At 44.2% G+C, this 144,179-nt stretch overlaps 2 protein-coding genes across 5 annotated transcripts in view; one reads left to right on the top strand and one right to left on the bottom strand.

Moving 5' to 3' along the window:
• Positions 1-12,264, bottom strand: part of LSM7 (LSM7 homolog, U6 small nuclear RNA and mRNA degradation associated) — an 18,978-nt gene extending 6,714 nt beyond the window's left edge. Inside the window, exons 1-2 of the mRNA XM_073655183.1 lie at positions 12,174-12,264; positions 40-130 (exon numbers count right to left, since the gene is read on the bottom strand). Coding sequence (XP_073511284.1) covers positions 40-130; positions 12,174-12,179 — 97 coding nt within the window. The 5' untranslated portion in view covers positions 12,180-12,264. The remainder of the gene's footprint in view (positions 1-39; positions 131-12,173) is intronic.
• Positions 12,265-26,960: 14,696 nt separating this feature from the next.
• SPPL2B (signal peptide peptidase like 2B) lies at positions 26,961-92,783 on the top strand. 4 transcript variants are annotated; one of them, XM_073636900.1, is made up of 15 exons: positions 26,961-27,145; positions 39,695-39,814; positions 41,359-41,541; positions 56,247-56,336; positions 57,398-57,537; positions 58,943-59,088; positions 65,086-65,182; positions 70,222-70,338; positions 70,422-70,503; positions 76,794-76,868; positions 76,966-77,028; positions 77,399-77,498; positions 82,963-83,040; positions 86,027-86,187; positions 91,426-92,783. In XM_073636900.1, the coding sequence occupies exons 1-15, from the start codon at positions 27,098-27,100 to the stop codon at positions 91,738-91,740; spliced, it is 1,815 nt and encodes a 604-aa protein (XP_073493001.1). In that variant the 5' UTR covers positions 26,961-27,097; the 3' UTR covers positions 91,741-92,783. The 4 variants fall into 4 exon arrangements, with proteins under 4 accessions (XP_073493001.1, XP_073493003.1, XP_073493002.1 ...); XM_073636902.1 differs by having other exon boundaries at positions 86,027-86,255; positions 91,426-91,563; XM_073636901.1 differs by having other exon boundaries at positions 86,027-86,255; positions 91,423-91,561.
• Positions 92,784-144,179: the final 51,396 nt, after the last annotated feature.

The following is a 144,179-nucleotide window of genomic DNA, read 5'->3' as shown; positions in this document are numbered from 1 at the left end:
ATCTCTGTAAACTGTATTATTAAGATATGCAGATAATACCTTCTCTACCGCCCTGGAATTTCACTCGAATTGTCTTGTCAATGTACTTAGAGAGGTCAAGGATACTTTCCTTTTTCTTCTTTTCCTTATCCTTATAAAGAAACAAAAGAATATTAGAATATGAAAAGAAACATGAAAATTAATACAGACATTGTGGTGATAAAGAACTTCAAGTTATGTGACTTCATGAGGCTGGTCGGTTGGAAGATGCCTATCCAATTACATAATGTATATCAGCTATTAACCCTTTTCTGACACGACATACAGCGGGTGAAATACACTGCTCAAAAAAAATAAAGGAAACACTCAAATAACACATCCTAGATCTGAATGAATGAAATATTCTCATTGAATACTTTGTTCTGTACAGAGTTGAATGTGCTGACAACAGCTGTGTGGCCCTCCAAAGAAATGCCACCCCACACCATTACTGACCCACGGTCATGCTGAAGGATGTTGCAGGCAGCAGATCGCTCTCCACGGCGTCTCCAGACTATCACGTCTGTCACATGTGCTCAGTGTGAACCTGCTTTCATCTGTGAAGAGCACAGGGCGCCAGTGGCGACTTTGCCAATCCTGGTGTTCTGTGGCAAATGCCAAGCGTCCTGCACGGTGTTGGGCTGTGAGCACAACCCCCATCAGTGGACGTCGGGCCCTCATACCACCCTCATGGAGTTGGTTTCTAACCGTTTGTGCAGACACATGCACATTTGTGGCCTGCTGGAGGTCATTTTGCAGGGCTCAGGCAGTACTCCTCATGTTTCTCCTTGCACAAAGGCGGAGGTAGAGGTCCTGCTGCTGGGTTGTTGCCCTCCTACGGCCCCCTCCACGTCTCCTGGTGTACTGGCCTGTCTCTTGGTAGCGCCTCCAGCCTCTGGACACTACGCTGACAGACACAGCAAACCTTCTTGCCACAGCTCGCATTGATGTGCCATCCTGGATGAGCTGCACTACCTGAGCAACTTCTGTGGGTTGTAGAGTCCGTCTCATGCTACCACGAGTGTGAAAGCACAACCAACATTCAAAAGTGACCAAAACATCAGCCAGAAAGCATTGGTACGGAGATGTGGTCTGTGGTCCCCACCTGCAGAACCACTCCTTTATTGGGGGTGTCTTTATAATTGCCAATAATTTCCATCTATTGTCTATTCCATTTGCACAACAGCATGTGAAATTGATTGTCAATCAGTGTTGCTTCCTAAGTGGACAGTTTGATTTCACAGACGTTTGATTCACTTGGAGTTATATTCTGTTGTTTAAGTGTTCCCTTTATTTTTTTGAGGAGTGTAAGTATAGAACGTGTCAATTTTTTAAGTACCGGTAAATAGATTTCTAAAGACACTATTGGCGAACATGGGACAAAATTTCAAAAAACATCACAGAAAAAAGTTAAAGCCTTACCAACACCAGCTCAGATTATCAATGCACTAGCAGGATGCAGCAGACCCCCATGATAAAGGCGGGGGCAGCACATGCGCAAAATATTGATGCAAACAGCCAATCACTGACCTACCAATTCATGGAGGGCGTGGCTGTGTAGTATTAGTCTATGTGCCCACGATGCAGATTTTAAGCAGAAATTTCCTGAGCATTTTTTCCTCTCCCTGACAGAAAAAACGCATGTGGATTTTACATGTGTTTTTTCTGCCAGGGAGAAGCGTTTTTTCAGTGTTTTTACATGCGTTTATGCATGCGTTTTTTCAAGCACTTTTCCAAGCGATTTTGAGCATCACTTGGAAAAAGGCTTGTCAACTTGGTCACAAAATATAAATCCAAGCAACTGGCATGGATTTATATTGTGTGACCGAGATTTCTGCTTAAAATACTGCACCTATAGTAAAAGAAAAAAAAAAATTCATAGTCACCTCTCCGACGGCCCCCGGTCTGCTCCCGGCCGCGTCCTCTCTCCTCGGCGTCCTGGCAGGACCTGTGTTGACATCATTTAGTCAGCGGTCGCGTGACCATCAGTTGACTAAATGATGTCACTGCAGGTCCTGGCAGTACACCGCGAGACACCGAGGAGAGAGGACGCGGCCGGGAGGAGACCAGGGGCCGCTGGAGAGGTGAATACGAATATTTTTTTTTTTTACTTTATAATTCTTTTTTAACTTGCAGGTACCATGGTACCCGGGTTGGATGAGAGTCTCCTCTTCTCCAGACCCGGGTACCATCCGCGCATTGAACCGCATAACATCCGCATGTATACATGCGGATGTTATGCGGTTCAATGCAAGTCAATGGAAGCGATTTTGCAGCGAAATTGCACATTACATGGTTGTGCTGCGGATTTTTCCGCAATGATAATCCGCAGCGGAAAATTCCGCAGCATGTGCACAGCACATGCAGATTATCATTGGGAAGCATGGCAGACCTACTAACAAGCGTTTTTAATGCGCTTCCGCGGTGGAAACACCACCGCAGAGACGTATTAAATCCGCATCGTGGGCACACAGCTTTATACCTGCACACAGATGGGGCTTGCATAGGACGCCAGTCAAACAGATACGTGTGATGCACAGTGTCTGGCTTACAGCCCATTGCTGACGCCCACTTTATTAAATCAGGCAGGCTTGTCCAGCACTATATAAGTACACCCCACAAAGACAGACGCCCCAATCCACCCAGCCAACACTAAAGGGCCTGGCTGCATTGGTAATCTGACCTGGTGTTGGTAAGGCTTTATCTTTTTCTGTGATATAAAGACACTATTGACATAAAATTCTGACCAGATGTCATTAACAACCCATCCAATCCACACAGCCAAAGAAATCAAACCATATATGTCCATATGCTGTTTGTCAGCATACGGCACTGGCAAACTTCATATGATTGAAAGAAGAATGAATGGACAAAAGTACCGAGACATTCTTGATAAGTCTGCTGCCATCTACCAGGAAGAGGATGAAACAAGAGGAGGACATTTCAGCAAGACAATGATCCCAAACACACAGCCAAGGAAACTCTCAATTGGTTTCAGAGAAAGAAAATTAAGCTGCTAGAATGGCCCAGCCAATCACCTGACCTGAATCCAATAGGAAATTTATTGAAGGAAGGAACTAAAGCTCAGTTCATTGAAGGAGCCCAAGGAACCTTCAGGATTTGAAGAGTGTGTGGAAGAATGGGCCAAAATCACACCTGAGCAATGCATGCAACTAGTTTCTCCATACAGGAGGAGTCTTGAAGCTGTCATCACCAACAAAGGCTTTTGTACGAAGTATTGTATAAATTTCAGCACGCACGTTCAATACTTTTTCCCTGTGTCATTTCTCATTATTCCACAACTTCATTTATGGACATCTATGATTTGATTTATTTGCCTGTGTGGATTGGATGGGTTGCTACCAACATCTGGTGAGAATTTCATGTCAATAGCACCTTTAGAAATATATTTACTTAGAAAATTGATGATGTGTTCAATACTTATTTCACCCGCTGTAAACGGATGTCACATGTCGGATCAAGTCACGAGCAGCTGTTTTACACAACAGACCAAACAAAATTTGGAAGTCTTCAGTGGAAAATGGTACCATCATGTCGTATATTTGAATGCGACATGATGGCACCATTTGTGAATACATAACAGACACCCGCTTGTAACCTTCCTCTGGCAAACAGCTGTTGTGAACGTTGCAAGTGGGTGTCTACTGTATAACACAGTTGCTCCTGAGCCGACCCGACATGGGACACACGTATGTATGTCAGAAAGGGGTTAATAGTGGATATAGACTATGTAATGGATCTATATAAGCAAGTAAAATAAGAGGGTTAAATTACAGGAAACGTTACTGTTCTCCAAACACTGCCCAATGTCACTAGCATCAGGATTGCAGCTATTATCTCCAGAAATGTGGTCATAAAAAGGTGGCGAGTCAGAAGAAGCCCCCCACCTCCTCGCTCACAGTAAAATACAACAGGGCAGTTGTTATAGGGTTATTCCAGAAAAAAACAAGTTATCCATTGGGATTTTTGCTTCATTTATGGTTGACGGGACTGCCTATTATAATGCTCAGGTATATCTGGCAATGACATAGACAAAAGATGGTGCAGAAACTGAGCATGTGCACCTCCAGTCCATTCTAGACTGGGCTGAAGAGTCCTGATCTTGGGTATGGTGACAGTCCCTGCAACCCGTCCCACACCTATCGGCAAGTTATCCTCTATTTTATACATTGGAGATAGCCTAAAGGTTATTTTTAAAAAAATCAAGTTATGTTCACACGTTGCATTTTTGTTGCGTTTTTCTCTTTGCAGAAAAGAAGCTGCTTACAAAAAGCAGATCTTGTTGCATTTTTATTGTCTCTTTTGCGTTTAGTGTCGCCCCAAAAAACATGATGCAAGGTCCTTAAGTTTTTGCACCAAAATCTCGGCAAAACCTGATACCTGCATCTTTTGTACTTAGTGTTTTCTATGGGTGAAAAAATGCTGAAAGCGACGTTTGAAAAACTAAAAAGTTTTCCAAATTAGTCAGAAAAAAAACAATGTGGGTGCATGAGATTTCTGAAATCTCATAGCTTTTGCTGGTACTGTAAAACGCAGCTTAAAATTTGCATTTAAAAAAAAAACGCAGCAAAAACGCAACATGTGAACACAGTCTTAAGGCTACGTTCCCACGATCAGCATTTGATGTTGCAAATTTTCTGCACTTATTAGTAAAATAGGTTACTTGCATTTTTTTTTAAAATAAGCAATGTAAACTCACCAAAAACTCATCGTGGGAATGTACCCTTAGGCTGTGTGCCCACGATGCGTTTTTTAAGCGTCTAAGCAGAGGCAAAAACGCTGCAGAAACGCTTAAAAAAAGCTTGGTAGAAGGCCTGCCATGTTCCCCAATGATAATTCGCATGTGCTGTGCACATGCTGCGGAAATTTCCACTGCGGATTATCATTGCGGAAAAAGACGCAGCACTACCAATTATTTTGCAGAAGTGATGCGTTTTCGCCGTCATTGACTTGCATCGGAACGCATGGAATCCGCATCACTAGATAAGGACATGCGGAATGCACGCGTTCAATGTGCGGATGGTACCCAGGTCTAGAGGAGAGGAGACTCTCCTCCGGCCCCGGGTACCACAGAAACTGTGGAAAAAAGAATTAAATATAAAATAAACATTATATTTACCTTCTGACGGACCGAACTGCACTCGTCCTTTCATGCCGGCAGCTAGCGATGGACTGAAGGACCTGTGCTGACGTCATAGTCATGTGACGGGTCACGCGATGCTGACATCGGCAGGTCCTTCAGTGTACAGCTGCCGGCAGCCAGGACGGAGGGAATCAAGACTCCGGGGGCCATCAGAAGGTAAGTATAGATTTATTTTTTAACATTCTTTCGGTCACAGTATATAAATCCATGTCGGTTGCATGGATTTATATAGTGTGACCAAGTTGACAAGCACTTTCCAAGTGATGCTACAATCGCTTGACAACCCGCATGCGGAAATGCATGTGAAGAACGCTTCACATCCGCATGTCCCTGGCAGGAAAACGCATGTACAATCCGCGTGTACAATCTGCATGCGTTTTTTCTGCCAGGGAGATGCAGAAACGCTCAGGAAAAAATCTTGAGCATTTCTGCATCGTGAACACATAGCCTTAAAGGGGTTAAAAGTCTTCCTTAAAGCATCACACCAGAGTTTCTTTTTTACTTCAGCTCTGGAGTGGTGCCACTAATGTAAGATTAGTATGCCAGTTGTTATCTTCTGCTCGTCCCGGCACCACTCTGATTCCAATCCGCCATCTTGATACCACAACTTCTGACTGACCAAAGATAGACATAATGGTCACATGGTCTCAGTGTTAGTCTATGACAGCCTCGTTCTGGCTCTCATAGACTTACATTGAATTGTGATTTCCGGCTCACCCAGCAAAACACTGGAGTAGTGTTGAGCGAGTATGTTCTATTAACCCTTTCGCCGAGTATGCTCGGGCCGAGCTCCGAGCACACTCGGAACAGAACATACTCGCTCAACACTACACTGGAGCAATCCGACAGGTCACAAACAAAATGGCAGCTGGTGAGTATGAGACTCGGGGCAGGCAACTTATACTAATGGCACTCCAGTGGCAAAATAAAAAACAAACAAAAAAAACCACTGGAATGGGGCTTTAACCCCTTTAAAGCCCAAGACGTACTAATACATATCTGCGCCCTGGGCTTTAAGAGCCTGATACGTATTAGTACGTCTTTGCGATCGCGCCCGCACACAGGCTGTGCGGGCGCGATCACCGCCGGGTGTCAGCTGATTGTCACAGCTGACACCCGATGCTATGTGCTGGGAGCGGTCCCGCACCGCTCCCGGCACATTAATCCCCGCAATGCTGCGATCGAAGTCGATCGCAGCATTCCGGTGGCAAGAGGAGGTGATCGGGATACTCACCTCTCCTGCAGGCGTCCAACGCTGTCTGCCGCGGCTTCCAGGATGTCGTCATGACGACATCCGGGTCACCAGGAAGATATTTTGGTCATGCGCAGTGCATGACCAAAGTATCTTCTGCATCTGCAGCGCAGACAGCCCGTATAACACGGTGATGGTGCTCCATCCCTATGCTATACAGCCGATCAGAATAAAAAAAGTGAAAGTCCCATAGTGGGACAAAGAATAAAAGTTAAAAAAAAGTGTCAGAAAGTGAAAAAAAAATAAATTGTAAAAATATATAAAAAATAAAATAAAAAAGAATCCACCTAAAATAAAAATATAATGTACCCATCAATAAATATTATGAAAAAAAACCACAAAAAACAATAAAAGTACACATATTTGGTATCGCCGAGTCCGGAATGACCCGACCTATAAAACTGTCCCACTAGTTACCCCTTCAGTGAACACGGTAAAAAAAATAAATAAAAAATGAAGCAAAAAACAATGCTTTATCATCATACAGCCAAACAAAAAATGGAATAACACGCGATCAAAAAGACGAATATGAATAAAAAAATAAAGTTATAGCTCTCAGAATAAAGCGATGCAAAAAAATAATTTTTTCTACAGAATAGCTTTTATTGTATAAAAGCGCCAAAACATAGAAAAACTATATAAATGTGATACCATTGTAAACGTACTGACCCGAAGAATAAAGCTGCCTTATCAATTTTACCACACGCGGAACAGCATTAAAAAAAAAAAAAATTTCTGAATTGTTGGTTTTTGTTTATTCTGCCTCCCAAAAATCGGAATAGAAAGCGATCAAAAAATGTCACGTGCATGAAAATGGCACCAATAAAAACATCAACTCATCCCGCAAAAAACAAGCCGTCACATGACTCTGTCGGCCAAAATATGGAAAAATTATAGCTCTCAAAATATGGCGATGCAAAAACTAGATTTTACAAAAAAATGCGTCTTTTAGTGTGTGACAGCTGTCAATCATAAAAACCCGATATGAATCTGGTATCGCTGTAATTGCACCGACCCGAAGAATAACGTCATCTAATCACTTATACCGCACGAGGAAAAGTGTAAAAAATAAACTGGGGCTAGGGATTGGGCTAGGATTTTTTTCAAAAGTAAAAAAAAAAAAAAAAAAAAAAAAAAAAAGATGACGATATGGCGACCAGTGTTGAGCGTAAGTGCTCGCTACTTGAGTTTGCATCGGGTGGCTCGGGTATGCACTGAGTATCGCGGGTGCTCGAGTCTCCGCCCCATATGCTTTGCGGCCAAATAAACCTTGCGGGGGTTGCCTGCCATGCACGAGCGATCCTCGCATGTTTTTTTTGGGTGTCTAACAACCGTGAAACATGCGGGCGGGGACTTGAGCATGTCACTCGAGCACCCGTGATACATGGTGCATACCTGAGTACCCGATGCAAACTCAAGTAGCGAGCACTTGCGCTCAAGACTAATGACAACTTATTCAATATGATGACCTAATGTTATCAAATTCTGTGTCGTACCTCTGGGCTCAAAATGTTCACTATACCCCTTAATAAAATCCTTGAGGGCTGTAGTTTCCAAAATGGGGTCACTTGTGGGGGGGTTCCACTATTTAGGCACATCAGGGGCTCTCCAAACGCAACATGGCGTCCGCTCTCAATTCCAGACAATTTTGCGTTCAAAAAGTCACACAGTGCTCCTTCCCTTCTGAACTCTGCCGTGTGCCCAAACGCTGTATTTTCCCCACATATGGGGTATCTGCGTACTCAGGAGAAATTGCACAAAAGTTTTTGGGGTCCATTTTCTCCTCTTACCCTTGTGAAAATAAAAAAAATGGGGCTAAAACATCATTTTTGTGGAAAAAGTTAGATTTTTTTATTTTCCGGCTCCATGTTATAAACTTCTGTAAAGAACTTGGGGGTTCAGAGTGCTCACCACACATCTAGATGTGTGGTGAACACCTTGAACCCCCAGGTGCTTCACAGAAGTTTATAACATTGAGCCGTAAAAATAAAATTTTCACATTTTTCCCACAAAAATGTTTTTCAACCCCCAATTTTGCATTTTCATGAGGGTAACAGGAGAAATTGCACCATGCAGTTTGTTGTGCAATTTCTCCTGAGTAAACAGATACCCTATATGTGGGGAAAATACAGTGTTTGGGTGCACGGCAGGGTTCGGAAGGGAAGGAGCGCCATTTGACTTTTTGAATGTAAAATTTGCTTGAATAATTAGACGCCATGTTGCGTTTGGGGAGCCCCTGATGTGCCTAAACAGTGGAAACCCCGCACAAGTGATACCATTTTGGAAACTAGACCCCTCAGGGAACTTATCTACTGCATGGTGCAATTTCTCCTGTTACCCTCATGAAAATGCAAAATTGGGGGCTGAAAAACATTTTTGTGGGAAAAATGTGAAAATTTTATTTTTTCGGCTCAATGTTATAAACTTCTGTGAAGCACCTGGGGGTTCAAGGTGCTCACCACACATCTAGATACAGTCATATGAAAAAGTTTGGGCACCCCTATTAATCTTAAGCTTAATGTTTTATAAAAATTGGTGTTTTTGCAACAGCTATTTCAGTTTGATATATGTAATAACTGTTGGACACAGTAATGTTTATGCCTTGAAATGAGGTTTATTGTACTAACAGAAAATGTGCAATCTGCATTTAAACAAAATTTGACAGGTGCATAAGTATGGGCACCCTTATCATTTTCTTGTTTTAAATACTCCTTCCTACTTTTTACTGACTTACTAAAGCACTTTTTTTGGTTTTGTAACCTCATTGAGCTTTGAACTTCATAGCCAGGTGTATGCAATCATGAGAAAAGCTACTTAAAGTGGCCACTTGCAAGTTGTTCTCCTGTTTGAATCTCCTCTGAAGAGTGGCATCATGGGCTCCTCAAAACAACTGTCAAATGATCTGAAAACAAATATTATTCAACATAGTTGTTCAGGGGAAGGATACAAAAAGCTGTCTCAGAGATTTAACCTGTCAGTTTCCACTGTGAGGAACATAGTAAGGAAATGGAAGAACACAGGGACAGTTCTTGTTAAGGCCAGAAGTGGCAGGCCAAGAAAAACATCAGAAAGGCAGAGAAGAAAAATGGTGAGATCAGTCAAGGACAATCCTCAGACCACCTCCAGAGAGCTGTAGCATCAACTTGCTGCAGATGGTGTCACTGTGCATCGGTCAACTATACAACGCACTTTGCACAAGGAGAAGCTGTATGGGAGAGTGATGCGAAAGAAGCCGTTTCTGCAAGCACGCCACAAACCGAGTCGGCTGAGGTATGCAAAAGCACATTTGGAGAAGCCAATTTCTTTTTGGAAGAAGGTCCTGTGGACTGATGAAACTAAAAATTAAGTTGTTTGGTCATACAAAAAGGCGTTATGCATGGTGGCAAAAAAACACAGCATTCCAAGAAAAACACTTGCTACCCACAGTAAAATTTGGTGGAGGTTCCATCATGCTTTGGGGCTGTGTGGCCAATGCCGGCACCGGGAATCTTGTTAAAGTTGAGGGACGCATGGATTCCACTCAGTATCAGCAAATTCTTGACAATAGTGTGAAAGAATCAGTGACAAAGTTGAAGTTACGCAGGGGATGGATCTTTCAGCAAGACAATGATCCAAAACACCGCTCCAAATCTACTCAGGCATTCATGCAGAGGAACAATTACAATGTTATGGAATGGCCATCCCAGTCCCCAGACCTGAATATCATTGAACATCTGTGGGATCATTTGAAGAGGGCTGTCCATGCTCGGCGACCATCAAACTTAACTGAACTGGAATTGTTTTGTAAAGAGGAATGGTCAAAAATACCTTCATCCAGGATCCAGGAACTCATTAAAAGCTACAGGAAGCGACTAGAGGCAAAAGGAGGATCTACTAAATATTAATGTCACTTTTCTGGTGAGGGGCCCATACTTATGCACCTGTCAAATTTTGTTTGAATGCAGATTGCACATTTTCTGTTAGTACAATAAACCTCATTACAAGGCAGAAACATTACTGTGTCCAACAGTTATTACATATATCAAACTGAAATAGCTTTTGCAAAAACACCAATTTTTATAAAACATTAAGCTTAAGATTAATAGGGGTGCCCAAACTTTTTCATATGACTAAGTTCCCTGAGGGGTCTAGTTTCCAAGATGGTGTCAATTGTGGGGGGTTTCCACTGTTTAGGCACATCAGGGGCTCCCCAAACGCAACATGGCGTCCGCTAATTATTCAAGCAAATTTTACAATCAAAGTCAAATGGCGCTCCTTCTCTTCCGAGCCCTGCCGTGCGCCAAAACAGTGTTTTTTTCCCCACATATGGGGTATCTGCGTGCTCAGGGGAAATTGCACAACAAATTTTTGGGTCCATTTTTTTTCCTGTTACCCCTGCGAAAATAAAAAAAATTGGGTCTAAAGTAACATTTTTTGTGAAAAAAGTTAAATCTTAATTTTATTCTTCCACATTCCAAAAATTCCTGGAAGCACCTGAAGGGTTAATAAAGTTCTTGAATGTGGTTTTGAGCACCTTGAGGGGTGCAGTTTTTAGAATGGTGTCACTTTTGGGTATTTTCTGTCATAAAGACCCCTCAAAGTTTCTTCAAATGTGATGTGGTCCCTAAAAAATGGTTTTGTAAATTTTGTTGGAAAAATGAGAAATCGCTGGTCAACTTTTAACCCTTATAGCTCCCTAACAAAAAAAAATTGGGGTTCCAAAATTGTGCTGATGTAAAGTAGACATGTGGGAAATGTTATTTATTAACTCTTTTGTGTGACATATCTCTCTGATTTAAGGGCATGGAAATTCAAAGTTTGAAAATTGCTAAATTTTCAAAATGTTTGCCAAATTTCCATTTTTTCACAAATAAATGCAAGTGATATCGAAGAAATTTTACCACAATCATGAAGTACAATATGTCATGAAAAAACAGTCTCAGAATCAGGGGGATCCGTTGAAGCGTTCCAGAGTAATTACCTCATAAAGTGACAGTGGTCAGAATTGTAATAATTGGCCCGGTCATTAACGTGAAAACCACCTTGGGTTGAAAGGGGTTAACCTTAGTGGCCACGAATACAACTTAAAACTGACCTGAGATGTAAGTGAATAGCATCCCCTGACAAGTGAAAATGCAGCAGCTGTCAGCTGTACACTATAGCTGACACCCTGCTGCATCAGTCACCATCAGTGCTCGCACCGACCATGACCTTTTAACCCCTTAGATGCTGCTGTCAATAGTGACTACGGCATCTAGATGGTTAACAGAGTGTAGGGGCTTCATCTTTAACCCCATCGGCACCCTGACGTCATGATTGCGTGGTCCTGATGGTTGCCATGGAAATTCATGGCCAAATAACAGCCTTAGAGTCTGCCAGCTATAGTGGCCTGTACAGAAGTTAGAAACATTAGGTAATAAAAATACAATTTTTTCTTTCTGGTCATGCCACTTTGCATTAATTCATGTGCCACTAGCAGTGAGGGCTCATTAGACAGGCTGACTGCTGAGCTCCTAACACCCTCACCCCACCCTATCACGCAGTAGCTGGGCCACCCAACCTGGCACTATCTGTACCATAGCGCCTCCTCACTGACACCAAACCCAGCCGCCACGGCCGGGTATCAGAGCACTGCACCGCACATGGGCTCAGGACGAGCAGCGCCATGACAGCTATGAGCACTGACAGTAGAACCGCAGCGCCATACTAAATCAGCGCATTATTCCCCCTCAGACACTTTTCAAAACGTTTCCCACTCACCGCCATCTTTCCGCGCCTCTTTCCAGCCCGGCCCGGAAGCTTCCACTTTAACTGCTTCCCGGGGGGGTTCCCCTATCATTATCCCGATTCTAGTATCTCATTCCGTCCTCGTTTCTACGTCTCTAAACAAATATCTAATAAGACTTCGATTTAACATTGTGTTTAAATGTAGAATAAAGCAGCCATCATACTAACTATCCAAAACCTAACATTGCGTCAATCGAGCTCCCCCGTGTCTAGATTTTGGTACAGCCCGTTCATCGCCCGTATCAAACAGCAGAGGTAAAACTATGGCTTGACGGCCATTTTGGCGTAGCCTTTACCTCAGTACATATAGGTCTCCTTGTAAATGGCTGCACAGTTATTCTGAACTTGTGGGTGTGCGCATAGTCACCTAACTTCTTATGGAACTCACCTTAAAAAGTGCTAGAAAAATAAAAACTACCAAAAAGAATGACCATATGCATTCCTATGTAAAAACGACTGTCTGTGCATATGTTTGGTCTTTTTGAGCCTCCTTTAACCACTTCAGGTTTTTAAAGCTATGAAGTGGCAAAAATAAGTGACATTCTTCAAGCGACTTCCACTTGGACACCGTCACTATTATATATATAGAAAGTGGAAAAAATCCGCCAACAGCAAAGTCCCTGGCACTGCAAAAGACGTAAAGCAAAAACACTTCAGGGAAAACGTTGCTGGCGTCTCCTGAAGGGTCTTCTGCTCCAGAAACAATGCAGGTACACTGGCATCTAAACATTGTGTGCACATGCCCCTAACGGTGTGTACGCTGAATGGTCAGTTTCACCCTACAGATAGAGTCACACGACCAATGTCTCCACATACCAGGAAAAATAGACCGATTACATCCGAGCTTGACTAGAGTGCCATCAGTTTTTCTCATACATGGAGAGGGAAAAAAAAGAGTTTCTCCACCTTTTCTTGTACATCAGTACGTGAAAATCGGACCACACTCAGATGGTATCTGAATGCAGTCCGATTTATTTCACGGAGCCATTCCCCTGCATTGTCGATTTTGATCCAACTCCTTGGATCAAAATCGGACATGTTTCCGATTTTTTTCCGCGGACCACTTGGTCTGAGAAAAAAAATAAGACATATGGAGAGCCCCAATCATTATCATAGGTAGGAGTGCTATCCATGAAAACATGTAAACCGTTTGCATCAGCCCTGAGAGTGTGTTCACACTGACTTTTTTGAGGAGTTTTTGGAGCGGAAAGTCTCCAAAATCCTCCTCAAAAACTTAGGATTTCTGATCACACTGAGTCTTTCAGCAGTGTCCTTAGACGCACAGAGGGCAGAGATTTCATGGAATCACATCCACTTTGCTTTGATATTTAGACCGTGTTCACATGTAGCGTAAGTGCTGTGTTTTTTCTGCTCCATCTTTTGCATTGAAATTCTGCTGTGTTTAACTGTCCAAGCAAAGTGGATGTGATTTCATGAAAACTGCGCCCCCTGTGGTCTAAGACACAGCTGAACTGTGCGGTTTTGGTGCTTTTTTTTTTCTCTAGATGCTTCTATGTGGAGCCTAAAAAAAACACATGTAAAAAACTGCAGATACTTTTTGTAAGTGCAGAATCAAAACTTTTCTGTACTACTATAAAAAACACATTAAAAACGCGGCTTCACATCTGCATCAAAAACACATAAGGGGGAAAAGGCCTAAAAATGCAGCAAAAATGCAATAATCCGAGAAGATTGTTATTGTGCAGTTTGGTGCGGATCCTGCAGAAAACAAAAAACAGTGTTTTTGCAACGTGTGAACACGGCCTTACAGACACCAAATAGCCGGATGTCATATAGTGACGCTACATAAAGATGAGAATGTTTTGGCTACTACAACTCTGAGTGAAGGAACAAAACATAAATCCATACGTCCTAAATAGAGATGAGCAGGACGCAGAGATGATGTCACACAGGCCCTGACTAATCAAAAGCTGCACGGGGGAACGCTGAATGGTAAGAGATTCGTGGTCTTCTATCCAGCCGCCAGGTACCGCGGACCTGGACCAGAGACCCGGGAATCCATCTGCTCATCTCTAGTCCCAACTGTCCTGGATACAGAGGAAAGTCCTGGATTTAGGTCTCCTCCGTACAGTCTCAGGTGTCTTCTGAATTTACCTCACTACCAGCGCCCCTCTGACAACTTCTCCTGCAAGGGGAGAAAGAAATGGTTAAAGGGGCGTGATTTGGGATGTGGACAAGGGCATGGCTAGGGACGCATAATTTGTCTCTCTTTATGTTCTTGGGAGTTATGCCTATTTAGTGTAAGCAATTGTGCTGCGGGAACCTGCTCCCTTTAAGTCAATATGAAAACAGTAGAGAAGTAGAAAATTTAGACCTTACTACAGACAACAAGTTCCAGTCGACTATTTGTCAAATGAGGCCCTCACCGTGCCATAAAGTTACTATATAATGCACCATGCTCCCTCTGAGAATCACTGAACTGGAGACATAGGCCCGAGTCATCATTTGTGATTTACTGAAGTCTTTCTTCTTTTTTTCATCTTGTGGTATTTGCTGACTTTTTTTTTTCCTCCAAAGTCTTCTCAACGGTGTACTTTGTTAATGAATTTATTGCTAAATTAAAAGTGCACTTTATTTTTGTCTTTAACAATTTTTTTGCCTCTTTTTAGTGCCAAAAGTCGCAAATCCTTTAAAAAGTTGCACGTCTGTATGGAAGGTGGCAAACAGAAAATTTTGCCAGAAAACTTATTCCAGGAAGGGACTGGAGTGAGTTGCGCCTCAAAAATGTGACATTCGCATTATGTGAATCTGTCTAAAATATCTGGATACGCAAAGTTGTCAAAGAAAATTTCATAAAAGACTTAAAAAGGTTGTCCACTACTCGGACAACCCTTTCTGAATTCCTATGTTTCCCCTCAGTAAAATAACAATACCTACACTCACTTCCGGTGCCATTCCAGGTGAGTCGGCCTTGGCTGTCCCGGGGCTCATGTGAGATTCTTATGTTACATGATCACTGTGGCCAATCAGCGCTGTCTTCACTCTGCTCTCCTACAAAGATAATTGACATCCGGTGGAAGTGAGAGGGCAGTAGAAGCTCTTACTTCCTCCACATGTCTTGATTTTTCCGAAAGTGGGGAGAGTGAAGCCAGTGCTGACTGGCCTCAGTGATCGCGTAATATAACAATGTCACGTGAGCCCCGGGAGGGCCAGGGCCGACACTGCTGGAAGAGGGTAGTATAGGTGTTATTATTTTACTGGGGAAACATATGCAGACGGGGTTGTCCGAGTAGTGAACATCACCTTTAAAGAGGTTGTTCAGGTTTGAGACCAAAAAAATCTGCAGTCACATTATGCAACTGCAGACTTCTAAATCCTGATCCTGTGTGGTGCTCAGCGTTCTCTGCACTTTTGGTGTCAGAAAGAAACAGCACAACAGCCGCAAAACAACTTGACGGCAAGACACGAACTTAAGAACTGTTGCCATTGCTGCAAAGGAACACAGCAAAGAGGCCATGAAGAGAGGTGCAGGGGTAAAGGTGTCATTACAGACAGGACTGGTCAGCTCCCAGAGGTATTAATGAAGGGGGTGAGAGATACACATGAGGAGGCATAAGGGGGACTCAGACGCAACTGTTTTTTGGTAGGGAAAGTTGTATAATAGCAGCAAATTAGTTTTAAGATGTCGCTGGAGTAGGGGACTCATGGTAGAGGGTGCTATTCAGTATAGATGGGCGAGCAGGTAAGGTTTTGTCTCACCTGAGGGAATGCGGTAGGTTGGCAGTCCTGTTGCAAATAGTGTAGCCATGTGAGGCCGCATTGTGGAATTACACTCCCAATAAGGATAGTTTTGATATTTACCCTTACGGCAGTGGTGGACTAGCACGTGGGGGGACCTAACTTACGACAAGTCTCTAGGACGTATTGGGCCTCTGCAGACATGGTCAGACCGGGGGACCAGTGGTTGCTTGGTGGGTGGAGTGGGGGGGTCATCTGTGGTTGGTGGTATGACAGACCAAAAGCTAATGGATAGGAGTTAGGGGTAGGTGAGCCCCAGCTTAGGGAGTGTTGTGCGTCCGGCTCCCCTTATAATGTATGATGTTGTTTAAAGAGGTTGTCCACTACTTGACAACTACTTCCAAAATTCAAATGTGGCCTCAATAAAATAAAAAATACACATACTGAACTCCTAGACAGGTACCGTTCCAGTGATGTGTCTACCAGTGTTCACGTGACATTATGTTACATGAGTGCTGCAGTCAATCAGGGGCCACTAATGGGCTGCAGCCTTCAAATATCCGTCAAATGGAACTGTGAAGGTTGTACCCAATTAGCTGCCGCGCTCACGTGACGTAACAATAACACATGACTGTCAGAAGGTACTTGCTTTTTTTTTTTAGGAAAGTTCTACAATCTGATGACAAATTAAACAAACTTAAAAGTCCTTTAAAATGGACCGACCAGTGGCACTAAAAGACCGACAATCAGTAAATAGTTGCCCCTTTAGTGGCTTTTCTACACTGGCCGGCAGCGCTTAATGATGTGAACTGAACGATTGCTCAGTGCACAAAGGCTGCAGTAGATCTCAGGCAGGGCTGTTTACACAGGCATGGCTGGTTTAGACAAAGTGGGGCCCTGGGCAAAGGTTTAAAGTGGGGCCACAAATGCTAACATACTGCACCATCACACAGAAACATTTTGGTTGTATTTACATGCAGTTTTCACCGGGCAATGTGCTGCTGAGAACAATGATTTTTGTTCCGGCATAAACAATCCAATCACTTGATGAAAAGGCAGCATTTTGCTTGTTTAGTATAATGCACACCCCTTAGTCCTCCATATACTATAATGTGCCCCATACGCCTCAATATAGAATAATGTGTAGCGTCGGCGTCCCTGCCTCCTGCTAGGCAGGGACGCCGTTCCCCTCACCTCTCCGCTCCGTGCCCGGCGTCTTCCTCCCGCTCTACTGGCAGCGCGCGCTGCTTCCCGGCCTCTGTGCTTAGGACACGCGCGCGCTCCCCCTCTCTTAAAGGGGCCGAGCGCGCCATCCTAAGGAGCCAATGGCCGGAGGACCTAACCATATATAAGGCACCTCCTCCAAAATGGAGGTGCCCGAGCAATGTTGTTGCAAAGCCTTTCAACTCTGCTTCAGCCCTCAGGTCCGTTACCAGTTACCTGCCAGTCACCTGCCAGATTCCTGCTTGATACCTGCCTGATATCTGCTTACCTGCTTGCTATCCTGTGGTCCGACAGTCTGCCTACCAGCACCTGCCAGTCTGTCTATGGATCAGTCCGCCTGCGGACCAGGAAGTACCTGCCAGATACCTGCCTGCCTGTTCAGAGACTCTTACTCGCTCACCTGGGAGCGCTCACCTGCTACCTGCCTTCTAGCCTACCTGGAGGCTTAGCCGTCACTTGCTGTGACCACCTGCCTGTCCAGAGACTCTTACTTGCTCACCTGGGAGCGCTCACCTGCTACCTACCTGCTAGCCTACCTGGAGGCTTAGCCGTCACTTGCTGTGACCACCTGCCTGTCCAGAGACTCTTGCCCGCTCACCTGGGAGCGCTCACCTGCTACCTGCCTGCTAGAGTACCTGGAGGCTCTGCCGTCACTTGCCGTGACCACCTGCCTGTCCAGAGACTCTTGCCCGCTCACCTGGGAGCGCTCACCTGCTACCTGCCTGCTAGCCTACCTGGAGGCTCTGTCGTCACTTGCCGTGACCACCTGCCTGTCCAGAGACTCTTGCCCGCTCACCTGGGAGCGCTCACCTGCTACCTGCCTGCTAGCCTATCTAGAGACTCTTTCCCTGCTGTCACTTGCCGTGACCACCTGCCCGTCTAGAGACTCTTTCCCAGCTGTCACTTGCCGTGACCACCTGCCCGTCTAGAGACTCTTACCCTGCTGTCACTTGCCGTGACCATCCGCCTGTCAAGAGACTGTCCCCGTCACTTGCTGTGACCTCCTGCCCTTCTACCCAGAGACTGTCCCTGTTACTTGCCGGGACTACCTGCCCGCCTTCCCTGGGAGCCACCCGCTTCCTTACAAGGACTGCCCCTTTGTATAGTTGCTCAGAGGTTCCACCTCCCAGACCCGTTACAGTTTGCTCAGGCCATGGAACCCGGTGGCACCCAAGCTCCCTCGCTCTCGGACCTATGCCATGATCTGTCCCGTCAGAGGTCCCAACAGGAGTCCATCCTGAGTCACCTGCGTAGTGTTAACTCCCGCCTGGACACACTGACTACATCTTCGGGACCGGCTTCCAGTCGCACAACTCCTACCCCGGCAGCGTCGCTGCCCATCAATTCAATGGCATCTCTTCCCGGTCCCCGCCTCACCGCCCCGCCTCGTTTTGACGGAGATCCCGGTCAGGCACGGGGCTTCATTAACCTGTGCACTCTGCACTTCGAACTGTTGGCACATCAGTTTTCCACCGACTGAGCCAAAGTAGCCTTCATCATGTCCCATCTCACGGGGGAGGCGCTGGCTTGGCTAAATCCTCTATGGGAGAGAGGAGACCCCCTGGTGTCCAATCTGCCAGCCTTTCTCTCGGCTTTCCGGAAGGTCTTCGACGAACCAGGACGGAGGACCTCATCCGCCTCATCTCTGCTACGCCTCCGCCAAGGAAGTCTCACCGTGGGCCAATATGCCATACGGTTCCGTACCCTTGCTTCGGAGCTTGCCTGGGATAACGACGCCCTGGTGTCCGTCTTCTGGGAGGGTCTGTCCGGCCGTATTAAAGATGAACTCGCCGGTCGGGACATTCCTACCACTCTCGACGACTTAATTACACTTGCCACCCGGATTGACATCCGGTTCCAGGAGCGCACCAAAGAGGTCACCCGTGAGAGGAGGTTTCCACGCCTTGCCCCTACCTTCCAGAGACCCGTCACTTCCTCCGTTACTCCTCCGGCGCACTCACCCGAGCCTATGCAGGTCGACCAGACCAAGATGGTCAAGACCCGTCAAGAATTACGCCGTGCAGAGGGGAGCTGCTTCTACTGTGGCAGTAAGGAGCACCGGATCCGTTCCTGCCCGGAGAGGTCGGGAAACGCCTGTGTCTAGGATCGCTCAGAGAGGTCACCCTAGACAGAAATAAACCCTCTCCATCTCTAATGCTGTCGGTCTCTATCATCTGCGGGGAGAACCGTTATTTTGAACTGGCTCAACTTGACTCTGGAGCTGCCGGAAATCTCATTTCTCAGTCCCTGGTAGAGAAATACTGCATTCCCACCAAACCTCTGGCTGTACCCTTATCTGTCGCCGCCGTGGATGGGGGCCTCTTACCACATCCCATCCAACTCATCACCGAATCCATAACTCTGCAGGTGGGAATGCTGCACTCTGAGAGCATCTTCTGCCATGTTCTGCCTGGACTCTCTCACGCCCTCTTGCTAGGCCTACCTTGGCTCCAGAGACACGCACCCGTGCTTTATTGGCAGACCGGAGAAGTTCTTCGCTGGGGACAGGACTGCCATAAGACTTGTTTAGTTCCCGTTCATCCTGCTCGTCCTTCTCCTACCCCAGCCAATCTACCCGGCCTACCGGTTCCCTATTGGTCTTTTGCGGACGTCTTTAATAAAAGAGAAGCAGAGACATTACCCCCTCATAGACCATACGACTGCCCAATTGACCTGATCCCCGGCGCTACTCCTCCCCGTGGGCGTATTTACCCTTTGTCCGCTGCTGAGACCCGGTCCATGTCTGAATATATTGAGGAGAATCTGGCCTGGGGATTTATCCGGAAATCTACCTCCCCGGCGGGAGCAGGCTTCTTCTTCGTCAAAAAGAAGGACGGCTCACTCCGTCCCTGTATAGACTATAGAGGCCTTAACCAGATCACAGTGAAGAATAAATACCCCCTTCCGCTCATTCCTGAATTATTTGACCGTCTGAGGGGGGCTAGAATCTTCACCAAGCTGGACCTCCGTGGGGCGTATAATCTGGTCCGTATCCGTCAGGGGGATGAATGGAAGATGGCATTCAACACCCGGGACGGCCACTATGAATATCTTGTAATGCCCTTCGGTCTCTGTAACGCTCCCGCCGTCTTTCAAGAGTAGGTCAATGACATCTTCCGTGACCTTCTCTACTCCTGCGTGGTGGTGTACCTGGACGACATCTTGGTCTTCTCTCCGGATCTTCTCACTCACCGGAGGGACGTTCGTCAGGTCCTGCTCAGGCTCAGGCTTAACCACCTCTACGCTAAATATGAGAAGTGCCTCTTTGAGCAGACCTCGCTTCCGTTTCTGGGCTACATAATCTCTCAGACCGGCCTACAAATGGACCCTGAGAAACTGTCTGCCATCCAGAAGTGGCCCCGACCAGAGGGGTTGAAGGCTATTCAGCAGTTCCTGGGCTTCGCCAACTACTACCGCCTCTTCATTCCGCACTTCTCTTCCCGGACTGCCCCTATCTCGGCGCTCACCCGTAAGGGCGCTAATCCCAGAGAATGGCCGCCCGAAGCAGAGGAGGCCTTCCTTTCCTTAAAACGAGCTTTTTCCTCCGCCCCTGTGCTGCATCGTCCAGACGGCAACAGACAATTCTTTCTTGAAGTCGACGCTTCCTCCTCCGGAGCCGGAGCAGTACTTACCCAAAAGTCGTTTTCCGGAAGAATGGTAACTTGCGGCTTCTTCTCCAAACTCTTCTCCTCTTCTGAGCGCAATTATTCTATAGGAGACCGAGAATTGTTGGCCATTAAGCTGGCACTGGAGGAGTGGCGTTACCTGCTCGAGGGGGCTCTTCACCCGGTAATAATTTACACGGACCACAAGAACTTGGCTTACCTCCAGAGTGCCCAGAGACTTAACCCGCGCCAAGCCCGGTGGTCCTTGTTCTTCGCCCGCTTTAATTTCATTCTTCATTTTCGCCCGGCTGACAAAAACATCAAAGCTGATGCCTTATCCCGATCCTTTTTGGTCTCTGATCTTGAGGAGGAGCCTAAACACATCATCGACCCCGCCAAAGTAATGCAGGTGGCCCCCGTGAATCTAAATCGTCTTCCACCCGGTAAGACGTTCGTAACTGTTCCTGATCGTGAGAAGGTTCTACACTGGGGACACTCGTCCAAGCTAGCTGGCCACGCTGGTCAGAAAAAGACTCTCCAGCTTATTACCCGGCATTACTGGTGGCCTACCCTGCACAAGGACGTAATAGACTTTGTTTCAGCCTGTGTGTCCTGCGCCCGCAACAAGGTTCCGAGACATCTGCCAGCCGGCCGTCTCCTTCCTCTTCCTGTACCTGCTGCCCAGTGGCAGCATATAGCTATGGACTTTATAACGGACCTCCCTGTCTCTACCGGTTGTACGGTCATATGGGTGGTCGCTGACCGCTTTTCCAAAATGGCTCACTTTATTCCCCTGCCGGGTCTCCCGTCTGCATCAGAGTTAGCTAAAGACTTTATCCATCATGTCTTCCGTCTTCATGGTCTTCCTCTCCACATCGTATCCGACCGAGGGGTTCAGTTCACCTCTCGTTTTTGGCGAGCCATGTGTAAACTGCTGGGGGTCACCTTGGACTTTTCTTCTGCTTATCACCCACAGTCCAATGGCCAAGTAGAACGGATCAACCAAATTTTAACCAGTTACCTCCGGCACTTTGTTAATGCTCACCATTCCGACTGGGTGGATCTTTTACCGTGGGCCGAATTTTCTTACAATAATCACGAGAGCGAATCTTCCTCCAAATCCCCGTTTTTTGTAGTCTTCGGTCAGCATCCTCGGATCCCGTTTCCCGTCTCCGCCTCGATGGACAATCCGGCTGCGGAATCTCTCGTTAACGAATTTTCCTCCATTTGGGAGAGTACCAGATCCACACTTCTTCAGTCATCCGAGCGGATGAAAAAACAGGCTGACAAGAGACGTCTGGATCCAGCACAATTCCGTCCTGGAGATAAGGTCTGGCTCTCGTCCAAATATGTCCGGCTCAAGATTGCTTCCTACAAGTTAGGGCCTCTGTTCATCGGCCCACTGAAAGTTATCAAACAAATCAACCCGGTGGCCTATAAATTGAAACTCCTGGCCAATTTGCGGATTCCTAACTCCTTCCATGTATCTCTACTCAAACCCGTGATACATAACTCTTTTTCCAAGTCTACAGGTACGCCTCCTGCTCCGGTTTCCGCTGAAAACGAGTTTGAGGTAGAGAACATTCTGGCCACCAAAAGGGTAAGAGGAAGGACCTTTTTTCTAGTGGATTGGAAGGGGTTTGGTCCTGAGGAGAGAACATGGGAGCCCCGGAAGAACATTCATGCCCCGCTCATCCTTGATAAATTTCTGGGCCTAAAGGGGGGGGTACTGTAGCGTCGGCGTCCCTGCCTCCTGCTAGGCAGGGACGCCGTTCCCCTCACCTCTCCGCTCCGTGCCCGGCGTCTTCCTCCCGCTCTGCTGGCAGCGCGTGCTGCTTCCCGGCCTCTGTGCTCAGGGTGCGCGCGCGCTCCTCCTCTCTTAAAGAGGCCGCGCGCGCCGTCCTAAGGAGTCCCCGGCCAATGGCCGGAGGACCTCACCATATATAAGGCACCTCCTCCAAAATGGAGGTGCCCGAGCAATGTTGTTGCAAAGCCTTTCAACTCTGCTTCAGCCTTCAGGTCCCGTTACCAGTTACCTGCCAGATTCCTGATTGATACCTGCCTGATATCTGCTTACCTGCTTGCTATCCTGTGGTCCGACAGTCTGCCTACCAGCACCTGCCAGTCTGTCTATGGATCAGTCCGCCTGCGGACCAGGAAGTACCTGCCAGATACCTGCCTGCCTGTCCAGAGACTCTTACTCGCTCACCTGGGAGCGCTCACCTGCTACCTGCCTGCTAGCCTACCTGGAGGCTTAGCCGTCACTTGCTGTGACCACCTGCCTGTCCAGAGACTCTTACTCGCTCACCTGCTACCTACCTGCTAGCCTACCTGGAGGCTTAGCCGTCACTTGCTGTGACCACCTGCCTGTCCAGAGACTCTTGCCCGCTCACCTGGGAGCGCTCACCTGCTACCTGCCTGCTAGAGTACCTGGAGGCTCTGCCGTCACTTGCCGTGACCACCTGCCTGTCCAGAGACTCTTGCCCGCTCACCTGGGAGCGCTCACCTGCTACCTGCCTGCTAGCCTACCTGGAGGCTCTGCCGTCACTTGCCGTGACCACCTGCCTGTCCAGAGACTCTTGCCCGCTCACCTGGGAGCGCTCACCTGCTACCTGCCTGCTAGCCTATCTAGAGACTCTTTCCCTGCTGTCACTTGCCGTGACCACCTGCCCGTCTAGAGACTCTTACCCTGCTGTCACTTGCCGTGACCATCCGCCTGTCAAGAGACTGTCCCCGTCACTTGCCGTGACCTCCTGCCCTTCTACCCAGAGACTGTCCCTGTCACTTGCTGTGACTACCTGCCCGCCTTCCCTGGGAGCCACCCGCTTCCTTACAAGGACTGCCCCTTTGTATAGTTGCTCAGAGGTTCCACCTCCCAGACCCGTTACATAATGCACTCCCCATAGTCCTCCATATAGTATACTGCACACCCCATAGTCCTCCATATAGTATACTGCACACCCCATAGTCCTCCATATAGTATAATGCTCACCCCATAGTCCTCCATATAGTATAATGTGCTCCATAGTCCTCCATATAGTATAATGTGCCCCATACGCCTCCATATAGTATAATACACTCCCCATAGTCCTCCATATAGTATACTGCACACCCCATAGTCCTTCATACAGTATAATGCACTCCCCATATTCTTCCATATAGTATAATGTGCCCCATATGCCTCCATATAGTATAATGTGCCCCATACGCCACCATATAGTATAATACACTCCCCATACGCCTCCATATAGTATACTGCACACCCCATAGTCCTCCATATAGTATATTGCACACCCCATAGTCCTTCATATAGCATATTGCACACCCCATAGTCCTCCATACAGTATAATGCACGCCCCATACGCCTCCATATAGTATGATACACTCCCCACAGTCCTCCATATAGTATACTGCACACCCCATAGTCCTCCATATAGTATATTGCACACCCCATAGTCCTTCATACAGTATAATGCACTCCCCATATTCCTCCATATAGTATAATGTGCCCCATATGCCTCCATATAGTATAATGTGCCCCATACACCTCCATATAGTATAATACACTCCCCATAGTCCTCCATATAGTATACTGCACATCCCATAGTCCTCCATATGGTATATTGCACACCCCATAGTCCTTTATACAGTATAATGCACTCCCCATATTCCTCCATATAGTATAATGTGCCCCATATGCCTCCATATCGTATAATACACTCCCCATAGTCCTCCATATAGTATACTGCACACCCCATAGTCCTTCATACAGTGTAATGCACTCCCCATATTCCTCCATATAGTATAATGTGCCCCATACACCTCCATATAGTATAATACACTCCCCATAGTCCTCCATATAGTATACTGCACACCCCATAGTCCTCCATATAATATAATGCACTCTCCATAGTCCTTCATATAGTATAATGCACAGCCCATATCCTCTCTGTAGTATAATGAACTCCCCATAGTCCTCAATGTGGTATTAAGCATCCCATAGTCCTCAATATAGTACAATGCACCCAATAGTCCTTTATGTAGTATAATGCATTTCCCATAGTCCTCGATATAGTATAATGCAGCTCACATATAGTACATATAGTATAATGCACTTCCCATAGTCGTTGATAGAGTATAATGCAGACATTTAGTATAATGCATCCCCCATATAGCATAATGCAGCCCCCATATAGTACATATAGTATCATTCACTCCCCATAGTCCTTGATAGAGTATAATGCAGTCCCCATATAGTACATATAGTATAATGGACTCCGCATAGTCCTCGATAGAATATAATGCAGCCCCTTAGAGTATAATGCATCGCCATAGAATGTAATGTATCCCCATAGAGTATAATGCAGGGACATAGTCCTCCAGCATTATGGCCACCACATACTCACTGATTTAGAAAATAAATACATACTCACCTCTCCTCGTTCCCCCACTGTCCCGGTCTCTGCAGCGCATCTACTCAGCAGCTTCACTGCCCGGCACAGCGTGGCGCACAATGAAGTGACGTCATTGCTCCTGCTCCGTCAGACGCAGAGGGGGAATGATGGGAGAAGGAGTGTTACCTGACGCTCTCTTCTACATCATGGCTTTCCACTGTATCGGCATCTGTAAATCCAGCTTAAAAGATATCCTGTCTCCCTTAACCACCTTACGACCTATGACGTATAGGTACATCATAGGTCGCCACCCTCCGGCAATGAGCCCGCATCTTATCAGGTACATGACAGCTGATCTGATTCGCTGTCATGTGCCTCTAACAGCTGCGGGTGGAATCATGATCCACCCGCAGCTGTTAACATGTTAAGTGCCGCTGTCAATCTCTGGCAGCGGCATTTAACATAATCGCACCAGAAGCGTGTCACTAACTCCACCCATCGGCGCCCGTCACATGATTGCGGGGAAGTGATGGGTTGGCATGGCAACCGGGGGTCTGCAGAAGACTCTCGGGCTTGTCATAGCCGGTCTCCTATGAGCGCAGCCCAGTGGCCGGCGTTCTGCTACACGTAGCAGGGCTGAAGCCCTGCAATGTGTAGAACAAGTGATCAGAAGAACGCAGCTTCAAGTCTCTTGAGGAGACTATTGAAGCCAGTGAAAAAAAAAAGTTTTTAAAAATATAAAAAAAATATAAAAGTTCAAATCACCCCCCCTTTTGCCCCATTCAAAATAAAACAATTAAAAAACCACATAAATACACATATTTGGTGTCGCTGTATTAAGAATCGCCAGATTGATCAAAATATAAAAAGATTTAATCGGATTGGTGAATGGCGTAATGAGAAAAAAATCAAAACCCCAGAATCACATTTTTTTGGTTGCCGCAACATTACAATAAAATGCAATAACGGGCGATCAAAACATCGTATCTACCCCAAAAAAGGTATCAATAAAAGTGTCAGCTCGGCGCGCAAAAAAATAAGCCCTCATCCGGCCCCAGATCATGAAAAATAAAGACGTTATGGGTCTCAGAAAATGGCGCCTTTTTTTTTTTCACTAACTTTTGGATTTTTTTTCACCACCATTTTTTAAATCAGACAGAAAACCTTCTTGTTCTTCATTGAGCACAGGGGTTTATTAGGTGTTTTAATCACGTTTTGAATTAAACATGCGTTTTTAAAGGGTTTCATGCACACTAATTTGGTGCCCCCTTTTCTGTTCACACAGGCCAACCGGTGGCACAACGTTCGTTTACGATCGTGGTGGTTTGCCTGTTTGCGTCGGGCTGATCGCGGGGGTACTGGCCCCCACCAAGCTGACCCTCATAACCTTACACTCCTACATTAGTGCCAGATCATTCCTTCTCACCAATAGTTCACCCAGCACCATTCTAGTCCACCTTTTACCAAAAGCTTCATTTTTATTAACTTTATTTTATTTTGGAGGGGGGGCCTTGTTTAGTGGTACTTTACAAGGATACATACAACTTTCAGATTTTGTTTTTCTTGGAAGGAACAAGCAGAAGCATCCATGGATTCCACTTCCCGCATCCACCCAGTGATTAGATGTTGGCAATGCCGGGTATATTACACAAGATGCCGGCTTTGGGGCGCACGGAGCGATCGTTAGCAGCTTGCTCTGCGCCTATAGGCCGTCACTGTGCTCGAGCCCGCTGGTATAGGAGAAGAGTCCGGCCGCAGCCCTCGCTGTAAGGCGCCGTCATGGCTGCGGGAGGCTCCTCCCCCTCACTGCTCTCCTGGAGGAGATGTGCGGCTAGTTGTGACTCGGAGAGGGCGGGCTCGCACAGCATTCGCGCACTGCGCATGTGTACAGCATGGCGCTGAGTACCAGCTGACTGCCAGTGTTCTTGGTCCTGTGTATGTCCTCCCAGGTCGGGCACACGGGCAGCAGCGAGACATGAAGACCCCCATTTTCCTCCTGTCGTGGACAGCTATAGTGACCCAGGTGAGAGTCGCCGTTCTTTCAGTTTTCAGACGCTGGCACTTGTCATCATGTAGTGGCAGACTCCATGCCACCCTGATAGCATGCCATCCTATTACTCATCATCTTCTCCCTGTCCCCTGTAGTGTGCCAGTGCCATGCAGTCACAATGCAGACTGGAGACTTCAATGGATGCATATGCCACATACTATGAATTCTATACCAATGCAGCCACCCGAGGCAAAGTCTACTTGATCAAATGCCACTGTACCATATAATACAGCTGCCAAAGGAGACCTGATCCCATCTCCATACACAGCGTAATGTCACCGGAGAGCCGTAACATAGCCGGGGCCCACAGTACACTCAGCCACAGTCCCCAGATGACAGCCCACCAGGGGGTTCACCTGGACTCATCCAGCTTCTAGAAAATCACCATCAGGTTTTTGCTTGTCTGAAACTCCATAGTTGGCCTTGAAGTCAGGAACTGAAAGCAGTTCCTGGGTCATGTAGGAGTATAGAGAGGGTTAAATCTTGGTTATTGTAGCTGAGCATCTACAAGGATAAGGCTGCATTCACACATCGGTGTGGTATGTCCAAGTATGCCCACAGACTTACACATCTGTTAAAATGATGGATCCGAGAAAGAATAGGGTATGTGCTCACGAACAGGAGCCGCTGCTGGTGTGATGTGTGTCCATGCAGCGTCAATCCCGCAGCGTCCAGATGTTACAGCATAGTGGATGGATTTGTAGAAATCCCATGTCCGATATGCGTCTCTGTACACCTGCGGCTCACCCGCGGAAACTGACATGGGGCACGTCTTTCATGCCCGCAGCATGTTAATTTCTCTTGCGGGTCCCCGTAGACTAACATCAATGAGGAAAGTCCACATGTGAAAAAAAAAATTGCAGCCGCTCATTTGCATAATGAGGGCGATAGTGGTGCGGCTGTTCTGCAGTGTCGGGGCCGCAGCGGCTCTGGATCGTGGGCACATGCCATAAGACAGCCCACCGACACTTCACACAGATGTGTGAACGCACCCTTAGGCTAAGTTTAGACAGCCGTCTTCTATGGCCATATATTTTCCGTGGGTCTCCTAAATAAATAAAGTGGGTCTTCAACCTCCTATATGCCTAATGAAACCAATTAGGGTCCCGGCACTGACATGTGAAATAATTAGCCGTTTATTGTTGTCTCAACATACAATCATCAGACGTTTCAGGACATGTGGTATGATGAGACCATGTTCCTGCATGGTCAGACACAGCCATTACACAGTGGGGGCACATTTCTAGGATTATCTCAGCACAGGAACAGTTTTTATAACCCCTTTACCCCCCCCCCCCCCCCAAGCCTGTTTTCACCTTCATGACCAGGCCAAATTTTACAATTCTGACCAGTGTCTCTTTATGGGGTAACAACTCTGGAACGCTTCAACTTGCGTTTATTTGTGAAAAAATCTGAAATTTGGTGAAAATGTCACAATTTTCAAACTTTTTTTTTGCCCTTAAACCAGTGAGTTATGTCACACAAAATAGTTAATAAATAACATTTCCTATATGTCTACTTTACATCAGCACAATTTTTGAAAAATAATTCATTTTCACAAGTGTAACAGGAGAAAATGGACCCCAACATTTGTTGTGCAATTTCTCCTGAATACGCTGATGCCCCATATGTGGGGGAAAACTACTGTTTGGGTGCACGGCAGGGCTCGGAAAAGAAAGAGTGACGTTTTGGAGGCCAGACTTTAATGGAATGGTCTGCGGGCATCATGTCACGTTTGGAGAGCCCATGATGTGCCTAAATAGTGACCCGCCCACAAGTGACCCTATGTTGGAATTGATCTAGTGTTTTCCTGGTGTGTGAATTTTATAATTTGGCATATGTAAGTTGTGTACAGTTCATCAGGTTGGCATACTTGAGTTGTGTAAGTCAGATGTGAATTCAGTAGTCCATGGATATGTGGTACAGTTTGAAGCATTCTTTTATACACAGGCCAGGTTTGTAGGGGCAGGTGTCTCATTACCAAGTGCTCTCCTTTCTTATCCCCCTTCTGTAAAACACTGTGCACCTTTTTTTTACAACCTTCCTTTCTCTGATGTATGGTGGTCAAGAAAAGGACATCGCTCTTGCCCTTGTACTTGACCACCAGCATGTTATTACTACATTCCTTTCTGAGTAGCTTCCCAATTAGCGTCTTAAGGAGGCCTCCCTGATTTTTGCGGACAGTACCGTATGCTGCGCTAGCTCTGGCAGAGAGGGATTTGAAGAGAGGGATGCTGGTATAAAAGTATCTACGTAGAGGTGATAACCTTGATTCAGCAGTGTTTGCACAAATCCCACACAATTTTCCCACTCCCAGGACAGGGGGACATTCAGGGGGTTGAATCCAGGCTTCCTTCCCTTCATAAGCTCTAAACCTGTGGGTGTACCCTGAGGTACTCTCACGCAGTTTGTATAGTTTAATTCCGTACCTGGCCCTCTTACTGGGCAGGTATTGTCGGAATTTGAGCCTCCCCTTGAAATGTACACTGCTTAAAAAAAAAAAGGGAACGCTTAAACAACACAATTTACCTCCACGTCAATAACACTTCTGTGGCATAAACCTGTCCAATTATGAAGCAACACTGATAGTGACTCAATTGCTCCTGCTGTTGTACAAATGGAACAGATAGCAGGTAGAAATGATAGGCAATTAGCTAGACACTCCCTATAAAGGAGTGGTTCTGCAGGTAGAGGCCACAGAACATTTCTCTGTTCTCATCCTTTTTGGCTCTTGTTTAGGTCACTTCTGCATTTTTCCATTGCTCTCACCCCTAGAGGTACAGTAACGGTGTCTACAGTACAACCCACAGAAGTTGCTCAGGTAGTGCAGCTCATTCAGGATGGCACATCAATGCGAACTGTGGCAAGAAGGGTAGCTGTGTCTATCAGCACAATGTCCAGAGCATGGAGCAGATACCAGGAGACGTGGAGGGGGGCTGTACAAGGACAACAACCCAGTAACAGGACAGATTCCTCCTCCTTTATGAAAGGAGGAACAGGAGGAGCAGTGCCAGAGCCCTGCAAAATGACCTCCAGCAGGCCACTAACATCCATGTGTCTGCTCAAACTGTCAGAAACCGACTCCATGAGAGTGGAATGAGGGCCCGAGATCCACAAGTGGGTGTTGAGCTTACAGCCCAACACCGTGCAGGGTTATTGGCCAGAGAACACCAAGATTGGCAGATTCCACATTGGCGCCCTGTGCCCTTCACGGATGAGAGCAGGTTCACACTGTGCACACGTGACAGACATGACAGAATCTGGAGACACTGTGGAGAACGTTCTGCTGCCTGCAACATCCTCTAGCACGACCGGTTTGGCAATGGGTCAGTAATGGTGGGGGGAGGCATTTCTTTGGAGGGTCGCACAGCCCTCCATGTGCTAGCCAGAGGTACCTTGACTGCCATTAGGTACAGAGATGAGATCCTCAGACCCATTGTGAGACCATATGCTGGTGCGGTTGGCCCTGGGTTCCTTCTGATGCATGAAAATGCTAGGCTTCATGTGGCTGAAATGTCAGCAGTTCCTGCATGATGAAGGCATTGATGCTTTGGAATGGCCTAGCCGTTCCCCAGATCTGAATCCAATCGAGAATATCTGATACATCATGTCTCGTTCCATCCATCACAGACTGTCCAGGAGTTGGCGGATGCTTTAATCCAGGTCTGGGAGGAGATCCCTCAGGAGAACATCTGCCGCGTCGTCAGGAGCATGCCCAGGCATTGTAGGGAGGTCATACAGGCACGAGGACGCCACACACTACGGAGCATCATTTCTTTGTCTAGAGGCATTTCCACTGAAATTGGATCAGCCTGTAATTTGATTTTGAGTATCATTCCAAATCTAGACCTCCATGGGATATTAATTTTGATTTACATTGATCATTTTTATGTTTTATTTTTCTCAATGCATTCCACTATGTAGTGAATAAAGATTTGCAACTATATTTCATTCAGTGATATCTAGGATGTGGTATTTCAGTGTTCCCTTTATTTTTTTGAGCAGTGTATTAGGGACTCATCCACTCTGATGTCCCTTTGGGGAACATACACCTCAATAAACTTGTTGCCGAAGTGATCAATGACCGGTCAAAGTTGGGTTCATCTCGGGGAGGACACTGCATTATCATAATGCAAAAATTTGTGGATGGCCTTAAAATGTTTATGGGTCATAGCCATGTGGAACACTGGAGTGTTGTATAACACATCAACACTCCAATATTGCAGAATTTCTGGCTTCTTCACTAACCCCATGTGAAGAACAAGGCCCCAAAACGTCTTAATTTCTACTGCGTCTACAGGAGTCCACATGAAGTGGTATTTTGGGCCAAAAATTGCTGGGCGTTCAAATTTGTCTCGGCCACCATGAAGTTTACAAAATCCTCAGAGAAAAAGACTTTTCTGTGAGGCCGGTTGTGTCAAATTGGATTCTTGATTGCGCCACAAAATCAGGAATCTATGGTTCATAATCTTCAGGGGGTGAGGTCCATATTGGGTCAGTAAGGTGGGCGCTGATTCATTTTCTGTTCTGGGGGGCGTCTTCGTGGTGGTTCGATATCTCTTGAGGAGGAGGAAATCTAAAGGAAGGTGAGATCCTCTCCCTCACTATCAGTGTCAGACGCGAGGAAGGAATATGCCTCCTTGGCTGAATATCATGTTTGGGACGAGCAGGACATTTTTTCACATATGTGTGTACCACATTTTATTCAGGTGTGTGTTTTGGTGCAAACTTTTTTTTTTTTTGTTTAGTAGAATAAAAAAAAAAAAAAAAAAAAAGCAAAGAATCTATAAAGAAAAAGAAATAAAATAAGAATATAAAAAAACAAACTTACTAAGCGGACATCAGAAAAAGAAATTACTGAGCTCCCGCAACTATCGGACACTAACCTTAACTATATTCAGTAAAATAACAAATACTGTAGTAGACGCTGATTACTATGGTATATTTTTACTGTCCCTAATCTAGTCCTATCAACTAATCTAAATTATTTTTTATTTGATTCTTTTTTTCACAAAAAAAACCCAACTGGATGCCTATCAGTGAAGTTTGTCACTTATCAGTGCTCAATCGCTGTAGGATGCGCTCATGGATGTGGTGCAAAAAGAGGATAAAAAAATAAACAGGAAAAAAAAAGTCCTAGCCAAAAGCGAGCACAGAAACTGATCAGTGGTTTGCGTTACTGATCAGCAGCCCAGCGACTGCAGGACGCACACACAGAGGTGGTGCAAAAAAGGGGAATGGGGGGAAAAAATTCCAGGGAAAGAAAAAGTCCTAGAAAGAAGCAAGCATGAGTGCCAATCAGTGATTTGTGTCACTGATCAGCGTTGGGTGTCTACAGGACGCACGCACAAGAAAAAAACATGTCAAAAATCAAGCGATCAAGTTCTGATCAGCGCTCGGCGGCAGAAGTGGGGTAGGGGTTAGGGAAAGGGGGGATTGGGGTGGATTAGGAAAAATCAGGGAACAGGAACTTCTTCTTTCAAGAACAGCAGCAGCACCAGCAGAAGTGATTGCACAGGCTTGAAAAAGTCTGTGGCACCTCAAGTCCCAGCACAGTGAGACAGAACAGCACAGTGACCACTCTCCAACGTCTCCAAGCCGGAATGAGGAAGTGCAGAGTAGTCACTGAGAGTTAAGACTGCGTCTCTGCACTCTGATTGGTGCGATCGGATGATGACGCCAATTGCACCAATCAGTGCTGGGGCTGGTGACGCTGGTGTTGCTGGGCTCAAGCCTATGATCGGTGCTTTTACAGTGATACACTGAAAACGCTGTGATTGGCTGTTCACAGCTGTGATTGGCTGAATTGAGCAATCAAGCACGGCGATTGTAGTTGGGGGGAGGGGGAGGCGAAACCCCTCGTGTCGACGAGCCCAGGTGCCCTGCTGTTAAAATCAGCAGGCACATTAATGCGGTCACCGCTACTCCGGTCCCAGTGCCGCATTTCCTCCATGATGTACACCGTGCGTCCAAGTTTGGGGAAGTCATTCCTGTCCGTGATATACGGGGTACGTTCAAGGTCGGGAAGGGATTAAACACATCCAATTGTGGAATTTATTATTATTTAAAGATCATTTGATTAAAATTAACTTTGTTCATGGGAAAACCCCTTTTTAGCATAAATTTTGGTTGTTCATGATTAAAGACTGGTTTACAGTTAGAAATGCTTAGGAATTTTATATTCTTCCTATTTTTGCTGTGTCTTTCTCACTTCCGGACATGCACAGTGCGCCTCTGAAACTAGGAAGCGTACACCCGGCTTCAGAGGAGCAATGATGTGGGTGAAGAAAGCCGTAAGTTTTGCAGAGGTGGCATTGACGCCACCTCTGGCAAATCATGCTGTGAGAGCCGACTAGTCTGGACAAAACAATGCCCCATCGACTAGTCAGAGGCCTAATTAGCATGTGAAACGCAAAGTTTAGCCATTTTTTAAACATGGGTCTGTGTTAAATACTATACATTAATATGAAAAAAAAACTCATAAAACATGAGACAAGAGCAAATTTTCAGATGTATTGATTCGTTGGCCTCAAGAATTTGTCCAGCCGTCCTCTTTCTCGGACACGTTCAAGGTATGTTCACATTGCGTTTTTTTTTTTTTTTTTTTTTTTTTTTACAGTCAAATCCGCTTTTCAAGCAGAAGATGCTTCAGGAATCACTCCCTTTAATCTGGGGTTTTGTAAACCCAAAGCACTTTTTGGTCATTTTCTAAGTGCTTTTTCAACATTTTTGGGCGTTTTTATATTGGGTTGGTTTTTTACTTTATTTTTTACTTATTTATTTATTTTTTTTTAAATTAAATAATGAGGAAAACGCTAGCTTCTTTTTCTTTTTCTTTTTTAAAGTAAAAATGCTAACCAGATGCTCAAAAGTGTCTTCCGGAAATTTTTTTTTTTTTTTTTACATGTATTGAGTGTCTTCCCAGCGGAAAACGCCAGTACAACTTAAATATCACTTCTTTTAGACGGTTGGCATCTTTAATACCTGAAGCAGTTAAAAGGTGTCCAAAAGCATATGCATGGAAGATGTTTTCCCATATAAATTAATAAGATAAGATAATTCCTTTGATTGTTTTGTTATCGCTTTCTCCACCATTTTTCTTTTGACAGCTTTTTTTTTTTTTTTTTTAACGGTTTGCTCCAAAATTGTTCACAATGCTGCAATGCTGAGATATCTGGCGATGGTCTGGCCCCGTACGATGGCATGGGGGCTTTTTATACATGATTTGGACAAAGAAAGCTACACATTGCGGCAAAGGGCATATACGTGATAACCTCATATGGCAGAGAGACGTGTATTTTAGAACAAAGCATACAATGACACATGACAACATTAATGAATATTACCCCAAACTGCATAATGTATTGCAATCCATAAATCTCCATGTTCCTTTTAGCTAATGTCATTACTCACATAACTCTTCACATTTTGACAGCTGTATTGTTCTGGTTTCTACATCACTGTAACGGATACACTACTTACTACCATATACTACCACTTATTTACTATCACAGTGCCCTGCAGCTGGTCCATTTAACCTTTATGGACGCCATCCATACATTCTAATGGCCCTGATGTCATCCTATGTCTTCATTATAGCTAAAGCTCCCAGAACTACATCTCATTAGCTTCAAAGTCATTTGGCTTAAAGTTTGTCCAAGATGGCTCTTAGGTCCAACACGGCTGTTAAGAATATTAGTACTGATCATTCTTTTACAAAATGAAGAGGTTTTGAATAACTCCCTGAAAGAATAAAAAGTGCATGTCCCTTTTTTGAAGCAGATCCTGATGAAATCTACTCCAAACTAGGTGCTGTTAAAAGGCTGCAAAGAACACTTCAGGAAAAACTTGTCTAAAACTCTTCAAAACTGTATCGGGAAAAGCAGATCTCCAAAGAATTCCCAATAAAGGAGCTGTTCCTGAGCGGTTTTCCAGTTTAAAAACTGCATTTTTTTTAAACTGCTCAAAAAACTGATTGTGAACTTAGTCTCAGGCTATGTGCCCACGTTGCGGAAATTAAGCAGAAAATTTATTGACATGCTGCGGATTTTTGAGCGCATCAAAAACGCTGCGGAAAAATCCGCAGCATGGGCATAGAACTTGCGGATTCTCATTAGGGACCATGGGGGGCGGATAACCAAGCGTTTTACAAGCGTTTCCGCTGCGGAAATTCCGCATCAAATACGCTTTGAAAACGCTACGTGGGCACATACCCTTAGGGGTCATTAAGTTTAAGACGTCAGTGTTTCACATACAAATTGTTTCTGTGTTTTTCACTGATATAAAATGTGAACAGCGTACAAGTTATATTTTTTTGGACCATTTGGTCTGCACCAAAACACATAGACATGTCCGATTTTAATCCTAGTCACGGCTCAAACTCGCCGATACAAAGCTATGGGTTTGTGAAAAAAATCAGACTGTACTGGGATGCCAAGACTTATGGAGGTTTCTCAAGCTTCTTCCTCTCTAAATAATTTTTGTAAATTTCATTGAAAAAAAGAAAAATGAAAAATTGCTACTAAACTTTAAGGGCCCGATTCATCAAGACCAGCGATTTTTCTCACCATTCCTGATGAGTGGGTATATAGGAGTTAGACGCACCTGATTCATGAATCTGGATCATCTGTTCAGTGGGCCATGCCAGAAATCTTACTCCAGTCATGGATTGGAATAAGATTTCTACTGTAAGGAACACCACAGCTCTTCATGAATTAGGCGAGCTGTGGTGTCACGCCCCACCTTCACCCATTTTGGCGGAGCTAGGAGAAACTGGCATGAAAACTGAGTTGCGGCAAAATTTTATTTTTCAAAGCTTTTACGTTACCTTTTTGGTGTAAAAGTTGTGATGAATCGTGCCCTATATCATTCTAATATTCTAGCAAAAAAAATGCTTATTTAAAGTAGACATGTAAATGTTACTTATTACCTATTTTGTGTGGTATGACCATCTGTTTTAAGGGCCTAAGAATTCAGTTTGAAAATTGCAAATTTTTATAAATTTGTCAAATTTTCATATTTTTGTAGAAAAGCAAATCATACCAACCTAAATTTAGACCTACAATAAAGTACGATGTCATGAAAAAAACAATCTCCGAATTACTGGGATAGGTTGAAGCGTTCCAAAGTTATTACCACATTAAGTGACACTGGTCAGAATTGAAAAATTTGACCTGGTCAGGAAGGTGAAAAATGTCTTTTGCTTAAAGGGGGTTGAAATGTGCAACAGGTTGTCTGCTTTATGGTATCTGAAATATGTGACTTAATAGAGAAATGTCTTTGATTTGAGTCCCCAGGAAAGAGCAGGGAGTGAGAGGTAGATGCATACAGAGCCTTATCTATCTACACTGCTCAAAAAAATAAAGGGAACACTCAAATACCACATCCTAGATCTGAATGAATGAAATATTCTCATTGAATACTTTGTTCTGTACAAAGTTGAATGTGCTGACAACAAAATCACACAAAAATCATCAATGGAAATCAAATTTATTAACCAATGGAGGCCTGGATTTGGAGTCACCCCCAAAATTAAAGGGGAAAAACACACTACAGGCTGATCCAACTTTGATGTAATGTCCTTAAAACAAGTCAACATGAAGCTCAGTATTGTGTGTGGCCTCCACGTGCCTGTATTACCTCCCTACAACACCTGGGCATGCTCCTGATGAGGTTGCGGATGGTCTCCTGTGGGATCTCCTCCCAGACCTGGACTAAAGCATCTGCCAACTCCTGGACAGTCTGTGGTGCAACGTGACGTTGGTGGATGGAGCGAGACATGATGTCCCAGACGTGCTCAATCGGATTCAGGTCTGGGGAACTGCGGGCCAGTCCATAGCTTCAATGCCTTCATCTTGTAGGAACTGCTGACACACTCCAGCCACATGAGGTCTGGCATTGTCCTGCATTAGGAGGAACCCAGGGCCAACCGCACCAGCATATGGTCTCACAAGGGGTCTGAGGATCTCATCTCGGTACCTAATGGCAGTCAGGCTACCTCAGGTGATCACATGGAGGGCTGTACGGCCCTCCAAAGAAATGCCACCCCACACCATTACTGACCCACTGCCAAACCGGTTATGCTGAAGGATGTTGCAGGCAGAGGATCGCTCTCCATTGCGTCTCCAGACTCGGTCACGTCTGTCACGTGCTCATTGTGAATCTGCTTTCATCTGTGAAGAGCACAGGGCGCCAGTGGCGACTTTGCCAATCCTGGTTTCTGTGGCAAATGCCAAGCTTCCTGCACGGTGTTGGGCTGTGAGCACAACCCCCATCTGTGGATGTTGGGCCCTCATACCACCTTCATGGAGTCAGTTTCTAACCGTTTGTGCAGACACATGCACATTTGTGGCCTGCTGGAGGTCATTTTGCAGGGCTCTGGCAGTGCTCCTCCTGTTCCTCCTTGCACAAAGGCGGAGGTAGCGGTCCTGCTGCTGGGTTGTTGCCCTCCTACCTCCCCCTCCACGTCTCCTGGTGTACTGGCCTGTCTCCTGGTAGCGCCTCCAGCCTCTGGACACTACGCTGACAGACACGGCAAACCTTCTTGCCACAGCTCGCATTGATGTGCCATCCTGGATGAGCTGCACTACCTGAGCAACTTCTGTGGGTTGTAGAGTCCGTCTCATGCTACCACGAGTGTGAAAGCACAACCAACATTCAAAAGTGACCAAAACATCAGCCAGAAAGCATTGGTACTGAGATGTGGTCTGTGGTCCCCGCCTGCAGAACCACTCCTTTATTGAGGGTGTCTTGATAATTGCCAATAATTTCCATCTATTGTCTATTCCATTTGCACAACAGTATATGAAATTGATTGTGAATCAGTGTTGCTTCCTAAGTGGAGAGTTTGATTTCACAGAAGTTTGATTTACTTGGAGTTATATTCTGTTGTTTAAGTGTTCCCTTTATTTTTTTGAGCAGTGTATATGTAGCGCCCCGAGGGCTCGGTCCCTACAGAGGTATTGCACCTCTGCCAGAGGTGTGATATTCCACTCCTGGGTAAGGATGGAGTATGGGCCAGGGCTCAGGTAGGCTGCATGCATCACACACACACCCCATTTCCGGGGGACAGCTCAACGGTGCTCCCATTAGACCGTAATGCAGGCACAACAGAACCTGTCCCTGGCTGGAGTGGGGAGGGGGGAGGAAAACCCGGTGATGTAGGAGCAGGAGGGGACGGTTCCTGAGCGTAGGTAGGAGCCCATTGGTTGCTGGTCACCTGGGCTCGTGTTCTCGAGGGAAGTATAAAAGGTGGGCACCATCTTAGATCAGGGTCAGTTCAGAGAGTTCAGTCAGAGAAGAAGACAGGGAGCAGAGGCTCTGTAGGAGCTCTGCTCAGAGGCAGGCCTAGAGAAAAGGCCGGGGCCTGAGAGGAGAAGGAACGGAGGAGAAGAGAAGGAACAGGAAAGGGAAAGAAGTGGCCAAGAAACAGAAGGGCTCAGGAACAAGAAGGTGGAAGGGACCCTAAGGACCAACGTGAATCGGGTGACGAGTCAGGCAAGAAGAGGGTACCGGATCCCAATTTGGTGGAAGCTAATAATATTCAGCCAAGAACTGGAGGTCGTGACCATCACTTGGTGCGACCCCTTGCTAAACCTTGCTAGGAAGGCATACCATATAGGGTAGCGGGAAACGGGGCCCACGTTTGCCTGCATAGACCCGCGGGAGCTGGACAAAAGCTTGGTCACTGACGGGGCATGAGCCGAAGGAAGGATAGGAAGGAGCTCTGAACCATACTCCTGAAGTGCCTGGGGGTTGACAGAGTCCCTCACCTGGTGGACACCGCACGGCCTGGATGGTCACTGCTGGCGCTGAAGTGACCCGGAGCATATGAACTGTGAGTAAAAGACATTGGACTGCAGTATGTTGTCTGTGTACTCGTTGCTCCTCCAGCACTAACGGCACTGGGACTCTCCGCACCATCACCCCCACCATCCTCTACACTGCCCTGGGGCTGCACTCTTCCCGTGGGGAGTAACACTACCTCAGCTGCAAACACCATCAGCCTCAGCGGTCTGCCTTGCAGCGGCGGTTCATGATAGCCGCAATCAACGGGTGGCGTAGTCGGACATTACCTACAGCACATCATAGACTACCACTGGTCTGACCACCCTGAGCCACGGGACCGGGTCGCCACTACTACTCCCAGCATTGCCCTGAAGCCCGGTCTCGAGTGCCCCACGGCCCAGGGAGCGAGTCATATATAGTGGTGTTGCTATTGTACCAATACAATAGAGCTGATAGCTAAACCCTGTCCTCTGCTGACCCTGTCTACACAGCAACGCTGACAAGTGAGCTGCAGGAAACAATGCATCAGCATATTGTGCGTGCTCTAGGGTTCATTATGGACACTGGAATTTTTTACAATGGTATTTTTATAGTTACATTGAAAATTGCCTGAAATGTTACGGTTTGTATCATGTTTTTTTTCTTAGATTTAACATTCGTATTTTTTTGTCACAGTTTAAATAATGTAACCACGTTCCTCAGAGCTTGTCCTCTTTTTCATTTCTTTTTTTGTAGGTACTCTCTGAATATGGGATGGTTCATGTTACATCAGATAAAAGTGGCGGCAGTGCCAAAGATTACTGTATTCTATTCAACTCGGAATGGGCCCACCTGCCTCATGACCTCACCAAAGCTGTAAGTGGATCTTCCCTCCTCGCACAGCTTAGCATTAAGATTTACTTCTAAAACATACGTAGACCCATTAGTTGTTGTATGAAGAGCAATAATACTCAAAATATGTATGTTCATGAATTCAGAAACATGAAGCTTCACAGCAAAGTGTTACATTCAAAACTTAAAGGGAATCTGTCAGCAGATTTTTGCTACCTCATCTGAGAGCAACATACTGTAATGTAGGCAAAGAGAAGCTGAATCCAACTTATATTACTGGGTGCAGCAGTTGTCACACAATCAGTTTCTTTTTAGCAATGAAGCAGAGCTGAGGAAGCTGACCCCGCCCCCACCAGGCTCTGTATATACAATATCCATAGATAGTGAGCTGCCTATCACAGGAGGGGGCGTGTTGGACCAAGGCTCACACAACCTAGCCAGTCACAGCAATGATAAGCTACTCCTGCTAAAACAATCATTTAAGCAAACAAAACCTTGGAGCTTGATAAGAGATGCCTCCCTGAAATCTGTGTTTTAACCTGTACCTCATGCTGTCTTCAGATTACATTGCAAAAATCTACTGACAGATTCCCTTTAAAAAGAAACAAGATAAAAATTAACAAAGACGCCCGTTCGGCATACTCTTAAAAATGAAGGGCATGTTTTTTTTTTTTGTGTTTACATGCATCTTCGGGTCACTTTCTTCATCACTGCCAACTTAGATTCAGTTCCCAACTAACATCTCTTTCAGAGCTCCCGCAGATGAGACCTGGTGCCAAAGGTAGGCACCGCATCCATCAGAAATTTATGGCATATCCTATGGATGTCTCATGAATGTCTATGATGGAAATACCATTTTATAACTTTTAGTGTTACTGGGGACTATGTTGCTGGAATTTATCAAGGAGAGGGAACACAAGCAAACTGAAAGTATGATACAATGATTCAATTTCCCCAATAGCACATACTAATCATTAAACTTCCTATTTAGACTGTGACATAAGAATAAAGGTAACAAATTGGTATCGGTGGCAGATAACTGTGCCTACTGATGGTAACAGAAGTACTCCAATCAAGTGTCTTATCCTCTTAATATATTGCAATCACCATATTATACAGCATTGTGTACTTACAATTGCTCATTTTGCCTTCCTACCCAGCTAATTCTTCTCTTTTCCATTAGGTATATGATATCACGTTAAAAACGAACTAGCTGAATCCCTCTAAGCTCTAAGTAGAAACAGGAGGTCAATTTTCCCTGTATGAGTTATAAGTCACTGCAAAAGTCTCTGGCAGGGGGGGAGCAGATCAGCTGTGTCAGTGTTGAAGAGGGGAATGATAGATGCAGGGACAAGAGACTTCCTGTTTCTACATAGAACAGAGAAAAGAGAATAATTAGTTGGGTAGAAAGGCAAAATGAGCAATTATAAGTACACAGTGCTATATGACATATGATGACTGCAATATTTTAAAAGGATAACAATTTTAATGGGAGGAGTGCTTCTTTAATGTAGAATGGTAGGATCGATGGAAGGTTCAAATTGCTGTATTTGTCATCGTTCTTTTAGGCCTTGCTCCATCTTCAGGATCAGACTACATCTGTGCTTTGCTCACCCACCGATGTTCCAGATGGTGGATTCATTAACAGTATCCCTATGGTAATGAGAGGAAATTGTACTTTCTATGAAAAGGTACGACTAGCACAAATCAATGGTGCTCGTGGATTGCTGATCGTCAGTCGGGAGAGGCTGGTAAGTGGACATATGTTATATATACAGTGCCTACAAGTAGTATTCACCCCCCTGCAGATTTAGCTGGTTTGATAAGATGCAAATAAGTTAGAGCCTTCAAACTGCAAACGAGAGTAGGTTTTATGAACAGAAGCATAAATCTTACAAACCAAAAAGTTATGTTGCTCAGTTGAATTTTATTAAATTTTAAACATAAAAGTGTGGGTCAATTATTATACAACCCCCATGTTTAATATTTTGTGGAATAACCCTTGTTTGCAATTACAGCTAATAATCGTCTTTTATAAGACCTGATCAGGCCGGCACAGGTCTGTGGAGTTATCTTGGCCCACTCCTCCATGCAGATCTTCTCCAAGTTATCTAGGTTCTTTGGGTGTCTCATGTGGACTTTATTCTTGAGCTCCTTCCACAAGTTTTCAATTGGGTTAAGGTCAGGAGACTGACTAGGCCACTCCAACACCTTGACTTTTTCCCTATTGAAACAGGCCTTGGTTTTCTTGGCTGTGTGCTTTGGGTTGTTGTCTTGTTGGAAGATGAAATTACGACCCATCTTAAGATTCTTGATGGAGGAGCGGAGGTTCTTGGCCAAAATCTCCAGGTAGGCCGTGCTATCCATCTTCCCATGGATGCGGACCAGATGGCCAGGCCCCTTGGCAGAGAAACAGCCCCACAGCATGATGCTGCCACCACCATGCTTGACTGTAGGGATGGTATTCTTGGGGTCATATGCAGTGCCATCCAGTCTCCAAACGTCACGTGTGTGGTTGGCACCTAAGATCTCGATCTTGGTCTCATCAGACCATAGAACCTTGAACCAGTCTGTCTCAGAGTCCTCCAAGTGATCATGAGCAAACTGTAGACGAGCCTTGACATGACGCTTTGAAAGTAAAGGTACCTTACGGGCTCGTCTGGAACGGAGACCATTGCGGTGGAGTACGTTACTTATGGTATTTATGAAACCAATGTCCCCACTGCCATGAGATCTTCCCGGAGCTCCTTCCTTGTTGTCCTTGGGTTAGCCTTGACTCTTTGGACAAGCCTGGCCTTGGCACGGGAGGACACTTTCAAAGGCTGTCCTGGCCGTGGAAGGCTAACAGTAGTTCCATAAGCCTTCCACTTACGGATGATGCTCCCAACAGTGGAGACAGGTTGGCCCAACTCCTTGGAAAGGGTTTTGTACCCCTTGCCAGCCTTGTGACCCTCCACGATCTTGTCTCTGATGGCCTTGGAATGCTCCTTTGTCTTTCCCATGTTGACCATGTCTGAGTGCTGTTCACAAGTTTGGGGAGGGTCTTAAATAGTCAGAAAAGGCTGGCAAAAGAGATCTTTAATCCACACATGTGAAGCTCATTATTCTTGGTGCCTGAACTACTTCTTAATACTTTAGGGGGACCAAACAGAATTCTTGTGGTTTGAGGGGTTGAATAATAAATGACACTCTGAATTAACTTTTTACGTTTTTAAAAAAAAAACAAAAAACAAAAACAAAATTTGCTGCAGTGCATTTCCCACTTCCAGGCTGATCTACAGTACAAATGTCACAATGCCAAGTTAATTCCGCATGTGTCAACCAGCTAAATCTGCAGGGGGTTGAATACTACTTGTAGGCACTGTATATATAACATATGTATGTATGTGTGTATGTATAATGGTGCACCTTTTGACTTGTACAGACTCTGTGGGCCCGTTTCGTTATTCTTCATTGTTTATATGTGTGTGTATAGGTAGACAGATAAAAAAAAAAATATATATTTTTTTTTCATGCTTGTTATTGAGTGCGGTTAGGGGGTTTACAGATATCTCCAGATATTTTCGGCTGATTCATCAATTGTGACTTTATAGAATGTCCCCATATTTGTGAGCAAATGTACTCCAGTCCCCGCTGGAGTTTTATGTTCACCAGATGTCACTTGCAGGGGTGGCACTGGTCTCTGCTCGTTCGTTCTTTACTTGCAATGTGCAATGACAGTGCGCTCTGTTGGCAGTGTACACACTGTCAGCATTCTGCACTGTTGCCTAGGTACCAAACTTCCGTGTGTGACCAGCCTCATTCTTGATTCTGGTGGAGCTGATCACACCCTGACTAGTGTTTTCTTGTCCGGAGTCTGGACACAACGTCATAACGCCCAGCAGACCCTCTAATCTACACTCTGCTTCTACTGCTCAAGTGCTGGAAGCGATTCCTTTTCATAGGAGCCAGCGATGCGACAATACTTTGAATCTCTCTCCATGACTTTGTTGCCGCTGGCTGACAAAGTAAAAGAGGGAGATTTAAATTTTATCACAGCGCTGGCTCCTATATGGCTCTCTGCTCAAATTCACCCTCCACTAGCTGGAGAATTCTGTTCTAGCCCACAGGGATTTCCGTTCACAAGCTAAGCATGGACTTCGCCTGGGTACTTTCCCTTCTGAATCCTGCCCAGGAATGTAAATGCCGATTACTACAGTATATTTTTACTGTCCCTTATCTAATCCTATCAACTAGTGTAAATTATTTATTTTGATACTTTTTTCACAAAAAAAAAAAAAAAAACAACAACCGGAGGCCGATCACTGATGTGGATCAGTGATCAGCACTCGACAGCTGTAGGACGCGCACACGGATGTGGTGCAAAAAGGGAAAAAAAAACAAACAAACAAAAAACAGTCCCTGCCAAAAGCGTGCTAATCAGTGGTGTGCATCTGATCGGCGGGTGTAGGACGCATACCTGGAATGGTGCAGAGGGGAAAAGGGGGGGGGGGGGTTGGGAAAAGACAGGGACAAAAAAAAGTCCTGGAAAATAGCGAGCATGAGTGCGGATCAGTGATTTGCTTCACTGATCAACGCTCGGCGGCTGCAGGATGCACGAAGAAGAAAAAACTGCCAAAATTTGAGTGATCGAGTACTGATCAGTTTCTGGCGGCAGAAGGAGGGGGGGGGGGGAGAGGGTGATTGGGGTGGATTAGGAAAGATCAGGGAGTGATAAGGAACGTCTTATTTCTTCAGCAGCAGGATCACCAGCAGTAACAGCACAGGCTTTGAGAGTGGCACCAGAGGGCCCAGCACAGGACGACAGTGACATCATCGTTGATCGCACCAATCAGAGCTGGCCCTCCTGACGCCGTGGTTGCTAGGCTCCAGCCTATGATCTCTGATCTTACAGCACCGATCTTAGGCTGGACATCAATGTTTCAGGCAATAAAACACAGAAACACAGCGATCATAGTTGCGGGGGGTAGTGTCTCCTCCAGGTGCTTTGCTGTGATGGACGGCAGGCACCTCCATGCGATCACCGTGCAGTTAGTCATATATATTGCATTTGTCGGGAAGGAGTTAATGTGTGATAGTAGCAAAGCATAATAAAAACTGATATAAATCTGGTATCGCTGTAATCATACAGACCCGAAGAATAAAGCAGTCTTATCACTTATACCGCACAAAAAAAGTCATAAAAATAAAACTATTCTTGTACTGCTGTTTTATTCATTTTGCGTCCCAAAAATCGGAATAAGGCTCAGTTCACATTTATCTTGTGCTCTAAGCCACGCGCTTATGTTGGGTGTTCTGTGTAAATCACAAAAAGCGTGATTCATACAAAACCTTGATGGAACCACTGGTCCTGATAGGTATATATTAGCGAAGACATCAGAATATATGGGCTCCTGGTAGGTATATATGTGTCTGTGTGTATGGGCTCTTTGCATGCATGTGTCTGTATGAAGATGCTCTGTGTATACACATGTCTATATGTATGTGCTCTGTGTATACATGCATGTGCTATGGTTGTGTATACATATGTGTGTGTAACATACAGTCTTTGTGTCACATAATGTGTGTGTATGTAGCATCCATTTATAGATCGCAGCTGCACAGACGAGTTCATAGGTGTAAATATGTTTGCAATTAGCCAACGAATGCTGCTTATTCAACGGGTGATTGGATTGTTCAAAAATCATTGCTTTTAGCGACACATTGCCCAGTGTAAATTGCAGATGTGCTGCTGATAACATGATACTATATGGGGACTGATTAATCTACTAGTGATCGTTCTGTGCTCATCAATCTTCGTCAACTTGTGTAAAGAGGCTGGTAAACCAGCGCCGAATGACAATATTGTATTCAATATTCTCGATCACACTCGTTTAACGGTCTGAACTGAGCTCATGAAAATACAACCTAAATGTTTGAGTGTGATGGTGCAATATGTTAGTATTCAGGGCCCCACTTTGTCTAAAACCAGCCCTGGATAGAGGTCAGTGCTGGAGCAGATTACTAACAGCCACTGAGTGTGCAGTGGACAGGTAGAGGGCAGTGCGGATCTACCTCTGGCTGTGAGCTTAGAAAAAAAAAGCCCAGGAAGCTGCCTGGTCTGGTAAGAGCCACATGTAATCAAACTGGGTACAGGGAGTGAAGTGAAATTCAGGAGGAACGAAAGGCAGAAACAAAAAACAAAATGTACAGGGGTGTTGTATATTACAATACCGCATAAATTAGCTTTAAATGATTTTGGGGTTGGACAACCTCTTTAACCCTTTCTTGACATATAATGTGCATTTATGTCATATGTCGTGTCACTTCCTTTGATACAGGCTTGCTCCCTGAGCCCGCATCTTTCCCTGCACTTGATGGCTGATTTAATCAGCCATCATGTGCCTTTAACAGACGCAGCTGTTAACTTGTTAAATCCTACTGTCAATCTCTGACCGCAGCATTTAACACATGCCGGTGGGGGGAGGTCGTGTCGTTCCACGCTTCCATCGGCGCGCCTGTGACTTGATTGTCATGATAGCCAGGAGTATGCTGATGACCCCTGTGCCTGCCATTATGATCCTCGTATCAAAGCAAGCCCGTGGCTATGTATAGCACAAGTGATCAGATGATCACAGCTTCAAGTCCCATAAGGGGACTAACAAGTAAAGTAAAAAGTGAAAAAAAAAAAAAAAAAAAAAGTTTATAAACCTGAAAACCATCCCCCCATAAAAGTTCAAATCAACCCCTTTTGCCCCATAAAAAATACACATATTTGGTATCGCTGCGTTCGTAAAAGTTCTATCTATCTAAATATAAAGTAAATTATTCAGATCGGTTAACGATTTCTCTCTCTATCTCTATCTCTCTAAATCTCTAGACCAAAAGTTTGGACACACCTCATTTAAAGATTTTTATGTATTTTCATGACCATGAAAATTGTACATTCACACTGAAGGCATCAAAACTATGAATTAACACGTGGAATTATATACTTAACAAAAAAGTGTGAAACAACTGAAAATGTCTTATATTCTAGGTTCTTCAAAGTAGCCACCTTTTGCTTTGATGACTGCTTTGCACACTCTTGGCATTCTCTTGATGAGCTTCAAGAGGTAGTCACCGGAAATGGTTTTCACTTCACAGGTGTGCCCTGTCAGGTTTAATAAGTGGGATTTCTTGCCTTATAAATGGGGTTGGGACCATCAGTTGTGTTGTGCAGAAGTCTGGTGGATACACAGTTGATAGTCCTACTGAATAGACTGTTAGCTGCTTTTTTTCTTGCCATAATACAAATTCTAAGTAAAGAAAAACGAGTGGCCATCATTACTTTAAGAAATGAAGGTCAGTCAGTCTGAAAAATTGGGAAAACTTTGAAAGTGACCCCAAGTGCAGTTGCAAAAACCATCAAGTGCTACAAAGAAACTGGCTCACATGAGGACCGCCCCAGGAAAGAAAGACCAAGAGTCACCTCTACTTCTGAGGACAAGTTTATCTGAGTCACCAGCCTCAGAAATCGCAGGATAACAGCAGCTCAGATTAGAGATCAGGTCAATGCCACACAGAGTTCTAGCAGCAGACACATCTCTTCAACAACTGTTAAGAGGAGACTTTGTGCAGCAGGCCTTCATGGTAAAATAGCTGCTAGAAAACCACTGCTAAGGACAGGCAACAAGCAGAAGAGACTTGTTTGGGCTAAAAAGCACAAGGAATGGACATTAGACCAGTGGAAATCTGTGCTTTGGTCTGATGAGTCCAAATTTGAGATCTTTGGTTCCAACCACCTTGTCTTTGTGCGATGCAGGAAAGGTGAACGGATGGACTCTACATGCCTGGTTCCCACTGTGAAGCATGGAGGAGGAGGTGTGATGGTGTGGGAGTGCTTTACTGGTGACACTGTTGGGGATTTATTCAAAATTGAAGGCATACTGAACCAGCATGGCTACCACAGCATCTTGCAGCGGCATGCTATTCCATCCGGTTTGCGTTTAGTTGGACCATCATTTATTTTTCAACAGGACAATGACCCCAAACACACCTCCAGGCTGTGTAAGGGCTATTTGACCAAGAAGTACAGTGATGGGGTGCTACGCCAGATGATCTGGCCTATACAGTCACCAGACCTGAACCCAATCGAGATGGTTTGGGGTGAGCTGGACCGCAGAGTGAAGGCAAAAGGGCCAACAAGTGCTAAGCATCTCTGGGAACTCCTTCAAGATTGTTGGAAGACCATTTCCGGTGACTACCTCTTGAAGCTCATCAAGAGAATGCCAAGAGTGTGCAAAGCAGTCAACAAAGCAAACGGTGGCTACTTTGAAGAACCTAGAATATAAGACATATTTTCAGTTGTTTCACACTTTTTTGTTAAGTATATAATTCCACATGTGTTAATTCATAGTTTTGATGCCTTCAGTGTGAATGTACAATTTTCATAGTCATGAAAATACAGAAAAATCTTTAAATGAGAAGGTGTGTCCAAACTTTTGGTCTGTACTGTGTGTATATATATATATATATATATATATATATATATATATATATATATATATATATATATATATATATATATATATATATATATATATATATATATATATATATATAATATCTATATACACACACACATACATTATATGTGTGTGTGTGTATATATATATATATATATATATATATATATATATATATATATATATATATATATATATATATATATATGTGTGTATGTTTCTGAATTTTATTCAGTACTTAAATAAAAAAAAAAACTATACATATTTGATATGTGTACTCGTACTGACCTAGGGAATCATAATGCAAGATCAGTTTTACCATATAGTGAATATGGTAAATAAAAGACCCAAACATCAATTGTGGAATTGCACTATTTTACTATTATTTTACCCATTTTCCAATGCACTCTGTGATCGAATGAATGGTGTCATTCAAAAGTGCAACCCGTCCTGTGAAAAATAAGCCCTCATAGGGCTTGTTGTTGACTGAAAAATAAGAGTTATGGCCAAGGCTGTGGTGTCGGTAAGCCAAACCTCAGATTCCTCAATTTCCACAACTCCACGACTCCCTCATACATGGCTCATGTTTAAGTGATAAATTTACTATAGCACAGATTCATCTCCGCTAAAAGTCTAGACCCTTAGATCAGGAATAGGACAGACATTTATAGGACATTTCATAACTTTCCCAAATTCTTATGAAAAAATATTCCCCACAAACTGCATTGTACTACTGTACCCAATTTATTATATATTTTAGGAGTTGGAGTCGGTCCATTTTATATCAACTCCGACTCCACCAAAATGGACACTGACTCCACAACCCTTGTTATGGTTCTGGTAAGAAGGGAAAGAAAAAAATGAAAATGGAAAATCACCATGTCAAGAAAGGGTTAAGCAGAAATTAAACAATTTTGTGAAAGAGGATCAATAAATAGAAAAGCATAAATTGCAAAGTTATGGAAGGAACAAAAGTAAATGTTTTTTAATGACATTTTATTAAACCGAAACCAAAATAAGCGATATGCAAAGTTAGATAAAGACATGGGCCCAGTTTGTGGAAGAAGGGGAAGCTGTCAGGTTCCCTCTAAAGAAAATGGCAGCTGTCCGTAAAACATAAACTAAATTATTTTGATTCAGATAACAACAGTGTGAACATATGGGAATAACAAGAAGAAAGGAGCCAAAGTCAGCTGATGCATTTCAGACCAGAATCAGGCTACCGTTCTGAAATGCACCAAGCAATTTTGGGTTACCCTGCTCTTGATGTGATCTTATTTTTTGTTCACTCTGTTTTATCTATATTTAATTGACGTGTGCTGGAATAGTACGCTCCACGTCATATCCCCTGTTTGGTGCGGGCTTCGGCGCTGTGCCTGCACCTTTCCGGGCACATGCCAGCTGATCTACACAGCTGACATGTGCTTGCAACAGCCGCAGGTGGAATCGCAATCCACCCGCGGCATTTAACTCTCACTTACCGAAAGCTCGTTCTTTGGCTCCGCCCATCGGTGACCCCATCACATGATCGCAGGTCACCGATGGGTTGGCATGACAACTGTGTCTGCAGGAGACCCTTGTGGTTGTCATTGCCAGAATGCTATGAGCGCCGACCAGCGGTCAGCGCTCATAGCAAGTCAGACTTTTTGCTACACACAGGCGATCTGATCATCGCCTGTGTGTAGCAGAGGGGATCAGAAAAGTGCAGCTTCTAGTCTCCCATGGAGACTATTGAAGCATGCAAAAAGTAAAAAAAAAAAAAAAAAAAAAAAAAAGTTTTTAAAAATATAAAATAAATAACAAAAATATATAAGTTTAAATCGCCTCCCTATCGCCCCATTCAAAATAAAACCATAAAAAAAAATCTAATATACACACATTTGGTATCGCCACGTTCAGAATCGCCTGACCAATATAAAAAAAAAAAAATTAATCCGATCGGAAACGGCGTAACAAGAAAAAAAATTCTAAACACCAGAATGACGTTTTTTTGGTCGCCGCAACATTGCAATAAAATGCAATAACGCACAATCAAAACATCGGATCTACCCCAAAATGGTATCAATAAAAATGTCACCTCGACGCCAAAAAATAAGCCCTCACCCGGCCCCAGATCCCGAAAAATGGATACGCTTTTTTTTTTTAAACAACCTGGATTTTTTTTTCACCATTTAAATAAAAAAGAACCTATACATGTTTGATATCTACGAACTCATAATGTCTGGTCAGTTTTGGCATTTAGTCAACATGGTAAAATAACCAAACACAAAACAACTGTGGAATTGCACTTGGAATTTTTTTCCAGTTTTCTAGTACACGATATGGTAAAACCAATGGTGTCGTTGAAAAGTCCAACTTGTCCCGCAAAAAAATAAGCTCTCACATGGCCATATTGACGGAAAACTAAAAAGTTGATGGCTCTAGGAAGAAGGGGAGCAAAAAAACAAAAACAGAAAATGGCCTGGTAATGAAGGGGTTAGATGAAGAACATGAAGTTTCTTGAATCTGTGCTGTTTTTTTTTGAGGAGTTTGGAAAGCACTTCCAAATTGCTTGCCTATAACTTTTGGAGTGCTTTCTTTTATCCAAGGGGTAACGTTTGCGGAGAGTGACATGTTAAGCATGCCAAGGTGAGGAGACTTTTTAAGACGCAATGCTCCTCTGGGGAAATATGCAAATAGTCTCTTCAGAGAGGAAGAGGACTAGAACTCTAGTGCCACCTATAGGAAGTAGCAATCCTAAAAGTCAATACCGACCCTTTAACGAGCCTTATCACATGACATAGGATAAAAGCCAGAATCAGAATCTCAATTTGCAGACGCTGTGTTTCGGGGTACTGCCCCTTGTCAGTGCAAAGTGTGAGTGCTTTCTTGTATTTTATTGTCGCACCATTAGAAATCATGTGTAGGCCCTTTTATAATAATTATGTCATCATCCCGATGATCAGTAATTCTATTCACATGACCTTATACTGAGCTAGGCCAGAAATGGACATAATCTATGGATAAATGATAGATCTGATTATGTAACTAGGCAGAATCCACAGACTTCTGTGAGTGAGTCAGCCATTCCATCTGACTATACATTGCAGTCTTGACACACACAAAATTATGCATTGCGGTTTGTTCTTGGCAAGACCTATTTGACTCCTGGCCGCACTGGTATTCATTTTACACATTGCATTATGAGTTGCTAAAACTAGAAATAACTGCGCTGTTCTTGCAGTGACTTTATTGTATGAGATGGCTGCTTCCATTTCAAAATATATATATATATATATCTCGATCATTAGAGTTGTGTTAGGGCTTGTGCACACTTTCCAAATACTTAACGTGTGCACATGCCCTTAAAGGGATTTTCCCATCTCAGATAAACAGTGCAGTCACTCTGTGACTGCAGACTGCCTAATCGTGACCGTGAGCATACATGCAGTCAGTTACTAACTAGACTCCTGCTGTTCTCTTCTGAGAGAAGCCGGGTGCGACTAGTCGGCAAATTGCGTACATGCGGTCACATGACTACCAACCTGTGTAGTGAAACCGGGGAATTCTCGCACACTGTCACCGATTGGGCAGTCTGCAGTCACTATTTTGAGACTGGGCAACCCCTTTAAATATAATATATATGAAATATAATATGATATAGACTCATGTTGATGGCAGTAGTGCATTTATTTCTTAGAAGGCTGTAGACGCAAAAGCCTAAATAAAGTAACCTTTCTACTGACAGAAGGTCATTTCTTTTCTTTTCAAAATTCTTTTTATTATTATCAAAGAGTCAATTTCACATACAGGTTACAAGACTTACTTGTGGAACAAGATTAAGTAATGTGTAATGAGCGATTGTTAAGCAATATGAAAACAAACAAGAAGAAAAATGGGGTCCGCACTATTATTATTATTATAGCGCCATTTATTCCATGGCGCTTTACATGTGAAAAAGGGGTATAATACAAGAACAATTACAATAATCTTGAACACAATGTGACAGCGACTGGTACAGTAGGAGCGAGGACCCTGCCCGCGAGGGCTCACAATCTACAAAGGATGGGTGAGGATACAGTAGGTGAGGATAGAGCTGGTCGTGCAGCATTATTTGTGGAGTGGTGGTTACTGCAGGTTGTAGGCTTGTCGGAAGAGGTGGGTCTTCAGGTTCCTTTTGAAGGTTTCCATGGTAGGCGAGAGTCTGATACGTTGGGGTAGAGAGTTCCAGAGTAGGGGGGAAGCACGGGAGAAATCTTGTATGCGATTGTGGGAACAAGAGATAAGAGGGAAGTAGAGAAGGAGATCTTGTGAGGATCGGAGGTTGCGTGCAGGTATGTAACGGGAGACTAGGTCAGAGATATATGGAGGAGACAGGTTGTGAATGGCTTTATATGTCATGGTTACGGTTTTGAGTATGCGAAAAAAACACTGCACAGCTGTTTAAAGTGGTGCACGAGTAGAGGCCGAACCCGTACTAAACTGAAAATAACCTCGGCACTCAATGGATATGAAAGAATAGGATTTTTTATTATTCATGCAGTCCAACCAGAAAAATAAACATTTCGGTCACAATTGACCTTCATCAGTATTGCTGCAAAATACAAGTAATGCAGTACAAAAAATAAATTTCTACTGAATAATTCATTTGAATAATAACACACTGAAATTAATAGGATAGGATGGGAAAATGGGATAGGAGAGGGTGTAGGGTGCTGCCTATAATCGCGGAGGCAAAGCTACAAAGCACTAAGGAAGACATACCAGACTGCCAATGAAAATGTACGAGGCTGAACGGCCCTGACAGTAAGTCTCTAAGGCTGCCTGTAAGTATATAAATGCCAAGGTGAGGAATAACACCAAGGTGAGGAAAATGCTGCAGAGTGCGCTGGCGCGGAAGCGGAAATGACGTCACCGGATGTGCAGCGCACGCACAGATCACCTGGCTCCCATAGATAGTGAATTCCTCTTGCGTGGAACGCAAGCTTCGGGTACCTGGACCGCATGCATCATTCATAACGTCACATTCGGTGACGTCATTTCCGCTTCCGCGCCAGCGCGCTCTGCAGCATTTTACTCTATTAGCTTTGCACCTCCCATCTTCCCTATATATACTAGCGCCCTCCACACTGTATGGCAGCGCTCTCTACCAGCGGAGGATACCGCGTAGCCTAAGCCATATCCAAGTCACCATACAGGTATAGTACTCCCTGCTTCCCTTCCAGACACTGTGGGACAGCCAGTCCAATGTTATTCCTCACCTTGGCATTTATATACTTACAGGCAGCCTTAGAGACTTACTGTCCGGGCCGTTCAGCCACGTACATTTTCATTGGCAGTCTGGTATGTCTTCCTTAGTGCTTTGTAGCTTTGCCTCCGCAATTATAGGCAGCACCCTACACCCTCTCCTATCCCCTTTTCCCATCCTATCCTATTAATTTCAGTGTGTTATTATTCAAATGAATTATTCTGTAGAAATTTATTTTTTGTACTGCATTACTTGTATTTTGCAGCAATAGTGATGAAGGTCAATTGTGACCGAAACGTTTATTTTTCTGGTTGGACTGCATGAATAATAAAAAATCCTATTCTTTCATATCCATTGAGTGTCATGGTTAGGGTTTTGAACTGGAGTCTCTGAGCAATGGGGAGCCAGTGAAGAGATTGACAGAGAGGAGAGGCCGGGGAATAGCGGGGGGACAGGTTGATTAGTCGAGCCGCAGAGTTTAGGATAGATTGGAGGGGTGCGAGAGTGTTAGAGGGGAGGCCACAGAGCAGGAGGTTGCAGTAGTCAAGGCGGGAGATGATGAGGGCCCGCACTAGTGTTTTTGCAGATTCATGGTTGAGGAATGTGCGGATCCGGGAGATATTTTTGAGTTGGAGTCGGCAGGAAGTGGAAAGGGCTTGGATATGTGGTTTGAAGGAGAGTTCAGTGTCCAGGGTTACCCCAAGGCAGCGAGCTTGAGGGACTGGGGAGAGTGGGCAGCCATTGACGTTGATAGATAGGTCAGTTGGTGGGGTTGAATGATATGGCGGAAAGATGATGAATTCTGTTTTGTCCATGTTAAGTTTTAGAAATCTGGCAGAGAAGGATGAAATAGCAGACAGACATTGTGGGATTTTGGTTAGTAAGGAGGTGATATCAGGTCCAGAGAGGTAGATCTGTGTGTCATCAGCATGGAGGTGATAATGAAAGCCGTGAGACTCTATGAGCTGTCCCAGGCCGAAGGTGTAGATGGAGAAGAGCAGCGGTCCTAGAACTGAACCTTGGGGACACCGACAGATAGGGGGCGAGATGAGGAGGTGGTATGTGAGTGGGAGACACTGAATGTCCGGTCTGTTAGGTATGAGGAGATCCAGGATAGGGCCAAGTCTGTGATGCCAATAGATGAGAGTCTGTAGTAAGAGGGAATGGTCCACTGAGTCAAAGGCAGATGACAGGTCTAGGAGGAGGAGGACAGAGTAGTGTCGCTTAGATTTGGCGGTTAGTAGGTCATTGGTGACTTTAGTCAGTGCAGTTTCAGTAGAATGGTGCGGTCGGAAACCAGATTGTAGGCGGTCAGAGGGAGCAGGAGGAGAGGTGGGAGGACAGTTCAGAATGGACTATGATAGTGTTTCAGTCCTCGGAGAACCGGACGGACCGGTTGTAGTGCGGAATGTAAGTCTGTTGCAAGAGTAAAGTAATACATATTTGAGTCCGCTCATGTGTTCTAAGCTTGCCTGAAAATCAAGGTGTTTAGAATCAACGATATGCATAAATTTAATTAAAGATTAATAGAGAGTAAGATCAAAGAGAGAGGAAAGAAGAAGAATAGATAGAGTAAGAGGGAGGGGTAGATGGAAAAGGGGAAGGGAAGGATAAGGGGAGGTAGGCACGATATGTCACGGAATGCGACAAGGTAAGATTTAATTTATTTATTAAGGGATAAGGATCTATAGGTAATCCATGGTTGCCAAGTATCTAGGAAGGAGGCCTGAGCGTGGTTCACCAATGACATCGTTTCTGCCACGTGGTAAAGCATATGAACCTTATCCTGGAGGTGCAGTAAGGTGGGAAGGTTAGTGGTTTTCCATTGGATCGGTATTAACAGTTTGGCCGCAGCAATAATATGTTGGGCCAAGATCGATGTCTTTCTATGTTCAGGCCAGATCAAAAAGTTCAATAAAACTGTCTCTGGTTTCAGGCGCAATTTTTTCTTTACCACAGTGTGAATAAGGCTCTCTACTTGTTGCCAGAATTTAAGGATGATGGGGCATTGCCACCAAATATGAAAGTAGCTACCAGGACCCGTTCCGCATCTCCAGCACGAAGTTGATGCATCTGCACTCCAGCCAGAACTCCGGAGAGGTGTATGAAACCATCTCGTGACTGTTTTGAAAGAGTTCTCTTGTGCTCTGACACACTGGATCGGGCCATGGGAGTGCTTATAGATATAGAGAGTCTGGGCCTGCGTGAAATGATAACCTAAGTCTCGTTCCCAATGAGAAATATATGCTCTCTTTGGGCAGGTATCAGAGGTTAGTAGGGTCTGGTAGATAGTAGATAATATTTTCTTGGGTCTAGTGATCCTGGTGCAAAGCACTTCATAATTAGTTAGAGCTCTGGATAGATTAGAATGCTTAATATGTCGTTTTATAAATTCTTTGATGGAGCCGCATTGGACAAAGTTTAGAGACGAAAAGCCCGGGTCATGCTGCAATTCCGGTAGTGGGGCGAGTGATCCTTCCCGTAGTAAATGATCGATAGAGATGTTAGAGTACTTTAGTCGGTCTCTAGTTTGCCCTGAGTGTGGCATTGAATGGGCTAGAATGTCCGAGAGCCTAAGTATGGGGGAGAGAGACAGGGCTAAGATGCCACTGGAGTCTTGCCATATAGAAGGTCATTTCTAACATAAATAATAGTATTTCTAGTGTAAATGAGACCTAATAGTGTGAAAAAGTTGTTGCCTAAAATGTTGTAAATCTTACATGTCACATCGTAATATTTTTAGGTCCCTCCCGGAGGTAACCGTAGCCAGTACGAGGAGATTGACATTCCTGTGGCTCTTCTTAGCTACACAGATATGCTAGATATCAGTAAGGTAAGACATAAGGCAGGTTTTACTTAAACCACTGTATGTACTAATATTAGAGATGCTTGAATAGTAAAATGGTTTCAAATTAAAGTTAAGGTTTCAAAATGTTTGAGGTTATAATGTTCTGAAACAGCAAAAGAAGTCCTGCTCCTTACTGACCCCCCCCCCCTCCATCAAGCTTTCTGATTGCCCTTCAGCATTGTTTTCAATCTGAGCTTTTAGAGCGTTGGGACGGTTGTATAATACCGCACTACTATTACTACACATTTATGCAGGCTAAGGAACTGAACTCTCTCTTTTACGGCTCTGTAACATGATGGTGGTTCATGGAAATGACTTGCTCACCATGATGCACTATTATAGTGTAGGGCGGATAGGAGAGCAATATCTATACGCTGTAAATGTTATTTTTGACATTAAATGGATTAAATATATAAAATACAACACTTTCTTTAAAGCGCACCTGCAGCAGGATTGTGCTCAGTAAACTACATACACTGTCAAGTTGGCGACATTACACTGATTAAAATGATAGCTTGGTTGATAAAATCCGTGCTGTGGTTCTTGTGTAATCTTTATTTTCAGTTTGGAGATAATGATATGCCCGTGCTTCATGGCGGCCTGTGAGGGGCGCTCTATCTGGTGCTCTGCTTGCATATTCATCTGTTTGCTCTTATGACCGCTCACTGTGCCTTCACCGACCTGCCTTCTATTTTACATAATGCATCTAGTAGTGCGGTGCTAGGTAAAATAGGAGGAAGGTCATTGAAGGCACAGTGAGCTGTCATAAGAGCATACTGATGAATATGTAATCAGAGCACCAGATAGAGCGCCCCTCACAAGCCTCCATGAAGCACGCGCATATCATTATCTCCAAACTGAAAGTAAAGATTACATAAGAACCACCACATGGATTTTGTCAACCAAGGTATCATTTTAATCAGTGTAATGTCACCCACCTGACAGTATATGTAGTTTACTGAGCACAATCCTGCTGACAGGTGCGCTTTAATTGTCTTTGTTGTGAATGTAAATTGTTAACTTTTTTCTTTACTTTTTTTCTTCAGACATTTGGCCAGTCTGTAAAAGTGGCGATGTATGCACCAAATGAACCTGTTGTGGACTACAACATGGTCATCATTTTTATAATGGCTGTAGGAACAGTCGCTACTGGTGGCTACTGGGCTGGAAGCAGAGATGTTAAGAAGTGAGTAAATCTGCCGAGGTATGGTTGTAATCACAAATCGTTACCACTTTAAGTGTAAGACCACGGCCCCACTATCTGTATTTGGTCAGTATTTTTTATCAGGAGTGGGAGCCAAAACCAGGAGTGGGTGATAAATGCAGAATTGGTGACTTGTTTCTATTATACCTTTTCTCTGATTGTTCCTCACCTGGTTTTGGCTCCCACTCCTGAGAAAAAATACTGAGCGAATACTGATAGTGGGGCCGTGGCCTTAGTTATTTAGTGAGTTAACATGAAAAACCAGGCAATTGTTATTTACTGGCAAAATACATCAATTTGTCTAATATACCATGACAATTTAATTTGGTCACTTACATAAAAATATTTGCAAGGTGCTCTGAACTCTACAGGTTCTTGCATCACTACATTTCAATGCCTTGAGTGAGTGTACCCTTAAAGTCGTATTCCCATCTCCAAGATCCTATTCCAATATGTAGTAGGTGTAATAATAATATTAGCAAATACTACATTTCTAATTTGAGGTATAGTTCTTCAGATTCATTATGTTGCTTACCCCATGTGCAGGGCATTGCAGTAGCTTAGGTAGCCATGGTTATGACGACTCATAGTGCATATAGTGACAGTTAGTTGTTAGTGGTCGTAACTATGGATACTTAAAGGGAACCTGTCACCAGTTTTTTCCGATATAATCTACGGCCACCACCTTTCAGCCCCATGTGACAGCATTCTATAATGCTGCACATATGACTCCAATTCACCCTGTAAGACAAAAAATCATGATATAGAGGCTGGTGCTGGTTGGTGCAATAACCTCAGGAGGCAGAGGCTCCTTACGTGCACTGGGCATGAGAGATCGTTTAATGGCTGATTAGCATATAAACTGAAATATTAATCTATTGGGAATGCAGCAACAGATAGAAGATATAAAGGTGTCAAAGAATCTACAGTCAGGAAAGAACAAGAAAAGAAATGTATCAGTTTCTGGTTTTAATTTTTTTTAAAAAGTGATACTTTTCCTTTAAAAACCTGCATGCCCATATTTATGGTTTGGAGGTTATTCTTACTGACTTTTGGCAGGCACTTAAAGTTTTGTTTTGAACATGCATAATGAAACTAAATCGAACATTCAAAGGGGTTGTTCGGTCTTAAGCTACAAGTCTGCAGGGACGATTTGCATACATGGAGTCATGTGCTGACTAGATGCCTCGATCAATGCAAGTGTGTTGAGCAAGGCCGGATTCAGTCTAGTCGGAAAGTGGCCGGAAGTATGCGAATCACATACTTGCGGTCATATGACTGGAGAATCCTCAGTGTGCAGACTTGTGTCTTAAGACCAGACAGTTACATTGATCTAGATCAATCTACTTGTCTGATGCCAATGAAACATTATGGTGTCTCTTTTCAGGAGCTATATGAAACACAAGAGGGATGATGGAGCAGATAAGAAACACGATGATGAAACTGTGGATGTCACTCCCATAATGATCTGTGTGTTTGTCATTATGTGCTGCTCTATGTTGGTCCTTCTCTTTAACTTCTACGACCGTTTAGGTAAGGAAATTGTATCCACAGACACACACACAACTCATTGAACCTGTTTGTGACAGCCAATTCTGGGTTAAATGTCTAAGTCCCATTTTTCAACTCTGAAGTGTCACTTTATTAGGTAATACTATGTAGAATCTTTACTGAGTTGAGTTTTGCCCGCTGCTGTTAATTCCTTAAATGCCGCTGTCAATCTCCGAAAGTTGCATTTACAATGAGTAGCCTGAGGGAGCGCCCTGTTCCACATTCCCACTGGTTTTCTGACATGATCACGGGGTGCCTATTGGTTGCTATGGAAAGACCCCCTACACCTGCCATTATGGTGCTCCTATGAAGACTAGCATGTGGCTGGCGCTTATAGGAGACTGTGATTTTTAACTATATACTGCAATAGCATTGCAGTGCACAGGACTGCTTGTAATCAGTGTGTGTGCATAAAAGCTGAATGAGTTTCTGGGATCCAGACAGAATCTTGCATCTTTCATACAGCCACTGACGTTTCTGGATTGTGAGTCATGGGGAAAGCAAAAGAATTGTCAACGGATCTACGGGAAAAGGTAGTTGAACTGTATAACACAGGAAAGGGATACAGAAAAATTATCCAAGGAATTGATAATGTCAGCAGCGTTCAAACTGTGATTAACAAATGGAAAATCAGGGGCTCTGTAAAAACCAAACCACGGTCAGGTAGACCAACAACAATTTCAGCCAGAACTGCCAGGAAAATTGTTCGGGATGCAAAGAAAAACCCACAAATAACATCCGCTGAAATTTAGGACTCTCTGAAAACTAGCGGTGTGACTGTTTCAAGATGCACAATAAGGAGGCATTTGAAGAAAAATGGGCTGCATGGTCGAGTTGCCAGAAGAAAGCCATTACTGCGCAAATGCAACAAAGTATCTCGCCTACAATACGCCAAACAGCACAGAGACAAGCCTCAAAACTTCTGGAACAAGGTAGTTTGGAGTCATGAGACCAAAATTGAACTTTTTGGTCACAACCATAATCATTACATTTAGAGAGGGGTCAACAAGGCCTATGATGAAAGAAACACCATTCCTACAGTAAAGCACGGAAGTGGATCGCTGATGTTTTGTGGATGTGTGAGCTACAAAGGCACAGGAAACTTGGTAAAAGTTGAAGGAAAGATGAATGTTGCACGTTATCAGCAAATACTGGAGGCAAATTTGCACTCATCAGCCCAGAAGCTGCGCATGGGACGTACTTGGATGTTCCAACATGACAACGATCCAAAACACAAGGCCAAGTCGACCTGTCATTGGCTACAGCTGAGCAAAGTGAAGATTCCTGTTCAGGAATTTACAGTAACTGGAGGCTTGTGTGTGATATATATATATAGCTAGTTCCATATATATATGGACAGAGACAACATTTTCCTAATTTTGGTTCTAGACATTACCACAATGAATTTTAAACAAAACAATTCAGATGCAGTTGAAGTTCAGACTTTCAGCTTTCATTTGAGGTTATCCACATTAAAATTAGATGAAGGGTTTAGGAGTTTCCGCTCCTTAACATGTGCCACCCTGTTTTTAAAGGGACCAAAAGTAATTGGACAGATTAAATAATTGTAAATAAAATGTTCATTTCTAGTACTTGGTTGAAAACCCTTTGTTGGCAATGACTGCCTGAAGTCTTGAACTCATGGACATCACCAGACTCTGTGTTTCCTCCTTTTTAATGCTCTGCCAGGCCTTCACTGCGGTGGTTTTCAGTTGCTGTTTGTTTGTGGGCCTTTCTGTCTGAAGTTTAGTCTTTAACAAGTGAAATGCATTCTCAATTGGGTTGAGATCAGGTGACTGACTTGGCCATTCAAGAATATTCGACTTCTTTGCTTTAATAAACTCCTGGGTTGCTTTGGCTTTATGTTTTGGGTCATTGTCCATCTGTAGTATGAAACGACGACCAATCAGTTTGGCTGCATTTGGCTGGATCTGAGCACACAGTATGGCTCTGAAGACATCAGAATTCATTCGGCTGCTTCTGTCCTGTGTCACATCATCAATAAACACTAGTGACCCAGTGCCACTGGCAGCCATGCATGCCCAAGCCATCACACTGCCTCCGCCGTGTTTTACAGATGATGTGGTATGCTTTGGCAAGAGGCCTGATCCCTGTGTCTGGGACACCTTTAGCCTTGGAAGGCAAGAGGCCTGGTTCCTGTGTCTGGGACACCATTAGCCCTGGAAGGCACGTGGCCTCGGGGGGGGGGGGGGCACACCTGGTGAGCCTTAAGCCACAGTTTTGGCAGAACAGAACAGATGGAAGCCGCTAGACCCGGCAAAGGTAAAAACGCTGCTTGATATGGGCATTGATATTGTTACCTTGCTGAAGGCTGTATCTGAAGCCAAGTGGGCATATCTGCCACTGAAAAGGCTCTAGGATATTACATGTGTAACATTCCTGCGAGCCACTGAGATGGACTATGTTATAGGCAGTTTATGATGTTTAATAAACTGCTGGACTGTAGATTACCAGAAAACGTTGCATGTGTGCTTTAATTGACCCGGTGAAGTGAGTGCCCCTCAACATGATGAATAGCGCTACCTTACAGTTGGTGGAGAATGCGGGCAAACTGCAGCCTGGTTGCAAGGGGTAACGGCACAGGACGACGGACGTGGATGCAAGCATCTGGCTGTGGCTCGGTGGGGCCACGAAGATTAAAGCATCTGGCTGTAACTCGGCGGGGTTACGAAAATTGTCGTCGCACTCAAACCTGGTTTGCGGTGGCTTGGTGGGACCACGAAATTTTTTCCAGGGAGAGCGGTGTGAGCAGCGTACCGTGATTGGCTGTGAAGAGAGCAGCAAATGAGACTGAAGCTATTGAGCGATTAAAGCGCCTGTTAAAATTGCAGCAGCAGGTATTTAAGAAACGACAACAGGACATGTTACAGGAATGGCAGGAGCTGTTGGCCCCTTATAGAATGGCAGCAGCGGACCATTCCTTGAGTTCTCCTGTGGCGCCGGTACTATCCCAGAGTGCCCAGGGAGGTAGTAAGAGATGTTGTGAACTGGGTCCTAGGACTATTGCGGGTTTTTTTTTTAGAGTACCCCCTACAGGTATAGTTGCCCAAAAGGAGGCGGAGTTTCAAAAAGGGGTGGAGCATACAAAACCAGAAGTGGTTACTGTTCATGTGTTGGTACCACCTAAAAATGACAATTCAACCGTTGATAACTGGGTAGCTCCAGTAGAAGGGGTTGACGTCAAAGTGGGAGGTGACTTGTTGGTCCACAACACCAGGGGGAGTGACACAGACCCCACAGCTGACTGTGACACTATGAAAGTAGAAAGAGAGTTCAGTCAGGAGGAGTTAAACGAGGTGAGAAAGTCCCCCTCTCGTCGTCGAAGGCACAAGGGCCACAAAAAGGTTGCTCCTGTAGCCTTTGCTGAAAGGGTAAATAAAGAAAATGCTGTGTGCCTTTATTCCAAGTGTGGATCCTCCTTTAGAAATAGAGGAGACCAGGATGGAAGAGGAGGTGGCCAATCTTGACCAAGAGCTGGAGCCTGTCAGACAGCAGTATCAGAGTGACGTGCAGCAACTAAGGAAAAACGTACAGAACGTGTCCCCGGACCAGCTGAACCTGGAGTCTGAACAGCAGAAAATATACCAGGTTGTGAGAAACTTGCAGCGAGAACTGGAGGAAAGCAGCGAGGAAATCAACAAATGGAAGGAAATGTTCCAGAAAAATAAAGAGGACCTCCACAAAACCAAAGAGGAGGTTTTTGAGTTGAAGTTTGACAAAGCGGAGTGTGAAGATGAATTGTGCGAGATGAAAGATCGTTTCTCCCTGGCACAGTTAGAGCTGTACCAAGTGAAGAAAGGCTCTGTGGATGCGGAAGAAGCAGAGGTCTCAAGAAAGGAAGCGCAGAGATTTCAGGAGCAGGTGAAACAGCTGATGCAGGAGAAGCGAAGGCTGGATGAGGGTCTACACCAGAGGGATAGGGAGCTATCTGCCTTAAAAGGGGCGCTGCAGGATGAAGTTTCTGGACGTGATCAAGACCTAGAACGACTGCGCGAACAGTTCAACTGGGAGCTGTGTGAATCCAAGAAGGAGTATGGTGAACTCATGAGGGAGCTGCAGCAATTCCAGGACCAAGTAAAGCCTCTAATGCAGGAGAAGGAGCGGCTGGAGGACTCTGTTATAGGCAGTTTATGATGTTTAATAATCTGCTGGACTGTAGACTACCGGAAAACGTTCCATGTGTGCTTTAATTGACCCGGTGAAGTGAGTGCCCCTCAACATGATGAATAGCGCTACCTTGATAGAGAGAGAGATAGAGAGATAGATAGATAGAGAGAGATATAGTAAGGTAGCGCTACACCGGGTCAATTAAAGCACACAATCAACGTTATACAGTATATATGTATATTATTATTAATCATTCACACACACACACACACACATACACACACAGTTGTGCTCAAAAGTTTACATACCACGGCAGAATTTTTTGCTTTCTCGGCCTTGTTTCAGAGAATATGAATGTATATAATTATATTATACACACACCACCGTATTTTGCGCTTTATAGGATGCATCTAGATTTTAGAGGGGGAAAATTAAGACAAAATAAATATTTTGAGCCAAATAGTTCCATTTTGACTACCCCCCACCATCCTTAGGAATACACCCATGTACTGAGTGTATTCCTAAGGATGATGGGGGTGGTAGTTACATTTTGACTACCATCCTTAAGAATACATCCGCGTATAGTATACAAGTGTGTAGTCTGAAAGATGAGGAAGGTGGTAGTCACATTTACAATGAACACTTTGGTACACTCTCTGGAGTGCTTATACTAAATATGACTACAATCCCCATCCTCCTTCAGAATACACCCATTGGTACTGTATATTTTGAAGGATGATGGGAGTTGTAGTTACTGTCTTTCAGTGTGTCTGCTCGCCTATAAAGCTCTTTAGTAAAGCCCACAGGACCTTTCATAAAAGGGACACTTTTTTTGTCATTGACAGATCACTGATTGGTGGAGGCAGCTCAGCAGCAGTTCCCTCCACCAATCAGTATCCAGCCCTGCAGAGAATTGCTCTCCTCTGCACTAAATAGAGGATTAAGTAGCTGTGTGTCTGCCCACCGCCATGATACACAGCCCGCACCGCCCGCCGGCTGCTTCACATCACTGCCCGCCACAAGGAATGCCCGTGGCAAGCTTCCCCTGGGCCGTGGTGAATGATAGCGCAGTTTGCACTTTCATGTAACTGCTTTATAAGGCACACTGAGTTTTTTTCCCCTCACTTTGAGGGGCAAAAAAGTGTGTCTTATAAAGCTAAAAATATGGTATATATTATACATTTTCAAATAATAGACCCGATCGGGAATCGCCTTAAAATTAAATCGAAATGCCAGAATTTTTTTTGGTCTCCACATCTGTAACAAAATGCAACTATAGACTCTTGTTGCCAGGTCCAAATTCCAAAAAAAGAATTAATTTTTTTTTTTTTTTTGCACCGAACAAAAAAGTTATGGCTCTTGAAAGAAGGGGAGGAAAAAACCAAACCCCCACGAGAAGGGGTTAAACTAGAGGTCATAACACACAAACTAGTTAATAAACAACACTTGCTACATATGCCTTCTTTGTAGCAGCAGCATTTTTTAAACTTCTTATTTTGTTAGTATGTTGAAAAAAAATAATTTTACTGCAAAATTTTAACCCTTCTCTGGAAATTTACAAATCCTTTTTTATGGACCTATTCAGTTTTGAATGTGACGTCAAGAGGTTAATAATATCTTGCTACCTTGCTTTCTCAGGTACAGTGGGATCCCCCCAACAATCGGCAAGTTCTAATCTTGTTTCTTTTCCTACAGCTAAGAACTGTAGGCAAAAAACAGTAGGATGTTTTCAACTGAACACTTTTTTGCAAAGTTACTTTATTTTGTTATATGTATTCTAGTTGCATGTGAGCTATAAAAGCTATGAACTATGTTTCCTATTTCTATTGTTTTGTTTTCTTTTACACACAGTTTACATAATCATTGGAATATTCTGCTTGGCTGCATCAATAGGGCTATACAGCTGTCTTTCCCCATTTGTTCGCATAATTCCGTATGGGAAGTGCAGGTGAGCACACAAATACAAATTATTTCTAGTTCCACAATGAAACATTAGTAATAAGGCTGTGTGCCCACGATGCGTTTTTTAAGTGTTTCCGCAGCGGCAAAAACGCATGGTAGAAGGCCTGCCATGTTCCCCAATGATAAAAAAACGTAGCACTACCAATTATTTTGCGGCAGCTCTGCATTTTCGCCGCCATAGACTTGCATTGAGCCGCTTCAAATCCGCAAGTATGTAAAACTACTTGCGGAATTGAAGCGCATTTGCTGCGATTTTGGAACACAAGACCGCAACAAATGGGAAGTGACCTCATGCCGGGGCGTTCCTGCCATCCCAGACCATCCCATAAATCCAGGAAGACAAGAATCCCATACCATTCCCGTCTTCCTGGATCATGCCTGAGCATCTGGGGTGGTACAAAAGGGATGGACCTGAATGTCCCGGTCATGATCAGGGTGGTGTGTGTCTGCGGGTGTCTGCAGGTGCTCTGTGCGGTGTCTCCGTGCTGACAGACATAGACCGATGTGACACTACTACTCCCATCGACCTATGTCTGTCCCCCGTCCACTAGTGCCAGCAGGATCAGCTCGATGGGAGCAGTAGTTCCCATCAGCCTGATCCTGCTGTTAAAATTGCCCTAATGTGTCCTCTAAACTGCCCCCATATGTTAGTTTTTGGCCCCCATAGGTTTATATTTTGCCCCTATATCTTTTTTTTTTTTTTTTTTTTTTTTATATGCCCCCATATTTTTTTGATTTTACATATTTATTTATTTATTTTTAATTTACAGTCCCAATTTTTTTATTTTTTTTTGGTCCACAAATTTTAAAAATACATTTCATTGGTGGCCAGTGGTTGCCTAAAATAAATTTAGTTTATACATTACCTGTCCCCGCCGATCGCCACCTAAAATAAAGTAAAAAATAAAAAAATACACCTATACTCACCTAGACACCTAATTCCCCGAAGCCATCGATCTCCTGTAATAAAATATTAAATAATAAACCACAAGTGTATCCTTACCCCTCCGTAGTAGTCCACGAGTGTCCCACGAAGATCTCCAGTTTAGAGCAGCCACATAAAATGTGACTGCTCTAAACCACCGCCGCCACTACAATGACGGGGCCGTAAAGCAGCCCCGTCATTGCATAAGCAAGTTCACCGGAGTTCAGCTAGCGCTGCTCCGTGGAGCTCCTTTACGGCCCCGCTGACCGTGAGAAATTCCCACGGTACAGCAGGGCCGTAAAGGAGGTCTCCGGAGCTGCGCTGACTGAATGCACTCTGGTGAACTTAGTCAGGGGCTCACGTTACCGGGAGCGGATGTGTTCCCGGCAGTGTGAACTTATAGCAGCCATGACAGCTGTCACATCTCCAGATGTGACAGCTGTGCATGGGAGATCAGCGCAGGAACGTGGACAGGTAATTATTTTTTTTTTAGTAAATTAATAATTAAATAAAATTGTGTCGTTTATTTCAAATAAACTATTTTTTTTTCTGGGTCTAGTGTTTTTTTTTTTTTAAACTCTTTGTAGGTTAGTAATGGGGGTGTCTTATAGACGCCCCTCATTACTAACCTGGGCTTCATGGCAGCTGGCGCTGACATGAACCCCACCACTATTACCCCCTGCCACCGCACCAGGGCAGCGTGGAAGAGCGAGGCTAAGTGCCAGATTTGGCGCACAAATATGATGCGCAAAAATCTGGGGCGGCTGAGGGCTGATATTATAGCCTGGGAGGGGGCCTATAACCATGGCCCCTTTCTAGGCTATTAATATCAGGTCGCAGCTGTCCGCTTAGCCTTTGCTGGCTCCAATTTATAGGGGGACCTTATATATATTTTTTTTTGGGGTCCCCCTGTAGAATGGGCAGTAAAGGCTAAGCTAACTGCTGCGGCCTGATATTAATAGCCTAGAGAGGGGCCATGATCCTTGGCTACTTCCCAGACTATAACATCAGCCCTCATCCGTCTGCTTTCCCTCTGCTGGTTATTAAAAATACGCGTGAGCCTACCCAATTTTTTTTATTTTTAAATACATTGAAATGTAAGATTATTATACAGCGTATGCGTGACCAATCATACATTGAAATGGGTCTGTGTGTGTCTCCGGTATGTGTGGAAAAAGTCATCACCACTTGTACCGGAGATTCTGACGTGTGAAAGAGCCTCAATTGGATATTGGGGGGAGGGGTTGGTCGTGTGTGTATACAGTGCAGACCAAAAGTTTGGACACACCTTCTCATTTAAAGATTTTTCTGTATTTTCATGACTATGAAAATTGTACATTCACACTGAAGGCATCAAAACTATGAATTAACACATGTGGAATTATATACTTAACAAAAAAGTGTGAAACAACTGAAAATATGTCTTATATTCTAGGTTCTTCAAAGTAGCCACCTTTTGCTTTGATGACTGCTTTGCACATTCTTGGCATTCTCTTGATGAGCTTCAAGAGGTAGTCACCGGAAATGGTTTCACTTCACAGGTGTGCCCTGTCAGGTTTAATAAGTGGGATTTCTTGCCTTATAAATGGGGTTGGGACCATCAGTTGTGTTGTGCAGAAGTTTGGTGGATACACAGCTGATAGTCCTACTAAATAGACTGTTAGCTGCTTTTTTCTTGCCATAATACAAATTCTAAGTAAAGAAAAACGAGTGGCCATCATTACTTTAAGAAATGAAGGTCAGTCAGTCTGAAAAATTGGGCAAACTTTGAATGTGTCCCCAAGTGCAGTTGCAAAAACCATCAAGCGCTACAAAGAAACTGGCTCACATGAGGACCGCCCCAGGAAAGGAAGACCAAGGGTCACCTCTGCTTCTGAGGATAAGTTTATCTGAGTCACCAGCCTCAGAAATCGCAGGTTAACAGCAGCTCAGATTAGAGACCAAGTCAATGCCACACAGAGTTCTAGCAGCAGACACATCTCTTCAACAACTGTTAAGAGGAGACTTTGTGCAGCAGGTCTTCATGGTAAAATAGCTGCTAGGAAACCACTGCTAAGGACAGACAACAAGCAGAAGAGACTTGTTTGGGCTAAAGAACACAAGGAATGGACATTAGACCAGTGGAAATCTGTGCTTTGGTCTGATGAGTCCAAATTTGAGATCTTTGGTTCCAACCACCTTGTCTTTGTGCGACGCAGAAAAGGTGAACGGATGGACTCTACATGCCTGGTTCCCTCCGTGAAGCATGGAGGAGGAGGTGTGATGGTGTGGGGGTGCTTTGCTGGTGACACTGTTGGGGATTTATTCAAAATTGAAGGCATACTGAACCAGCATGGCTACCACAGCATCTTGCAGCGGCATGCTATTCCTTCCAGTTTGCGTTTAGTTGGACCATCATTTATTTTTCAACAGGACAATGACCTCAAACACACCCCCAGGCTGTGTAAGGGCTATTTGACCAAGAACGAGAGTGATGGGGTGCTACGTCAGATGACCTGGCCTCCACAGTCACCAGACCTGAACCCAATCGAGATGGTTTGGGGTGAGCTGGACCGCAGAGTGAAGGCAAAAGGGCCAACAAGTGCTAAGCATCTCTGGGAACTCCTTCAAGATTGTTGGAAGACCATTTCCGGTGACTACGTCTTGAAGCTCATCAAGAGAATGCCAAGAGTGTGCAAAGCAGTCATCAAAGCAAAAGGTGGCTACTTTGAAGAACCTAGAATATAAGACATATTTTCAGTTGTTTCACACTTTTTTGTTAAGTATATAATTCCACATGTGTTAATTCATAGTTTTGATGCCTTCAGTGTGAATGTACAATTTTCATAGTCATGAAAATACAGAAAAATCTTTAAATGAAAAGGTGTGTCCAAACTTTTGGTCTGTACTGTGTGTATGTATATATGTGTATATAAATGGTGAAAAGGGGTTTGACTAGGAAATGACATCAAATTGGCCCTTTTTTTTTTTTTTTTTTTCACGAACTTTATTTGGCTTCAAAAAAGCTTACAAAACGCATGAAAAATGCACATAGAATCCGCATGCGTTTTTCTGTCAAAGAGATGCAAAAATGGTCAGGAAAATTTCTGCTTCATTTCTGCATCGTGGGCACATAGCCTTAGGCTGTGTGCACACAATGCTTTTTTAATGCGTTTCCGCAGCGTTTTTGCAGTTGCGGAAACGCATTAAAAACGCATGGTAGAAGGCCTGCCATGTCCCCCAATGATAATTCGCATGTGCTGTGCACATGCTGCGGAAATTTCCGCTGCGGATTATCATTGCGGAAAAAAACGCAGCACTACCAATTATTTTGCGGAAGCGCTGCGTGTTCGCTGCCATTGACTTGCATTGGAACGCATGGATTACGCATCACTGTATATGTAGATGCGTAATCCAAGCGTTCTAATGTGCGGATGGCACCCGGGTGTAGATGAGAGGAGAGTCTCCTCCACACCCAGGTACCATTAAAAAATCTGTTAAAAAAAGAATAAAATAAAAAATAAATGTATACTTACCTTCTGTCGGCCCGCGCACGGCTCCTGCTTGGTTCCCGGCACTTTGCAGTGAGTTGAAGGACCTGCGCTGACGTCAGAGTCATGTGACGGGTCACGTGACGCTGACGTCGGCAGGTCTTTCAATTCACTGTTGCCGGGAAGGGAGAACGGAGTGAGCGGGACACCGGGGGCCATCGGAGGGTAAGTATACATTTATTTTTTTATTTTTACCACTTCCTCGGGTCACACTATATAAATCCATGCCGGTTGCATGGATTTATATAGTGTGACCTAGTTGTCAAGCACTTTCCAAGTGATGCTAATCGCTTGGAAAGCGCTTGTCAATCCGCATGCGGAAATGTCAGTGAATAACGCTCCATTTCCGCATGTCCCTGGCAGGAAAACGCATGTACAATCCGCATGCGTTTTTTCTGCCAGGGAGATGCAGAAACGCTCAGGAAAAATCCAGAGCATTTCTGCATCGTGGGCACATGGCCTTAGTCTGATAAAGAAGATTATATTTGCTCCTAAAACAACGGAAAATCCAAACAAATATGAATGATTTTATCTCTAATTGTCCTTGTGATCTTTCATTCCTCCTCTTAGGGTGCCAGAAAATAATCTACCCTACTTCCATAATCGCCCACCTATTTGGAAACTTCTGCTAGCGAGCTTCTGCATTGCTGTCAGTGTGATATGGGGAGTATACAGGAATGAAGACCAGTAAGTAGTTCTAATCACACAGAAGGCAGAGTCTGGAAAACCTCCATGATGCACTTTTTAGTCCACTGTTTTATATCTTTCAGATGGGCTTGGATACTCCAAGATATTCTTGGAATAGCTTTTTGTCTGTACATGTTGAAGGCAATTCGCCTACCGACATTTAAGGTGGGTATCAGGATAAAATCTGAAGGTTAACTTCGCACGAGGCAGCAATGCAATAATTGTAGATGTCATTGCAAAAGACGTGTCATGCATGCCACCAATCATGATGACTGTTTTACGGCAGCAACAGTGGAGATGAGTGATAAACACTGGCTATGTGATGGCTACATACAGGTACATCTCACTAAATTAGAATATCATCAAAAATTTAATTTATTTCAGTTCTTCAATACAAAAAGGGAAACTCATATATTATATAGAGTCATTACAAACAGAGTGAGTGATCTATTTCAAGTGTTTATTTCTGTTAATGTTGATGATTATGGCTTACAGCCAATGAAAACACAGAAGCCATTATCTCAGTAAATTAGAATAATTAACAAAAAACACCTGCAAAGGCTTCCTAAGCTTTTAAAAAGGTCCCTTAGTCTGTTTCAGTAGGCTCCACAATCATGGGGAAGACTGCTGACTTGTCAATGACTGTCTTCTGGACATCTGTCACTAGGTAAATGTAAAGTAAATTTTGTATTTAATTTGGAAATCAAGGTCCCAGAGTTTGGAGGAAGAGTAGAGAGGCCACAATCCAAGCTGCTTGAGGTCTAGTGTGAAGTTTCCACAATCGGTGATGGTTTGGGGAGCCATGTCATCTGCGGGTGTAGGTCCACTGTGTATTATCAAGACCAAAGTCATCGCAGCCGTCTACCAGGCAATTTTAGAGCACTTCATGCTTCCCTCTGCCGTCAAGCTATTTGAAGATGGAAATTTCATTCTCCAGCAGGACTTGGCACCTGTCCACACTGCCAAAAGTACCAATACCTGGTTTACTAACAACAGTATCACTGGGCTTGATTGGCCAGCAAACTCACCTGACCTTAACCCCATAGAGAATCTATGGAGTATTGTCAAGAGGAAGATGAGAGACACCAGACCCAACAATGCAGACGAGCTGAAGGCTGATATCAAAGCAACCTGGGCTTCCATAACACCTCAGCAGTGCCACAGGCTGATCGCCTCCGTGCCACGCCGCATTGATGCAGTAATTGATGCAAAAGGATCCCCGACCAAGTATTGAGTGCATTTACTGAACATACATTTCAGTAGGCCAACATTTCAGATTTTATAAACATTTTTCAAGCTGTTGTTATAAAATATTCTAATTTACTGAGATAATGACTTTTGTGTTTTCATTGGCTGTAAGCCATAATCATCAACATTAACAGAAATATACACTTGAAATAGATCACTCTGTTTGTAATGACTATATAATATATGAGTTTCACTTTTTGTATTGAAGAGCTGAAATAAATTAACTTTTTGATATTCTTATTTAGTGAGATGCACCTGTATGTGCCTGGCTCAGGTAGCCATAGTAACATAGTTTTTAAGGTTGAAGGAAGACTAAGTCCATCTAGTTCAACCCATAGCCTAACATGTTGATCCAGAGGAAGGCAAAAAAAAACCCATGTGGCAAACACTAAGCTCCACATTGGGGAAAAAAATTCCTTCCCGACTCCATACGACAATCAGACTAGTTCCCTGGATCAACGCCCTATCAAGGAATCTAGTATATATAACCTGTAATATTATACTTTTCAAGAAAGGCATCCATGCCCTTCTTAAATTTTAACAGTGAATCACTCATTACAACATCATGCGGCAGAGAGTTCCATAGTCTCACTGCTCTTACAGTAAAGAATCCGCGTCTGTGATTATGATTAAACCTTCTTTCCTCCAGACGTAGAAGATGCCCCCTTGTTCCTGTCTCTGGCCTCAGAGTAAAAAGATCAGTAGAAAGGTCTTTGTACTGTCCCCTCATATACTTGTACATAGTAATAAGATCACCCCTAAGCCTTCATTTTTCCAAACTAAATAACTCCAAGTGTAATAACCTGTCTTGGTATTGCAGACCCCCCCAGTCCTCTAATAACCTTGGTCGCTCTTCTCTGGACCGTCTCTAGTTCAGCTATGTCTTTCTTATACACCGGAGACCAGAACTGTACACAGTATTCTAAGTGTGGTCGCACTAGCGACTTGTATAGAGGTAAAATTATGTTCTCCTCATGAGCATCTATGCCTCTTTTAATGCATCCACCTAAACGTGAGCTTGTCATCCACCAATACACCCAGGTCTTTTTCAGTTACAGTTTTGCCCAGTGTTTTACAATTAAGCATATAATTATACATTTTATTTCCTCTGCCCAAGTGCATTACCTTTCATTTATCCCCATTAAAGCTCATTTGCCATTTATCAGCCCAAGCTTCTAGTTTACATAGATCCTCCTGTAATATAAAATTGTCCTCCTCTGTATTGATTACCCTGTAGAGTTTAGTGTCATCTGCAAATATTGAAATATTACTCTGTATGCCCCCTACAAGGTCATTAATAAATATGTTAAAAAGAAGCGGGCCCAATACTGACCCCTGTGGTACCCCACTGTTAACTGAGACACAGTCTGAGTGTATTCCATTAATAACCACCCTTTGTTTCCTATCACTGAGCCAGTTCTTAACGCACATACATATATTTTCCCCTATCCCCATTGTTCTCATTTTACGTATCAACCTTTTGTGTGGAACCGTATCAAAAGCTTTTGAAAAGTCCATATACACAACATCCACTGCTTTTCCTTGGTCCAGTCCAGAACTTGCCTCCTCATAAAAGCTGATCAGATTAGTTTGACAGGAACAGTCTCTCGTAAACCCATGTTCATATTGGGTCATGAGGTTATTCTTCTTCAGATACTCTAGTATAGCATCTCTTAGGAAACCCTCCAGGATTTTACCCACAGTAGAGGTTAAGCTTACCGGCCTATAATTTCCAAGTTCAGTTTTTGTCCCCTTTTTGAGTATTGGCACCATATTTGCTATACGCCAGTCCTGTGGTACAGACCCTGTTATTATGGAATCTTTAAAGATTAAAAATAATGGTCTATCTATGATGTTACTTAACTCCTGCAGTACTCGCGGGTGTATCCCATCCGGGCCCGGGATTTGTCAACTTTAGTGATTTTTAGACGCTGCTGTACTTCCTGCTGGGTTAAGCAAGTGACATTTAATGGAGAATTTTTGTTATCACTGATCATGTTTTCTGTCATGCGATTTTCTTGTGTAAATACTGTTGAAAAAAAATCATTTAGCATATTGGCTTTATCCTCATCCTCATCCACCATTTCACCCAGACTATTTTTAAGGCGGCCCACGCTATCATTTTTTAGTTTCTTACTATTTATGTAGTTAAAGAATATTTTTCTGGCAGTGAGTGAGTGTCTGTCTCAATGTTTGCTGCCTTCATTTTGGTTTTTCCAGAATTTATTTAATTTTCTGTATTTATTTAATGCCTCATCACTACCTACTTGCTTTAGTTCTCTAGATGCTTTCTTTTTGTCACTTATTGCGCCCCTTACAGCTCTATTTAGCCATAGTGGTTTCCTCCTATGTCTAGCATGTTTATTCCCATAGGGTATATATTGTGCACAGGTCCTATTCAGGATGCTAATAAATGTCTCCCATTTGCTTTGTGTAGTTTTATGTCTCAGGATATCGTCCCAGTTTATTGCACTAAGATCATCTCTCAACCGTTGGAAATTTGCCTTCCTGAAGTGTAGTGTCCTTGTAACCCCTCTACTACACATCTTATTAAAGGATACATGAAAACTTATTATTTTGTGATCACTATTACCTAAGTGACCCCCAACTCGTATATTTGATATGCGGTCTGGCCTGTTGGTTAATATTAGGTCTAGCAGTGCCCCCCTTCTTGTTGGGTCCTGAACCAGTTGTGAAAGGTAATTGTATCTCATAGTAGTCAAAAACCTATTACTTTTGCTGGAACTACAGGTTTCTGTTCCCAAATGTATTTCAGGCTAGTTAAAGTCCCCCATAATAATGACTTCTCCTTGAGTCGCTGCTTCATCTATTTGCTTTATGAGGATATTCTCCGCTGCTTCATTTATTTTTGGAGACTTATAACAAACCCCTATCAGTAATTTATTATTTTTTCCCCCTCCCCTTATCTCTACCCACAGGGACTCTACATTTTCATTAGATTCACATATATTGTCACACAAGATGGGTTTTAAGGATGATTTTACATATAAACACACACACACCCCCTCGCTTGTTTGTACGGTCATTTCTGAACAGACTATAGCCCTGTAAATTAACTGCCCAGTCATGGCTCTCGTCCAGCCATGTCTCAGACTCCGATATCCCCATCATGTCATAATTATTTTCCAACAAAATTCATTCTAATTCCTCCATTTTGTTGGTGATGTTTCTGGCCTTAGTGTACATGCATTTTATGTATCTCTCTGTACCTCTATTCCTTCTTACTATATTGTAGTTCTAACCCCACCCCCAATTTCTTTTTGTGCCCAGGTCACTATCTGCACTATCTTTCCCACCTATAATATGAATACCCTTCCCCACAATCCCTAGTTTAAACACTCTCCAACCTTCTAGCCATTTTCTCCCCCAGCACAGCTCTACCCTCCCCATTGAGGTGCAGCCTGTCCCTATTGTAGAACCTGAAGCCAACTGAGAAGTCAGCCCAGTTCTCCTGGAACCCAAACCCCTCCTTCCTACACCAATTCCTGAGCCACTTATTGATCTCCCTAATCTCCCGTTGCCTCTCTGGCTTGGCACGTGGTACAGGCAGTATTTCAGAGAATACCACCTTGGAGGTCCTTGCTTTAAGCTTACAGCATAATTCCCTAATTAAGGACCTTCCACCTACCTCTAACTTTGTCATTTGTGCCAATGTGGACCATGGCCGCTGGGTCCTCAATAGCCCCTCCCAGTAATCCGTCAACCCGATCAGCGATGTGCCGGACTCGAGCGCCAGGTAGGCAGCAAACTGTTCGACGATCCCTGTCTTTGTGACAGATTGCCCTATCTGTTCCCCTAATAATTGAGTCCCCCACTATCAGCACCTGCCTGGCCTGCCCTGCTCTCCTATTTCCCCCCTTACTGGAGCTGACACTCCTCCCGGCTTTCAGAGGACATGCCTTGCTGCAGCACTACCCCTATATTGACACCCCCCTCATCTGCCAACTTTGCAAACTTATTGGGGTGTGCCAGATCAGGACTAATCTCCCTGGCACTCTTCCCTCTACCCCCCTTACCCCTTCTAAATGTCACCCAGCTAGCTACCTCACTGTCCTGCAGCTCCATACTACCATCCTCCCCCACATCTACCCCAGTGAGCAGCTGACTCCTTTCCATATTGTCTGTCTATGGATCTCAGTTTTGCCAGCTGCTCATTTAGATCCAGTACCTGGGCTTCCAAATGCACAACGTGCTCACATCTCGCACAGCAGTATGCACCCACGACTGGATGTTCAAGGATTGCATACATGTGGCAAGATGTACACTGGATAGCATTGTCAATAATGGAGCTCATTTCCTAATGAGGATTGCACTAGACAAAAATATTAAGTAAAAAGAAATGTAAAGAATTAATAAAATACAGACAGAAATTCAGTCCAAATTCCTCCCTTCCAAACTCCCTGAATCCAAAGTCACTGAATCACAAGTCACACACTTCCGTTCGCACATACACTCCGGTCACACTCGCTAAGGAAGAAGATTTAAAGAGTTTTTTTTATTTTGTTTGTTTGTTTGTTTGTTTTTCCCTTTAGCAGCAATCCAACCTACAGCTCAATGCACTACCAAAGGACTGGAAGCCCCAACCAGCTGCCCCTTATAAACCCTTAATTATGACTGCTCAACATTAATTACCCCTTGTGAGTATAGCTACACCTCAGGATTTAAGTGCAATGTAGTTAACCCTTAAACACACAGGTAGTAAAATAAGAAACTATAAAGCTGTAGAGAGAAAATAGGTTTTAAAAAGCCCAATAAAATTAAACAGGTAGAAAAGCACTCAGTAGTTCACAATTCAGCAACTCGCAGCAATTCACACAGGTATTTGCTGCAGGATTCCCAAATACCTCTTCACTGAATCACAAGTCACACACTTACTTCCGTTTGCACTTACGCATGAACCTGAAAATTCTGCTAACATATGAGCTTGAGTTGCATTGTGGAAAAAGCAAGTGCTTCATTTCTCAGGAGCTAAGAGACACATGTATAATCAATGAAAGACTGATTGCTATTCTGCTAGTTTTATTGGATTGGTTTGCACTGATCTGGTACTTTTTAAATCACTCCTTTTGCAGTTTTCCTCATAACTAGTAATGTGACAGTTCGATGGACTGACTACGCAGGTCCTGCACCTGTCTTTAATCTTTCTCATGTGAGAAACTCTTCTAATCGTCTACATTTTCTTTCAGAGCTGCACTTTGCTCTTGTTTGTTCTCTTTGTATATGACGTCTTCTTCGTGTTCATCACGCCATTTTTTACTAAGGTAAGTTATGACTTGCACTAGAGTTTCACAGATATTGACTCCTAGTCAAAAAATCTGCTTGCTATTCAGCATTTTGAAACCATTTTTCTGTCTGCAGAGTGGTGAGAGTATCATGGTTGAAGTTGCTGCAGGTCCATCAGATTCATCTACTCAGGAAAAGGTAGTGTCATTTGATTCTTAACATTTGAGTGCTGAGAAATATGCCCTGTCATTTTGGAGTGGTGGCTGCAATCGCCTCCACTCCATCCCTTGCCTATACAACTGAAAATGGTGTACAGTGCTCGGCTTTCTTAGGCTGTCCCTTAGACAATGAATGGATAAGTAATGCCTTGAAATGTTAGGTATAATCCGTTAAGGCAAAGTTCTGTGTTTTTCATGCAAAATTGTTTGAGTGATTTTATTATTAAGAATCGATGGTAAAAGTTTAGAAAACTATGGACCATAGAAAGTGTGCAGCCCCAATCTCCTTTATAACAAAGTATATGATTAGGTGCTTTTTCATTTGATAATTTTTTCTTTTTTCATACCAGCTTCCAATGGTTCTGAAAGTGCCAAGATTAAACTCTTCACCATTGGCTCTCTGTGACCGGCCATTCTCTCTTCTAGGTTTCGGAGACATATTAGTGCCAGGTATTGAGAATTGGTTAATAGTTTTAAGTAATTCTATTCCTCACATTCTGTTTAATAACACTGCCTCATAGTTTTGCTACTTATTTTTTTGGTAGTTGGTATACATTTTTAACAGAATTGTTAAAGGGATTGTGTAACCAGGTTTTTGCTACCACATCTGAGAGCAGTATGATGTAGGAAAAGAGACCCCGAATTCAACGATGTATCACTTAATTTACTGAGTGCTGCAGTTGTGATACAATCGGAGTTCTTAGATGCAGCATGAGGCAGAGCTGAGAAAGCTGACCCCGCCCACCCCAGGCTCTGTATGTACATTGTCTATTGACAGTGAGCTGCTAATCACAGAAGGGGGCGTGGTCAGATAGGTCTCATGCCCTGCTGTAGGTGCTGTAGTGATAATGTCCTGGTGATAAAACCTTCACTGTAAGTAAATAACAGCACATAGCTTGATAAGTGACACATCACTGAATTCTGTTTTTAACCCCTACCTCATGCTGTCCTCAGATTGCATAGCAAAAACCTGCTGACCGATTCCCTTTAACTCCTTTTTTAGGTAATTTTTCTATTTTTATGTTTTAACAAAAGAACCAAGAATAAAGTCAAATGTATGCCTTCAATATGTTAACATGCCATATGAACTTACAAAGAAAACTAGACCAAACGTACTAAAGTGTGTGTGTGTGGGGGGGAGTTCAGTATGAGGCACATAGACAACTGAAAGGTAAGGATTAGGAATTGAGGGTATGATGTATTCTTGTATATGATTATCCAAAAGAAAAACTGCCGCTTGGTATATGCGGGTGTTCATGTGTCAGCCGGAGTTCCTCATTGGTCATAAAATTATCTATTGTGGATAGAAATTCCAGGTATGGCATGTGCCTTTTTCCAAGCATAAACTATTAACTGTTTTGCTGCTACAAAGAAGAAAGTGAGGAGTTTATTCTGAGGGTGCGGAGTGTGAATGATATGTGGTGTAACAAGGCTTCCCAGGATCTCTAGTTAGAGGGGAACTGAAAACTAGAAACCTGGGGACCATTCCACCACACGTATAATATATGACCTTTGGAAGCACATCCCCAGAAGCAATTAGCGGGGTATCCAGGGATCTATCTGCTATATGCGCATGAGATCTTTGTAGGCAGACTCCATTGTGTTCGAATTTCTAGAACAGGGCGAAATAACATTACATTCATTATTCCAGGAAGCTCTATCACGTGTGCCCACCAGGTCTGCCTCCCATTCACTAACATAGTTCTATACCGTGTTATGTACGTATTAACCCCTTCACGACATATAACGTATATTTACATCATATGTCATGTTCCTGACTTTGATGCGGCTTTGACACTGCACTGCATATTTCCCTGCACTTGATAGCTGATTTAATCAGCTGTTATGTGCCTTCCCCACCTTAGTCGTACCCCGTACGTCATGGAAGGAAATGACTTTTCGACTTCTGACGTACGGGGTATGAAAAGGCGATCGACGCTGGGTGTTCAGCTAACATTATAGCTGGCACGCAGCTCTCACCGCTTCCGGCAGTTTAACCCCCTAAATGCTTTGATCAATATCGATTTCAGCATTTAGAAGGCAGCCCTCGAATCGGCGCCCCTGCGATGTCATCGAGAGGGCTCAGTTATTGCCATGGTGACCCGAGGTCATCATGACGAACCCCGGGTCACCAGGCTAGCAAGCTTGTTAGACCATGCTTAATCACCCCCCTTTTGCCCCATTCAAAATAAAACAACAAAGTATAAATTTGTTAGATCAGACATTTCTGAATGCAGAGATATCAAAATATAAAATAAATGAATCTGATTGGTAAACAGCGTAAAAAAAAAATCGAAACACCAGAAACATTTTTATGGCCGCTGCAACATTGCAATAAAATTTAACTAGAAGCGATTAAAACATTGTATCTACCCCAAAAAAGTACAAATAATAACGTCAGCTCAGGGTGCAAAAAATAAGCCATCACCCAGCCCCAGATCCCGCAGAATGGTAGCGTTATGGGTCTCGCAGAATCGCAACAAATGCAAAAAAAAAAAAAAAAAGTTCATACACATTTCTGAATTTTTTTTCACCACTTCAATAAAAATTAAACTTTTACATGTTTGGTATCTGCATATTCTTACTGACCTGGAGAACCATATTGCCAAGTCAGTTTTACCATGTAGTGAACACTGTAAATGAAAAAACAAAAAATAATTGTGGAATTGCAATTTCACCGCACTTGGATTTTGTTTCCCGTTTTCCAGTACACGATATGGTAAAATCAATGGTTTTATTCAACCGTACAAAGAAGCCCTCATACGGCTATATTAACGGAAAAATAAAATAATTATGGCCCTTGGAAGAAGGGGAGGAGAAAACGAAAAATAACTCAGGCGTGAAGTGGTTAAAGAGCTGTAATTCCTGAACCCTTACTCCAATTAGGATGTGAATACCCACCAATTAAAGCTGAGAGTCTGCACTTCAACACACATATTGATTATATAACTGTATCTTAACAATGTTTTGGTAAACAGCTAAAATGCCAAAACTTGTGTCACTGTCCAAATATTTCTAGACCAAACTGTATATACTAATGCCTCGCTACCACTGTGTTATTGCAGTCTGTCGATGTCTCTCTAACAGCCGAGCGCCAGCTCGTGGACACCATCATGTTGGTGCTCCTACCATCGCAAGTTCAAATTTAAAGGAACAAAAAAGATTAAAAATGTGTGTGAAGTTAAAAAAGCTATTAAATTAATTTAAAATAAATTTAATATCCCGTGAAAAGTTTAAGGGAGTTTTCCCTTAAACAAAAGTTAATTTTAATCAATAGATCTTGGAATAATAATAACTTCCACAATTGGATGTGTTTAAATAGAATTTTCCTGTGCTGAGATAATCTTATAAATGTGCCCCTGCTGTGTACTGTGTAATGGCTGTGTCTGACCGTACAGGAACATGTTCTGATCATACCACAGCTCCTGCGCAGGGGGAAGCAAAAGAGTACACAGACATTACAGCAGGCGATCACAGATGATTGTTTTTGTGAGATAAAACATTTCCCTGCCTGTTTTTATACAATATTTTACATCAAAGTAAAAATCAGACGTGCTGTAATGTCTGTATCCTCTTTTACTACCTCCTTTACACAGGAGCAGTGGTATGATCAGAACATGTTCCTGTACAGTCACACACAGCAGGACCTGGAAAGGGCTTGGATATGAGGTTTGAAGGAGAGCTTAGAGTCCAGGGTTACCCCGAGGCAGCGAGCTTACGGGACTGGGGAGAGTTGACAGCCATTGACTTTGATGGATAGTTCAGGTGGGGGGATTGAGCGAGATGAGGGAAAGATGATGAATTCAGTTTTATCCATATTAAGTTTTAGGAATCTAGCAGAGAAGAAAGGTGAAATAGTGGACAGGCAGTGTGGGATTCTGGTTAGTAAGGAGGTGATGTCAGGTCCAGTGAGGTAGATCTGTGTGTCATCAGCATAGAGGTGATACTGAAAGCCGTGAGACTGAGCTGTCCCAGGCAGAAGGTGTAGACTGAGAAGAGTAGGGGTCCTAGAACTGAGCCCTGGGGGACACCGACCAATGGGGAGCGAGATGAGGAGGTGGTGTGTGAGTGGGAGACATTGAATGTCCGGCCTGTTAGCCCTATCTTGGATCTCCTCATACCTAAGTCGGTGATGCCGAGAGATGAGGGAGTCTGTAGTAAGAGGGAATGGTCTACTGTGTCAAAGGCAGATGACAGGTCCAGAAGGAGAAGGACAGAGTAGTGTCGCTTGAATTTGGTGGTCAGTATGTCGTTAGTGACTTTAGTCAGGGCAATTTCAGTAGAATGGTGCGGTCGGAAGCCAGATTAGAGCCGGTCAAAGAGGGAGCATGAGGAGAGGTGGGAGGACAGCTCAAGATGGACGTGTTGTTCCAGTAGTTTTGAGTCATACGGGAGAAGTGATCTGGGGCGATAGCTAGACAGAGAGGATGGGTCGAGGGATGGCTTTTTGAGGATGGGTGTGATCGAGGCATGTTTGAAGCATGAGGGGAAGACACCAGTTGTTAGTGGCAGGTTGAAGAGGTGGTTTAGGGTTGGGATGAAGATTGCGGTAAAACTTGGGATGAGGTGAGACGGGATTGGGTCAAGTTCACAGGTGGTGAGATGTGACTTTGAGAGTAAAGAGGAAAGTTGATCTTCTGTGATATTAAAAACGTATTTAACTGATATGGTAAATGTTCTAAAGAAAAGTATTAAAGCATAAGAATTGTGGGTTTTCAACTCGAAACCTCCCCACCCCACAAAGAATAAAAAGTGAAAAAAGTTGTATGTACCCCAAAATAGCACAACCGAAAGCTATATCTCACCCCCACCAAAAACAAGCCCTCAAGCGTATTAGTAAATTGCTATAACATACCGATTTTTTTTTTCTTTATAAAGTTCTGTAAACTATAACAAAAAGCCATATAAGTTTGGAATATCTGTAATTGTACTGACCTTTAGAATCTCACTATCAAGTCACTTGTGCCACACGATGAGCACTGCACGAAACAAAACCCAAAAATCCATGGTGAAATTGCATTATTTTCACCATTTTACCCCATTTATAATTTTCCCCCTTTAATTTTAGCATTTCTAATAAAGTGAATGTCCTCTTTCAAAACCACCATTTGTCCTGCAAAAAAAAATTCATCAGACAACTGAAAAATTGTTATTGCTCTTGGCAGAAGAGGAGGTAAAATGAATATTGACCCCTTTAAAGAGGGGAATTAAAGGGGTTTCAAGATGGGTAGAGGATATCTGTGGTATTGTAGAGGGTTCACAGATGTTTGCGCCCATGAGCTAGATAAAGATCACATAAAAACATGCACTTTTTTATGAGATAATCCATCGGCAACACAAAAACCTGGACAAAATCTAAAGCATACATTTCTGTCTGTGCTCCTACTGAGAATAATACTGTTTGACTTAAAGGGGTTAGCTGAAAATTTTTTTTCCCTTGAGGCTAAGAATTTGCCGACAGGTAGTTGCTAACTACCTGCCTATTCTGCCTGGCAACGCACTCTCCCAACTCAGCCGGTGATTTTCCTGCTTCCTTTAAACTCATGTCAACAGAGCAGCTCTTCCTCTTCCTCTTTTCTCTATCGCGAGGTGTCATTACTGACATCATGCTGACTTTGACAGCCAGCAGTTATGCAGCATGGAACCTGCTGTCAATCAGCATGACATTGGCTGTGACTCCCCATCAGCAGAGTGAAAGAGAAGGAGCGGCTCTGTCAACAAGACGTTACCGGTAGAAGCGGTCTGTGACATCCCTGAGCCGGAAGAGATCATTGCTGGGCAGAACAGGCCGGTAATTAGCAACTACCAAGTTCTTAGCCCCAAAATCCCAGATAACCCCTTGAGCTGCTATTGGTTTGGCCTAAAAACAAGAATTTTTATCTATAATATATATGTTTTTTTTTTGTTCATACAGGTCTGCTAGTGGCTTATTGTCATAGATTTGACATTCTGATTCAGTCTTCGAGGATCTATTTTTTGGCTTGCACTATTGGTATGTATCTACTATATAATCAGCTTATCCCGCCTGTCTGTCCGTCCAGGAAATCCTGCGTCGCTGATTGGTCCGGCCGCGGCCAATCAGCGACGCGGGATTTCAGAACAAGATGGCTGCCGTTAGCGGCTCATCTGCCGCATGGAGGTCCGCTTTGATGCAGCCGGGAGATGATCGCAGCAGAAGTGCCCCGACTGGCGGCCTAGGCGGCGCCGCTCCTCGGTCCTCCCTTCACACTTGCCCTAGCCGCTGATCTCCCGACGGTAGCCGCATGGAGGTCAGCGGCGATGCAGCCAGGAGATGACCGGGCATCCACCGCACGCGCATTCATTGACAGAGCGCGCGGTGGATGCTGGGTGTGACACGATGGGGGATAACACCGCCCACAGCCATAGTCGCGCCCGGTCAGCCGCATACATATTCTAGAATACCCGATGCGTTAGAATCGGGCCACCATCTAGTTGCTTAAATAATGCTGCATTTATGTAGAGCTTTTTATGTATGTTCCTGAGTCTCCTCTAGATGGCAGTAAAGTATTATAAGAATTATGTGCCTCTTGATTTTTTTTCTAATTTGTTTATTCTATCCGAAAAATTACTGATCTGGGAAATGGACGTGTAGGGTTCACCTAATAGGGAATGTGCAAGTAACTGGCGCACCCACCAAGTTTGCCACAGAAAAGTGTTGGTAGTTTTTTATTTTTATTTTATTTTTTGCTTGTATATGTCAACTAGTTAGTGATTTCTGAGCAGAAACAGTCTGAAGAATGGACTGGTCACTTCTTTCAGCTGCTTGAACCTATGCACAGCAAGTCATTTTTACATTGCAGTGCATATGTTCTTTTTTTTTTTTTTTTTTAACGTTTATTGAACACTTTTTCGGCTGGGTTACGGAGAGTATCTGCCTGAAAAAGACATCATGGGCACATACCCTTACATTCTTCTTGCTGCTTATGGAAAATATAAATCTTACATTGAATAGTTATAAGGGAAATCCAGATACACATGGCAAGATCATATTGGTCATGCTTAATTCCTGTAGTTCTTTATTTTGGTATGTTATACAATTTTGATCAAATACCCACTCATAAGCAGTGGGCTTACAAATCAGAAGCAGAAGAAAAATAGACATTCAGCATGGCACACGGGACTGTATTGCTACAGATTTTCCTCAAAAGAAAATTGATAAATTATGCAGATTTTGTTATGGAATTCATTGTGGAAGTGCTGCAAATTTGCCACAGCTTTGCTAGGAGTGTTAAATAAGGAATAATAAATTTGCAGTGCAACTTTTTTTTCACGTAGTGTGTATGGATTTATGTTTTTTTTTTTTTTTTAAATCGCATTCAGAATACTGGTACTGTAATACACAATGGGGCATACAGTATATCACAAAAGTGAGTACACCCCTCAAATTTTTGTAAATATTTTATTATATCTTTTTATGGGACAACACTGAAGATATGACACTGATACAATGTAAAGTAGTCAATGTACTGCTTGTGTAACTGTAAATTTGGTGTGCCCTCTAAATAACTCAACACACAGCCATTAATGTCTAAACCACTGACAAAAAAAGTGAGTACACCCCTAAGTGACAAAGGCCAAATTTGTGCCTAAATTGTCAATATTTTTTGTGACCACGATTATTTTCAAGCACTGCCTTAACGCTCTTGGGCATGGAGTTCATTAGCGCTTCACAGGTCGCCACTGGAATCCTCCTCCATGATGAAATCACAGAGCTCCACTTTCCTTTTGAGGATGCCCCACAGATGCTCTGTAGGGTTTAGGTCTGGAGACATGCTTGACCAGTCCAGTACCTTTACCCTCAGTTTCTTTAGCAAGACAGTGGTCATGGTGTGTTTGGGGGTCTTTATTATGTTGTAATACTGTCCTGCGGCCCAGATTCTAGAGGGAGGGGATCATGCTCTGCTTCAGTGTGTAATGTCACAATACATGTTGGCATTCATGGTTCCACCACCGTGCTTGAATGTAGGCAATACACACTTGTTTTTGTACTTTTCACCAGGGCTGTAGAGTCAGAGTCAGTGCCCATTTTGGTGGAGTTGGAGTTGATATAAAATAGACTGACTCCGACTCCTAACATATATAATAAATTGGGCGCAGTAATTCAGTGCAGTTTGTGGGGTATATTTTTTCATGTGAATTTGGGAAAGTTATGAAATGTCCTATAAATGTCTGTCCTATTCCTGATCTAAGGGTCTAGACTTTTAGCGGAGATGAATCTGCGCTACAGTAAATGTATCACTTAAACATGAGCCATGTTGGAGGGAGTCGTGGAGTTGGTGTCATGGAAATTGAGGAGTCGGAGTGGAAGGTTTGGCTTACCGCCTTCACAGCCTTGCTTTTCACCTAGCTCTAGTGAACTCCATGCCCAAGAGAGTTAAGACAGTGCTTGTCAATATTTTGTGTGGTCACCATTATTTTCACTTTGGGCACAATTTGGGCATTTTCACTTGAGTTGTACTCACTTTTGTTGTCGGTGGTTTAGACATTAATGGCTGTGTGTTGAGTTATTTAGAGGGCCCAGCAAATGTACAATGTTATACAAGCTGTACACTGACTACTTTACATTGTATCAGAGTGCCATATCTTCAGTGTTGTCCAATGTAAAGATATAATAACATATTTACAAAAATATGAGGGGTGTACTCACTTTTGTAATATACTATATGTTGCATGTGGAGGTATCCTACTAGTTATGTCCCTAGGAATTTATTTTCATTGGTGTACCTCCATAGAAATAACAGGTATGTTCTAGATAACAAAGTGATGCCATTTTTACACTAATCAGTTTATCAGTAATGTGGATATATATAGTAATAGCTATAAGTATTACCCTCCCTCTGTGATCACGAATACAGTTGTTAGCTACTAGCAATGAAGGTATGAGAAAAAATATATTATTTTTTCTCATCTTAAATTTAAAGTCGCCTCTAAATAGTTTTTATCTTTTTACTTCACAGCCTATGGGATAGGTCTCCTTGTGACCTTTGTGGCACTAGCTCTTATGCAGAGAGGTCAACCGGCTCTCCTCTACCTAGTCCCCTGTACCCTCCTCACAAGTCTGGCTGTGGCCCTTTGGCGAAAGGAGCTTCCTTTGTTCTGGACTGGCAGCGGCTTTGTGGTGAATACCAGTTTGATATGACTATCTCTGATTAAGGATTTAAAACATTAGTGTTCCTTCAAATCAAAGTTGAGTAAAACATTTGAATTAACAAAATAGGAAAATATAACATGCCCCTGTGTTACATGTCTATTTTTATTAAAGGTGATATGATGTTTGTTTTACATGAGTGTTTTGATGTTCTGATATGTTGAATCCACGTTACCTGACAGAATTGTATGTGCACAGGATTAGCAGTAATGGTGGCTTTGCCTTACAGTGCGTTCGGTCATTATATACAGTCTGTATTTGGTGTCCAATCCAATAAGAAGCCTTATTGGATTGCTCTGAGACCTCAACAACTTGAAGGGATTGTCCAGCCTTAGACTACAAGTCTGCAGTCACTATATGTGACTGCAGACTTGTGAAACCTCACATCGTGCACACTGCACACTGTGAGGATTCTCCGGTATCTGTGCCAGGAGCGGGCGATCATGTGGCCGCAAGTAAGCGATACTTCTAGTCACATTCTGACTAGACGTATCCAGCCTCGCTCAATGCACTTGCATTGATTGAGGCCAAGCGCGTCTAGTCGGCATGTGACCGACCGCATGTATGAAAATCGCATGCTTGTCACGTGCCTGGCATCAACACTGAAGAATCCTCATAGTGAGAGGATTCACAAGTCTGCAGTCACATAGAGAGACTTGTAGACTAAGGCTGAACAATCCCTTTAAAGACGACTTGTCACCTGGACAAAAGTGGGTTGATTTTGTTCTTATTTTCTTCTGGGGCTACCCTGATAATTCCTTTTTTTTTTTTCTTTAATACACTATAAAGTTCTAAAGATATGGGCTTTTTTATTTAGTACTGATTTTTATTATCTTCACCAAGGGGGTGTGGCTCACAGGGAAATAATGTAAAGCCGCCTGGAGACACACCCCAAGAGAACCCTATGACCCACGCCTCTTTGTAAAGACCATGAAAATTAGCACTGAATAAAAAGGAGCCGTGTTCATTTTGAAAAAATAAATGTAATACTTAGGAGCAGTAAGAATAAAATAAAAGCAAAAACTGTCATCTTTTGACTTGGTGACATGTCCTTTTTAAAGTTCTCAATTTAGTAGACTCCTCTCTCTAAGGCTGGCGATTGTAACTTTAACCATTGCTTCCAAATTGTGAATTCTAATAAAATTTCTGACAATACCCACATATAAGGTTGTGGACCCACACTTGTATTAAATTATTGTTCGCTTTAAGACTAAGTACGTTTTTCCAGCAAGTCCAGTAAATTCTGATTATTGGCAAGTAACTAGATAAATTATCATTATGATCACTTGTGAATAGTCATATTGGCTTACTTATTATTGGTCCAATATCAACATTTAGGTTTACTCAAAGACCTATTACTATAAAGCCCAACACCACCTCAGTAGCCGCATGCACTCAGTGAAGCTAGTTATTCTGTGCAGTGAGAATTTGTTTATTTTAAGGCAATATACAACCCCTGGCAAAAATTATGGAATCACCGGGCTCGGAGGATGTTCATTCAGTTGTTTAGTGTTGTTGAAAAAAAAGCAGATCACAGACATGGCACAAAACTAAAGTCATTTCAAATGGCAACTTTATGGCTTTAAGAAACACTAAAAGAAATCAAGATAAAAAATGTGGTACTCAGTAAGGGTAATTTTTTTCAGACCAAGCAGAGGGAAAAAAATATGGAATCACTCAATTCTGAGGAAAAAATTATGGAATCATGAAAAACAAACACACAAAAGAACACTCCAATACATCACTAGTATTTTGTTGCACCACCTCTGGCTTTAATAACAGTTTGCAGTCTCTGAGGCATGGACTTAATGAGTGACAAACAGTAATCTTCATCAATCTGGCTCCAACTTTCTCTGATTGCTGTTGCCAGATCAGCTTTGCAGGTTGGAGCCTTGTCATGGACCATTTTCTTCAACTTCCACCAAAGATTTTCAATTGGATTGAGATCCGGACTATTTGCAGGCCATGACATTGACCTTATGTGTCTTCTTTCAAGGAATGTTGTCAGTTTTTGCTCTATGGCAGGATGCATTATCCTTTTGAAAAATTATGTCATCATCCCCAAACATCCTTTCAATTGATGGGATAAGAAAACTGTCCAAAATATCAATGTAAACTTGGGCATTTATTGAAGATGTAATGACAGCTATCTCCCCAGTGCCTCTACCTGACATGCAGCCCCATATCATCAATGACTGTGGAAATTTGCATGTTCTCTTCATGCAGTCGTCTTTATAAATCTCATTGGAACGGCACCAAACAAAAGTTCCAGCATCATCACCTTGCCCAATGCAGATTCGCGATTCATCACTGAATATGACTTTCACCCAGTCATCCACTTGGTGCAACAGCTCTCCAAGGTGTGATCACTCCTTTTTAGATGCAGACTAACGAGCAGATCTAATTTGATGCAGTGTTAGTTTTGGAAATGAAAATTTACAGGGTGATTCCATAATTTTTTCCTCAGAATTGAGCAATTCCATAATTTGTTCCCTCTGCTTGGTCTGAAAAAAATTACCCTTACTGAATACCACATTTTTTATCTTGATTTCTTTTAGTGTTTCTTAAAGCCCTAAAGTTGCCATTTGAAATGACTTTAGTTTTGTGCCATGTCTGTGATCAGCCTTTTTTCAACAACATTAAACAACTGAATGAACATCCTCCGAGCCCGGTGATTCCATAATTTTTGCCAGGGGTTATGCTATCAATGAATAAATTACCTATTTTTTTTAATCTAGGTTTCATGTTAAATGCATTTATTAAAACATTCTGGTAATTTTTGTTTTACATTTTCAGTGTCACTATCTATATTTTTTTAAGTTCTGAAATATTGCAATTTTCATTCTGACCACTAAGCATTAAAGGTACAAATCACTTTACAGTGGTCATCTTATAAGCACAGACATGATTACAATGACTAGTAACATCTATATGAAGATGATACAAGATCCACTACAAAGCTCCCATTCCTGCCCAATGAGAATGCCTAGAAAACACTCCCATAGCACCATAGAAGACAGATGCCGCCTGTGTGCCATGTGGCTGCTGTAAAGCATCACTAACTGCTATCAATAGCAGCTCAGGCAAGATGGCCTATCCCATAATCCTGATAAAATAGGATAACCTTATGCAGAAGTTTCACTTGCCAGTTTTATTTATTAAAAAAATATTACAGATCATTCTTTATTTTTAAAACAAGGTGGGACAATTATCTGGAAGTAGGATCCTCCAGCAATGCTTTGTAATTGGTAGGGGAAGCTGTCATACGCTTCTGTATGAAAATGCCACCCAATCTGCAGACACCTTGTTATAGAGCTGGGGCAGCGGAGAAGATTGATATATAGTTTTGTGAGAAAGATTCAGTATAACCTGTGTATTAATCATTTAATCCTCTTTCTGTGATTTTTCAGTCCAGCAGGCGGTCCCATCAGTGAGTGACAGCATTATTTGTATAAATGTGCATACTGAGAGCTGTCAGTCACTGATGGGACCGCCTGCTGGACCTCTGTTTTTTCTGGGATTTTCGGTCCAGTGAGTGGTCCCATCAGTGAGTGACAGCATTATTTGTATAAATGTGCATACTGAGAGCTGTCACTCACTGATAGGACCGCCTGCTGGACCTCTGTTTTTTCTGGGATTTTCGGTCTAGTGAGTGGTCCCATCAGTGAGTGACAGCATTATTTGTATAAATGTGCATACTGAGAGCTGTCACTCACTGATGGGACCGCCTGCTGGACCTCTGTTTTTTCTGGGATTTTCGGTCTAGTGAGTGGTCCTATCAGTGAGTGACAGCATTATTTGTATAAATGTGCATACTGAGAGCTGTCAGTCACTGATGGGACCGCCTGCTGGACCTCTGTTTTTTCTGGGATTTTCGGTCCAGTGAGTGGTCCCATCAGTGAGTGACAGCATTATTTGTATAAATGTGCATACTGAGAGCTGTCAGTCACTAATAGGACCGCCTGCTGGACTAATCAGTGAGTGACAGCATTATTTGTATAAATGTGCATACTGAGAGCTGTCACTCACTGATAGGACTGCCTGCTGGACCTCTGTTTTTTCTGGGATTTTCGGTCCAGTGAGTGCTCCCATCAGTGAGTGACAGCATTATTTGTATAAATGTGCATACTGAGAGCTGTCACTCACTGATAGGACCGCCTGCTGGACCTCTGTTTTTTCTGGGATTTTCGGTCCAGTGGGTGGTCCTATCAGTGAGTGACAGCATTATTTGTATAAGTGTGCAAACAGACACAGCTGTCAGCCACTGACAGCCCAGAAAGGGCAGAGGATTAAATAATGAAACCCAGGTTATACTGCATCTTTTCTACATGTGTATCAATCTATTCAGCTCCTCCTGTTCTATAATATGGTGTCTGCAGACTGGACTATAGTTTCAGGGTGACAGATTCGAATGTACAGCCATGCAGTACAGTACATTGTTGTGCCAAGCCCTTATTTGCTGCAACTCTCCAGTTATGACCAGTATAAGGGAATTTTTTTTTTTTTTTTTAAAGTCTGCCATATTCACATTTGCTTCAGTATCCTGATGGGACAACCCCTTCCAGTCCCCATTATTGCATTATTTGGTTGAATAGTATTTTATTGGAACCTGGCATCTTTTCAAGAACATTTTTGTGCAACTATAAAAATGTTATATACCTGACGATACATTGCCTATCCATGCTAAAGAGATTTGTTTTGGGTCCCTTCTACTTAGCCATTGACACAATAAGTGCATCGCACATGACTCCGAGCTACAGAATGTGTTCACACCACATAAGCAATGAAGAATAAATCATGCTTATTTTGAGGCAGATCAAGTTCATTGACTGTACATTGTGACCAAGGCAAGAACCTAAATGCAAAGTTTATCATTAGTTTTTGTAACTTTTCATTATTGAGAGGTTGAAGTTTTAATTACACTATAGCAGTACATTTTGCCAAATCTAAAACAAAACTGGTGAGGGAACAATGTTTCATTTTAAAATGTACGGTACATTTATTTCCTAAAATAATAGAAGCATACCTAGAAAATAAACTCCATTACATTCACTCAAATCTGGCTGACATTGCAAAAAAAAAAAAATAAAAATTTGAATTATCTTGAAATCCTGCGCACAAAAATACTAAAATGTACTAATCAATGTCCCATCAGAGATTTTGCAATCAATGGCATGAGCACTTATACCTTTCATCCTTTCTCAGCAGAGAGACCTACCAAACCCTAACCCCATTCTTGCTCCCAGTGGATCAGAAGCCTGTTTGAGCCAGCACACTGATAATGAGGAGCCTGTCACAAACCAAGATGAGGACCATGCGCAAGAACCACGAGAAGAAGATGCCACCGGAGCCCATGAGGATGAGCAGCTGTGCCTGGCTAAAGACAGGACTGTGGTAAAGACAGAAGAAGAAGATAAACTGAATTCTGGATCTGAAAGAACAGCAGCAAACCATCTGACTCCAGACGTAGACAGTACCATGTCAGATAACGCGGCAAAAGTTGTAAATCAAAATGTTGAATGATCCACAGAAAAGGCCACAGCTCCACACACTTACCCAGACACAGGCAGGCCCACATCGAAACCCCTCACCTTCCGGGTGTCTCCAAGCGCAAACAGGACCAGGTCATACCTAGAAACTTTCTGCTAAACAATGAAACCTGCAAAGAATGTAACAAATCTATGTTATCATATTCACTTAATTTGGGAAGGTGTTGCATTTCCACAACGTTACTTAAGATAATATCAATTTCTGGATATCATTATCGGATATATAATTTTAGGCATGTAGGCAACTTCTGAAGCATAATAGCAAGTAGAGTGCAGTATAATGATTTCATGTCAATTTTTTATTTTTTTTAATTATTAGCATTACGCTTAATAAATTACGGATGACTGTTTTGGTTTTCTTTTTTTAAAAAAAGAAAAAAATTATGAAGTGAAAATGTAGAGTGGAAAAACCCCATACATATAATGAAGGATTGTAATTTTGCGATGATGGTAAAATAATAGGAATTAAATGTCTGAATGTGACATAATGAAAGCGCTCAGTGTCCTTGGCACTGATGTGTTTTATAAATGCTTGCTGAAATAGCAGGGACCCTGGAGTACAGCCTGTTTGTCCAGCTACCTCCACAAAGTTCATCATGGTGCCAGCATCAGCCAAACAGAGTGACCATCCGGGCAGCAAGGTTATAGGACGTGGACTTTGTCATAACTGCACCTCTCTTCAGTATCTTTCTGCATTGCAGGATATACACTGCAAATGAAATACCAGAGACGTTTCCTCCTTAAAAGAACATATTGGAAACTGTTACTTATCAGATTTACAAAACTTGACTTTTTTGTTATTTTTTTTTTTAAGAAGAAAAAAAAATATATGCATTTACAAAAAAATTAATAATAATTTTCATTATATACAGTAGTTGTGTATGTATGTCCATGCACACTGCATATGTTGTAACTTTTTCATTTATTGGAATTGTATTTAATTCACTAGGTTGTTCACAGCTACTTTAGTTGTGCAGGAGATTGTAAATAAAGACGTTTTTTTCTTTTGTACTATAATGTGGCTTTTTTTCTTATTTGTCAAGTATTATTTGGCCCCATTTCATGAAGACTGGGATTTTGTATGCCATTCTTAATAAAACGTGCGCTGGGGTAGGATGTGCCATATTCATTAAAGGGAATCTGTCACCGGGTTTTTGTTATGTAATCTGGGAGGAGCATGATGTAAAGTCTGAGACCCTGATTCTAGCAATGTCTCCTTGCTCATCTGCATGCTTTCATTTTGATACAATCACTGTTTTCTATGCTTCTAATCTAGCAGTGCTCAGAATGCGGAGTCCATTATAACTCTGTCCACACCATTGGCTTGCCAGTTTTCTGTGTACACTGGGCTATACAGAGAAAGAGGACTAGGAGGCACGAGACACCTAGTCCTGAAGTGATAATCTCCCTCTGATGAAGCCCTGATTTTATTGAAACAACAAGAAGCCCAGTAAGTTACACATCGCTGTAATCAGGCTCTCAGCCCCTGCATCTTGATGCTCTCAGATTACATAGCAAAACCTGCTGACAGATCGTGCACCTCTTAATGAATTTAGTGCATCTTTCAGCTGCAAGACATGTATGCCAGTGCCTTACTAGAGTATATTTCTGTCGTAATTTATGACAATTTTTCTGTGTAAATTATGAAGAATTTGTCGGTTACGTTTACCTCTCCCACCTAAACTCTGCCCATTTTTTATGAGGATAGCAAAGCTGGCCAAGACTGGTGTAAAAACTCAAACTCGAAAAAAAAAAAAAAAATTATAACATGTCAAGCAGTTTTACACCAGGTCATGTTATTCCATTATCTCTGCTTTTTCCTAAGTTTTTATGCTTGTTCAGTAATTTTGAAGCCCCCAAGTCCAAAAATCTAAACGTATTGATTATTGCTGCTTTTTTGATGAGAACACAGGCAAAATGACTTCCAAATCATCTGCACTGAATTAGAATATTTTATGTATTTATTTTACTCACTTATATATATAGCGCTTTACAGACATTATGGGCACTGTCCCCATTGGGGCTCACAATCTACATTCTCTATCAGTATGTCTTTGGAATGTGGGAGGAAACTGGAGAACCCAGAGGAAACCCCCACAAGCACGGGGAGAACATACAAACTCCTTACAGATGCTGTCCTTGGTGGGATTTGAACCAAGGACCCCAGCGCTGCAATGCTAACCACTGAGACACCATGCTGCCCACTGCAGGGTACTGGCAGTAGTTAATGGGTAATATAGCATTCCCCTGGAAACTGACTCTTTCACTTAGTTATTCTGTTTTCAGTAGCAGAGTGTGATGGAGGGGTAGGGGACAAAATAATATAAAAAAATACAATTAAAACAACTATTTTATTTTAGAATCTAAACACGCATAAAGGCCCTTTTAGGCGTTTTCGAGTGTGAGTTTTTCTCAAACTGACCTTTTAATTGTGAATCCAGCTAGTTTATTTTAGCTTCAGTTTGAGCTCAGATATTTGGAAAACCCTCTGTGTCCCAGTGGGATACAGTGGAATTAAAGGCCTAGGAAAAACAAAAATGGCCATAGACAAATGTGTTTAAACTGTTGCCAAGGAAATTGAAAGGTTGGCTTTCCCTTTCAGTCAAATTCTGGAACTTGTTGATCTGGTTTTTTGAAGGGTGCAGTAAGGCCTAGAACCCATTTCTAAGATCCTATCTGTGTAAATGATCCTAAATAAAGAGATTGGCAGTGCTGTGCTCATGTGAGTTCTGTGCCAGACAGAGTTTTTTCCGTGTTTCATGCCTTCTGTTTCAGATACAGTTGTACTACTAGTCAAAATTGTTGCCTGGGCGCAAAAAGGACCTAATCACTCACAAGTATTATATAGGCTGGTTTATACCTTTTGTGTATTTTTTTTCTAGGTAAAAAACCTGATTTAATCCTAAGAATGGATTCCTAAAATGAATATAACCCTGTCGGCTGTATATATAGTTTTGGCTTCCAAACATAGAATTTCCTGGGAAAGCATTCCACAAGATTTTTGAGGGGGTCAGCGGAAACCTTTTTACCAATTTTAGAAGAAAAAGCATTTGTTACCCCAGGCACTGATGATGGAAGGTCTGTCTCACAATCAGTGGTGTTTGGCTGCAGACAATAACAGTCAGTGAGCTCTGCAGCTCTAGTAACCAAGCTCACTTAATAGCTGTAGTGCTGACGATGTGACGTCTGCTTTGCAGACCATTACAAATATTGGGAGCAGTGGGGGCGATCTCCTTTAAGATTACCCTTCACTGGAAATAGGAGGCTTAGCCTAAGGGCAGAGACAGACTGCCGTATAACTTGTGCGAGGATCGCATCGTAAACCTCGTACTGGCTCTGCCCTCCTGACCGGAGCTTGACGGCTGCATAGAAATCCATCACGCTGTCATGCTCAGCTCAGGAGAGGTGCCGGCCAGTCTATGCAGTGCGATGCGATCATCGCACGAGTTATAAGGCAGTCTGTCTCTGCCCTGAAGCTCAAATACATGCCCATATTATGATGTCCACCAACAAATTTTACAATAGGCGATATGCATTCTGGGGCATGGGTAACATTCTCTGAGCATCCACCTAACCTTTATCCATCAGACTGCAAGATGAGACTTGTCCCAGTGGTAGTGTGTACACAAAGTGCATTTCCCACCTTAAAATGCTTTGTCCAAAAACTAACAACCTTCAAGGAGCAACTATTGTTTAATTTTTATTTCATAAGTCAATAGTTCACATGAAATTAAGCAACTTTGTAATATATCTTAGATCAATCCAGCAGGTGAAAGAAGGAAGTTTCTCTATCACTCTCAATTCATGGGTAAAATGAATGTTTTCTATGAAGATAAACTTTCACATTACTGTGATAGGAGATGACAGTTGGTGCTTTAAAAATACTATGGGGAGGCGGAGGAGCTTGAGTGAGACATAGACACAGGCTGCAAGTTCTCTTGAAAGCTACAGTTGACCATAGAACGTTATAAGCACTAACTGCCATCTCCTATCTCATTTATGGGAAAATCTGCTTTCACTGAAGCCAAATTTTAACCATGAATTGAGAAAGAAAGATCAATCCAGGTGGAGAAAGAAGCAGATTTCACTAGTAAGATAAATCAGAGTTTGATATTTTCACATGTACTATTTAATTGGAGAAAAAAAAACTAGGGTTACTCTTTAACCCCTTACTGACATCTGCTGTACATGTATGGCACAAGTTGGTAGCAGATGTATGGAGCAAGCTCACAGGGTCAGCCTGCCACATATCCGGCAAATTAATGGTTGTGACACACAGCCAGGATCTGCCTCTAGCAGCCGCAGATAGGGTACAGCTCAGATGTCTTGTTGTTGATAAATCATCTTTTATCACTTTATTTAAATGAGCTCTTCCATGCAACATCCTCCCCAAAGCCTGGAAGATAACTCTGTCCCCAGGGATTATTTTAAATTGGTGATAGGCAGCCCGGTTCTTTTTAGTGATGTGGCTCTTTTGGATCCTAAATGATTCCCTATTAAATGTGTTCACAATAGGTGAGCACATATTTAAGATGATGTTAATGTTGCCAAAACCCCACCCACCCATGGCCGAAGCCCAGCCTACTTGAAGTTATCCAATTAATTTGATGAGTGGGCAGAGTTAAGTCTGCCGAACACCACATTTTACATCCATTGAAAGCTATTCAGAGAATTTAGTAGCTCTCACTGAGGTGCTGGCTTCCATCGTTCACAGCAGGGAGCCAGCTCTTTGTCTCGGTTCATTCACAAAGGATCCATCACTTTTTGAAATATAAGGGGGGGGGGGGGTTACCAGTGTGATGTGTGATGGTCGCTCTCTGCTCTCCTGATCTCGCTGCAGAGCTGTGTGTGATTATACCTGACACATCTGCAGGTTCCTCTCAGCTTCCATCTCACAGGCAGACAGGGTGTAATATTGTTACAGTACAGCAGAGCTCAGAGAGCTGGAAAAATGTGTTTGTAAGAAGACAGCGTTCATTCCTCCTGTTCTGTGTTAGTTACTTGTCTCACACTGGTAACTCCCCCTTCATGTATAAGCAGCTCTGGGGGCAGAATTATCTTCCAGGCAGCGTCCACCCCAGAGCCTGGAAGAGGTCATTTATATGAAGTGATAAAAGATGATTTATCAGTAACAAGGCATCTGATCTGAGACATACAGGGATCACTAATAAGCAGTATAGAAACTGTATGCCCATATTAATAGTTTAGATAGATCAAATGTGCTGACAGATTCCCTTTAACCCCTTAACAACATTTGCCGTACTAATACGCGTCTGTGCCCTGGGACTTAAGAGCCAGACCCGTATTAGTACGTCATGGCGATCGCGCGCGCACACAGGCTGTGCGGGCGCGATCGCCGCCGGGTGTCAGCTGATTGTCACAGCTGACACCCGGTACTATGTGCAGGGAGCGGTCCTGCACCGCTCCCAGCACATTAACCCCCGCGATGCTGCGATCGAAGTCGATCGCGGCATTGCGGGGGCAAGGGGAGGTGATCGCCGATACTCACCTCCTCTTCCGGCTTCCAGCGCAGTCTGCAAAGGCTTCCCGGGTGTTGCCATGACGACCCGATGTCGTCATGACAACATCCGGGTCACCAGACAGCAGGAAGATTGCTTGGACATGCGCAGTGCATCTCCAAGCAATCTTCACACTGTGCATTTCTGACAGCTTGCATGGCATAGGGATGGTGCTGCATTCCTGTGCCATGTAGGCGATCAGAGAAAAAAAAGTGAAAGTCCCAGAGTGGGACAAAGTAATAAAGTGTATAAACTGTGTGAAAGTGGAAAAAAAAATAAAAAAAAAATTTGCAAAAATATAAAAAAAAAATAAAAAAAATAATCCACCAAAAATAAAAATATAATGTACCCATCAATAAATATTATTATAAAAAAAAACAATAAAAGTACACATTTGGTATCGCCGCGTCCAGAACAACCTGACCTATAAAACTGTCCCACTAGTTAACCCCTTCAGTGAACACGGTAAAAAAAAAAAAAAAAAAAAAAAAAACGAAGCAAAAAACAATGCTTTATCACCATACCGCCAAACAAAAAGTGGAATAACACGCGATCAAAAAGACGCATATAAATAAAAATGATACCGCTGAAAACGTCATCTCGTCCCGCAAAAACAAGCCCCCATACAGCTCCATCAGCCGAAAAATAAAAAAGTTATAGCTCTCAGAATAAAGCGATGCTAAAAAATATTTTTTTCTATAAAATAGCTTTTATTGTGTATAAGCGCCAAAACATAGAAAAATGATACAAATGTGGTGCCGCTGTAAACGTACTGACCCGAAGAATAAAGATACCTCATCAATTTTACCACACGCGGAACAGAATTTAAAAAAAACAAAAAAAAAAACAATTCCTGAATTGTTGGTTTTTGTTTATTCTGCCTCCCAAAAATCGGAATAGAAAGCGATCAAAAAATGTCACGTGCCTGAAAATGGCACCAATAACCACGTCAAGTCATCCCGCAAAAAACGAGCCGTCACATGACTGTCTGCCAAAATCTGGAAAAATTATAGCTCTCAAAATATGGCGATGCAAAAACTAGATTTTACAAAAAATGCGTCTTTTAGTGTGTGACAGCTGTCAGTCATAAAAACCCCATATGATTCTGGCATTGCTGTAATCACACCGACCCGAAGAATAAAGTCGTCTAATCACTTATACCGCACAAGGAACAGCGTCAAAAATAAACTCTTGGGTTAGGATTGGGCTAGGGTTAGGGCTGGGTTTGGGGCTAGGGTTGTGCTGGGGCTAGGGTTGTGCTAGGGCTAGGGTTGTGCTAGGGTTAGGGCTGGGGTTGGGATTTTTTTCAAAAGTAAGAAAAAAAGATGACGATATGGCGACTAGTGTTGAGAGCAAGTGCTCGCTACTTGAGTTTGCATCGGGTGCTCTGGTATGCATTGAGTATCGTGGGTATTTGAGTGACATGCTCGAGTCTCTGCCCCATATGCTTCGCGGCCAAAAAACTTTACGGGGATTGCCTGCCATGCACGAGCGATCCCCGCATGTTTTTTTTTGGGTGTCTAATAACCGTGAAACATGCGGAGCAGGGACTCGAGCATGTCACTCGAGCACACGCTGTACATGGTGCATACCTGAGTACCCGATGCAAACTCAAGTAGCGAGCACTGGCGCTCAAGAATAATGACAACTTATTCAATATGATGACCTAATGTAAATAAATTCTGTGCCGTACCTCTGGGTTTAAAATGTTCACTATATACCTTAATAAAATCCTTGAGGGGTATAGTTTCCAAAATGGGGACACTTGTGGGGGAGCTCCACTGTTTAGGCACATCACGGGCTCTCCAAACGCGACATGGTGTCCGCTAACGAATTGAATGGAAAATCGGCTCAAATTGTTAGCGGACACCACGTTGCATTTGGAGAGCCCCTCTGTGCCCAAACTTTGGAGCTCCCCCACAAGTGACCCCATTTTGGAAACTAGACCCCCCAAGGCACCTTTCTAGATGCATAGTGAGCACTTGGAACCCCCAGGTGCTTCTCAAATTGATTCATAAAAATGAAAAAGTGTTTTTTTTTTCACTTTTTCATTTTTACGAATCAATTTGTGAAGCACCTGGGGGTTCCAAGTGCTCACTATGCATCTAGAAAGGTGCCTTGGGGGGTCTAGTTTCCAAAATGGGGTCACTTGTGGGGGAGCCCCAAAGTTTGGGCACAGAGGGGCTCTCCAAACGCAACGTGGTGTCCGCTAACAATTTGAGCCGATTTTCCATTCAATTTGTTAGCGGATATCATGTTGCATTTGGAGAGTCCCTGTGTGCCCAAACATTGGAGCTCCCCCACAAGTGACCCCATTTTGGAAACTAGACCCCCCAAGGCACCTATCTAGATGCATAGTGAGCACTTGGAACCCCAGGTGCTTCACAAATTGATTCATAAAAATGAAAAAGTGTTTTTTTTTTCACTTTTTCATTTTTACGAATCAATTTGTGAAGCACCTGGGGGTTCAAAGTGCTCACTATGCATCTAGAAAGGTGCCTTGGGGGGTCTAGTTTCCAAAATGGGGTCACTTTTGGGGGAGCTCCAAAGTTTGGGCACAGAGGGGCTCTCCAAACGCAACGTGGTGTCCGCTAACAATTTGAGCCGATTTTCCATTCAATTTGTTAGCGGATATCATGTTGCATTTGGAGAGTCCCTGTGTGCCCAAACATTGGAGCTCCCCCACAAGTGACCCCATTTTGGAAACTAGACCCCCCCAAGGCACCTATCTAGATGCATAGTGAGCACTTGGAACCCCAGGTGCTTCACAAATTGATTCATAAAAATGAAAAAGTGTTTTTTTTTTCACTTTTTCATTTTTACGAATCAATTTGTGAAGCACCTGGGGGTTCAAAGTGCTCACTATGCATCTAGAAAGGTGCCTTGGGGGGTCTAGTTTCCAAAATGGGGTCACTTTTGGGGGAGCTCCAAAGTTTGGGCACAGAGGGGCTCTCCAAACGCAATGTGGTGTCCGCTAACAATTTGAGCCGATTTTCCATTCAATTTGTTAGCGGATACCATGTTGCATTTAGAGAGTCCCTGTGTGCCCAAACATTGGAGCTCCCCCACAAGTGACCCCATTTTGGAAACTAGACCCCCCAAGGCACCTATCTAGATGCATAGTGAGCACTTGGAACCCCTAGGTGCTTCACAAATTGATTCGTAAAAATGAAAAAGTGTTTTTTTTTTCACTTTTTCATTTTTACGAATCAATTTGTGAAGCACCTGGGGGTTCCAAGTGCTCACTATGCATCTATAAAGGTGCCTTGGGGGGTCTAGTTTCCAAAATGGGGTCACTTGTGGGGGAGCTCCAAAGTTTGGGCACACAGGGGCTCTCCAAACACAACATGGCGTCCGCTAATTATTCAAGCAAATTTTACAATCAAAAAGTCAAATGGCGCTCCTTCCCTTCCGAGCCCTGCCGTGCGCCCAAACAGTGTTTTTTCCCCAAATATTGGGTATCTGCGTGCCCAGGGGAAATTGCACAACAAATTTTGGGGTCCATTTTTTCTTGTTACCCCTGTGAAAATAAAAAAAATTGGGTCTAAAGTAACATTTTTGTGAAAAAAGTTAAATGTTCATTTTTTTCTTCCACATTCAAAAAATTCCTGTGAAGCACCTAAAGGGTTAATAAAGTTCTTGAATGTGGTTTTGAGCACCTTGAGGGGTGCAGTTTTTAGAATGGTGTCACTTTTGGGTATTTTCTGTCATAAAGACCTCTCCAAGTGACTTCAAATGTGATGTGGTCCCTAAAAAAATGGTTTTGTAAATTTTGTTGGAAAAATGAGAAATCGCTGGTCAACTTTTAACCCTTATAGCTCCCTAACAAAAAAAAATTTTGGTTCCAAAATTGTGCTGATGTAAAGTAGACAAGTGGGAAATGTTATTTATTAACTCTTTTGTGTGACATATCGCTCTGATTTCAGGGCTTAAAAATTCAAATTTTGAAAATTGCAAAATTTTCAAAATTTTCGCCAAATTTCCTTTTTTTTCACAAAGAAACACAAGTGATATCGAAGAAATTTTTCCACAATCATGAAGTACAATATGTCACGAAAAAACAGTCTCAGAATCAGGGGGATCCGTTGAAGCGTTCCAGAGTAATTACCTCATAAAGTGACAGTGGTCAGAATTGTAAAAATTGTCCCGGTCATTAACGTGCAAACCACCCGCGGGGCTTAAGGGGTTAAAGACAAAAATTTACTGGGTAGAATGGCAAAATGATCAATTGAAAGTACAAAGTGCTATATAATATGATGATTGCAATAAACACTGCTCAAAAAAATAAAGGGAACACTCAAATACCACATCCTAGATCTGAATGAATGAAATATTCTCATTGAATACTTTGTTCTGTACAAAGTTGAATGTGCTGACAACAAAATCACACAAAAATCATCAATGGAAATCAAATTTATTAACCAATGGAGGCCTGGATTTGGAGTCACCCCCAAAATTCAAGTGGAAAAAACACACTACAGGCTGATCCAACTTTGATGTAATGTCCTTAAAACAAGTCAAAATGAGGTTCAGTATTGTGTGTGGCCTCCACGTGCCTGTATGACCTCCCTACAATGCCTGGGCATGCTCCTGATGAGGTTGCAGATGGTCTCCTATGGGATCTCCTCCCAGACCTGGACTAAAGCATCCGCCAACTCCTGGACAGTCTGTGGTGCAACGTGACGTTGGTGGATGGAGCGAGACATGATGTCCCAGATGTGTTCAATCGGATTCAGGTCTGGGAAACGGGCGGGCCAGTCCCTCGCTTCAATGCCTTCATCTTGCTGGAACTGCTGACACACTCCAGCCACATGAGGTCTGGCATTGTCCTGCATTAGGAGGAACCCAGGGCCAACAACACCAGCATATGGTCTCACAAGGGGTCTGAGGATCTCATCTCAGTACCTAATGGCAGTCAGGCTACCTCTGGCGAGCACATGGAGGGCTGTGCGGCCCTCCAAAGAAATGCTACCCCACACCATTGCTGACCCACTGCCAAAGCGGTCATGCTGAAGGATGTTGCAGGCAGCAGATCGCTCTCCACACTGTCTCCAGACTGTCACATCTGTCACATGTGCTCAGTGTGAACCTGTTTTCAGCTGTGAAGAGCACAATCCTGGTGTTCTGTGGCAAATGCCAAGCGTCCTGCACGGTGTTGGACTGTGGGCACAACCCCCATCTGTGGACGTCAGGCCTTATACCACCTTCATGGAGTCGGTTTCTAACCGTTTGTGCAGACACATGCACATTTGTGGCCTGCTGGAGGTCATTTTGCAGGGCTTTGGCAGTGCTCCTCCTGTTCCTCCTTGCACAAAGGCAGAGGTAGCGGTCCTGCTGCTGGGTTGTTGCCCTCCTATGGCCCCCTCCACGTCTCCTGGTGTACTGGCCTGTCTCCTGGTAGCGCCTCCAGCCTCTGGACACTACGCTGACAGACACAGCAAACCTTCTTGCCACAGCTCGCATTGATGTGCCATCCTGGATGAGCTGCACTACCTGAGCAACTTCTGTGGGTTGTAGAGTCCGTCTCATGCTACCCCGAGTGTGAAAGCACAACCAACATTCAAAAGTGACCAAAACATCAGCCAGAAAGCATTCGTACTGAGATGTGGTCTGTGGTCCTCACCTGCAGAACCACTCCTTTATTGAGGGTGTCTTGATAATTGCCAATAATTTCCATCTATTGTCTATTCCATTTGCACAACAGCATGTGAAATTGATTGCCAATCAGTGTTGCTTCCTAAGTGGACAGTTTGGTTTCACAGAAGTCTGATTTACTTGGAGTTATATTCGGTTGTTTAAGTGTCCCCTTTATTTTTTTGAGCAGTGTATTAAGAGGATACAAACTTTGATGGGAGGAGTGCTTCTTTAATGAAGTAGCATTCAGAAATGAGATGTGTTGAATTTATTAAGATATGGACGCCACTTAACCCTAGAACGCATACCTGGGGCCTCGCAGGCCCGCCATGTTAATTGTTTTCTATTTTCTGCAAGATTACTTTAGTTAGAATTTTGAAACTCTAGGTATTCTTCATGTATATAGTTGTTTGTCATTTTTGTTTGAGTTATTCCATGTTATTTGCACACGGGCCTAAAAGGCCCCAGGTATGTGAAAAAGTAGATTTTTATGGTCATGCGTTCTAGGGTTAATGAATTCATTATATGTTATCAGTGACACGTTTCGCATCAGAAATATATACAGTATATTCTAGTCAGAGACTAGAATAACATTTCTGGTGTAATAAACACCACCACTTTTCTGGAGAATTTTTCAAAAGTGGTGGCATTTTTTATGTCATAAATAATTGGAGCTGGACTACCTGTGTGACCTGAATGGGCTGCAGGTACCGGCTTATCCTACTAGTGTTGGAAGGACACTTGCACAACACAAAGCTGGAGAAAAAAGGAAGGCTAAGTAGAAAGTAATGGTCTTCGGAGACTACCCGCATTCTTTTTTTTTTTTGTCGGTTGTTTTGCTGTTGCCTCTTTAAACAGGTTGTCTGTGCTGTTGCATCCAAACAATGAGGAGACAGTGGTGTAGCATCGGCGTCTCCGCCCCCTGATAGGCAGAGACGCCATCCCCCTTACCGCCGCGCTCCGGGCCCGGCGTCCTCCTGCCCTCCTGCTGCTGCTGCTTCCGGCGCGCGCAGCTTCCCAAGCACTGTGCTTAGGGCGCGAGCTCCCTCCCTCTTAAAGGGGCCGCGCACGCCGTCCTAAGGAGTCTCTGGCCAATGGTCGGAGGACCTCTCATATAAAAGGCACCTCCTCCAAAATGGAGGTGCCCGTGCAAGGTTGTAGCTCTGTGTTCAGGTCCCGCTGCTAGCCTGACTACTAGTCCAGTCCGCCAGCCTGACTACCAGTCCAGTCCACCATCCTGACTACCAGTCCAGTCCGCCAGCCTGACTACCAGTCCAGCCCGCCTGCCTGACTACCAGTCCAGCCCGCCAGCCTGACTACCAGTCCAGCCCGCCAGCCTGACTACCAGTCCAGTCCGCCAGCTTGTCTACCTGTGTCCACCTGCCAAGTACACTCTCCAGCCCGACGGTCTGCCTACGGTCCTAACTCGCCAGTCTGCCTATGGGCCAGGCTTGCCTGCCTACCCGGAGAACGTACCAGTTACCTGCCGTGCCTACCAGCCAGCCTACCTGGAGGCTCCTGCCAGCTACCTGTGGTGTCTGTTAGTCCGTCTTCCCGGATCACCCGTCAGCCTGCCTGTCGTGCTCATCTGCTATACTGGTCAGTTCCTGCCTTCTGACCAGTGGGAGTCACCTGCTCTCATACAAGGACTGGTCCAGAGTAGCACCTGGTCCCTCTGCTCGGTCCTTCCCTGGTTCACGGAGTCGATTGAGCCGCCATGCGACCTTGGTCAGAACGAGTTGATACCTAGTTACGCCCCTCTGATCTCTCCTTGCACCGCAGCACAGAGGTTCCACCACCCGGATCCGTAACAAGTGGTACTTAACCAACAACTATTTGTTTGACTAGCACAGAAACAAAATCTAAAAGTATATTAGGACACTATCAGAACACAGCGATGCGACTAAATACGATATCTACTCAACGTTCTATTTGTATACGCTGTCCTTATTATCTAGCAAATAAATTAAGGTTGATCAGTAATGCTTACCATGTTCTCCGGGAGAGGGATACCCACTCTAATCGTTCAAGGAAGGCAGGCCACACTATACATTGTATACCAACTTAAACTAAGCTCAGTTTTTGTGTTTTTTTTCTTTGCATTCTGTGCAAGCCAGGATGCAGCCTCCTTTCCTTCAGCTAGAAATCACATTTCTATAGCTTCCCTTGGCTGGTGTCCACAGTTCGAGACCCGGTCCGTTGTCTGCCCTTATTCACACACTGAGGTCAACTTTGACACATGGTAAGGTTTTAAATATTAGAGTAGGACCATCCTGAATGGAGTCACAATGCCGTGGTGGAATGGCTTTTATAGTATTTTTGATCAAAAACAGTGTTAATAAGAACCCTATGTTGTTTAAATGCACTTTTGGTTTTTATTTTTTAACAACAGGGTTTATATTCATTTTTGCAGGTTTTTTATTTTATATTTAGTAACTGCCACACAACTGTCACCTGATCCAGCATCGTTTCCAATCTCCTCCCTGTGGGAACATGGACTTCACTGTTGTGTTCCTACTAATACAATTCTTTTTTTTTTACTTACATTTTCTCTATAGCCTTTGACCAGCAGATGGCGGTGTTTGCTTGCAATTACTCGGTTAGACACTAACTATACTTGTCTGTTCTCTTGCCTACCTCCTTACATTCCTATCTTATTTAAACTCCACGGTACTCTGTTACGTAACTGGCGTAGCACTGCTGGAATCCTGTGGCCAGAGGAGCATGAGCACGAAACAGCAAGAAACAGCAGGCAATAGCAGAAGTTCTTGCAAGTAGCAATAGGAGTTGTAGCAACAATCTGTAGGGAAGTGGGAACAGTCTTGGTAAGATAGTTCTCAGAACAAGGAGCTGGAGACTGAATTAGACTAAACAGCTAGACACAATACTCAAGCAATGAGTGAGGGATCCATGTGGTTTTAAGTAGGCTCAAATAGAAAACAAGATGGATTCCACAGGTTCAGAATCTGGCATCTTAGCAAAGGGCAGTTGCAGGACACAACAGCAGCCTCAAGTGGTAAGTGGAATCACAGCACAATATCAAGATGAACAATAGCAGCCACTAGTGGTCAAACTGTAGAAGGACAACAGGAATCCTGACAATACTCCACCCTTTCAACAGCTGTCTCTGGCAGATGCTTGACTTGGTTTATGCGGGTATTGTTGGTGAAACTCTTTAAGCAATCGAGGAGCATTGATATTTTCTACAAGTTCCCAGGCATTCTCTTCAGGGCCATACCTTTGCCACTTTATTAAGTATTAAGCAACTTGTTTCTGAATATTTGGGAGTCTAGGATCTTTTCAACTGTGTAATGTTCTTGTCCATCCACTTTAATAGGATCCGGAGGAGGTAGATGACGCCATGGAAAAGGATTTGGAACAAATGGCTTTAGTAAGGAGACATTGAACACTGGATGTATCTTCATTTCTCTGGAAAATTGAAGACAACAAGCTACTGAGCTAACTTGTTCAATGATTTTGAAAGGACCAATACATTTTTGGCCCAGTTTTGGTGAGGAAATATTAAATTTTAAATTCTTGGTGGAAAACCATACTTCATCACTCACTTGGAAGCTTGGAGAAGGTCTACAAGATTTAACCGCTTCTGTTGCAGGGATTGTATTCTGTCAGTGACAGCAGGAATAGGCGTTTCTCTGGGAAAATATTGAAGAACTCTTGGATGGTAACCCAAATTTGCGAAGAATGGTGTGTGTTTGGGCAAAGCATTTTGATAATTGTATGAAAATTCCGCCATAGAAAGCAAATCAACCCAGTCATGTAGTTTGTGAGATATTGCTCTAAGGTTTGGTTTGTGCGTTGACCATTAGATTGATGTCATCTTTAGAGATGAGCGTTGTTTGACTCGAACTGTTCGCCAATCTCAAATTCGAGCTGTTTTGGGCGGTGTTCGAGCCGTTCGGCGAACACGAACGATTTGAAAAAAATTCGGCTGTTCGAGGTTATGTTCGATAACTGTTCGTGCACCAAAATCATAACTGGATTTTTTCTCAGTAATGATGAAAATTAATGTTAATACGCAGTTTGAGTGTACAGCGGGGTGGGGGGAGGGGCAGGGGATGGATCTCTGCAGGAACAATGAAGATCTCCATTTTTTTTTCTCTTTCCCGCATTTGCAGTGGGGAGGTGCAATCTGTCAGCCTATCAGCAGCGCACACACGGAGCGAAGTGCTTTTTTTCACACAAGCAAGGGCATGTGTCATTGGCAGTGTATGTCACATGTCCTTGCCCTATAAGACCAAGCCATTTTCCCCGTCGCCACCATTTTCTCACTGCTGCAGCTGCGTGTTAGATGGCACCGCTGTTGCTGTGTGCGCTATACCTTGTTAATTTCAAGCCAATTTTCGCACAAATCTACAGATAGCTTGGGAGTAGGGAATAGTTGTGATTGCAGTCCTTTTAAGGACTAGGTTACAGCATTTCCTACGACTTTTATCAGGCAGGTCTGTGCTCTTAAATAGATAGATTGTGGGAGTAAAGACTAATTGTAATTGCAGTCCTTTTCAGGACTAGGTTACATCAGTTCCTATCAGTTTTTGCCAGGCAGGTCTGTGCCAGTGCTGTGCAAGTTTTTTTCACAGCATTTGGCTGAATCTAGCAAAGCTAATCCTTTTTGGCCTATTGCAGAGTGTGTTAGTCAGTGGAGTAGCCTATCTGTGTTGCAAGATATACCACCTGTGTATAGAATACCAATTTTTTTACTGCACCTAGTGAAGTAAAATCTTTTGGGCATAGCATCATTCTATTAGTCCATCTATACTGACCTCCATCAGGTTGCAAATTGAATATAATTTTTTTCTGCATCTAGCTCTGAAAAAATATTTGGGCTTCTAGCAGTGTGTGGGACTTTCTCTATTAGTCCATCTATACTGACCTCCATCAGGCTGCAAATTAAAAATAATTTTTATCTGCATCTACCTCTGAAAAAATATTTGGCCTTCTAGCTGTGTGTGGTACTTGTTCTATTAGTCCATCTATACTGACCTCCATCAGGTTGCAAACTGAATATAATTTTTTTCTGCATCTAGCTCTGAAAAAATATTTGGCCTTCTAGCAGTGTGTGTGACTTTCTCTATTAGTCCATCTATACTGACCTCCATCAGGTTGCAAATTAAAAATAATTTATATCTGCATCTAGCTCTGAAAAAATATTTGGCCTTCTAGCAGTGTGTGGGACTTTCTCTATTAGTCCATCTATACTGACCTCCATCAGGTTGCAAATTAAAAATAATTTTTTGTCTGCATCTAGCTCTGAAAAAATATTTGGCCTTCTAGCAGTGTGTGGGACTTTCTCTATTAGTCCATCTATACTGACCTCCATCAGGTTGCAAACTGAATATATTTTTTTTCTGCATCTACCTCTGAAAAAATATTTGGGCTTCTAGCTGTGTGTAGGACTTGTTCTATTAGTCCATCTATACTGACCTCCATCAGGTTGCAAACTGAATACAATTTTTTTCTGCATCTACCTCTGAAAAAATATTTGGGCTTCTAGCTCTGTGTGGGACTTGTTCTATTAGTCCATCTATACTGACCTCCATCAGGTTGCAAATTGAATATAATTTTTTTCTGCATCTAACCCAGCCAATAGTTTTGGCCTAATACCACAGTTTGGCCACTCAGCTCTGCTCGGTTCCCATCCATTGTTTTTTTGTGCAAACAACTCCAGAGTTGTGAATTAGTTAACCACCAAAATGAGTGGAAAAAGGCCTGCTGCTGGAGGAAAGGGGAATAGGCGTGTTGGGAAGGGGAAAAATGGTTGTGTCCGTGGGGTAGGTGTTAAAGCAACAGTAACATCTGCAGAAGAAAGACCATCTTCCAGCCAAACTAAAATGTCTACTTCTTTTAGCGGACAATGTGATAAGATCCCTTTCTTACGGCCACGCCAATCGCTACAAATTCCAGATGAGGCACAAAAACAGCAGGTGCTTCAACGGATATCAAGTGCTCCTTTAAGTGGGCTCTCCTCCACATCAACTTCAACATCACAAATACTGCAGTCCTCAAAGGTGTCACCCCAATCGCACTTGCTTCCTCACAGCTCCCAAATCTCCAGCTGCCCGTCTGAGTATGAGGTAGAGCAGATGGTTGAGTCTGCAGAGCTGTTTACTCATACTATAGCCTGGGAATCAGAGGTCGACTCCAGCGCTTCTGTGAATCCAGACGAGGAAATGATCTGCACTGATGCCCAGAATCTTTATGAGTCGGATCCAGGACCAGACGCAGAAGGTTCTGACCATAATGTAGACCCTCATTCCCAAACTGTAACTCCTGTTGGTGGAGACAATGAGGAAGACGATGATGAGACTCAAATACCTGATTGGAGCGACAACTTTAGTTTTTTGTCAGGGCAGGAACAGGTTGGCTCTGAGGACGACGGGTGTGATAACGCACAGGGTGATGATGATGAGGTTGGAGATCCCACTTACTGTCAACCCACAGTCAGCCAAGAGATGAGGTCAGCAGAGGAGGTGGAGGAAGATGCTAGTGACGACGAGGTCAGGTTGCGCCTTCCTGGACAGAGACGTAGTACTGGAAGCACGTCAACAACTGCATCCTCAAACACAACTCTGCCTCTCACCACAAGTCGTGGTGGCTCTTCAGGTCGCATGGGTGCTAAGCCTTGCATAGCCTGGGCATTTTTTCAGATCGATAAAGATGACCCAACTCGTGTTATCTGTAACATTTGTCAGCAAAAGCTAAGTAGAGGCCAAAAAATACATAGTTTGAGTACTTCATGCATGAACCGGCACATGGACATGAAGCATAAGTTGCAGTGGGAAGCTCAGTGTGCTACAATGCGGCCTAGCCGGCCGGGTCAACCACCGTCTGCCATATCTTGTGCATCCGCGGCCTCTTCATCCTCTGTGACTGAGGGGACAGCAGTCACACCTGTTTTGGAGCGCAGACCTGCCACCTCTTTACCCGCAACAGCCAGCGTGATTGGCAGGTCATCATTTTCTTTGGAGGTGGTAACACCAGCTGGTGTTGAGCGCTGTCCGACATCGATAGCACCACCTTTGGATCAAGGCAACCTAACATGTCCGCCTGCATCTTCCTCACAGACCGGGAGTTTGCCGGGGACACCCTTATCAACCCCGTCTAAGCACAATAGCCAGCCCTCGGTCCCTCAGATGTGGACAAGTAAAAGACCATTTCCTCCTAGCCATGAGAAAGCTAAGAGGTTGAATTTCACCATCTGCAAGCTCTTGGCTACAGAAATGCTGCCTTTCCGCCTGGTGGACACAGAGGATTTTCGAGACCTTATGTCCGTCGCAGTGCCCCAGTACCAGATGCCCAGTCGGCACTACTTCTCAAAGAAAGGTGTGCCTGCGCTCCACCAGCATGTCGCACACAACATCACCGCTTCTTTGAGAAACTCTGTGTGTGACAGGGTGCATTTCACCACAGACACTTGGACGAGTAGGCATGGACAGGGGCGTTACATGTCGCTGACTGGGCACTGGGTAACTATGGTGACAGCAGGACAAGGGGCTGCTGTCCAAGTCTTGCCGTCCCCACGAGTTGTGCGTCAATCCTCTTTATGTCAAAGTTCCTCCACTGCTTCTGCCTCCTCAACCTCCTCTCGGTCTTCCACCTGCACCCAAAGCCTGTCTGGTGATGCCACAAGCTTTCTAACTGCGCAGAAGGGATCCTGCACACCTCCTTACTATGCTGGCAGTAGGGCTCAACGTCATCAGGCTGTTTTTACTTTGAAATGTCTGGGAAATGTGAGTCACACAGCTGAGGAGTTGTGGTCAGCTCTGGAGAACCAATTTCATGAATGGTTGTCTCCACTGGACCTGAAACCAGGGAAGGCCGTGTGCGACAATGCTGCAAACCTGGGTGCGGCCCTTCGCCGGAGCAATGTCACACACGTGCCTTGTATGGCTCACGTGTTGAACCTGGTTGTCCAGCAATTTTTAGCCCACTATCCCAGACTAGATGGCCTTCTGCAGAGGGCACGGTCGCTGTGTGCTCACTTCCGCCGTTCGCATCCCGCAGCTCAGCGACTTACATCTCTACAGAAGTCGTTGGGCCTGCCACTTCACCGGCTAAAATGCGATGTGCCTACCCGGTGGAATTCAACTCTGCACATGTTGCAGCGACTGTGGCAGCACCGACAAGCCCTGGTGCAATACGTTCTGACGTATAGCCTGGGCCAACGAGATCCAGAGGTGGGGCAAATCACGCTGGAGGAGTGGTCTCAGATCAGGGACCTATGCACCCTTCTGCACAGTTTTGAAATGGCGACGAAGATGTTTAGTGCTGACGATGCCATTATCAGCATGACTATTCCGGTGATTTACATGCTGGAGCACATGTTAAACAGAATTCGGAGTCAGGTGGTGGCACAAGAGGAGGTGGAGGAAGTAGAGGAGGAGGAGTTGTATGCGGAAGGGCTAACATCTGCAAGGTCCAGACGGTCGGCAGCACCAAGGCGGCAGGCATGTGAGGGTGGGGGAGATGGTTTTACCAGGGCGCATGGTAGCAGCCAAACTAGTGAGGAAGGTGCAGGAGCCCAGGAAGAAGTGGAGGACGAACTGATGGAAGACTCATCAGATGAGGGAGACCTTGATCACATTTCTGTTGTGCGAGGTTGGGGGGAGAGGACAGAGGAAGGAAGCATGATTGTTACCTCGCCACCAACACAACAGGGACTTGGTGCTCCTGGATGCGCAACACACATGAGTGCCTTCTTGCTGCACTACCTGCAACATGACCCTCGAATTGTGAGAATTAGAAATAATCCTGACTACTGGGTTGCCACACTGTTAGATCCCCGGTACAAAAGTAAATTTGCAGAAATTATTCCTGCCATAGAAAGGGATGCACGCATGCAGGAGTATCAGCAGAGACTGTTGCAGAATCTTACATGTGCTTTTCCACAAAATACCAGTGGTGCACGTAGTGAATCTCACAGTTCCAACTTGCCAACTGTGGGACCGTCAAGTGTTCAGCACTCAAACCGTAACAGAACCACAGTATCTGCTGGTAGCATCAATTTTGCGGAATCATTTCACCACTTTTTTAGCCCATCCTTTGCAAGGCCACAGGAGACAAGAAGTCTGACACATAGTCAACGCCTAGAGACGATGGTACAGGAGTATCTCCAAGTAAACATTGAAGCCATGACTGTGTCACTGGACCCTTGCTCTTTTTAGGCTTCCAATCTGGATAAATGGCCGGAGCTAGCCACTTACACCTTGGAGATCTTGTCATGCCCCGCAGCCAGCGTTCTGTCTGAACGTGTGTTCAGCGCTGCTGGTGGTATGCTGACAGATAAGCGCACGCGGCTCTCCACTGATAATGTAGACAGACTCACGTTCATAAAGATGAACAAATCATGGATCCGAAACGAATTTTCTACCCCTGTGTCATCCTGGGGAGAGTAAAAGCTTGATGATTGGTTAAAATCACCCTACCAACCGTTTTAAGCTTTCAAATTACTAATCATGTTTATCTGTATCTTGGCTGGAAAATAATTTGGGCTTTGTAGCAGTGTGCAGCACTGATTCTATTAGGCCATCTATAATAAGCTCCACCAGATTTAAAATTACTAATCATGTTTATCTGTATCTTGACTGGAAAATAATTTGGGCTTTGTAGCAGTGTGCAGCACTGATCCTATTAGGCCATCTATACTAAGCTCCACCAGATTTAAAATTAATAATAATTTTTAGCTGCATCTAGCCCGGAAAATAATTTTGGGGCTCCGAGATGCGCAAGACACATAAGTGCCTTCTTGCTGCACTACCTGCAACATGACCCTCATATTGTCAGAATTCGAAGTAATCATGACTACTGGGTTGCCACACTCTTAGATCCCCCAAACTTTTCGATCAACCTTTTCATTTTAATAAAGACCAAAAAAATGGTCATTTTTGAAATTATAAGCATTAGCAGGTTATTAGAAACTGAAATCAAACAGTTTTCAACTCAAAACTTTATTCTAGGTGATGTTACATTTTCACATAGGACCCCTTGTTCGAAAGGAGCTTCTGAACTCTCTCTTCCATTGAATTTGTCAGGTTTTGGATGGTTTCTGCTTCAATTGTTTTGCATGAGGACAGAATACCCTCCCAGAGCTGTTGCTTAGATGTGAACTGCCTCCCGCCATCATAGACACTCCTTTTGATGATGCTCCAGAGGTTCTGAATGGGGTAGAGGTCAGGGGAGCATGGGGGTCACACCATAAGTTTGTCCCCTTTTATGCCCATATCAGCCAGAGATGCAGATGTTTTATGTGCAGCATGAGATGGTGCATTATCATGCAAAAAAATGATCTTGCTGTGAAATACACGGTTCTTCTTCTTGAACCATGGCAGGAAGTGCTGTTTGAGAAAATCCACATACATTATGGAGTTCATCTTTAGCGCCTTCAGGGATCCTAAAGGGGCCGACAATCTCTCTCCCCATGATTCCAGCCCAAAACATTACTCCACCTCCTCCTTGTTGGCGCTGTAGCCGTGTTTGCGTGGGGTGTCCATCAACCAGCCATCCTCCACTCCATCCATCTGGACCATCGAGCGCTGCACGGCACTCATCCGTGAACAAAACAGTTTTGAAATCAGTCTTCATGTAATGTTTGGCCCACTGGAGCCGTTTCTGCTTGTGTGAAGTGGATAGAGGAGGTCGACAGGATGGCGTATGCACAGCTGCAAACCTCTGAAGGACCCTGCATCTTGTTGTTCGGGGGACGTTGGAGGCACAAGCAGCTTCAAAAACTTGTCTGCTGCTATGGCAAGGCTTTTTTGCCGCTGCTCTTTTAACCTGACGTAATTGCCTGTAGGAAAGAGTCCTCAATTTGCCCTTATCAGCACGCACACGTGTGTACTGTGAATCAGCTACATACTTCTTGATTGCCAAGACACTTCATCCTGATCATCGCACAATGTTGATTGTAGTCATGCCTTGACCTAAACACTCCACAATTTGTTGCTTCTCAGCAGCCGACACATCCTTTTTCTTTCCCATTTTGGCAGAAAATGTAGGCTGCTTAATAATGTGAGACAGACTTCTTAAGTAGTCTTGCCTTTCATTGGACACACCTGCCAAACTAATTAGCACAGGTGTCTGCAATTGCTTACAGTGATAGAAAGAGCCCTGACACACATCACCATCAATGAGTTTAACTGACAAACAAACAAATTCTTCCCTTATCACTCCTAAACACTTTTTGCATAATAATTTGGAACACAGTGTACATGTGCTTTTCCACAAAACACCAGTGGTTCACGTAGTGAATCTTACAGTTCTAACTTGCCAACCGTGGTCTGTATGGAGTTGTTCAATAAAGGGCCCAAAATTAAGATAACATAGATGGGAGAGGTCTCTATGAATAGGAATTCCTAAGTATTTGATACCCTGTGAGGGCCAGGCAAAGGGAAAGTTGGACTGGATGGAATCCTATATGGATTTGGGGAGGGAGACATCGAGGGCCTCAGACTTCGCTGCATTGATTTTAAAATTTGACCATGTAACAAAGTGATCTATTTCAGCCATAACAGCATGGATGGATATATGTGATTGAGTGATATATACTAGGACATCATCAGCAAATAGAGAGCACTTGTACTCGGTGCCTCCCACCTCAATCCACCTAATATTGGGGTTATGGCGAATTGATGAGAGCAGGTGCTCCGTCACTAGGATGTATAAGAGAGGGGACAGAGGACATCCCTGCCTTGTCCCATTGGTGATTGTGAAAGGTGATGAAAATGTTCTGATGCACCCCCTGGGCCTTGGGACACCCGGAGCCGGACCCTTTTTGGTGGATGCTGGTGGTTGTAGTCTTCGTGGCGGCGACCCGGTTCCGTGGCTCAGGGTGGTCAAACCAGTGGCGGAACTATTTATGTGGTTTTGATGTTTAAATGTCCGACTACGCCACCCGTGGATTGCGGTCAGAGTGAACCGCCGCTGCAGGGCAGACCGCTGAGGCTGGTGTTGTGGGTGCAGCAGAGTGTAGCATAACTCCCCACGGGAGGAGTATAGCCTCAGGGCAGTGTATGCGGAGGATGGGGGTGATGGTGCAGGGCAGCAGCAGTAACGACACGGAGTCAGTGATGCAGTCCAGGGCCTTTACTCACAGTTCTTATTATCCAGACCACGTCTGCAGGTAACGGCTGCCCACGTCGTACTGTGCTCACCAGGTGAGGGGCTCAGACAATTCCCAGATAACTTTGGAGCGCTTCACAGGACCCCCTTTGTGTGTCCTTTGTCTGGCCTTTCTTACCAACCCTTCTGTCCGGCTGCCTCGGGCCTCCTCTTGGTAAACTTGGCGCCAGTTTCCCTGACCCTATGTGGTGCCTTCCTAGCGGGTGTAGCGAGGGGCTGCGCCACATAAAATGTCACAGCCTCCGGTTTCTAGCTGAGGGTCGTTTCCTGCCTCCACTAGTTTCGGGGACCGGTCTCTCCCTTTGGCCTGACCCCTCCACGCAGGTGGATTCGGGCGTGCGGTGGCGACTCGCCCGTCCGCACCCCTGGGATCCCTTCATTCCTCGTTCCTGGAGCCTTCTCCGCTCCTCTTCCTTCCTTCTCCCTCTTCCAGGCCTGGGCCTCTGTTACTAGGCCCGCCTCCGGAGCAGAGCTCATGCAGAGCCCCTGCTCCCTGCCACTTCTGCTCAGACTTCTCTGCACTGAACTAAGATGGTGCCCACCTTTTATACTCCCTTCTCAATGCACCCAGGAACTGCTTCCTCCCTGCTCCTGCACTACAGGGTTCCCCTTCCTCAGTGTTCCCTCCCCCCACTCCAGCCAGGGACAGGGACTGTCGTGCCCATCTCAGAGGCATATTGGTCGCCCTGCCCCACGGCAATGTGGTGTAATGCATGCAGGTGTCGGGTCCTGATCCACACTCCATCCTTACCTGAGAGTGAGATATCACACCTCTGGGTGAGGTGCAATACCTCTGTAGCAACCGAGCCCTCAGGGTGCTACAGTTCCATTTATCTTCAGCCTAGGTGACGTATTGTGATACAGGGCCGTGATTTTGGCTATAAAAGGGTCCCCTAGACCCCTACCCCAAGCTTTTTAAGAGAATCATATATGGCGTGCCAGGAGACTCTATGGAATGTTTTCTCAGCATCCAACGAGAGTTTCTAATTACAAATTTTTAACTGCATCTAGCCTAGGAAATACTTTGTGTCTAGTAGCAGTGTCTGCTAGTCAGCGGATTATCCCGGCTGTTAAGCAAGCTACACCACCTGTAGTTTGGACACTTAATTTTTTCAAAGGAAATGCTTCGGGACCACGGGATACTCAGTGAAGAGCATCAGGAGGCACCCGAAGGCATAGGGGCTGGGACTGGCAGTAGGATGCCTTGCGGTGGACAGCCGAGCTCGATCCTTATAAAAGCTTTTTAACTGCAGCAGCTTTAGTGGACGCTACTGGAGCTGGAATTACGCGCCTGCTGGCATGAGACTTGCCCTCCAATAGATCCTTGTAAATGGATTTAAAGTGTATTCATTCAAATTAGAGAGACAATTTAAATTAAAAAGCTTAGAGCTGCCTCCACCACAGGGGGGCTCGCTCGACCCACCAGCGGACAGGCACCAGTATTGGGAGAGGGGGGCTGGCCGTCAGGGTTCACCGCGGCTCTGGCACAAACCCGGCGACACGGAGGTGGCACGGGCAGGAGCGGACTGAACGTGTCGGCTTCTCACTTTTTGGATTTTAGAAGGGCATGACATGCCTATATCTGTGTCTCCCCCTCCTTTTACTCCTCCACCTCTTTTATTTTCGCATGACTATATGTACTTGTCACTTTTCCATGTGTTAGTTGTGTCTTCTGAGCAGTTTGTCAGCTTTTGGACACCTTTGAAGGTGTTTTCTATGTGTTTCTATGTGTTTTTGTTTGCCTGCCATTGGTTTTAACGGTGTTCGAAGGTGTTCGACGAACAGTTCGGCGAACACACGGGTGTTCGACGAACCGAACCGAACTCGAACACTACGGGGGTGGCTCAACACTAGTCATCTTATCTTCGGCATTCCATCTCCAATGTCCAATGCTGCACAAAAATTCTTCCAGAATCTTGATGTAAATTGTTGTGAAGACTAGGGGGTCTCCTTGGGCAAAATACTACTCAAACAACACAGGGTGAGGGTAAAAAAGTGTGGCAATACTTTATTAAACCACCAAACAGACAATAACCTTTAGAATAGTCCCAGAAAAATACCCAAGATGGTGCAAAATTACAGAGTCTCACCCTTCCGCTGACTCACCAGGATTAGAGCAGCTGCGAGTTCGGGACCGACTACCCCACCAGTGCTACCCTGCTTTTGGCGGGCACCCACAGAGAGGAGGTAACGACAAGCTTAGGAAGCTCACAGTCCATTGAGGCACGTGGCCAGGTGACCAGATGGTCTCAATCTGGCTTCTCCAAGTGTATCCATGGGGGCCAGGTGACCGGAGGATCCCAATCTAGCTTCTCCGAGTATATCCATGGGGCCAGACGACTGGACGGTCCCAACCAGGCTTCTCCAAACATATCCATGAGTTCTGTGATAATAAATGGAGCAGATCTGTATTCCTCCCGCCAGACCTGTGGTCCCTTAAGCTGGTATCCTGTAGAAACCAAATCTGTGTCCCTCTTGATGGAGCCATGGTGTCCTGTAGAGCTGTCAAATAGAGTGTTCCTGGCTGTGGTTTTGTTAAAAGACATCCTGATACAGAGGCGTATCTCCCTCACAACTATCCTTCAAGACATCATCCGTAGGTCAGGGGGAAATATGGGAGGTGCTCAACTCTCATTGTTTGATCATTTAATCAATTTGCATAGTTTGTCTTCCACTGCTCTGCAAGTCAACAAGCCACATGGACTTATACAATGGTAATCAACATATTTTAGCACTATATTATAGCACTATAATAAACTGTAGAAGCTGATATAAGAGGCAAACGGCAGCCATTCAACAATTTACAAATATAAATTCAACCTACAAGAAGAGTCAACATTGAGATTCATGAATATTTTGAAGCAACAGCACTACTTCTGCCTGTCACAGCTTTCCCAAAGTCTCTGTTCTTTTCTCTCAGCACTTTCACATTTTAATAGGCTGTCAACTTGCATGCAAGGGTGGATTAAGAGTAGCAAGGGCCTCGGGCACACACACACACCTGATGTATCACGTGACATGTCACATGATCCCCTGTGATAGATCATGTGATAGTTCACGTGAAATTAATTTGGTACAATATTAATTATAATAATATTTTTAGGCTGTGTGCCCACTTCGCGTTTTTTAAGCGTTTCCGCAGCGGCAATTCCGCTGCAGAAACGCTTAAAAAACGCTTGGTAGAAGGTCTGCCATGTTCCCTAATGATAATCCGCATGTGCTGTGCACATGCTGCGGAAATTTCCGCTGCGGATTATCATTGCGGAAAAATCCGCAGCACTAACAATTATTTTGTGGAAGCGCGGCGCTTTCGCGGCCATTGACTTGCATTGGAACACATGGAATCCGCATCACTGCATCTGTACATGCAGAATCCATGCGTTTCAATGTGCAGATGGTACCCGGGTTTGGAGAAGAGGAGACTCTCCTCCGGACCCGGGTACATAGAACCTGTAAAAAAAGAATAAAATAAAAAATAAATATTATACTTACCTTCTGATGGCCCCCGGTGTCTCTATCCGATGCGTCCTGGCTTGCCGGCAGCTCGCGATGGTCTGAAAAGGACCTGCCGTGATGTCATTTAGTCATGTGACGGGACCACTGACGTCGGAAGGCCATCAGAAGGTAAGTATATATTTATCTTTTACCATTCTTTTACGGTCACACTATATAAATCCATGCCGGTTGCATGGATTTATATAGTGTGACCAAGTTGTCAAGCACTTTCCAAGTGATGCTAAAATCGCTTGGAAAGCGCTTGTCAACCCGCATGCGGAAATGCATGTGAAGAACGCTTCACATCCGCATGTCCCTGGCAGGAAAAAGGCATGTACAATCCGCATGTACAATCCGTATGTACAATCCGCATGCGTTTTTTCTGCCAGGGAGATGCAGAAATGCTCAAAAAAAATCCGGAGCATTTCTGCATCGTGGGCACATAGCCTTACATTAACTGTATGACTCAATATTGAGCACACGTAGCCATCTATACACAGCAGGAGGCCGCACGTAGCCATCTATACACAGCATGGAGCCGCACGGTGCCATCTATACACAGCAGGGAGCCGCATGGTGCCATCTATACACAGTAGGGAGCCGCATAGTGCCATCTATACACAGCGGGAGGCCACACGGAGCCATCTATACACAGCTTGAGGCCACACGGTGCCATCTATACACAGCAGGGAGCCACATGGTGCCATCTATACACAGTGGGAGGCCGCACGACGCCCCCCCCAGAGACAGCGGGAGGCCGCACGTAGCCATCTATACACAGCAGGGAGCCACACGGTGCCATCTATACACAGCGGGAGGCCGCACGTAGCCATCTATACACAGCGGGAGGCCGCACGGAGCCATTTCTACACAGCGGGAGGCCACACGGAGCCATCTATACACAGCGGGAGGCCGCACGGAGCCATCTATACACAGCGGGAGGCCACACGGTGCCATCTATACACAGCAGGAGGCCGCACGGCGCCCCCCCCAGAGACAGCAGGAGGCCGCATGGCGCCATCTATAATCAGCAGGAGGCCGCACGCAGTCACGCACGCAGTCACGCACACACACAAATATATACAGACATATACATACACACATTTGAAACACAAAAATACATATGTATAAACAGACATCACACAATGATATCTGCCTGCACACACTTACATACATACACATACACACAGACACATACAGACACACACACACACACTCACACACACACACACACACTCACACACTCACCATCCCCCGGCTCGGCTCCAGTCCTCCTGGCTCCTGCTCCTCTCCGGTAGTAAGTAGCAGTGCAGGCCGGGTGCGCACTGAGTGACGTCACAGCTAGGAGGCACGGCTGCGCACAGGGCCGTGTCTTCTAGCAGTGACTCGGCCGGGCCAGCACAGGGAAGTTAACTGCTGCAGTGCTGGCCCGGCCGAAGAAGAAGCAGCGGCCGTGTACCGCTGCTGGGGGAGCGGTCCGGGCCCCCCCCCACCGCCACTGTCTGCCAGTATGTGCCCGCGGGGCCACACATATAATGAGGGCAATCCGGCCATAGACACCCCGGGCCCCCTGGAGACCCGAGCCCCCGGGCGGTAGCCCGGATTGCCCTCATTATAATCCGCCTATGCTTGCATGGGTTCAGCTTCAGATATGTGAGGACTCTTTATCTCAAAATCTCTGGGACTGGTGGTTGAAGCAGATCTATAACGGTTAGTGTTACGGGACCAATTTGAATTCCACTTTTGCAATTTTCTCTCTGATAATCGGGTGTCTATTTTAATACAATGGTGAATAAAGTCATCAAAATTTGTAAGACTGTTCTTAAAAAAAGATAATTTTGCAGGATTATTCCATTCAGTATCAATCACCCACCTTCTGAATTCTGTGGCATACTCTGCAACAGAATGCTTACCCTGACATAGAGCCATCAGTGTAGCTGAAGCTGTTACACAACAATTAGGGTCATCAAACACCTGGCTCATGGCTGCTAGGAAGGCCTCCAGATCATTAATTCGATCCTCGTGAGTTTCAATAAGGGGGCTGGCCTAGGCTAAAGCTTTGTGTCAGTAGCATATGATACACAATACTTTTGATCTGTCTGTATGGCAGTGAGCTGGATGTACACCAAAGTACAATCTGCACTGGTTGATGAATCCACGAAATTTGTCACAGTCTCCACCAAACCCAAAAGGTGGGAGTGGAAGAGTGGGTGGAGGGGCTGGGGCTATATGTTGATTTTGTAAATGAAGGATCTGCTCGGACTGTTGTGCAATCTTATTGCTTAGATCTTGTACAATATTCTGTAGATCCTGTGTCGTTTCTCCAAAAATTTAACTTTATAGGATATGTGAGTTTCAAATGCCGTGTATTTTGTTTTTAATGCTTGCATGTCTGCATAGATGCTGGCAAGTAAACAATTCATCTTAGTTACACGCAACTCCAATTTTCCTCCCACGGCAGCTTCCATGATGATGGCTTGAGTATGCTGTTACTATAATGGTGTATCACTGCTGGAATCCCATGGCTGGAGGAGCATGAGCAAGCAGTAGCAGAAGTTCTTGCAAGTAGCAGAAGGAGTTGTAGCAACAATCCATAGGGAAGTGGGAACAGTCTGGGTAAGAGAGTTCTCAGAACAAGGAGCTGGAGAGTGAACTAGACTAAACAATACTCAAACAGTGAATGAGGGATCCATGTGGCTTTAAGTAGGCTCAAACAGGAAACAAGATGGATTTCAGAGGTTCAGGTTCTACCATCTTAGTAAAGGGCAATTGCAGGACACAACAGCAGCCTCCAGTGGTAAGAAGTGGAATTGCATCACAATATCAAGGTGAACAATAGCAGCCACTAGTGGTCAAACTGTAGAAGGACAACAGGAATCCTGACAACCATGGACGAGAAAGTTTGGTTCAGACCATAAATGCCCCTTTTGTGGGGCGACTGCAGCGTAGCTAGTGTCCAGACGCACTCCTGTGTCCTCCCGCACAATGCATTGCTTGATGAAGTCTTCTTCTGCATACCTTGTGGGTGGAACACCAGCGTTGGTGCACACAGTTCTTCGAGGCCCCTTTTGAGTTGTCTTGTCAGGAGTACTTGGGACTTCAGGAACCTCATGCGGAAGTTCAACCTTTGGCTTTTCTCCATGGGACTCAGTGACCTCCTCCACCAGGTCACCTGATCGCACTTCACCATCAGGCCACAGACCTCAGGTCTTTCCAGCCCCACAGTAGTCCACAACATGAGGTGACACCCTCAAACACAGTTATTCCTTCAGCTGCGTCATGGTACCGTCTCCAACACCTGACTGTGAATTAGGCGTGAGTCCTACCTCCGCCTCTTCTCTAAAGTGGCAGTCATCTTCAACTTCCGTAGCGCACACTGGCTTCAACCAAGCAGCTTTTGGGCACCAGGGTAATGCAGATGTCTTCCTGCAGGCAAATTTTGCCATCTCCCTTACCCCTCAGCGACCTGTGCTATGGTTCTGCCTTGCATTAAGTGAGGTTCTCCTCTGCTCACAATCCTGTTTCTTCAAGGTCTCCGCCCGTTCTCTGCTGTCACTCTGCGAAAAGTGGACCTTCTCTGTCCACTTCACCCTACAGGGGTGGGCATTCCTCATCACAGACCGACTCCAGGTGCAGCGCTCCCTCCAGTAGGTGTAATCTTTGAAAAACACCCTCAAACACAGTTATTCCTTCAGCTGCGTCATGGTACCGTCTCCAACACCTGACTGTGAATTAGGCGTGAGTCCTACCTCCGCCTCTTCTCTAAAGTGGCAGTCATCTTCAACTTCCGTAGCGCACACTGGCTTCAACCAAGCAGCTTTTGGGCACCAGGGTAATGCAGATGTCTTCCTGCAGGCAAATTTTGCCATCTCCCTTACCCCTCAGCGACCTGTGCTATGGTTCTGCCTTGCATTAAGTGAGGTTCTCCTCTGCTCACAATCCTGTTTCTTCAAGGTCTCCGCCCGTTCTCTGCTGTCACTCTGCGAAAAGTGGACCTTCTCTGTCCACTTCACCCTACAGGGGTGGGCATTCCTCATCACAGACCGACTCCAGGTGCAGCGCTCCCTCCAGTAGGTGTAATCTTTGAAAAACTGAGCGAATCTTTGTGCCCTTTCTTTTCTCCGACACCCATGATGGACAGAACCTTCCCTTTGTACTGCACCACTGTCTGTCAGGAACTGTCCTACTTCCTTCAGGACATTCATTCCCAATGTCACGATAGGTCCACTTTTGATGGGGTCTTTCACCAGTATCATTCCCTTTTTTCCCAAGCTCTCTCCACAGACACCCAACTCCATTCTTACCATAGCAACTACTGGGATAAATAAGTTGTTTGGCAGCCATCAATTGGATAATTGGGTCCCCTCTAGATCGGGCGATGTTGGGGAAGAGTTGACAGAATTATGCTTCTGCCATTGTGGTCACCTGCGACCCTGTGTCCATTAGACAAGGAACTCTTTGTGCATCCAATTCAGCCCACGTAGTGGGTCTCTCAGCACTGATGCCTTCTGAGCCTCCAATCCTCCGTACAGAGGGACCTGGTATACCCCCAGACTGCGGGCCACTTTAGTTTAATGTCTGCCTTCGTTGTTGACTGTCTCGTGTGGGGCTTCTCCTTGACATGTGTTCCATTCCTCTACAAGTCCAATACTCAATTCTACAATTGCCTGGTGAGCGCTAACCATTTTCGTGTTTTTTCTTGTCTACCTCCTTACACCTCAAGTGCACCTGTTGTTACTTTAATTTACACCAGAGCATGTGAAATTGATTCACAATTGATTATGCTTCCTACCTAGACAGATTGATATCTCAGAAGTTTAATTGACTTTCAGTTACGCTGTGACGCTTAAAGTTAGGACAAGATGTGTGGCCTGCCCACTGCTTCCCCGGCAGCACCCTAAATTGCTACCTTAATTTGCTTGAAAAGTGTAGTTTGGACACAAGTTTCTCACTGCTCAGCTAAATGGCACAGAAAATGCTTTTTAACTAATAGAAGCGATCAGAAAATACACCAGACACAGTTTATGAATACTGTGTTTTTAATGGTTATTCGCCTCTGCTTTCCCTCAGATACACGCAAATTGCATTATATTTTTTTGTGCAGTTTGAGTTAATAGGAGAATGGAATGAACATTAACCCCTTTCCAACATGTGACATACATGGTACACATCGGGTGTGAGTGTACTATATAAGGAGTACTTAGGAACTTGGTTTAACAGCAGCAATTGGAACAAGCTCCAGTCACTTCTATTTAACCACTTAAATCTTAGACAATAGCACTTAAAGGGGTGGTCTGGGACTTTTTTTTAACTGTCAAAACACTAACAGGCAGGTAGATGCTAACAGAGGCAACTACCTGCCTGTTGTACCTGGCGCTGGCACAGAGCGGTCATTGACCACTCCTGACAGCGATTCAGCTGCTCCCTGTCAATAGAGCAGCTCTTCTTCTTCCGGGCTGCTCTGTTGACATGGCCTGTGTGATGCTGAGTCACTTCAGATGGACATGCCATGAGTTGGGATAGTCAAGGTGTCTGAGGTCAAAAGCCAGGAGGGTACGTCATAAACAGAGGGAAGAGACAGAGGCGTAGTCAAATAACAGTCCGAGGTCAAAATAACAGGAAGATAGGGGATCAGAACAAAGGGGTTAAACAGACAGATGGTCAGAACGAGGTCCAAGGTCACTCTACGAAAGATCAACAAGCAGAACACAAGGCACAGAGAGACAAACCACACAGATCTGAATGTACATCTGGTAGAGGTCTGGGACTAACAGCCCAGCTAAGTAGCAGAGGAAACATCTGGGACAATGAACACCTGGAGACAGACAGCACCTCCCAGTCTCAGATTGAATGGCTGAGCTGTCAATCGAAACACCGAAAGCTCAGCACTCCCCTGCACCAGACTGGACACTGAGCTGGCAATCAAAGTACTGACAGCTTCAGCATGCCCCTGTCTAGAATGGATGGTTGAGCCATCAGCAACTGCATCCCAGACACACTGAGGGATGGAATTGTGACAGCGTGACTGCCGACATCATGCTGATTGATAGCTGAATCCCCGAGACAGGCACCGGGGAGCTGGCTGTCAATCAGTATGACGTCAGCAGTCCCGCTTTATCAACAGTGCAGACCAGAAATGAAGCAGCCGCTCTGTTGATGTGAAATACCCCACCTCCACCAGCAGCAAGTGGAGGTGGGGTACTGCTATGGGCTGGTATTATTAAAGATGAGCTAGTTGGACCTTTTTTGGGTGAAAATGGACTTACAATTAACTCCCAAACCTACTGCCAGTTTTTGAAGGACACTTTCTTCAAGCAGTGGTACAGGAAAAAGTCTGTATCTTTCAAGAAAATCCTGATTTTTAAGCAGAACAATTCTCCATGCATCATCATCTCCACTGCTTGGCTAGCTAGTAAAAGCCTTAAAGATGAAAGAATAATGACATGCCCCTTCCTCACCTGACCTAAACTCTATTGAAAACTTGTGACCTCTTCTTAACCCCTTAACGACTGCCGATACGCATTTAAAAGGTCGTAGTTTAGGGGTCTTATTTCCTCGTCGCCATTTTAAAACGGAGATCAGGAATAAGGGAATAGTGCCGCCTGGCAGTTGCAATTCCCGCGGGTGTCAACTGTATATGACAGCTGATACCCTGTCATATCGGCCCCGGTCGGTTTTGCTATCAATCGGGTCTGATTGACCCCTTAAATAGCGCGGTATTTAAGTAGTTGCAAAGGGGTCAAGGGGTCACAAGACTCCCTTAGTAACCATCGGGCCCCCGCGATGAAAATTGCGGGTCCCGATAGTTACCATGGTACCCTGAGGTCATGTGATGACCCTTGGGTATGGTGGAATGTGAAATCCAGCTATAAGCTGGGTCTCACAGGCTGTCAGTGAGACACTGACTGCTCTCATGCACTGCAGTACCACTGCATTACACGACTACTGCATTGTATGAGACCAGCAGTCAAAAAAAATTATACATATCCCACAGTGAAAAGGTGTAAAAAATTGAAAAAAGTAGAATAAAATATGTAAAAAAGTAAATAAAAAACTACACAAAAAAGCGCACACAAATCACGAAAAAGCCATTTCGCCACTCAAAACGCAACGTTTGTGATAAAACAAAAAAAGTACACATAATTGGTATCGCCGTGTCCGGAATGACCCACTCTATAAAACTGGCATGTATTTATTCCATATGGCGAACACCTTAAAAAAATTAAAAACATGCCAAAAATTTCACTTTTTCATAATACTGACACACAAAAAAGTGAATAAAAAGCGATAAAAAAGTCATATGTAAAAAAAAATGGTATAAATGAAAACCCCAAACCGTCCCGCAAAATACAAGCCCTAATATGGCTTATTCGGCAAAAAAATAAAGAAGTTACAACTCTCAGAATATAGCAATGCAAAAACAAATTCATTTTTGGAAAATATTGTTTTTAGTGTGTAAAAATAGTAATGCATAAAAAATATATAGTTCTGGTATCGCTGTAATCGTACCGAGCCGACGAACAATTCGGTCTTATCACTTTTACCGTACGGTGAACGGCGCAAAAAATAAAAAATAAAAACAATAACTGAATTGCTGGTTTTTGTTCATTCCGTGTCTGAAAAATCTGAATAAAAAGCGATCAAAAAATGTTATGTGCCCCAAAATGGTACCAAAAAAATCTGCAACTCCTTCTGCAAAAAATAAGCCCCTCATATACCATAGATCTGTTCGTCAAAAAATAAAAATGGTGCAGCTCTCAGAATATGATGACGAAAAAAAATACTTTTTATAAAAAAGCATTTTTACTCTGTGACAGTAGCAAAACCTATAAAAAACCCAATATAAATCTGATATCGCTGTAATTGCACCGACCCGAAGAATTAATCTGCCTAATCACTTATACCGCATGGTGAACCATGCAAAAATAAAAATAAGAACTATTCTGGTACTGCTGTCTATTTGTTCATTCTGCCTCCCAAAAATCGGAATAAGGCTTGGCTTAAATTTATCCTGTGCTCCGCGCTGAGCACTTACATCGGGGTATCCGTGTAAATTCCCCAAAACCGCGATTCAGACAAAATCCCGGACAGAACCACTCACTTATGAGGCAGATGGAGTCACTTTGGACTTGTCTTTGTTCCGGCGGCGTACCATTATTTTAGGCGTCTTTTTAGCACACAAGTGTGGGCGACCACAGATCTGTGCACGCCTAAAAAGATGGAGACCACCAGAGCAGACGCCAAAAGGAGCCCAAAGCATCTCCATCTGCCTCATTATGGTAGGTGGTTCTGTCGGGAGTTTTGCTTGAATGGCATTTTTGTGGGATTTACACAGAAACCCCAAGGTAAGTAATCAGCGTAGAATATAAGAATGTGATCCAGCCTTATTCTGGAAGAGTCAAAAAATATTATGTACCCCAAAATGTTATCAATAAAAACTTTAATTTATCCTGCACAAAACCAGCCCCCACTCAGGTCCGTCATCTGTCACTGGAAATATAGGGGTTCCCACGTTACTGATTGAACAAAGACTCTGGAAAAGCGACATGGCTCTCGCCCCCTCAAATAAAATCCAGTGAAATCTGCGCTCACAAATCCAAATGCCCCCATCCTTCTGAGCCCCACAGTGCCTAGACTATAGTAAGCGGCCACATGTTTGGCAATACTATAGTGGGGAGAGAGCACTTAGCAATTTATGTGGAGTGTGTAGCCAGAAGCATAAGCTGGGCACAATGTATGGGGGCGCTACAATATATGGGGGCACAATGTATGGGCACTAAACGGCATATTTGCAATTCTCCCAAAAAAAAGCCTTGCAATGATGTTACAAAATAGTCACTGCAGCCATAGTTTAATTCATTGAGGGGTGTAATTTCTATGATGGGGTCACTTTTGGAGTTTTTCTGGTGTTCTGGCACAAATACAATAATTACATTTTTGCCACTAAAATTTCATATGTCCATGTCTCGATGTTATAAAATTCTGTGAGGTACCTATTAGTGATGAGCGAGCATGCTCGTCCCAGCATCTCACTGCTCGAGATGCTCGGCGCTCGCCGAGTATTTCCGGGTTGCTCGGGCGGGAACTCGGGTCCCCTCCCTGCATGTTTGGCGCTCTTTAGAGAGCCAATGAACTTGCAGGGATTGCCTGCCACTCACTGTAATGCCATAGCCATGTTGGTTGTGGGCATTACAGTGATTGGCTGGCCGCACAGCATCATCAGGTCTATATCAGACCTGGCGCCGCCATGCTCGTCACAGTCACTCCGGAATCAGACAGTGTAGGGAGAGGAGCTGCTGAGCTAGGGAGAGATTTGCTTGTTTCTAGTTAGCGTAGGTGTACCAAACTATATTAGAGACACATATCCATCTCAACAAACAGTCCTTCTGAGGACTAATCTATCTGCAGAGATATCAGGCAGACAGGGTGTATAGGCAGGCAATGTATATAGGCAGGCAGGCAGTGTATATAGCAGACTGCAGTGCATATAGCACAAGAGGCTCCATTCCAATTCTGCCTTCTGCTGCTGTTAGATATTTCTATACAAAGGCCCAGGTCTCAGGGGCCAGAATACTTTTCTTTGGATCTTAATCCTCATTATTTGCTTAAAAAGCAATCCAGAGAACACCGTTTTTCTGCGCCATTTGCTTGTGTAGGGAGAGGTGCTGCTGTGTCAGGGAGAGATTAGCTTGTGTATTAGGTAGTGTAGCGAGAAAAACCGTACATTACACATATCCATCTTAACAAACAGTCCTTTTGAGGACTAACTAATTAATCCATCTGCAGAGATATCAGGCAGGCAGTATATATAGGCAGGCAGGGTATATAGCAGACTGCAGTGCATATAGCACAAGAGGCTCCATTCCAATTCTGCCTTCTGCTGCTGTTAGATATTTCTATACAAAGGCCCAGGTCTCAGGGGCCAGGAATACTTTTCTTTGGGTCTTAATCCTCATTATTTGCTTATAAAGCAATCCAGAGAACACCATTTTTCTGCGCCATTTGCTTGTTGGCACTGCAGAATACAGCCAGGTCCTTTCCATATTACAGCGCTCGAAATCCAGGTATTTAAAACTCTGTTTTCTCCGTCACATGGATCACATATATGTTGTCAGAAAATACTGCCATTTCTGGCCTCCATTAAAAATTTCTTTCAGTGTGTCAGCGAAGCAATTCACACCAGTTTGCTGTTCAAACTACTTACCTACAGGCCAGGTATTTAAAACTCTGTTTTCTCCGTCACATGGATCACATATACGTTGTCAGAAAATACTGCCATTTCTGGCCTCCATTAAAAGTTTCCTTTAGTGTGTCAGTGAATCAATTCACAGCAGTTTGCTGTTCAAACTACTTACCTACAAGGCCAGGTATATAAACCTCTGTTTTCTCCGTCACAAGGATCACATATACGTTGTCAGAAAATACTGCCATTTCTGTCCTCCATTAAAAATTTCCTTTAGTGTGTCAGTGAAGCAATTCACAGCAGTTTGCTGTTCAAGCTACTTACCTACAGGCCAGGTATTTAAAACTCTGTTTTCTCCGTCACACAGATCACATATAAGTTCGCTCCAAACTCAGTCATTTGTAGTGAGCGTGGAAGATACTGTCCTCCATTTAAAATGGGCAAGGCACGTGGAACTGGATGTGATGGTAATGGTGCATGCAGAGGCCGAGGACAAGGCCGTGGGTAAGCCGAAATTGTGCCACAACAAACACCCACATCTTCTCGCCTGACCTTCCTGTCCCAATTTCTAGGGGACTGCAGCACGCCACTATTGAGCCCAGAGCAGTGTCAAAAGGTTGTTGGTTGGATAGCGGATAATGCTTCCAGTCACTTTACCACCATCAACACCCTGTCTTCCACACGGTCAAGTCTCAGTAGCCGTGAGCCTGAACCGCATATTCCTCACCCTGATCCTCCTTCCTCCCACCATGCCGAGTACCCAGAGACAACTGATCCCACACTTGGACACTAGGAAGAGCTGTTCACTTTTCCATTTATAGATTCGGGCCTCTCGCCCGGTCCACTTGAAGCGGGGCAAGAGGAGATCGCGTGTAGCGATGCCCAAATATTTGAGCAGCCACGGTCACACGCAGACGACGGTGGGAAAGTGTCACAAGAGGTGGACGATGATGAGACACAATTGCCAGAAAGTCAGGAGGAGGACCAGGGTGCGGAAGTGGAAGACGAGGTGGTGGATGATTTAGTAACTGACCCAACCTGGCAGGAGGACATGCAGAGCGAGGACAGCAGCACACAGGGGGAGGGAGGCAGACCACCCCAACAGGCAGGAAGAAGCAGTGTGGTGGCCGCAGACAGAAGGCAGGCAACCGTTCCCCATAACACAAACACGAAGGAAGTTGCCAGTACAACTGTTAGGTCTTCCCGAGTCTAGTTGTTTTTTAAAGACTCTGCCAACAACCCCAAAAAGGCCATTTGCACCACCTGCCAGGCCAGCATCAGCAGGGGTGGCAAAACAACCAGCCTGACCACCACAAGCACAATCAGGCACATGGCAGCAAAGCACCCGACTTTGTGGGCTGAACCTCAGGGTCCAGGAACAGTGTCGGCGGGTGGCACCATTGCTTCTTCCGCTGTTGTGCATGCAAGCCAATCCCCTGTCCATGGTGCATGCGAAGATGCCTCCTGCCCTGCACCTGTCGTTGCACACTCTCAAGTAGCAGCATCAGGAAGCACGTCCATGTCCTTGTCCCAGAGCAGCGTTCAGTTGTCCATACTCCAGTCCTTGGAACGCAAGTGCAAATATGCAGCCAATAACCCACAGGCCACAATACTAAATTCTCACATTTCACGACTGCTTGTGCTCGAAATGTTGCCTTTTAGGCTCGTGGAGACAGAAGCATTCCGCAACCTGATGGCGGCAGCCGTCCCTCGGTACTCGCTCCCCAGCCGCACTATTTCTCCCGGTGTGCCGTCCCCGCATTACACAAGCACGTGTCCCAAAACATTAGCCGTGCCCTCAACAACAGTTACCGGTAAAGTCCACCTAACCACGGACACGTGGACAAGTGCTTGTGGCCAGGGATGGTACATCTCGCTGATGGCACACTGGGTTAACATAGTGGAAGCCGGGACCCAGTCGGACCTTGGGACGGAACACGTCCTCCCGACGCCAAGGATTGCGGGCCCTAGGTCAATCAGGGTTGCCCCCACGGTCTACAGCTCCTGCACCTCATCCTCCTCGGCCTCCTCCTCCTCTTCAGCCTCCATCTCCAAAATGACCACATTAGTCACAAGATGGAAGCACAGCAGCACTGCCTCGGCCAAGCGGCAACAGGCGGTGCTGAAGCTAATATGCTTAGGTGACAAACCGCACAATGCTGAAGAGTTGTGGACAGCTCTGAAAGAGGAGGAAGATCTGTGGCTCACACTGCTGAACCTACAGCCAGGCATGGTCGTGTGTGACAATGGACGGAACCTGGTGGCGGCTCTGAGGCGAGGCGAACTCACACACGTACCATGCCTGGCCCATGTGCTTAACCTCGTGGTTCAGCGGTTTCTCAAATCCTACCCGGAGCTGCCGGATCTGCTTGTTGTACACCGCCTGTGTGCCCATTTTAGAAAGTCAGCTACAGGTTCCACCGCCCTTGCAGTGTTTCAGTAGCGTTTGCAGCTTCCGGCTCACAGACTGGTGTGTGATGTCCCCACGCATTGGAACGCTACACTGCAGATGTTGGGAAGGATTTGTGAGCAGAAGAGGGCAGTTGTTGAGTACCAGCATCAATAAGGCAGTCGGTATTCAGTTCAGACTCCACACATAAGACCTGGATGGATGACATGGATGTCAGACATATTTACCATACTCCAAAACTTTGAGGACTCTACCAAGATGGTGAGCGGCGATGACGCCATAATTAGCGTCACCATCCCGCTTCTCTGTCTTCTGAAACTCTCTATGCTCACAATCAAAGAGGATGCATTGCAGGCGGAGCACGATGAGATGGAGCAAGGAACCATAGAGGGTGATTACACACAGCCAAGCCTCATCTCATCCCAACGTGGATTGGGTGACAATGAGGAAGAGGAGGAGAAGGAGGAAGGACAGACGCTAGTTTCATGCACTATAGACGGTACTACCTGCACAGCTGTCATACCGTCTGTTCAGTGTGGATGGCCAGAGGACAGAGAGGAGGAGGAGAGCATGGTCAGTCATCCTCTTGGTGAGGACACGGAAGTCTTGTCTGTTAGTAGTCTGGCATGCATGGTTGAGTTTATGTTACGCTGCCTTTCCCATGAATGTCGCGTTCTCAAAATTTTGGGTTACAGTCATTACTGGTTGGTGACACTTCTAGACCCACGCTACAAGGAGAACTTTATATCTCTTACTCTTGAGGCGGACAGGTCTACAAAAATGGGGCTGTACCAGAAGGCCCTTGTTGCGGAACTATTAAAAAAATTCCCATCTGAAAGAGCTGGCGGCAGAGGGCACACTTCGTTGGACAACGAAGGAGTACAGGCGAGAGAGACACAACTTCAATCCAGCAGCAGAGGCAGGGGAACACTGTCAAAGTTCTGGGAAAGTTTTCTCAGACCCTCCCATCGCACAGGCCCTGAGGCGCGGGGTACTCTCACAAGGAGTGCAAAGTTTGGGAAGATGCTGAGGGAGTACCTTGCCAACCGTACCAACATCCTCCGTGATTCCGCTGTGCCTTATAATTATTGGGTATCTAAGCTGGATACGTGGAATGAACTGGCTCTCTATGCCTTGGAGGTCCTGGTCTGCCCTGCCGCCAACGTTTTATCAGAGCGGGTTTTTAGTGCCGCTGGTGGAATTATAACTGATAAGCGCATCCGCCTGTCAACTGAAAATGCTGACAGGCTGACTCTTATAAAAATGAACAAGGGCTGGATTGGGCCAGACTTCTCAACACCACGGAATGATAGCAGCGTAACATAAACTCAAATCCAGTGTCTTTTCTTGGGAGGTGTATTCCCATGCACCTTTTCACACCCACACATGGGTATATGCTTCCTGATTTTGGCTATTTGCTCTTGTCCTCCTCTTTCTTCTCATCATCCACCACCATATCACCAGAGTGACAGTGGTCCGTGATGCAACACCTACATAATTTTTTCAAAGGGTGTTTATGATGCCCGTAAAAAAATTTTTTATACAGTATGTTCATGTATACCCCCCAGCGGTAAATGTTTGTCAGCCCATACACTTAGTGCATGGGCATTACAAGTATAGGAGACCCGCTCCTTTCTAATGGGAACATTTTTTTATGAGGTCCTCCTCAACGTCTCTTCCAAGGGGCATTGAAGTGCCTCCAAATTTTTGGCAGCCCTTGCATTCACTGCATAGGCCAACACTATGGGAGACTCTCTCCTTTCTAATGGGAATTTGTCGTTACTGTAGCCCTGCTCTATGTGCTTTTAAATTCTTAGTGGGGTTTTTCCTAAAATTGGTCAGCCGTTGGACTCACTGCATACTCTATAACTGTATAGCAGACTCTCTCCTTTCTAATGGGAACATGTCGCACTTGTTACTCTGGCCCTGCTCTATGTGTCTTTAAATTCTTAGTGGGGTTTTTCCTAAAATTGGTCAGCCGTTGGACTCACTGCATACCCTATAACTGTATAGCAGACCCTCTCCTTTCTAATGGGAACATGTCGTACCTTGCTACTGTGGCCCTGCTTTATGTGTCTTTAAATTCTTAGTGGGGTTTTTCCTAAAATTGGTCAGCCTTTGGACTCACTGCATACTCTATAACTGTATAGCAGACTCTCTCCTTTCTAATGGGAACATGTCGTACTTGTTACTGTGGCCCTGCTCTGTGTGTCTTTAAATTCTTAGTGGGGTTTTTCCAAAATTTTGGCAGCCCTTGCAGTCACAGCATGGGCATTACCACTATAGGAGACCCGCTCCTTTTTAATGGAAACATTTCTTTTACTGAGACCCTCCTCTATGTCTCTTCAAAGGGGTATTGGGTTGCGTCCAAATTTTTGGCAGCCCTTGCAGTCACTGTATACGCAATAACAGTATAGGAGACCCACTTGTTAATAATGGGAACAACAAAGCATAGCCGGCTGATGGCTCTCTAACAATAGCGAGGGCCGAATAGTAAGGGCTGTCCCTATAAAAATAGGCTTTATGACTTTCAGAGTTCCTCCATCATAAATAAAACAGGATGAGTCTGATGATGTGTCACACACTACATTGCCAGATAAGGTTGTAAAATGTTAAAATTACATTTCCCGGTGAATGCATTTGTCTTAAAAAATAACGTAAAAACCCCCAAAACAATAGGATATTTCTTTAGTATAAACAACAGCGTCACCAATTTAACCTCAATGTAATCACATTGTTCAGCTCATGCACCTCCTCCTCCATCTCCGAAATGACCACATCAGTCACAAGCTGACAGCACTGCAGCACTGCCTTGGCCAAGCGGCAACAGGCTGTGCTGAAGATAACATGCTTAATGCTTAATTGACAAACCGCCCAGCACTGCAGAGTGGTTGAAAGCTGTAACACAGCAGCCTGATCTGTGGCTCTCACCGCTGAACATACAGCCAGGCATGGTCGTGTGTGACAATGGGCGGAACCTGGTGACGGAGAAATGACAGCCGGGGTAGATATAGTTTTCCTCTATGCCAGTCCTTTCACCGAGCTAAATACAACTCTCAGCAAAAAAAGTTGTGGACTGGCTCCTTACCGTCCCTGGCCACATTCACCTGTCCACGTGTTTGTGGTTAGGCGGTCCTTCCCAGTAAGTGCACTGGGGAGGGCACAGTTAATGTTGTGGGACCCATGCTTGTGGAAGGCGGAGACGATACCGGGAGAAATAGTGGCAGCTGGGGACCCAGTATGGACACCCGGCCGCCGCCGGCATGAGGTTGTGAAAAGCTTCCGCCTCCACGAGCTTAAAAGGCCATATTTCAAGTGCAAGCAGCTGCCCAGAAATCTGGCAGTTTAGTGTTACGGCATGTGGGTGAATGGCTGGCTGCATACTTGCACTTGCATTCCAAGTAACAGAGAACTAAGCAGATGGTGGCCTCTATCATCATCATGGCCTCACCTCGGCACTATGAACTCTCCTGAAGGAGAAGCCAGGGCCAGCCGGAGGAGTCTCCGTTTCTCTGGTGGGCCTGCCCAACCCTGCCGAGAAGCAGCCCTGGCTAAGAAAAGTGTGGCGGAAGGTTCCCTGACACTCTATGGCTGCTTTTTTAACGTGGATCGGCCATGCTTATGCATGTTATTTCTTAAACCGCATTACAGATCAGGCCATTGTTCAACTCTGTATTCAAGAAATTAAATGCGCAAAGAAAGATGTGTGTGTGTCAAAGCACCATCGACAAGTGTGAGTTGATGTTGGACAGGCTGCCTTGGCTTCTGCAACAAGCTGCATTAGAAGACTTCCTGGGAGAAATGACACCCAGGGTAGATACGGTTTCCCTCTATGCCAGTCCTTTCACCGAGCTAAATACAACTGTCAGCAAAACAAGTTGTGGACTGGCTCTGTACCATCCCTGGCCACATTCACCTGTCCACGTGTTTGTGGTTAGACGGTCCTTCCCATTAAGTGCACTGGGGAGGGCATGGGTAATGTTGTGGGACCCGTGCTTGTGGAAGGCAGAGACCTTAAGAAATTAAATGCGCAAAGAAAGATGTGTGTGTGTCAAAGCACCACCGACAAGTGCGAGTTGATGTTGGACGGGCTGCCATTGCTTCTGCAACAAGCTGCATTAGAGGATTTCCTGGGAGATATGACACCCAGGGGAGATACGGTTTCCCTCTATGCCAGTCCATTCCCCGAGCTAACTACAACTCTCACCAAAAAAAGTTGTGGACTGGCTCTGTACCGTCCCTGGCCACATTCACCTGGCTACATTCACCTGTCCACGTGTTTGTGGTTAGGCGGTCCTTCCCAGTAAGTGCACTGGGGAGGGCACGGGAAATGTTGTGGGACCCGTGCTTGTGGAAGGCGGAGGCGACACAGGGAGAAACAGTGGCAGCTGGGGACCGAGTATGGACACTCAGCCGCCGCCGGCATGAGGTTATGACAAGCTTCCGCCTCCACAAAACTAAAAGGCCACATTTCAAGTGCAAGCAGCTGTCAAAAATTTGGCAGTATAGTATTGCAGCCTGTGGGTGAGTGGGTGGCTGGCTGCATACTTGCGCTTGCATTCCAAGGAATGGGGTAGGGACAACTGAACGCTGCACTGGGACAAGGACGTGGACGGTGATTGTTGCAAGTCTGCAACGACAGGTGCATGGCGGGAGGCATCTTTGCATGCGCCAAGGATCACTTATGATGGGCACACTTTTAGGCAGTGACCTGGGAGTCAGAAATGCTTCCAGAGGTCTTCCCCATGCTGTTCCCATGTCTTTTCAGCACTGTATGCATGTGTCTGATAATGTGTCACACCCCACATGGCCAGATAAGGTTGTCAAATGTTAAAATGACATTTCCCAGTGAATGCATTTGTCTTTGTTGAAAGCAATGCAAAAGTGCAAAAACGCATCAAAAACGCTACGTGTGAGCATAGCCCAAGGTGTGGAGGAGTATTTTTGTTTTTGGTTATTTATTTTGCTTTTTATGCATTGTACAGGTCATGGAAAGGATGTTCCTTAACATATTTCCCAGGAAAATCCATTTTGGTTTCGTTTTGGTATGGTTTATTGTGAGTCTGTAAAAGTGGCGTAATACCTCTGACAACATTGTTGACAGAAGTGACCTGGGAGTCAGAAATGCTTCCAGGGGTCTTCCCCATGCTGTCCTCATGTCATTTGAGCACTGTTCCCATCGATTTGGGCAATTTTTAGGCCCTCTGCAGACCGCCGGGGGGAGCCGCCTGAAAAAAGCTTGAGTTTCCCATAGACTTACATTGGGCTCGTTGCTCGGGTCGAGCACCCGAGTATTCCAATTTGCTCGACCCGAGCAACGAGTACCCGAGCATTTTAGTGCTCGCTCATCACTAGTACCTATGGGTTCAAAATACTCACTATACCCCTAGATGAATTCCTTAGGCAGAGAAGTTAACAATATGGGGTCAACTGGGGGGGTTTCTGCTGTTCTGGCATCTCAAGAGCTTGGCTAATGGAGCCCACAATCTATTCTAAGGGAATCTGCATTCTAAAAGCCATCTGCATTCCCATCCGATCCTCGCCATGTGCTTAAACAGTAGTGTACCATATGTGGGGTACTACCACATTCGGGAGAAATTGCATAAAAATTGTGGGGTCCAATTTCTCCCATTACCCCTTGTGTAAATTATACATTTGGTGCTAAAACAGTATTTTAGTGGGAAAAATATATATTTTTTGTTCTCACATCTAAATGTTATAAAGTTTTGTGAATCACCTGTAGTTTAAAATGCTCATTACACCACTAGATGAATTACTTGAGGGGTCTAGTTTCCAAAATGGGCTCACTTGTGAGGGGCTTTTTTTGCATGTCAGGGGCTTTGCAAATGCGACTTGGCAATCACAATTTATTCCAGACAAATAGCGCTCTCTCCTTTCCTAACTCTGCCATGTGCCCAAACAGAAGTTTTGACCACACTGGTCAGATTTAAAAAAATTTGGCCTGGTCATTAACCCCTTTCTGACGTATTACGTAATAATACGTCCCTGTGTCCTGGTACTTAGGGACCAGATACGTATTATGCTGTGCGGAGGGGATCGCCACCGGGTGTCAGTTGATTCTGAAAGCTGAGACCCGGCACTCAGAGCGAGGAGAGGTGTCCGCACCGCTTCCGGCACTTTAACCACCTAAATGCTGCGAGTGAGCAGAGGGACAAAAACCCCTCTGCTCTTGGATCGGAGACCCCGCGCTGTCAGCGTGGGGTGCTGATCATTGCCATGGTGACACCAGGCACCAGCAAGTTAGTTTGATCAAGCGCAGTGCATGATCAAGCTAACTTGTGTCTGCAGCACTGACTGGTTATTATGTATAGCAGTGATCCTGCACTGCTTTACCTTACAACTGCGATCAGCCTGCAAAAAGTGAAAGTCCCATAGTGGGACTAAGTAAAAAAGTTTAAAAAAAAAAGGAAAAAAAAAGTTGTAAAAATATATTTTTAAAAAATAATAATTATAAAAAATACACTGCTCAAAAAAATAAAGGGAACACTCAAATAACACATCCTAGATCTGAATGAATGAAATATTCTCATTGAATACTTTGTTCTGTACAAAGTTGAATGTGCTGATAGCATAATCACACAAAAATGATCAATGGAAATCAAATTTATTAACCAATGGAGGCCTGGATTTGGAGTCACCCCCAAAATTAAAGTGGAAAAACACACTACAGGCTGATCCAACTTTGATGTAATGTCCTTAAAACAAGTCAAAATGAGGCTCAGTATTGTGTGTGGCCTCCACGTGCCTGCATGACCTCCCTACATCGCCTGGGCATGCTCCTGATGAGGTTGCGGATGGTCTCCTGTGGGATCTCCTCCCAGACCTGGACTAAAGCATCCGCCAACTCCTGGACAGTCTGTGGTGCAACGTGACGTTGGTGGATGGAGCGAGACATGATGTCCCAGATGTGCTCAATCGGATTCAGGTCTGGGGAACGGGCGGGCCAGTCCATAGCTTCAATGCCTTCATCTTGCAGGAACTGCTGACACACTCCAGCCACATGAGGTCTGGCATTGTCCTGCATTAGGAGGAACCCAGGGCCAACTGCACCAGCAAATGGTCTCACAAGGGGTCTGAGGATCTCATCCAGGTACCTAATGGCAGTCAGGCTACCTCTGACGAGCACATGGAGGGCTGTGCGGCCCTCCAAAGAAATGCTACCCCACACTATTACTGACCCACTGCCAAACCGGTCATGCTGAAGGATGTTGCAGGCAGCAGATCGCTCTCCACGGCGTCTCCAAACTCTGTCACGTCTGTCACATGTGCTCAGTGTGACCCTGCTTTCATCTGTGAAGAGCACAGGGCGCCAGTGGCGACTTTGCCAATCCTGGTGTTCTGTGGCAAATGCCAAGCGTCCTGCACGGTGTTGGGCTGTGAGCACAACCCCCATCTGTGGACGTCGGGCCCTCATACCACCCTCATGGAGTCGGTTTCCAACCATTTGTGCGGACACATGCACATTTGTGGCCGGCTGGAGATCATTTTGCAGGGATCTGGCAGTGCTCCTCCTGTTCCTCCTTGCACAAAGCCAGAGGTAGCGGTCCTACTACTGGGTTGTTGCCCTCCTACGGCCCCCTCCACGTCTCCTGGTGTACTGGCCTGTATCCTGGTAGCGCCTCCAGCCTCTGGACACTACGCTGACAGACACAGCAAACCTTCTTGCCACAGCTCGCATTGATGTGCCATCCTGGATGAGCTGCACTACCTGAGCAACTTCTGTGGGTTGTAAAGTCTCACGCTACCACGAGTGTGAAAGCACAACCAACATTCAAAAGTGACCAAAACATCAGCCAGAAAGCATTGGTACTGAGATGTGGTCTGTGGTCCCCACCTGCAGAACCACTCCTCTATTGAGGGTGTCTTGATAATTGCTAATAATTTCCATCTATTGTCTATTCCATTTGCACAACAGCATGTGAAATTGTTGTCAATCAGTGTTGCTTCCTAACTGGACAGTTTGATTTCACAGAAGTTTGATTCACTTGGAGTTATATTCTGTTGTTTAAGTGTTATATATATATATATATATATATATATATATACAGTACAGACCAAAAGTTTGGACACACCTTCTCATTTAAAGATTTTTCTGTATTTTCATGACTATGAAAATTGTACATTCACACTGAAGGCATCAAAACTATGAATTAACACATGTGGAATTATATACTTAACAAAAAAGTGTGAAACAAGTGAAAATATGTCTTATATTCTAGGTTCTTCAAAGTAGCCACCTTTTGCTTTGATGACTGCTTTGCACACTCTTGGCATTCTCTTGATGAGCTTCAAGAGGTAGTCACCGGAAATGGTTTTCACTTCACAGGTGTGCCCTGTCCGGTTTAATAAGTGGGATTTCTTGCCTTATAAATGGGGTTGGGACCATCAGTTGTGTTGTGCAGAAGTCTGGTGGCTACACAGCTGATATATATATATATATATACAGTACAGACCAAAAGTTTGGACACACCTTCTCATTTAAAGATTTTTCTGTATTTTCATAACTTTGAAAATTGTACATTCACACTGAAGGCATCAAAACTATGAATTAACACATGTGGAATTATATACTTAACAAAAAAAGTGTGAAACAACTGATAATATGTCTTATATTCTAGGTTCTTCAAAGTAGCCACCTTTTGCTTTGATGACTGTTTTGCACACTCTTGCCATTCTCTTGATGAGCTTCACTGATGAGTCACTGGAAATGGTTTTCACTTCACAGGTGTGCCCTGTCAGGTTTCATAAGTGCACTCTTGGCATTTTCTTGATGAGCTTCAAGAGGTAGTCACCGGAAATGGTCTTCCAACAATCTTGAAGGAGTTCCCAGAGATGCTTAGCATTTGTTGGCCCTTTTGCCTTCACTCTGCGGTCCAGCTCACCCCAAACCATCTCGATTGGATTGAGGTCTGGTGACTGTGGAGGCCAGGTCATCTGGCGTAGCACCCCATCACTCTCCTTCTTGGTCAAATAGCCCTTACACAGCCTGGAGGTGTGTTTGGGGTCATTGTCCTGGTGAAAAATAAATGATGGTTCAACTAAACGCAAACCGGATGGAAAAGCATGCCGCTGTAAGATGCTGTGGTAGCCATGCTAGTTCAGTATGCCTTCAATTTTGAATAAATCCCCAACAGTATCACCAGCAAAACACCCCCACACCATCACACCTCCTCCTCCATGCTTCACGGTGGGAACCAGGCATGTAGAGTCCATCCGTTCACCTTTTCTGCGTCGCACAAAGACACGGTGGTTGGAACCAAAGATCTCAAATTTGGACTCATCAGACCAAAGCACAGATTTCCACTGGTCTAATGTCCATTCCTTGTGTTCTTTAGCCCAAACAAGTCTCTTCTGCTTGTTGCCTGTCCTTAGCAGTGGTTTCTTAGCAGCTATTTTACCATGAAGGCCTGCTGCACAAAGTCTCCCCTTAACAGTTGTTGTAGAGATGTGTCTGCTGCTACAACTCTGTGTGGTATTGACCTGGTCTCTAATCTGAACTGCTGTTAACCTGCGATTTCTGAGGCTGATGACTCAGATAAATTTATCCTCAGAAGCAGAGGTGACTCTTGGTCTTCCTTTCCTGGGGCGGTCCTCATGTGAGCCAGTTTCTTTGTAGCACTTGATGGTTTTTGCAACTGCACTTAGGGATACTTTCAAAGTTTGCGCAATTTTTCAGACTGACTGACCTTCATTTCTTAAAGTAATGATGGCCACTCGTTTTTCTTTACTTACCTGCTTTTTTCTTGCCATAATACAAATTCTAACAGTCTATTCAGTAGGACTATCAGCTGTGTATCCACCTTACTTCTGCACAACACAACTGATGGTCCCAACCCCATTTATAAGGCAAGAAATCCCACTTATTAAACCTGACAGGGCACACCTGTGAAGTGAAAACCATTTCCGGTGACTACCACTTGAAGCTCATCAAGAGAATGCCAAGAATGCACAATTTTCAAAGTCATGAAAATACAGAAAAATCTTTAAATAAGAAGGTGTGTCCAAACTTTTGGTCTGTACTGTATATATTGTACCCAGAAATAAATATTATTATGAAAAAAACAAACGAACAATAAAAGTACATATATTTGGTATCGCCGCGTCTGGAACGGCCTGGCCAATAAAACTGTCCCACTAGTGAACCCCTTTAGTGAACACCGTAAAAAAATAAAATAAAAAACAAAGCAAAAACCGGTGCTTTATCATCATACCGACGAACAAAAAGTGGAATAAAACGCAATCAAAAAGACGAATGTAAATAAAAATGGTACCACTGAAAACGTCATCTTGTGCTGCAAAAAACAAGCTGCCATACAGCTCCATCAGTGGAAAATAGTAGCTCCAAAATATAAAAAAACTATATAAATGTAGTACCGCTGTAAACGTACTGACCCGAAGAATAACCCTGCCTTATCAATTTTGCCACATGCGGAACGGCATAAAAAAAACCCTAAAAAACAATTCCTGAATTATTGTTTTTTTTGTGTATTCTGCCTCCCAAAAATCGGAATAGAAAGCGATCAAAAGATGGCACATGCCTGAAAATGGTACCAAAAAAACATCAACTTGTCCCGCAAAAAACAAGTCCTTACATGACTCTGTTGGCCGAAATATGGAAAAATTAGAGCTCTCAAAATATGGCAGTGCAAAGACTAGTCTTTGCAAAAAAAACACGTTTTTAAGTGTGTGACAGCTACCAAACATAAAAACCCAATATAAATCTGGTATCGCTGTAATCGCATCGACCCGAAGAATAAATTTGTCTAATCACTTATACCGCACGAGGAACGGCGTAAAAAATAAATAAAACCCATTCTTCACCTGATGCTGATTTGTTCATTCTGCCTCTCAAAGATGGAAGGAAGGCTCGGCTCACATTTATCCTGCTCTCTACGCTGAGCGCGTACACCACTGTGTCCTGGTGTAAAAATAAGAATAACATAAAAAAATCCTTATACACACCTGTCCGAAGATGTCCCCCGCTGTAACCAATCTGACTGCTCACGCCGAGGAGCCAAGGAGAATGACTCGCCCAAGTGATCGGGCCCCAGAGCTGCGCTCAGTGAGTGGTGTCCTGTCACTCACTGAGCTCAGCGCAGCTCCGGGGCCCGCTCACTGGAGTCATTCTCCTCGGCTCCTCTGCATGAGCGGTCAGGTGGATTACAGTAGGGGACATCTTAGCACAGGTAAGTATATGGTTTTTTTTATTTTATTCTTATTTTTACACCAGTAACATTTTTGTGAAAAAAAGTTAAATGTTCATTGTTTTCTTCCACATTCCAAAAATTCCTGTGAAGCACCTGAAGGGTTAATAAACTTCTTGAATGTGGTTTTGAGCACCTTGAGGGGTACAGTTTTTAGAAACGTGTCACTTTTGGGTATTTTCTGTCATAAAGGCCCCTCAAAGTCACTTCAAATGTGATGTGGTCCCTAAAAAAATGGTTTTGTCAATTTTGTTGGAAAAATGAGAAATCGCTGGTCAACTCAACCCTTATAGCTCCCTATCAAAAAAACAATGTTCCAAAATTGTGCTGATGTAGACATGTGGGAAATGTTATTTATTAACTATTTTGTGTGACATACCTCTCTGAACAGTGTCTGGGAGGCTGTGGTTGGTGCTGCCCAAAAAGTTCATAGTCAACGGATGAAGAAATTGACAGACTTCATAAATGGAAGGCTTATGACTGGAATTGAAAATAATGGAGGCTATATTGGTCACTGATATTTTCTGAAATATCAGAAATTTATTTTTGTACATTTTTAGTAGTTTGGTTATTATTCTCACTGTAACAGATAAAAATAAGCAATTGAGATGGGAAAATTTACTTTTTTCATTTAGCTGTATTATAATTCTGCACACTAATAGTTGCCCAATAATTCTGCACACATAGATATTCTCCTAAGGAAGACAAAACCTCACTTTTACTATCTTAAATATTCAGGTTTATTAAAGCACACCTGTCAGCAGGATTGTGCTCAGTAAACCACATACACTGTCAGGTGGGCGACATTACACTGATTAAAATAATACTTTGGTTGATGAAATCCGTCCTGTGGTTCTTGTGTAATCTTTACTTTCAGTTTGGAGATAATGATATGCTCGTGCTCCAGGGCGGCCTGTGAGGGGCGCTCTATCTGGTGCTCTGCTTACTTATTCATCTGTATGCTCTTATGACAGCTCACTGTGCCTTCACTGACCTGCCGCCTATTTTACATAATGCGTCTAGCAGTGCGGGGCTAGGTAAAATAGGAGGCAGGTCAGTGAAGGCACAGTGAGCTGTGATAAGAGCATACAGATGAATATGTAATCAGAGCACCAGATAGAGCGCCCTCCGCAGGCCACCCCGAAGCACGAGCATATTCTCCAGTATCTTCAAACTGAAAGTAAAGATTACACAAGAACCACAGATTGAATTTCATCAACCAAGGTATCATTTTATTCAGTGTAATATCGCCCACCTGACAGTGTATGTCAGGTGAGCGATACTTACTGAGCACAATCCCGCTGACAGGTGCGCTTTAATCTTTTGGATTGACTGACAGCACTGTAGTTGGTTAATAATAAAATCATTAAAAATACAAATTGCCTAATAATTCTGTGCACAGTGTAAGTATGAAAAAAGTAGTGTCTGACAGCCTGATATGTACTTAGAATCAGGCTCACTTTTGGTAAGACAACTCTTAGGTTTCCACAATTAATTTTAATAGAGACGTGATGACACATATGCAGTTAGATAAACCAGCACTGGGATGCCTTTGTACCTGACATTATCTTATGTCACTTTTCTTTTGGTTATTATGTTATGATTATAGATTGCTGGTATTCTAGAAAGTCTACGTTTTTTAAATTCTAAGTGACTGGACAATAATAAGGCTGAGTTCACACGATGCGTTTTTAATGCGTTTCCGCGGCGTTTTTGCAGTTGCGGAAACGCCGCGGAAACGCATTAAAAACGCATGGTAGAAGGGCAGCAATGTTCCCCAATTGAAATCCGCATGTGCTGTGCCCATGATGC

Source organism: Phyllobates terribilis, unplaced genomic scaffold, assembly GCF_046119375.1.
Source record: "Phyllobates terribilis strain yellow unplaced genomic scaffold, ASM4611937v1 Scaffold_1__5_contigs__length_1240528914, whole genome shotgun sequence".
Lineage (NCBI taxonomy): Eukaryota > Metazoa > Chordata > Amphibia > Anura > Dendrobatidae > Phyllobates > Phyllobates terribilis.
The sequence above is the reverse complement of the archived record's forward strand: the minus strand, read 5'-3'. Positions and strand labels throughout refer to the sequence as shown.

Coding starts and splice junctions, on each gene's coding strand:
- SPPL2B (XM_073636899.1), top strand. CDS start 27,098: ATGAAGACCCCCATTTTCCTCCTGTCGTGGACAGCTATAGTGACCCAG. Junction 39,815..41,358: donor CTCATGACCTCACCAAAGCT/GTAAGTGGATCT, acceptor TCGTTCTTTTAG/GCCTTGCTCCATCTTCAGGA. Junction 77,499..82,962: donor CGGAGACATATTAGTGCCAG/GTATTGAGAATT, acceptor TTGTTCATACAG/GTCTGCTAGTGGCTTATTGT.